This window comes from Lampetra planeri, chromosome 37 (genome assembly GCF_965212315.1).
Source record: "Lampetra planeri chromosome 37, kcLamPlan1.2.h2, whole genome shotgun sequence".
NCBI classification, from domain to species: domain Eukaryota; kingdom Metazoa; phylum Chordata; class Hyperoartia; order Petromyzontiformes; family Petromyzontidae; genus Lampetra; species Lampetra planeri.
Window position 1 is genome coordinate 2,401,422 of NC_136143.1, and position 115,370 is coordinate 2,516,791.

The following is a 115,370-nucleotide window of genomic DNA, read 5'->3' on the forward strand; positions in this document are numbered from 1 at the left end:
TTGTCTGCTTTTTTTATCTGGTTTCCCTACTCTATAAGAATTCCGGGGCCGGGTCGCGGGGGGACAGGGTTTGAGGGCGAGGGGGGCACCCCCCCCCCCCCCCTCTGCAGCAGCAGCCACTCGCGTCACGGACGAGACTAATGGGCAGGAGGCGGGTGGCGAATCGGGGGGAGGGGGGGCGTCCGGGACCCCCAGGGGCCGCCCTGGGGCAGCACACCCCACGTGGAGTTGAGCAGGGGCCCCGCCGCCCCGTGGCGCCATGCAGACGGGCAGCAAGGCGGCCGCTGCGCATGGACGCTGCCCCTGGCCGCCCCCATGCGCCGTCCTGCCTCGTGTCCTTCACAATGCCCACTCCATTGCCAATGCCCCTGTCCCTTCGCCTGCCCTTTCCTGTGCCCACGGTCATACCCATTCCACTGCCACTCCGGCTTCACCGCCGACTGCCCCCGTCTCTGACCACTGACCGCTTAACTGCCCTCGCGTCACGCACCTCGAGTCCTGTTCATGCAAATGCCCTCCCGGGTCCTGCCCACGCTTGTCCGCTCGCCTGCCCGTGCTCCGAGCCGTGCCCTGATGGGAGCCTTTAGCATTGAAGTCTATGGGAGCCTTTAACAGTGGTGGTGAGAGGCGGTGGTGGTGAGAGGCAGAGGAGTGAAGCTGCGAGACAATGGAGGCAGAGAATGTCTACTTTGTTGCGTCTCCAGGAGACGAGTTGATCGGTATATGGATGGAGTATATAGCATATAGAGTTCTGGAGATATTATGAAATAGCTGATCAGTTTAACATGTAGGTTTATGAAAATAACGGATTTTGGCAATGTAGTGTACTGTGAATTGCGCATTGCCACGCCGCGTTTTCTGTGTCTATTTTTAGCCATTTCTGGTCGTTTTTTCTCCGAATTCTTTACGGAATTGTAGAGAGGGGCCTCGTATTATACAACCCCTCGATTGACATGGTCGAAATCCGTCGAGAAATGCCCGAATGAAGACCCATCATCGGCAGCAGCTTGTTGTTTCCCCCACAGGGATGAATGTGAAAATAATTACATATATAGCCTATGCGTTAACTCTATGTTAGCCGACTCTGTGTTGCATTACATTATATTTCCGAAGGTTTGTTAAATTTTGTTTTCTCAAACGATTTCTCTCTCTAAAATTTACCAGGCTCTCATAGGGCCATTCGATCTTCTTCTTCCCCTCGGTCGCTTCGGGGTGGATTCATTGACATGCTAATTCCTCTGCTCCAACAGCTGCCCCAGCAGACCCACCTCTCTCTCTCTGCCCCCCCCCCCTCTCTATTTAAGGCCTGGACACAGAGGCATTGGGTCTCTGTGTGTCTATGTTGTGTGTCTCTCTCTGTGTGTCTGTGTTGTCTCTTTCTGCTTGTGTGTCTGTCTGTGTGTCTCCGTGTCTGTGTTTTGTCTCTCGATTTTAGTACTACCTGATGACGGTTGCTTGAGTTGCAATCGAAACGTCGTATTTTATTATTTAATTTATTCTCTTTCTACGTGACTTTACCGAAAGAACCAAAGAGTAATTCCTGCAGTCACGAAAGCTTCAAATCAAGTTCAAATCAAGTTTAAATATATAGGGTGTTTCTCAGCAACTACAAATCGCACGGTTAAGGTCTTTATGGTATTCAACTCAGCACGGAATTTCACCAAATCTTCAATAGTATAAACGTGTATGGGCCAGCTTGAAAATCCCTGAGGAAATAGAGAATTGCACTGCAAATCGGCCGTGGAGGCTCGTTTATATTTTATTTTTAACGGCGCCAGACCTTGTAACGTGTTGCCCTATGGTGGACGTGTTCAGTACTAACTACCAAGGTTGTCAACACGTGGTTCCGCCTGCCATCATCTGGTGGACGTGTGCAGTATGGGGGCAGCACGGGACGTCAGCCACGTTGCCGCTGTCAATTGGCTGCTGGCGCTGCAGCTGTACCGCGTGGTGGCCACACGGTGGCGCTGCAGCTGTACCGCGTGGTGGCCACGTGGTGGCGCTGCAGCTGTACCTCGTGGTGGCCACACGGTGGCGCTGCAGCTGTACCGCGTGGTGGCCACACGGTGGCGCTGCAGCTGTACCTCGTGGTGGCCACACGGTGGCGCTGCAGCTGTACCTCGTGGTGGCCACACGGTGGCGCTGCAGCTGTACCGCGTGGTGGCCACACGGTGGCGCTGCAGCTGTACCTCGTGGTGGCCACACGGTGGCGCTGCAGCTGTACCGCCGTGGCCACCAACCCGCGGTTTCACTTCCCTCCGCGGTACCCCCGTCCACTGCTCGTGGCTCGCGTCTCGTCGGGCGTTGGCGGCGCCGTTTTAGTTCTGGCCGCAGTGTTGACCACAGACGCGAGCGGGCCCTCTCGGTGACGCGGTGGTGTCGGTGCCCCGCCGCGCCTCATTACCCCGAACTTCCGATCCAACTTCGACACAAACACCGCGTCCATGCTGGTTGGGGTATTTAGCCGGCGAGGTCTCCTCCCAAGGTCCAGGTCCAATTCCCACCGCCCCCAGAGGTCGCGGGACGAGGCCACGCACCGACCCGGCCACTCAGGGCGGGAGGTCGTTACCGAAATGTTGCGTTATCTTGTTTCTGTTCAGGGCTATTGACGTTGTTGATGGTAACTGCGTTCGTGCACCGCTCGCAAGGCAGCTTTCACCCCCAATAATCTGCAGCCGTAGATTGATAAATATAAATAGCCACAGATGTATAAATATAAATAGCCATAGATTTATAAATATAAATACTGTAGCCACAGATGTGTCAACGCAGGGCCAGGCTCCAGCTACTGCGTCGTGGACTCATGGAGCACAGTAGCACACTGCGCTCAACTCGGGTCCCATATCTAACAGTGGGGGTCCCTGCAAGCAACATCTGGCAGTTCACGAGTTGTTGATTCAAGCGAGCCCGACTACTGATGAGAAGCCAGTCCGGGCTATTGGCTGTGTTGAATCAATGCCGCTGATGAGATGCACCATGAGAAGGTCGTGCGGCTGACGGGATGAGTATAACTACTCGCAGTGTTTGTGTGGAAGAGGCTGTTGCTCTGCTGGGTTCGTGTTCCTAGCCAATGCAGCAGCTGTAGCTGTGCGTTTGTCCACAAGAGGGCATGCCGTGACTTGTGTAGACTCTAAAGTGCACATACATCTCGTACCCCGAAACCCTAATAACCATAATATTGGTTGCAGCCATTCCTGGAGTCTTAATTACATTTTCCAGATTCCAAATTTCATGGCGTTGGAATTCGGACTCCTGATATGGAATTCGGATTCGCGAGTGTGGCTTTGGAACTCCCCATGCCCATGGACCCCGTTGGACTCCAGACCCATCCCGCGCCTCCCCCGGGACCCACCCTGGAGCACCCCGTGACCCGCCCCAGATCCCCACCCCCTACCCAGACCCCACCAGACCTCCCCCCCCGAACCCCCCCAGGAACCACCTCAGACCTGCCCGACCCATTCCGGACCAACCACGGATTCACCCAAGACCCCCCCCCCCCCCAATACCCCACGTAACTTTCCCGGACACCCCCCCCCCCCCCAACCTAAACTCACCCAGGACCTCCCCATGACCTACCTGGACCCGCACCCCCACCAGGGCCCACCCAGGGAGCTCCTCGGACCTACCCCGGACCCTCCTCGAACCCACGCCAGACCCCCCCACCCCAGGACCCCCCTAGGACCCTCCACCACCTACCTGGACCCCCCTCCCCCCACAGACCAACCCAGGACCCCCACCCTCCGAACCCACCCGGACCCAAGCTGGACTCCCCCGCGAACCACCCCAGACCCACCCGGACCCACCCAGGGACCACCCCAGACCCCCTCCCGGACCCCGCGCCCCCCAGACTGCTCTCACTCACCCAAAACCACGCTCAGATCTACCCTGGATCCCCCTTCCCAGACCCAACCCGGAACCCCCCGGACCAACCCGACAGATCCCCGAACCCAACCCGGACCCTCCCCAGACTGCTGCTGCGCAGCGACAAAAGCCACGACGAGCGGATAGGGCCGAGGCGTGGTGCCGATTGCAGCTGTGGAGGGTGTGGGTGAGTGGGGAGGGCATAACACATTCCTGCGGAGGGAGCTGGTAGGAACGTTGGGTTGCTCGGTCAATGACCAGGGTCAACGGCGGTGTGGTGTATTCCGCAAATATGGCCGACTGAGGGCGGGCACAAACCGGCGTGAGTAGGTTAAACGTTGAGTTTTATAAGGGCACCACGGGGTGACCAGCCCCTCCCCACCCAGCCCCACCCCTCCCACCCCCCACCTACCCACCCAGCCCCACCCCTCCCATTTTGGATGCACGACGGACGGACACAATAATCCCCTGTGGGCTGGTGTAACCAGGTGGTTCCTACCAGAATTATTATTGCCTCCAATACAACCGACTCACAACCCACTCGTGCCAAATTGTCCATACGCACAGAACATTCATTTATTCTCTGCAAGATCAGATAATGTACAGGTGATTGACACTGAATGCCCAACACTTGCGCCTTTGAAAATCAAACTCTACACAGCACCGGGGATATTGTGGTTTTATTAAATATCAAGACAATGCCAAAAGTAATGGGGAAACCCAAAATGCCTGCATTGCACCAAACCTGAATATAGAAAACATTTGGTTGCTCATAAATGTGTTGAAAGTTCATTTTAATACACCACAATTGTTGATTTTCCAACCTTAACATTTGATTATTTAAAAGAAAAAATCTATTTTATTCCAGCATGCAGTGTAGTGTTCCATTAAAAAAACACCCAACAAATGTATTCAGTGGCAGGGAACATGATATATATATCACAATCACCCCACACATCGACTTTACTCCCCATCCGTGAATCAGATTTATACAAGTATGCGTATATGTGTTACCCAAAAATGCTGATGGTTTTAAACAGTCAATTGTGCGACCAGGATGTTGTTCAGATTCTGCAGCCAATCATTCCTGCTGTTGTCGTTGTAAATGTTCGTGCATTTGGCAAGGTTTGGAGCAGAATACGGTTATTATTTGCGATACTAATTTCTTGTTACAGAACCATCTGCAAAAGAAAAAATAATAAAGTTCACTTAATTAAATATATTTTCCAAGGGTTTGAACGAAATATGCTGAATTCATGTATGGGCACCCTCAGTCCACGCTCTGCTGTTCTACAAGCGCTGGTGTGGACCCATCGGCCGTGTTCAGATCTTTCAGCTGTCCCTCCAGCTCTGTCCATGACGACACCGACTCGTGCACAGCCACCGTGTGCTCCTCCATCTGCTGCTGCAGCGTTTCCATCTCAAACCTAGAGCAGCACACAAACACGCCACGTCAAGTCGCGCATCACGATTACGTGTCTTCAACTAACAAGTCGGACTTCACAGTTCATCATCATCAGCTTTGGTGAAAAGCCTCCCCAAATCGCCACCACCTTTCACAATCCTGTGACGTAAAGATCTGCCCAGGACCTTGCACACCAACTGATGTCGTCCCCTCCATCTGTTTTTTAAATGTCCCCCACAGCCCATTTCACGTGAATTACTAGCTCTTTTCAAGTGGATTGCCAGTGGTTTTCACGTGGACTACCAGCTCTCCAATTACTATTTTTATTTTCCTAGCTAAGGCCCACTGAGCTCTTTTTCAGAAGTGACCTGGCCACAAATGACAAGCTCGGCGAACTGACTTATCACGTGTAAATTTATAGCAGCCAAACACTCAATGCAAGTTTTCGGAAAATTAGAGGACCTGGAGGAAAATTCAAGTGACCACAGGAATAACATGCAAACTCCAAAATACAGCAGGTGTTAGGGTCGGGATCAAACTTTCGACCTCCTTTATACCGGGTGTGGTAGGCAATGGTGGAGCCAGGATTTTCAGGTAGGGGGGGGCAACCTCTCCAGCAATGAAAAATGATAGAATTTGTTAGTAAGGACTTGTCCCTTGCTTTTTATTCGACGCGTGTGCGGCGATGGCGCAGCCATCGATCGAGGGTAGAATTCGAACCGCGTTGTGTGATCGGCATCACGCTCGCTGAAGGTGAATGCCTTCAGGGAAGTCGTGTGCTGTATACACAACTGCGCACAATTCTGTGAGTCACTTATAACTGCTTTTCCGTTACTTATTGCCAATTGTGGACTCAGACTATTGTTCTATCATCTCAGAGTCCCTGGCACGTAATAATATGCTACACAGTGGCAGTGGGGGTCGCAAAATGCCGATTTATTACTAATAAACCCCAATGATCCGATCGAAATTAGGGATTTTGATCGGCTCATTGGGGGGGGCACGTGCCACCCCACCCCCCCCACTGGCTCCACCAGTGGTGGTAGGTAACATCTCGCCACCGAAACGCCCCCATGAGAATTACCAGTATGATCCGAGTAGATTAACAGTGTGTTTCCTGTAGATTATTTGACAATTCACACAACAGATATTCAACATCGTCATCAGCAATGACCAGCTGACTGCTGGACGAAGGCCTCCCCAAGCCGTCATCACCTCTCACGAACTTCCAACGCAACAATACAGCCGGCACCTGCGCACAAGCTTCTGTTATTGATCCATCGCCTCCATTCCATGGCTGCCACTCCCCCCTCCCCATAATTATTAACCATCGGCCGTCATCCCTTCCAGCAAAGCTTTCTGCCCAAGCTCACTTCTCTGAATAGTTGGGATGACGTCATTAGCCTGCCAAAGTTCTCTAATCCATATATTCCTCTTTCTAAATCTGTAGTTCTAACCACGTTTCTCTCCATGTTTGTGTGTGTACTGTCCGCTGTTCTGCTATTTTTATCGTTAATTACCTTGTTTATTAATCATATAATAAGCAGGTAGTACATACTGGTTAAACACCTTCTTGAAACACATTGGTATATTACTTTTCACTATCATCAGGCTTGGAGAACAAGTTGTCCACAACCACAACAGATGCTAGCTCCATTACGAATGAATCAAATACAGACCTCAGCTTTTGCAGGCAGTTCTGCAGGTTGGCCAAGGGCTGAGCTGGGGCCGGATTTGGGGGCCTCAGCAACTCCTCCAGGAGCGCAGCCGGAACAGGGCATTGTGGGATGTGCAAGCTCTTGCCAGAACCAGGCAATGTGCTCGCCACACCCGCAGCCTGAATTGAAATACGATTATAGCAAAGATTACTGAATGCATCTCAGTGTTGCATTATACACGTTCAGTATTACATTTCAACTCTGCTATTCCATCATGCATTACAGGGCAAGGTTTCAAATTTACGTTTAACCAGGTGTGCATTCAAAAGCAATTGTACGCATGTATGTACGTTGCACTTCTTTCCCACTGTACGTAGCCAACCGTGCTAATAAACTAATACACAAAATATGAAAAAGTACAGCGATTCATTGCAAAAATAACCAACTAGAAATCAGAGCAAAAAAAATCATTTGCATGACGGAATAGAAAACTGTTTTAAAAAATTAAATAATTTTTTAAATAAATAGATTTCCTGTAATGAATGTTAGGCTCAGAAATATTACTTTAAAAAACACATTTATAGCAAAATTAATGTACAAAAAAATTCAACATTGAGTTCAGGCGATTAAAGTGTTAACACACTGCAATTTAATTTGCACTGAAGTTTTCAACAACAAAAAAAGGCAGAAATATAATGAGACGATACGAGGTTTTGCCGTGGCGTGTAATGTGTTGTTGCAAGTACCCTGCTCAACGATAGGGGCTGTTGTATCTGCTGCAGGTCCAATTTGAGCTGCTCGTTCTGCTGCAGCACCACCTTCATGCTGCTCTGCAGCTGCCTCACACGCGCTGCCGCTACAAACTTCTCCTTGCGAGTCTGAGCGAGCGCTTCTCGCAGGAGCTCCGCTTCTGACCTCGCTTCCTTTTCAGACACAAATCAAAAGTCAAAGTTATTTTCTACACAAACGAGACAGTGCTCATGTACTCCACTGACCCAAGTGAGCAAGTGATGTAAATTCTGCATTTCCATGGAGAGAGAGTCTATCCATCGGACAACGACTGTTAACCTCCCCACAAATTGGTATCAATTTTATCGTCCCCTTGAGAGATGATGGGCCGAAGTGAGTCAACCCCCAAGCAGGATTTTAACTCGCAACCTTCCGATTGCAAGCAGCGTGATCTACTATTGAGCCACATGGCCATGAATATACCGTGCGTATTTACTCAGGAAAGGCCCAGCCTCAAGACTCTTTTACAGGAGGGGGCAATGTTGTTGTGTGTAATCCCAATTGAATAGTTTCAGGTAATTTTTCATTGGGATGTTTGGCCAATGCCACATGTTTTTTTTGCTACGGAATAAAACCCAAAGAAACGAGAGGAAACCCATGGAAAACAGGGGAAGAAACTTACAAACTGCACGGAGACAGGCATCAGAGTCGGAAATCAAACGAGTGTTACCACAGCGCCATCCCGCTGCCTGGCATTGCTATCACACCGCCAGCAGCAAGCACATCTGTGATAGCCCCCCGCGACAGATTTGACAATGCGGAGTAGAGGCCTGTTAACCTTACTTGTGTAGCAGCCTGGGCACTCTCCGTTTCCATGCGACTCCTGTGTTCCACTCCGGAGAGCTGCTGCCTCAGCGTCTGGATCTCGACGTCCTTCTGCTCGCACTGCCACTTCACGTCCTCCAACTGAAAGTGACACACCAGGCTTTTCATTCATTCCCGGTTCCGACGACCGAGTGTTGAATTCTACCCTTTGGTTCTTTTATTTTTTCACCTACGTGACTTTACCGAAAGAACCAAAGAGTATGGATTCTTGCAGTCACGAAAACTTCAAATCTGGAATTGAACTGTACCGTTTGAGTGTCGGGAAGCTGCCGAGTCTCGTCGCGCAGTCGAATCTGCAGCGTCTTCACTTCCGTGCGAACTTCCGCCAACTCCTGCAGCAGCTCCGTCACCTCCCGTTCGCGAGATGCCTCCTTTAGCCTGGGCACAATGACAACTTCTAAGCCACTAAGTATTGTTTTTTTCCCTTAAGTTCTACAATAAAGATCCAAATTGTAAAAAAATATAGAAATGTTGGTGAGGTGAGGGGAGAAAATAATTCCCATGTTATCATATGACAGCCACGCATGCAGAACGGGGTGGGGGTTGAACTCCATGCAGAAAGGCATCTCGGTCGGAAATCAAACCCAGGTCCTTCTTGCTGCGAGGTGCAAGTGTCACTCGCTGCGCCACCCAAATTACAAACGAGCCGACGTGTGGACCCTGATTTCATGTACTTGCCTTAATTCCTCCAATTCTTCCTGCATATTGCTCATCATCCCTTGCTTCGTGGCAAGCTCTTTTTTAAGCTCTGCCAATTCCAAGGAAGCTGCTTTGAAGTGGCGGCGATTGTCTGCTGCCTCGCACTTGGTGGAGGACACCTAATAAAGGACAAGAGCATTAAGAACACAGCAAAACAGCTACGTACCATTCAATATGAAAATTACGCGGAGATGTCCTTATCAAGGGCATTGTGGTGGTGCTAATCTTCTGTGTGCAGCCCTCCGAGACAATGGTGCCAAGTCCACAGTCCCCTGGCAGGGCTGAGTTTATCCACAGGATAACCACCGTTGACTTCCCACAAAGTGATTCTCAATTTATTGACTATGGAGGGTTGTGAGTCGAGTCGATCCTCAACGAGGGTTTAAACTTGCAACCTTCTTGCGAAATAACCGGAAATGTAGCATTACCAGCATTACAAATGACACTTGCAAAATGTATGCGGTGTATTAGTGGCTGAAGTAAAAAAAAAAATATCGATGAAAATTGTCCAGAAAATTTGCCATCTGCAGGGTTTGTGAAATCAGTTCATGTACAACTGCTGGATGGATTGTTCCATTGCAGGATCATGAGAGGTGGCTGATGATGACGACAGGGCTTGTAAACCACGTGATAAGCAATCGCTCCCCTTGCAAGCATAATGCGACATTTTCATAAATACCAGATGTTTTAAGTCGGCCACATTTTCTTGCTCCTTGTCCAACGAGGTCTGCAGAGACTGCACGATCTGCTTCATGCGACAGTCTTCCTCTTCCTTCTGCCTCAGTACAGCTTGAACCTGCACATTAATTTCATTTAGAATGTGATACAATTCGGTATTGCCGCCATTCCCGCAGCGCAAGGTTACCAGGAAGATGCTGTGTTTCACATGGTCTGCGATAATTTCACTGTGGGAGACGATGTTGCAACGTGTTATCCCGATTGAGGCGATTTTGGGGCAATTCTTCAAATTTGGCAAATTTGCACCATGATGCTGGCGCACAAAATGGCCTACTATTTCCGAATAACGTCACGCGATCTTTAATGCCCACTAAAAGCAGACAGCAGATACTTTGGTTGATACACACAACTGCAATATTAACCAGGACAGCCTGCCCGGTTTGAACTGCAACCCTCATCCACGAGCACTGGCAGCGCTGCCGCTGAGCCGCGTCGCCGCCCCAGTGTGAACATCGCACTACAGGACACACTTCACCAATACAGCTTCCCTGATTGGTTGTGACATTACCGACAACTGATAAGCATTAGATTCTGAAAACTGCGCAAGTAAAATGACCAAAAATATGTCATTTACAGGCGACTGCCGCACAAAATGTCAAGAGCACTAACGCGTCACATTTCAATTCGTGTGATTGTGTTTTGCGTTCAGAATTTGTGTCACATTGTGTATTAGTGTCTTGGGTGTTAGTCACAGATTAAAAACATTTCTCCACCACAATATCCACGGCCACAGCCTGTGCCCACGACGCTCACCTGCAGGCTGAGCTGGCGCAGGTGGGCCTCACGGGTAGCCACTGCAGCCTGCAGCATGGCAGCATGCTCCTTGAGAGCCACGTGCGAGCGCATCGTCCCCGCCAGACGCCCCCTCTCGTGCTCCAGCTCGAGCGCCAGCCGCCGATTCAGCTGCTCCAGGCTGCGAACGCGCCTGTTGGCACCGTGAAGCTTCTCCAGCTGCATACAGACACAGACAGCCACGTGCGGTGGGAAATAGAAGAGGGTGGTAGCGGGACAGTGCATTGGGAACAATTGTTCCTCACAGCAAGAAGGTCCCAGGTTCGATGCCTGACTCGGGCCCTCTCTCTATGTGGAGTTGAACATTTACACTATGAGATCTCTTTTACCAGTGGCAAAATATAATGGTAGGTTTTTACCCTTTTAACTGGTACAAAACTGACACCTTTATTCAAGGCATCATGTTTGCAATGACCACAACACAAGTAGTCAATAAAGCAAAAAGAAGCAACTCTGGTGTCATCTGGCCCTACACCAATGGGGACTAGGCTCTAAAGAAAGCCGTCTCGGGTGTGGGCCAATCAACTTCAAGGACAGTGCATATTATTATCCTTATCAGAGTTGCTTCTTTTTGTTTGCTTTATTGACTACTTGTGTTGTGGTCATTGCAAACATGATGCCTTGAATAAAGGTGTCAGTTTTGTACCAGTTAAAAGGGTAAAAACCTACAATTATGTGGAGTTGGTTTGCTCTGCATGGGTTTTTTATGGGTTATGCAGTTACCTCCCATAACAAAAAAAAACACAACATTAAACTGGTATTGGCCAAAACATCCCAATATTAAACGTGGCATGCAAATCACTCAACTGGGATGACAACTCAACATTGTCCCCGATTGGTAAAACTTTGCAAGATTAATCCCAAAAAAGGAGTCTAAATGAGGCCTTCCCGGGTAAACAAGCAGAAAAATAATAATTCTCCCTCTGTAATAAAAATTACTACTCGGTGTTTAAACGTGGGGAGTTCTCTACGATTATCATCATCACGCTCAGTACAACGATGACGACATTTATTTCCCTGCCGTGTCTCCAAACAAACCAGACCCCAGCCCACGGCACTTCTGGCGCCATGGCAATAGCTGGGTAGGTGCGGAAGCAGTGAAAGGGTGCTAAGAACAATCACTGGCTTTCAACACCGTGCCTTCCTACAATTAACCATTACCACGTAGAAACGGAATACGTCTGGAGAATGAAGCCTCATCAAGTAGAAACTAAAATAAAATAGAAGTAAATGCAAAACATGTTCTTCTAAATATCTTCATGCCATACAAACAATTTCATTGAAAAGAAAAATTGGTAAAAAAAGTGGGCACCCGTCTCATTTCAAACCCCGAAAGAGACAAGCAAATCTCACCTCTCCTTCCATGTCTAACATCTTGGTACGGCTCTCTGCCAAGTCCCGGCTTGTTGATGCAATCACTTCTTGGAGTTCCTTCTCAAGCATGTCTTTCCTTTCCACGACAGCACACAGCTCCGACTTAAGGGACTCCACATGTTCCTTCAAAAATATAAAATGTAAAAAGAGAGCATTATTTTAATGTGTATAAAATTCATTCGGTAAATTGAGCATTTGCGAGTTTTTTTTGCGTAGATAATGAGTATGCAAAAGAAGGGCAGATTCATCTGTCGTAATTGAGGAATTGTGGCACCAAATTTCGTCGGTATTGATGGTGGTTTAAGTTTAAATGTTTCAGAATAACAATTATGTTAGACATGGTGTAAAAACCACACAACAGCCACGAGACAATGCAGCATCAAAGGATGTGTCTCTTCATTACTCTTTGCACAATGACAGTTTCAAATCCTCAAGACCCTTCCTTCAAGGTAACGGTAAATGTCATTGGGGGGGGGGGGTGAAGATCAGACCGTCTCCACTTGGGCATTTGCTAGCACGAAAGCTACGCTCAGATTGTGGAATTATTTAATAGGTTTGTGCATTTTACAACACAATTTTTTAAATAAAATTTCTAGCATGTTTGTGGCCAAAACGCATTCCAAGTTCCAAGCAAACTCACTTTTCAAAAGATCGCACATCAACAAGTACACAATAAGCACGCACACACACACGCGTGCGCGCAAAGGACAAAACTGATATATTTTGAATCTGGGATAAAAACATGTACTTAAAAACCACATCACATTAAATCAGTTGAAAGCAAAGACGTACTGCAGTAGGATGCGTGTTGGAGGCTGCAACGTTCGCCTGTAACTTGTTGAGTTCTAATTCGGCAGTCTCTTTCGCAGAAAGTGCCTCCTGCAGTTTTCTGCTCAATATGCTCACGGCATGTTCATACGCTTTGTGCTTAAGCTTCAAGTCTTTCTGTGCGGAATTCAAATCCGTTCCAATCTTCTTCATGCAGTTCTTTTGCTCTGTTATGGCTCTACAAACAAAACGAAAAATCGTTAAAAGTATCTTGACCGTCAAAAAAAATGAGTCGTAAAAAGTTAAGTGGGAAATGTGAAAAACTTACTTTCTAGCCTCTCGTTGCAGGTGATCCAGCTGTGTCTTCAACTCCTCATTCTCCTGACTCGTGGATGACATTGATGACATCTCTGACTGTAGTGACTGCATGTACAAATGGAGCACACACATTTCTGTATTACAAATTAAGGCAGTTAATGTGAACGAGAGCGCATCAGGGGTGAGTTTTGGAAAACTGAATAAGAAACAGTAAATAAGTGTGGACTACCTGCAATGGCAATGGTTCAGAAACAGTCACCAACAAAAACATAAAACAGCACCAGAAAAGTGTGCAAAGCACGGAGAGATGTATCCCCAGCATTACATTTAGTCAGAAAGAAGAACACATGGATTCACACCTAAAAGGGTACATGGACGCTAGTAAAGAAAAAAACATAAATTTGGCAGCCAACAGATGAAACGCATAAAAAATGATGTCCACTGACGAGGTTGAGCGATGAAATCAATTCATGGACAAGTGTTGGATGGAATATTGCACTGAAAGGTGGTTGCGTCAGCAGTTTGGAAATTCTTCATCCACCAGAGCATCTGGATTACAAAGATAATTTGGCTGCTATATATTTCAACATGATAAGCAACATCGTTGAGCTATCATTTGTGGCCAGGTTGCTTCTAAAAAAGAAGCGAATTATTTTTTTAAAGCCATTTGTTTACCTTTCTTAGACTTTGCACTCCTATCGTGTTTTTGTATTGTTTGTTTGTTTGGTGTAACGATCTGATTTGCCCCTACTGGGCATCTGTAATCCTTATAGCTCATCGGATTCCTCCTGTGTCAATAAATATTCTGATCATGATTCTGGATTGATCTTGGCTGGTGATGATGCACCTCCGATTAGCAAAGTTGGCTACTTACATAAAGACAAAATATTTGCAAAAAGTGGTCCAATGACAATGCTGTTCATTGTGCAATTAGCACAGTGGATCCTGGAAATAATGTGGACAGATGTACCGTGTGATATATCGTGTGATATACCGTGGCTTTTTGGGGGCCCATAACAATTTTCAAATAATCAAACCGCAAAACCTCAAAAAAAACAGCGTGCAAAGCAACGCTGCCGAGCTATTAGCCGCGTAACCACGCTCTGCAAACACATCACACACCAAGCAGTTTCAATTCCAGCACTGGCTCGTGATTTGCGGTGATCTCAATGGTGTTTTAGCCTTGCAGCACTTGTATTTATTGTAACATTATTACAATATAAGTATATAAATAACATAACAATAAATACAATTCCAAGTGATTTTCTGCTCAAATGAGCAACGAGGTGGTGGTTCTCATCTCCCATTAACAGCACTGAGCCAGTGGTGGAAACTCCGCGTGCCTATGGCACAGGCGAGTATTTCAAGCGGGTGACCACTGTTGGTTTCCCCCACAAGTAGTATCCATTTCATTTCGCAGCAGGGATGACGGGCAGAGTCAACGCGCGACGAGGGTTCGTACTCGCAACCTTGCAATTAGGAACCCCTCGCGCTCTCCTGCCGAGCCACCGGGCGGGATATAAATATCATTTAAATACGATTACACGCTGTAAGTGGCTATGCAATACTATTACACATTGTAAATGGCTATGCAATGCTATTACACGCTGTAAACTGGCTATGTAATGCTATTACACGCTGTCAACTGCCTCTTTTTGGTCTTAATGGTAATGGCGGGAATTTATTTTTTTTAAACTAGAATTTCGGCGGCCTAAGGCCACCTTACTCTAGCTCCTACAGAGGGCTTCTCGGCACTTCGTGGCTTACCCCCACTGATGTCCTCTTCTCCCCCCCTCCCAAAGTGTGCAGATACTACCGACTCTATTGTATGTAGAGTGTGTAGGCATATATGCCTACAAAAGAAAATAATTGGGGTGGGGGGGGTTGACAATTTTGTAAACTTTTTACCCCCACACCTGGGGGGGGGGGGGGGGGTGTCCACTTTCTATATATTTGAGTCAGGCCTTCTAAAAGGCTCTCATAATTTAGTTGAGGGACAAACGGAACGCCTGGCTTTTATAAAATCGATGGATATATGCAAGCAACTCACCCCCGAGTTAGCATGGCATTTGGAGGGTGAAGGTTACAGTTCTCAGTTTAGACAGTACCTGCAGTTGCCCCTCAACGCGAGATCTCTCTCGACTCGCTCGCAGAACCTCATCTTCCATGGCAGTCAGATGTTCCCTCAGCTGCCTCAGCTCATTATTCAGATGATCTTGCTCCTTCACCCAGGTTTCGCGCTCAGCTTTGAAACTCAGCAGCTCCCCACGTAGGCCTCTCACTTCCAGGTCCAGCTTGTGTTTTGCCGTTTTCAGCTCCTTCAACAGCTGCTCCTTGGCAGTGGCATCTCGCCTGTAAGCTTCAACCATCACCTTCACATAGAAAGAAGCGACGGGTATAATTACACCTCATTTTCAGGATACGTGCATTCCGCGTAAAAAATTCGCTGGCCGCAGTGAAACTGACACATGGTGGCGGCCATGTTTCCATCCAACGTTTACTTTCAGCAATAGTGGAGGAGGCATTATATTATTTAGATCAGATTCGTAAACATAATGGAAATGGCTTTACCTGCTTTTAAAGTGTCCATAACACACTACACATAAAGGGAGGATATTTATTTTCAAAGTTAGGGAAGATCGGCTCAAAAAAGAGTCACAGTTTTCATTTCCTTTAATTTAATTGAAATTGCAATGCACAACTATTTCACTTCAGCATTAAGCGCTCAGATTCTATAACTTACAAAAATGTTTCCTCGTATTTTTCACTCGGCGAGCGCTTCTGGAACACCGCATGACCGGTGCACATTGGACAGGCAGGTCTTGCGGAGAAGCCATCGCTCCACAATAGAAGATGTGTTCTTTACTTGGGCCAAGCCAGTAATAGGCGAGAAAAAATATCACGAGTTTTGACAAGTTACTGTAGCATGCAAAGTGCTCATATGATCTGATATTCACCTTTTGTTGCGTTAACTGGTCTTTCACCTTGTGAACCTGCTTCAAAAGTTTTTTATTTTCTTCCTGAATTGTTTCAATCTAAAAAAAACAACACAGTAAAATAATATAAACATGAGCACAACCCTACGCAATAAACATGCAGACCTCTCCAGCCAACACTCTCACACCGTGACCTCCAACTCAAATGAGCACCGAGGTGGTGCTGTGCTCCTTGTTCACAGCCCTAAACCAGTGGTGGAAATTCCACGCTCCTATGGCCTGCCTGATACACCCAACTCAAACACATTGTCCTGCGGAGGGAGCTGGTAGGAACGTTGGGTTGCTCGGTCAATGGCCAGGGTCAACGGCGGCGTCGTGTATTCCGCAAATATGCCCGACTGTGAGGGCGGGCACAAACCGGCGTGAGTAGGTTAAACGTTGAGTTTTATAAGGGCACCACGGGGTGACCAGCCCCTCCCCACCCAGCCCCACCCCTCCCACCCCCCACCCAGCCCCACCCTCCCCACCCAGCCCCTCCCCACCCTCCTCACCCAGCCCCTCCCCACCCTCCCCTCCCCACACAGCCCCTCCCCACCCTACCCTCTCCACCCAGCCCCTCCCCACCCCTCTCCATCCAGCCACACCCCTCCCATTTTTGGATGGACGACGGACAGACTGACACAATAATCCCCTGTGGGCTGGTGTAACCAGGAGGTTCCTACCAGTATAACAGAAACTTGAACCTAGAAATGGCACAAACAGGTGCTTTTTAACACAATTGGTTGTAATAACATGGTTAACGATGAATATGCTCTTAAATGCAACCATGATACAAAGGGTTCACACGACGTAGTAAAATGTGTAAACACTCATGAATGGAGTTGGCCAAACATCGCAATACGAGGGTTGGTGGATCACACAAACGTCGTGAAACTCCCTTCCAACAGACGTCGTGGTCACCATACTCTGGCTTGCCAGGAGGTAACAGTACAGCAAGTAGATTAATCTCCGTGTTTCTAGCTTTACGGGGATACAGCGTTGCCCCCTTCCAAGCACAGTTTTTTTTCCAGGTACCCCAGTTTCCTCCCGAATGTATAAAACGTATTAAATGGCTGAAAATATCATCATAGTATAGAGGACAGCAGAGACGGAGCAATTGTTGGGTGCCTTCCAACTTGTCAGTGGTTCCTTCGTGCCTCTTGATTATATCTTCACAAGTGAGTGAAAAAGTGCACGTATTTCAAGTCCAAATTCAATAAAAAATGTCCTCCCTGCCTGTGAAAAATATCTAGCAATTTTCATGAAAATTATCATTGATGATAATGCAAAAATTATCATTATCATTGCATTTTACTCCCTCTATGATTCAATGTTTTAAAATTACAAGTATAAATTTTCAGTCCACATGATTAACACTACATTTGGATCATTTTTGTACGAAAAGCGTAATCATCAGCAGACGTAAGTTTAATTATAATTCACAACTACAATTCACATCAAAGGTGGCGGGGAGGGTGGCCCAGTGGCAACACTCGTGCCTCACAGCAAGGACTTGGGGGGTTTCATTCCCTGCTGGGTCGCCTCTCTGGGTAGAGTTTGTATGTTTCTCTCCCCCGTTCCTGGAAGGATTTCAACTTTGGGTACTTTGGGTTCTCCGGGTTACTTGGAAAAAAAACGGGCAATGTAAACTGGTTGTTGGGCACGCATCCTAAAGCTGAAAAAAATTACCTGCAAATTACTCAATTGAGATTACACACAGCAGCAACATCGTTCCCTTTTGCGCACAAATTTGGCAGGACCCTCCTGAAAAGTCTTGAGACTCATTGAGGTTTTCTGGATAAACAAGCAACATCATCGTGATAAAACCACACGTAAAGTGACGTCACCTGCGCTCCCTTGACCGTCAGCTGTTGTCTGAGCTCTTGCAGATCTTGTGTTGTTGTGTTGGCGCAATCTTCCAGCTGGCCCAGTCCTTCACCTACCGCTTGATGTTCCGCACGCGCCGCCTGCAACTCCACCTCGAGCACCAGCTTCGTGTTTTGAAGGAACTCGATGCTGTCGTCCTTGACGTTCATTTCTGCCTGCAGGTCGACGAGCTGGGAGCCGAGCAGGTCATATTGAGCCTGTAGAATGTGCATGGCATGCTCCTTGGCATGCAGGGCCTCCTGGCTGCTCGACAGTTGCTCCATGATGCTCACATGCTCATGCTCCAGGGCCTGCAGCTGTAGATCCTTCTGATGCACGGTCAGCCGCATCTACACAAACACATGACATGTCTTGACCTACAAAAGCATTACACGTGAAGAAGACGACGTTTTGGCCCAAACTACTAATGAAAGTAACCAAGAAAAAGGCGTAGGGCCAAAATAATGTCTCCTTGTGATTGTACTTGCGTCCGTGTTTCTGTATGTCTGTGTGTGTCTCTGTATCTCTATGAATGTATTGTTGTGTTAACGGTTTTAACACCTTAGCTGCAAAGTGTAATATGTAGTTATTTTAACCATATTTAACTGGTAATTACATTCTTGCTTTTGGGTTTTCATTCCAGAGCACAAAAAAAAAACATTTTAGTTCAGTTTTCAGTTTTGGCTTCGGAAAATGTACGGTTAAAACCAGTTCCACGTTCCAGATTACGTTTGGTTCAACTCTCAGGGGTCAACCCCCAACAAGGATTTGAATTCCCAACCTTCCAATTGCGAGCCGCTCACTGTAATAGTGAGCCACTGGCCAGTTTACGCAATTCATGATGAAACCGATGCAAATAACCTTGTCCATCTCCTTCTGTAAGTGAGTTGCACAGTCAGCCATTTTTATCAGCTGCAAGCGCTCATCTTCGAATTTCTCCACCCGCTGTGCGAGGTCTTGCTCCACCAGAGCCTTGGCCTGTTCAATGTGCTGCACCGTCTTCTCTTGGTCCAACAAGTCAGCCTGCCACCAAAGAACACCACAACAAAATATAACTTTTTGTGTATGCGCTTGAGCAAGCGTGGTCGAAAAACAGCATCAATGCGCCGACATGTCTTAAGAAGTTGCCGGCATTTCAGGTGTCGTCTTGAGACGAAGGCTAGGCATTTCGTGGCAAGATAGGGAAATCAATGCACAAGTTTAGAAGTCTGGAAGAGAACGTGGCAGGTACGATTTTTACGATACGATTAAGCAAAAATGACTGTGCTGGATGGGATATGCAGAATGGAGGATAGTGAGCAACTTGGAAGTTGGGAAGAGAACATGGCAGGTAAGTGTTAAAGAATGGCTGCGCTGGGCGTGAACAGGACGAGGGAGGCCTGCTTGTCCAGACAGACATTGCAGTGGTCTCTGACATTGGCGACCAAAGGGAAGAGAAGACCTAAGGTCTGATAGTGAGATACAGTCAGGGCAGATCTTGGTGGTCATTCGGTATCGACTTGTGCGGCAGCTGTGGGATCTGGCGGACAGCAGAAAGTGTTGGCGAGGTGTGGTGGAATCAACGGCTTTGAACATGACTGGATTGTTACATCACAGGATCGTGAGGTGCCAGCAGATTGGGGAGCCCTTCATCCAGTCATGGATTGATCATGGCCGATTAGGATTAATAGTTTTACCTCGATCGTTTGAAGATGCAATGCAATCTGTTCTTTTTCTTTCAGAGATTTTTGCTGAGATTCTGACAGCTGCTGGGCTAAGGCCAGGTTTTCCAATTTCAGTTGTTCCATGAGTCCCGTCTGATTGGCATTCCCAGCCTAAAAAAGAATTGCAGAATATGTCAAAGCAATAAGTGACACACACACAAATAAAAAATAAAACAGAAAAATTCCCCAATACCCAACAACTTGTCTTGCTTAACACGTAGGCTTTCGCGACCAATATTATTCATAATAAACGTTTTTGGGTTAGAATTGCCCGATGATGCTGGATGCAATTACCAGCGAAACGTCATACTCAAAAATTGTAAATGTTGTGGTTTCACTCTTCAACACACCCGTGGGCTAAAGTAGTGAACTATTTGTCTTTTTGTCAACGTGACACTTTTTTGCTGATTGGCCGTGTCGGGTGGTGGAGGGTTATTTATAAATAACGCGATCTAAACCCAAAAACGTTTATTATGAACTTGTCTTGCATGAAACTCAAGAAAAAAATGCAGTCCCTTGCCTGGATGCTGATAAGCTCACTTTGCAGCTGCACCCGTGACTTCTGGGCAAGCGACAACTGCTGCTGGTACCAGTCGCGCGCCTGCATGAGCGTTGCGATCTCCCCCTGACTGATGGTGAGCTGTGAAGCAAGCGCAGAGCGCTCCACCTGCACCTGCTGCAGCTGCCGCTGCATGGAAGACATGTTCTGCCGCAGCATGTGAACTACAAAGGGAAAAGACAGACTCCGCCGGCTCAGCCACACACCCCATCATTTCAAGTGTATTCTGTTTAATCGCGCAACAACTCATGAGAACAGGGTTGCCTCATCTGCAAGAGTGATTTGGATCACCAACGTCTCAAAAAAGAAGAGGATATGAAAACAAAGTACAGCAATGAAGCAAATATAAAGCAAAGAAAAATAACAAAATAAAAACCGGAGCAAAAGCAACCACATTACAAAATAAATCAAAAACGGAGCTAAAAAATAAATCAATATCAAATTACATTTATTTCCTGTAATAACATCAAACAACTTGAAAAAATCGTTCATCGTAAAATTAAGTTACAGATACATCAGCATGTGACCTGGGTGTAAGAACTAGATGTACACTCTCTAATGGATATTATGTTATACAAAGCTTATTGTATTGATTGTTAATACACTGTACATCACAAATAAACAATTGCATCTTAACTAAGTCAGGAGTCACGGATCAAATCTTGGTCAGGGGCAATTCAACCGATCATTCTCCAGGATTGATACAATTAGGATCCCTTTGCATTGCCAACAGTAGTTGTTTGAAAGATAAATGTACTCCTGCCATAGAAATGTGTAATTTCCACCGATGGCTTCGTGTCATATCCGATGCTAAGCATCGACTCACTCAATGAGTGAGACACACGGTAATGCCCGATCTACGCCGGGGATGCGTTGCTGAAAGTTTGTGACGGATATTGAGACGACATAAATCAAAGAAACGTACAAGGTAGGTGGAGGCAAAGACCGAGAGGCAATGGATACGAGATAAGACGGACGATGCTGTCAGCGACGTAAGTGTGGGGTTGAGGCAACGCAAATCGGGTAGCGATGTTAATAAAGTGACGACGTAATTTGAAAAACGACGCTAAAGGGGGAGACGTCAATCAGGGGATTACTGTACACGTGGACACTGTACAAAACGGCAGGGTGGCGCAGTAGTGATGCTCGTGCCACACAGCAAGAAGGGCCTGGGTTCAATTCCTGACCTGGGTGTCTTTCTGCGTGGAGTTTGTATGTACTCCCCCTGTTCTGCATCGCTTTCCTCTGGGTTCTGTGGTTTCCCTCCCATAGCTAAAAAACACACACTGGTACTGGTATTGGATAAATATCCCAATGCTGAAAAAAATACCTGTTAGTTCATCAATTGGGATTACACAGCAGCAGCAGCAGCATCTCCCCCGAGTGCTAAAACTTGGCAGGGCCCTACTTCAAGAGAGTCTTTAGACTCCGTGAGGCTTTCCTCAGTAACTAAGCGTAACGATCATTAAATACATTTTAAACACTCCACTTAATCACGGACGTTATTTAACGAGGCTTTAAATAGCAATATTCATTTACACATTTCAGATACATTTTCTCACCCGAATTGTCTTTGTCAGCAACAGTCTTCTGCAGGTCTTCTAAACGTCCCAGGAGACGCTGATACTGCTGCTCCGCGGCACCGAGATCGTTGCTCAGGTTCTTGAGGCCGCTGTTTTTGAGCTCAAGGTTGGTTTGCATACACAGCATGGCCTGCTCCAGACCGAGGCACTTCTGTTTCAGGGTGAGGACCTCTTGGCCCATTTCACTGCACTTGGACTCCCCCAAGGCAGCATGCGCTTGCTCCGCTCTGCGCTCCGCCTCCAAGGCTGCCAGTGTGGCCTGCACCTCCGTCTTCTCCTTCATGGCCTGTCACAGCACATTGCAATCATGCTGTTAGACGGCCAGCATTGGTGTTTTACACGGCATGAAATCTGTAACGTTAACAAAATGTGCTACATTAGGTGCCCTGTTCATAGCGAGTGATTCTTAGCACCTCCTGCTCCTTCGCCTACACAACACCTATCTCCCGAGAGACCCACAGGCTCACACAGAGACCCACTGGCTCATACAGAGACCCATTGGCTCATACAGAGCCACTGGCTCATACAGAGAGCCACAGACTTGCAGAGACCCACTGGCTCATACAGAGACCAACTGGCTCATACAGAGACCCACTGGCTCATACAGAGAGCCACAGACTCGCACAGAAATCCACTGGCTCACACAGAGACCGACTGGCTCACAGAGACCCACAGGCTCGTACAGAAACACACTGGCTCACACAGAGACCCACTGGCTCACACAGAGACCCACTGGCTCACACAGAGAGCCACTGGCTCACACAGAGACCCACAAGCTCGCACAGAAATCCACTGGCTCACACAGAGACCCACTGGCTCACACAGAGACCCACTGGCTCACACAGAGAGCCACTGGCTCACACAGAGACCCACAGACTCACACAGAGACCCACTGGCTCACACAGAGACCCACTGGCTCACACAGAGACCCACTGGCTCACACAGAGACCCACTGGCTCACACAGAGAGCCACTGGCTCACACAGAGAGCCACTGGCTCACAGAGACCCACTGGCTCACACAGAGACCCACTGGCTCACACAGAGAGCCACTGGCTCACACAGAGACCCACAGGCTCACACAGAGACCCACAGGCTCACACAGAGACTGACTGGCTCACACAGAGACCCACTGGCTCACACAGAGACCCACTGGCTCATACAGAGACCCACTGGCTCACACAGAGACCCACTGGCTCACACAGAGACCCACTGGCTCACACAGAGACCCACTGGCTCACACAGAGAGCCACTGGCTCACACAGAGAGCCACTGGCTCACACAGAGAGCCACAGACTCACACAGAGACCCACAGGCTCACACAGAGACTGACTGGCTCACACAGAGACCCACTGGCTCACACAGAGACTGACTGGCTCACACAGAGACCCACTGGCTCACACAGAGACCCACTGGCTCATACAGAGACCCACTGGCTCACACAGAGACCCACTGGCTCACACAGAGACCCACTGGCTCACACAGAGACCCACTGGCTCACACAGAGAGCCACTGGCTCACACAGAGACCCACTGGCTCACACAGAGAGCCACAGACTCACACAGAGACCCACTGGCTCACACAGAGACCCACTGGCTCACACAGAGACCCACTGGCTCACACAGAGACCCACTGGCTCACACAGAGAGCCACAGACTCAAGAGATGTGATTGGCTGGTGGATACACAGCCACGGGAGACCGTGCTTCACGTGCATCGATACCTTTCTGCGATCCCTCTCGTTAAGTACCTCACTGGTATGGGGGTCCCTATCCAGTAATATGGGTACTCAGGTCTACATGGCCCGGAAGCCTATTTGCCCCAGAAAGGCAGTGCTGCATTGAAGATGATGGCACTGAATGCCATTTAGCTGGAAACAATTTCAGTCTCACCTGTTTGGCTTCGGAAGCCAGTGCCTCAAGTTGGCCTTCCAATTGGGTCTTCTCTCGCAAAATTTCGGACACCTCGTCATTTTCCACTGTAAGATTAGTAACACTGCAATGGACAGTAAACAGTTATCCACACAACAGAATGGTTATTTACATTTGATATCAAACAGGTCACAGGGTGTACATCAGATTTCTAATATTAGCTCCTTTACTACAGGTTCTTATGCATTACAAATATGACATGTTTGAGTAACATAAATGTGTATGTTGACCATTTATAATCCTATATTTTCTCATACTGTTGTTAAAATCTGAGGTTCACTTACAAACGATTATCACATCTTCCCAATTTGTCATCATAGTGCACTTGCCAATGGGGTTAATAAGCATGTGTGCATTCCTCTCGCTGCTCAATCTCTGCTGAGGTTGCCCCATTCATGCATCACCCCCATTCACACATCTCCCCATTCACACATCTCCCATTCACGCATCACCCCCATTCACGCATCTCCCCATTCACGCATCACCCCCATTCACACATCTCCCCATTCACGCATCTCCGACACTGGGTCATGTATTGCAATTGGGTGCCATTTTTTTTCCAGACATGGTTTATTCATTTTTCTTGAAACTAGCAAAGTACTCTTTTTGATTAGTGTGTACTCAATACATGTTCTTGCCAATTTGGACTGTAATAAACATAATATCTTCTGTAGATGCAAGCAGAGGAGGTTTCGGGCTGTCTGATAAGGGCTTCAATGATTACTGTTATTAATCTGTGTTAAAAAAAAATTTTTATTACAATTCAGACTTTGCCAGAGCACGCTCAAGTGACTTTAGCGCTGACATTTTATTAAAACATGACAAACATTACGCACTTAAAAATAATTGTAATGTCGTTTTTCACTAACAGATCTTAAAACCCGTTTAACTGGTTTTGCTCGTCAGCATTTTCTTTAATCCACATCACATCCAATATGCAATGACTAAAAAGATGGAAAACTTCTCTTGAATAACAAACACGTTCTATTCATGGCATGTTATTTAAAAGCAGTGTATGTCTATGTCCATCCTGCTTAGTTAATAACTGCGAATGTGACCGATGGTCATTTAGCACCTAACCCAGATGTACACATTGCAGCAGCGTGGTCACGAAAAACAACAATTTTCAAATGATCGCCCAGTTTTGTCAACAGCTCCGATTCACATATGTAAATGCCACCAGTCTTCAATATGAAGATTAATTTTGAACAGCGGTAAGTCATCCACTTCCTCAAATGCATTCTGGAACAAAAAGGGCATACCATGTAATGCTCTCTAAAATTAATTTCCTGTTTCCAGACTAGACTGAAAAGCCAAGTTGTATGATAGTTTTGAATCACCGTTGGCAACATTTTAATGCATAAGGCACCAATAGATAAATTAGGGGACATACTGCCATATATATTCTTTTAAATCTGAAGCATGTCAGTAATTTGGGACTGAAACCGTCATTCAAGTCCAATGCCACCTGAAAGTTGATGCAATTATTGTGCAATGGTTCCGTGATAGTAGCCACCAGTGTCTAACGCAGAACCCATAACACCCACCTGCTGGAAGCGCTGAGACTCAGCTGTTCTGTATCATTGTGCTCGCTGTCATCCAACTTCATCTCCATCAGATGTTCTGCAGCGGAGGTCAGTACATCATGGAGGGTGGCATATTGCCCCAAGTCCATCTCATGACCGACACTCGGACCTTCTCTCTCTTCCATCTTCACAGTCTCCGATGTCTGATGTTCTGGGGTTCTATGTTCAGTGATCGCGTGATCTTCAACGCCGACTCTATTTACCTCTGTGGTAGCATTGCCGTCTGGTGACCTCACTTCTAAGTTGTAATTAAGCTCAGTCGCAGGTGTGTTTGTAACAAGGGATATAGCGGAGGTTGACGAATTCATAGTTCCTGAACCAAATGATGCATTATAGCTATTTCCAACATCCTTTAAGTCATATTCGTTGTTGTCTGCCACCGATTTGTAATCAGACAGAGAGTGCACTTTATTTTTTTTCACTTTCATATCAGTGGTATTCATTGGAATACCCAGGCTGCCAACTTTGGGCCCACGTGGTACTGTTGTTCTAATGTATGAATATTCCTTTGTCATGGTAACGGTTTGTACTCGGGGCAGTGAATCTGGGTTCAACATCAAGTCTGGATCAAGTGTACTGATTTGCCGTTGTTTTGGTGAAGTCTTTGTCAACTGTTAGAAAAAAAAAGACAGATATTAGATGTTTCATCGTCAAAGTTATCCTGCTGAAAAGCGCATTGAGTCAGTGCTCATTTCCTGCTTACATCCCTGAGCAAGTGGTGGTAATTCCACATTCTTATGGCAGGGGTTGTCTCTTCATATCTCCATAGGACAACCACTATTGAATTATTCACCACAAGGTGGTACTCATATCATTCACCCCCAAGGGATGACAAGATGCGTCAACCCCCAAGCAGGATTTTAACTCGAAACCTTCCGATTGTGAGCCACTACTGCTGAGCCACTTCGTCAGTTACATAGGCACACTCAATAACATATACCTACTTGCATCTTTTTCATAATGCAAATTAAGTGGTGCATTAAATATTGTTTGATTTTGTTTTCATTTTCTAAGTTCACAAACGTAAATAACTTTTTTTAAATCTCAAATGTCCAAATTATAAACATATATACTGCTGGAAATACTGCTTATGACCCAATCTCCATGAATGCACCTCATCTCACGAGGTCTCAGAAGCCAAGAGAAAGAGTGTGCCTGGTTCGCATATGTATGGTATACTGCCAGGAAATAGCAGGTGTGGTCAGCTTGTGCTGCAAGCTTGCTGAGAAACAGCAGTCCAGAACTTGATTCTTGAATCTCTGTGGAGCTTAAGTCCTTCCCAATCAAACGTTTGGGATGTCTACAGATACTCTAGTTTCCTTCTATAAACCAAACCCTCACAAATGGAATTGACTGTCGAAAGAAAGTTTTGAGAGCCAGTGAGGATTTTCCTGTGTAAATAAGGGACATTATTGTTATCTATTCAAGACACAGTATAAATAGCGAATACGCTGCTTAAATTGCCAGTCGGTTGCTGAAACATCTCATATTTTTTGGTTTGTTGCGGTTGCACCTGAATCAAGAGCCGAATGGCTCACAGGGCTATACCTAATAAATGAAACTGAAAAAACTGAAATATGGCTTACCCGACCAGTACGCTGTTTTACGCGATACTGATGTAACTGTTCTTCGAGCTGTTTCTGTGCTTTGGCCTTGATCTGTCCTTCGTTTTGATCTTTACCAATGGGCATCTCTTGTGCTACAGAAACAAATAAACTGTTAATTTTTACGCTTATATGTAAGGAAACTCATACAAGCATAACAATAAACAGCAATACTGAATAAATCCAATATCTTACTGAAGATAGTTTCTTGGAGTAGAAGACTTTGCCTGAGTGACTGGAAAGCCTCACTTGTGTGATGAACATGACCGACATAATCCTCTGCCTTTTCATCAGTAGCTTGGGTCATTTCAATGTCCTCTGTACGATATCCATTTGTGTCTGTAATAAATGTATAGGGGACTGTTACAAATGCACAGCTGTTAAACTAAACAATGTTACACGTTACAAATATTCACGAAATTCGCCTCCTTCACATATTTGTCCTTCCTCATACATATTTAAGAATTTTCACACATTCCATCAGCCGTACAGACTTCTGGGAGCCCATTAACACTTGGTTGAAAACAAACATTCAGTGCCTCAGCAGCAGAGTGAGGTTTGCTTGAACCACTGCCAGATGTTTAAAGGCAAAGGCAATTTTCTGAGCTGGGCATCTTAAAAATGTCTTCTACTAAGCTTTCACTATGCACGACTGCGGTATCTTCAGATAAGTACCGTAGTATATTAAGCTCCTGCCTGCAGTAGTGTGCAGCCCAACCCGCTAAACCGCACTCGGATTTGAAGCGGCTGCAAAAAACGTACAGAGTAAACGATCTTACTTGGAAGAAAATATCTGAAACAAAACATCGTGCACAATGAGATGGGCACTTTCATTCTGGAGATGTTAATATTTCCACAGCATGACCAGTTGCACCAGGGCCCGAACGAGGCCAAAGAAAAAACACTGTACCCTTGAAGACGATTGAACTATCAGAGACAACTGGGACCCACAAACATCTGAAGGGAATTTTACACAGTTACTAGCTTTACTACCCGGCTTCGCCCAGGACTTGGATTCTTGTCTTGGATTAATTTCATATTCCCTTATATTTCACTGAAAACCCCTTGCAAGAAAAAAAAAAAAAGCCGAAACAAATCAATTTAACTAAATCGAATGTTTTTCACTGAAGGAAATTCAACCTGAACCCATTTATACGCAAAAGGTCGATTTAGGCAACTAGGCAAGGGAATGACGTGGCGAGCTGAAAATAGTCGCGTGCCCTTAGAAATTCCAGACAGCGTCAGCTGTGCAAATTTCATGACGTCAGAGCTCAGCGTTGGAGTTTTTGCTGCTTCACACAAACAGATGAATGTTCTGCTTTATATCGAAGAGCGAGCTGAAAATAGTCGCGTTGACTTAGAAAATCGAGACAGCTCTGCCGCGCATTTGTGCGGGATACACACGGCCTCCGCGGAGGGTTCGGGGGGGGGGGTGACGTCAGCAGGCACACTGCGTGACGCTACCGCATACGGGTGACATCACAGATGTGACGTCACCACTCACTTGCCGTGCAATACATTATATCCATTATTGCGCCCCCCCCCCCCCCAAAAAAATACAAAAGTATATTTTTATACTTTTTGCATTGTGTACAGTCTGGAAACTACCCACGTGCCAAATGTCAAGTTTGTTGCATGTTGGGAAGTATGCTAAACATTTCGAACAGACACACATTCACAAATTTCTCTTTTATATAGATATAGATGTATTGTAAATTAAACCAAAAAATGTTCAGTTTTTTTCCGGAGCAACTTGAAAACAAAAATGATAATTTTGTCCACGGCTGTGAAAGCGACATACCAGCAGCGCAGGGTAACTACCCACGTGCCAAATTTCAAGTTTGTTGCATGTTGGGAAGTATGCTAAACATTTCGACCAGACACACATTCACAAATTTCCTTTTTTAATATATATAAGATAGATAATGTATTGTAAATTAAACCAAAAAATGTTTATTTTTTTCGGAGCAATTTGAAAACAAAATGATCATTTTGTCCACGGCTGTGAAAGCGACATACCAGCGGCGCAGGGTAACGAGGAGGCTGAGGCAGCGCCATCCTGCCCGTCTGAAGACGTCTTCTCTCCGGCCTTCGTGCCGACATCGTGATCCGCGAGGCCACTTGAGCCAACGTCGGCCATCGGAAGCACTCGTTCCAGATATATTTCGCTGTACTTCGAATTGCCAAAAACATTTGTTTCAATTACGTGGATTTACTGAAGTCGGATGTTGTTATTTTTTCTTGTCCCATTGAAGAGCATGCTCGACACAGAAGATTAAGATCTGTTACAAAAACAATGAATGACAATGCGTCACTATGTCTCACACCAACTAGGCACTAGCCAGTCTTCACCAAGTTTACATGACATTGTATTTAAAAATTTCGATTTAAAGCTTTCGTGACTGCAGGGATTCATCTTCTTGGTTCTTTCGGTAAAGTCACGTAAAAGGGAAATAATAAAATAATAAATAAATAAAATACTAAAATACAATTCTCACGACTTTTCGGCCACAACGCAAGCAGCCGTCCTCAGGTGAAGAACAGGTCTGTCGGAAAGACAGACCTGGTGAAGAACAGGTCTGTCTTTCCGACAGACCTGTTCTTGGTAACAGACCTGTTCTTCACCTGAGGACGGCTGCTTGCGTTGTGGCCGAAACGTCGTGAGAATGATTTTATTATGTTTATTTCTATTACTTTATTATTTCTCTTCTACGTGACTTTACCGAAAGAACCAAGAAGATTGTATTTTTAATTCGAGACGCTGGTGGTATTTTAGGGCTGAATACATGGCAATCCTTAAACAACGATGTTTTTCAACAATACTACACTATAAATTTGCATTAAGAAAATGGCCCAATCAGGTAAGTGCACAGATGATTTTCTCAGCGACTGTAAACTTTAATTAACATCCTGTTCATCACACATGTTGTATACAAACATCTAAACCTCTGTAAAAAAATTGTTCTGGTTCCAAAACACGTTCCTTCGGAGTGGGCAGGTAGGAACTTGGTTGGACAGCGCATTCGTGCACGACAGACAAATATGCACGACAGACAGACAAATAATCCCTGGTGGGCAGTGTGGAACCTGTTGTTCCTACCTGTAAAAGCACTCGTATATCATGTGCTGTATTTTAAAACACTTTGATTCAGTCTGTCTTCGGAGCAGATTTCAATATTTTTTTTTTAAACCTCATTTTAAATAGCAAACATTCCACATTCATTTAGCAAAACACAACAAAACCCATGCCAATTTTAGTTGGCACAATTATGGTTTGGTGTAATGTTTTAGAATCGTTTTCACACTCATAAGCTGAGGGCACTGCTAATGTTTAATTTACTCCTTAAAATATTCGTGTCGATTGACACACAGAACGATCACGACACTGAGACAGCGAGACACTGAGACAGGGAGACACGGAGACAGGGAGACACTGAGACACTGGGACACTGAGACACTGAGACACAGACACTGAGACAGGGAGACACTAAGACACTGAGACACGGAGACATTGAGACACTGAGACACTGAGACAGGAAGACACTGAGACACTGAGACAGGGAGACACTGAGACACTGGGACACTGAGACACTGGGACACTGGGACACTGAGACAGGGAGACACTGAGACACTGGGCCACTGGGACAGGGAGACACTGAGACACTGAGACAGGGAGACACTGAGACACAGGGACACTGAGACAGGGAGACACCGAGACACTGAGACAGGGAGACACTGAGACACTGGGACACTGAGACACTGAGACAGAGAGATACTGAGACACTGAGACACTGAGACAGGGAGACACTGAGACACTGAGACACTGAGACAGGGAGACACTGAGACAGGGAGACACTGAGACACTGGGGCACAGGGACACTGAGACAGGGAGACACCGAGACACTGAGACAGGGAGACACTGAGACACTGGGACACTGAGACACTGAGACAGAGAGACACTGAGACACTGAGACAGGGATACACTGAGACACTGAGACAGGGAGACACTGAGGCACCGAGGCACTGAGGCACTGGGACACTGAGACACTGAGGCACTGGGACACTGAGACACTGACACACTGAGACACTGACACACTGAGACACTGAGGCAGGGAGACACTGGGACACGGAGACACTGAGACACTGAGGCAGGGAGACACTGAGACACTGAGACACTGAGACAGGGAGACACTGAGACACTGAGACAGAGAGACAGAGAGACACTGGGACACGGAGACACTGAGACACTGAGGCAGGGAGACACTGAGACACTGAGACACTGAGACAGGGAGACACTGAGACACTGAGACAGAGAGACAGAGAGTCACTGAGACAGGGAGACACTGAGGCACTGAGACAGAGAGACACTGAGACACGGAGACAGGGAGACACTGACACACTGAGACACTGAGACAGGGAGACACTGAGACAGAGAGACAGAGAGACACTGAGACAGGGAGACACTGAGGCACTGAGACAGAGAGACACTGAGACACGGAAACAGGGAGACACTGACACACTGAGACACTGAGACAGGGAGACACTGAGACAGAGAGACACTGAGACACTGAGACAGGGAGACACTGAGACACTGAGACAGGGAGACACTGAGACACTGAGACACGGAGACAGGGAGACACTGACACACTGAGACACTGAGACAGGGAGACACTGAGACACTGAGACACGGAGACAGGGAGACACTGACACACTGAGATACTGAGACAGGGAGACACTGACACACTGAGACACGGAGACAGGGAGACACTGACACACTGAGACACTGAGACAGGGAGACACTGAGACACGGAGACAGGGAGACACTGAGACACTGAGACACGGAGACAGGGAGACACTGACACACTGAGACACTGAGACAGGGAGACACTGAGGCACTGAGACACGGAGACAGGGAGACACTGAGACACTGAGACAGGGAGACACTGAGGCACTGAGACACGGAGACAGGGAGACACTGAGACACTGAGACAGGGAGACACTGAGGCAGGGAGACACTGAGACACTGAGGCAGGGAGCGACCTGGAGCCCTCGCGATGGGGAGAACCGCGCAGGCCGCGGCGACTTCGCTACGTGGATCCTGCGCGTCCGAGGCGGAAGTGGCGTCAGCGTCGGTGACGTCAGATGTTGTGTTGCGATGCGGAAGCGGAGGATTTGTTTCACTTCCGGGTGGCGACTGGCTTCCACGTGCGCGACACGTGGAGGGGAACGGGGAGCGGCGGAGAATTTGTGTGAGTCGGGGTCCTGGTGTGAGTCGGGGTCCTGGTGTGAGTCGGGGTCCTGGTGAGAGTCGGGGTCCTGGTGAGAGTCGGGATCCTGGTGTGAGTCCGGGTCCTGGTGTGAGTCGGGGTCCTGGTGTGAGTCGGGGTCCTGGTGTGAGTCGGGGTTCTGGTGTGAGTCGGGGTTTTGGTGTGAGTCGGGGTCCTGGTGTGAGTAGGGGTCCTGGTGTGAGTCGGGGTCCTGGTGTGAGTGTGGGTCCTGGTGTGAGTCGGGGTCCTGGTGTGAGTCGGGGTCCTGGTGTTAGTCGGGGTCCTGGTGTGAGTCGGGGTTCTGGTGAGAGTCGGGGTCCTGGTGAGAGTCGGGGTCCTGGTGTGTGTAGGGGGTTCTGGTGAGAGTCGGGGTTCTGGTGAGAGTCGGGGTTCTGGTGAGAGTCGGGGTCCTGGTGAGAGTCGGGGTTCTGGTGAGGGTAGGGATGTCATGTCAGGACAACTGGTCTGTCAGTTGACCAGTGGCATAGTTTTATCAGACTAAGTTGTTACGCCCTGCCTACGACGTCTTCGGGGTAATTGCTTATGGTTATCACTCCTGCACGCAAGGTATTTCCACGCGCTAGAATATAAGAGAATTTGGGACTTTTTGCTAATTGAAAAATAAAAAATGCTTATTTATCATCAACATGTGTGTGCAGGTAGCGAACGAATTATGGAGCCCGACCAAGTAAAGGATCTTCTTGGATTTTTGCAACAACAAACACGGCCAGACCTAAAATCTCAAGTAACGGAGTACCTGCTGGGGTTGACTTCCAGCGCAGAAGGCAGAACCATGCTGGCCAAGGAGAAGGCCATCATTGAAGCCTTGAACACTTTGATCAAAGACCCATCCCTTTCCATCGTTAATGATTACTTTAATATACTGATAAATCTATCAGCGGATGAGTCGGTGTCTGATGTATTTATGACTAATATACCAGTGTCTTTGCTGTTGTCTAATATGCTAAAACCAAAATATCACTTTTCAGAACAAATATGTGCCATTTTATCAAATTTAACACGAGATGAAAGGGTGTGTAAACATGTTTTAGATATCATTAATGCAAATGACACTGGGTTAACTGGAATTTTAGATCTTTTTTTCAATGAAGGTTTAAACAAAAACGGAAAATTGCATTACCTTGGCCCCCTTATGTCCAATCTCAGCCAAATTCAAGAGGTACGCCGCTTTCTGCTTGACAGAGATAGGTGAGTAGACGTTTCCACGTTCTGCAAGCCATGTAATATTGTTTATGCTGATTGTGCCATGTAATATTGTTGATGCTGATTGTGCCATGTTGTCGTATCATCTTACCATGCGGAACTGACCACGTGCAGTTGTTTTAAATTGTTCATATTTTTTTTGCTGTAACCAGGTATCTTGTGTAACCAAATCCCCATCAAAAATGTGCATTGCCCCATGGGTGTTTACCTGTGCCAAAAAAACCCATCTATTAATTGCTATATGTCTTATTGGCGTCATCACATTGCTCGCTTGTTTTATTGTAGAGATGCCATTCAACGATTTCTACCATACACTCAGTATGAAGCATCGTCAGTGCGAAGAGGCGGTGTGGTCGGTACTTTGCGCAACTGCTGCTTTGATCACGGTATGAATATCAATCTAACATTAATCAATCAAAAATAATTTAGTGTTGTACCCTTCACACTAAAATTACCCAGAGCACTTCACAGATGGACACATTAACACGTATATAACATTACATAAATTAAGTAATATTACAGTACAAATACATGCTAGAGAGATCAATGAAAGAGGTTTGTAATGTACATGTAGTTTACATCTAATATACATACAGGAAAGGCAACTGCAAATTTTTTATTGGAATTTTGTAACATGGAAAATTATACACGGTCGTCATTTTGTGTTCAGAACATCACGAGTGGCTACTTGGGGAGCACGTGGACATACTTCCCTTCCTGCTGCTGCCACTAGCCGGTCCAGAGGAGCTGGATGAGAAGGACATGGAAGGTACTGACTTAACGCGTGGGCTTTCGCGGCCAATTAAAAGATGTATAATTGATATTCTTGGTTCTTTCGGTAAAGTCACGTAGAAGGGAAATAATAAAATAATAAAAATATAAAACAATACAAATTCTCACGACGTTTCGACTGCAACACAAGCAATCATCAGGTGTGAAATCCACAGCAAGAAAATGTACTATTTTATTATTTCCCTTCTACGTGACTTTACCGAAAGAACCAAGAATATGAATCCCTGCAGTCACGAAAGCTTTAAATCAAAATGTATAATTGATGTTTGGATTAGTTTACATCATATATCCTTAGCTCCGCCACCCCCTCCTTCATTTATCTAATCAAACATAGACCTAACTTCAACCGAGAAGATGGATACAAATTTGAGCAATCATTGGAAGGATGTTATTAACCTGGTAAAACCTTAACTGCTTTATAGTTTGCCTTCATATCCGCATCTCCAGTCTCTTACACTCAGCCCTGCTCATTTCCATCATTCAGAAATTTGCTGTGCAAGTCAGTCTTGCAGAGCAGTTTTCATTTACCGCTCCCTACTCCTAATGTCATATTTGCTCCTTCCTTTCCCCCACCCTCCCTATCCTTGGCTCCGCCCCCCCTCCCTCATCTATATAATCCCCTGTTACAAGCAGCTCTTTTGCCTATTTCAGCAACTGCTTTTTGATGTTGACGGACGCTTGTGTTGTGTCCGAAACGTGATTTAATTTATTTTATTTTCTTTACCTACGTGACTTTAACGAAAAAACCAAAGAGTATTTACATCATATGACCAAGTTTGTCTCCTTATTAAATTGTCACGACCAAATGTTTTAATTGGATATTAATATGCAAAATTTTGTTGTGAGAATTGTTCTTCAACTTACTGGTTGAGTTGAAACAATGAGATAATGCTAGTGTCTGTCATTTCAATATTTTAAGAAAATATAAAAGTTACATATGAATTATAATCGTAAGTGAGAACAGTGATTCACAACCTGTGGTGAGGTCCACATGGTTGTGAAAAGTGATCCACGGATCTGCTGCACATGCTACGATTTAGTAATTGTAAAGCAATTTTTTGGTGTACGGTCGTCTGCGAACAATTTTTGAGGTTTACAGTGACAATCTGTGGGTCGATAAAGGCTGGGAACCACTGAGGTTACGACTCTCAGCTTCTTTGGATTTTTCAAGTGAGTGAAATGACAGTTCAATGTAGTTATACCTCGTCTGTACTTTCAGGCAGGAAATAGTTATTCTTTTGAAAAGATGGTTGAATGTAACATTAACAGTGCATTTTATCTGCGAACATTGTCACTTTCAGGGCTACCAATTGATTTGCAGTACTTGCCAGAAGACAAGCAGCGAGAGAATGATCCTGACATAAGACGGATGTTGATAGACGCCATCATGCTGGTAACTTTTGCGCAGTTTATGCCATCGTACTTTTATCACTTTGAACACCATTGACATTACCACCAATGATTGATAGACTGCTGCAACAAATAATTGCGTGGAATTGATCAATGTTCCCAAAATGTACGGTGAGATGTCTTTAAAACCTGATTACTTCGTAAACATCGATCCACTGGAATCTTGGTATTTTAATACTAAATACAAAACACTTCAAAAACGCGTTCAAAGATGCCGTCGATTAGGCTGACACATGTAAACTCTGCATCCATTCCACACTTGACAACTGCTATTAAAATCCCTGTGGCTTCATTGTAATGAACAGGGCCTGTGGACCCCAGACAAAGGCTCTCTGCTGCACGAGTGGGTACAGATATCTTTTTGGTCTTCAGACTAAAACGGACTTGTGAAATCAGCCTTTCAAAATCTGAACAAGTTACTTTCACTCATTTATGATCGTCAAACAAATCCATTTATTTCTATGGAGATAAAAAAACATCATGTTGGTTAAATGTATAGTGTTTTATTGCTTCTGAAGGGAATGCTCCTTTAAATAAACAGTTTGGAAACATTAAAAACTGTGATATTAAGTCGACTGGTTTGAGGATGTCTAAGAAAATTGCTCATTTGTTGTTAAAAAAATGTCCAGTTGGCAGCAACAAGTAAAGGGCGGCAGGTATTGAAAGAGAAGAACGCCTACGTGATCCTGCGGGAGCTGCACAAGTGGGAGGAGGATTTACAGGCGCGCACAGCGTGCGAGAACCTGTTGCAGGTCAGTGAAAGCTGTCCGTGTCGTGGAGTTTTATAATGACGCGAAGAGTTGTGGCCCAACGGAAAGTATTTAAAGGGTTGAGTCGACGCACTGCCGTTCCGCTCGTGTGCAGCAGTAAATGCTCAGCGACTGGCGGCAGCTCTGGAGAATACCTGTGCGTGCGTGATACAAATGCTGTAAGATGTTTGATCGGATGCACTGTATATGTTATGTAGTTTACATAAGTTTAAAATGGGGGGTAAAAAATACCAGTAACAATTTGGCCATTTCTTACTGCCAAATATGGGCACATACAAAGTGCACATTGGGGTTATTGATTTTCTTTTCAGAATCTAAAGTGATTTCCTCGTCCATTGAGCACTGAGATGGATCTCATCTGTTTACTGCCCCGAGTCGGTGGTGGGAGTTTCAAATTCCTGTGGCGGGTGCGAGCCGATCCATAGCACAGCCACTGTTGTTGATTACCCCACACAGTGGTACTCATTTTATCAAGCACTGCCTCAATGATTGCTTGAGCAGGCAATCACTTTGAGTTATGAAGTAGGGTTACTGATGTGGTAAACAGCTCAAGCGTGTTGGTCGCGAAGTGCATACATGTCGCACTTACTTTATGAGTCTGTTAAGGCTATAGGGGGATCTTTGTCTTTGTATGTGGCAGGTACTGATTGGGGATGAGCCAGAGTCTTCCATGCAGAACCTGCTGAAAGTGCAAATCCCTCCCCACGTGGAGCAGCAGCTTCTCCGTCAGGACGAGGAGCAGCAACTAACAGACTAATGCAACCGAACAGCTGACCTTGATTCCATTGTGTTTTAAAGGGTGGTGGTGTAATCTATGAATTTGAGAGTAACACATTGCACACACATCAACATGTGAGCAAATATGTGGATGTTTGCACAATATTACATTTTATGTTTCATGTATGAAATGAAGGCATTTGCTTCAAAACGCAATTTTAGTTTTTCAATAAAATGAACACGTATCATGTGCCCGCAGGAAGTGTTAACACTTTGCATGTACATCATGAGCAGATGGCTTCTAAATTACCAACTCTGGAACAAATTATTTGTTGATGCTACATTAGCAGTGGCGCCCAAGTACACATTTCGTCAATAACATTGCGTTATAAGAATACATATATTGGTGACATTTTTGGCAATTGCCCTTAATAGCCCATAGAGAGGCCAGAGTAATAGATTGGATAAGGGTTGGAGGTTGCACATAACACCATGGGGCCTGATGAGAATTTAATTTTAAACATGTTTTCTGATGACCAGTTTTTTATTGACGTTAATAGTTACCAAATAGTAAAGAATAACAGACTCTTCAATATGCAAAACGTATGGCGAAATAAACTCAATGTAAGTAAAATAAAATGCTGTTGCCACATTGCATTGTGGTAATGTATGTTCTTGTGAGCGCAAGGCACATTCCACCTATAAGAGGCTTTTTTTGGGTTCGCGTAAATATAAATTAGCCATGTCGGGTGATGGCGGGTTTAACAACATATTTACGCGATCTAACCTAAAAAAAAAAACCTATGGATTGGTCGCGAAAACTTACGTGTTAAACTCTCATTCCACCAAGCAGCACATTGGGGTGAAGGTTATGGCACATAGTCTTTGTAAATCATTGCTGAACTTCATATCATTTGGTTCTTTCGATAAAAGTCACGTAGGTATAAAATAAAATAAATCGCGATGTTTCGATTGCAACACACGCAACCGTCATTAGGTGGAACAGATACAGCAGGAGAACTGCTGACATAGGAGAAAGAGCTGCTGCAACAAGAGTCTATATAGGATTTTAGTTGGCTCAACCCAAGGGTAAGTGGGCGGAGCTAGAGAAGGAACTTGCATGTAAATGAGAGATTAGCATGTCAATGTGAGATGGTCCCAGCCACTAGAGGTGGCGGGGATCCTCCTGTGGCTGGTCCGCCTCAGATATTCAACCTGGTGATGTACTCAGAGAGTCGGAAATAACAGCTGACATAGGCAGGTAGGATGGAAACATCACAGTCGGTTAAGACTTTACCTGGTTAATAACGTCCTTCCAATGATTGCTCCGTTTGTACCCATCTTCTCGGTTGAAGTCTGTTTATATATCTGGATGACTTCATGAACAAATCTCTGAAGGTAGCCAGTAGGTTTGCAGAGTACCTCCGTCTTGGAAAATCAATTTCGTGTGAGCCCACAACGTTAAAACAATGATCAGCAACGGCAGAGGTATTGGTCATACCGTGTTTCAGATCTGCCTTGTGTTCACGAACGCGGTCCGAGACATGTCGTTTCCCCAATGTAACTGTTACCACAACCACAATTCAGTTTGTAGACACCAGGGCATTGCATGTCAGGAATCACATCCTTTACAGATATGATTAAATCACGGATTTTGTGTACTGTGTTGAAACGAACCTGGATCTTGTGTTTGTTTAAGATTTTGGAAATCTTTTTGCTAACCCCTGCTATGTACGGTAAAGTGATGGTTTTGGTTGGATCAGAAGGTTGTCTCCCAATGGCTGGGTAGACAGCTTTGCGGATTGTACTGTCCGAGTATCTAGATTTTTCTGTTTTGCTTCTATAAATTGTAAACTTTCATAACATGCACACAATTATTATCATTAACTGTTATTGGTAATAATTGATAAAAATCATAAAAACTAACTATTTCTATTTTATAAATAGCTTTTACGATTTTATACAAACTTCAAGTAAACAAAGCTTTAAATTCGCGTTTTTTTGCATCTTTCATCGCAATTTGTCTCCGCATTTTAAGAATTGCATATCATTGAAAAGCTCATTCTCTGGAGCAGATGTCTAGCTTAGTCACATATGGCTATTGACTTTGCTGTCATGGCAATAAGATGGGGAATACACAAGTAGAACTCTCAAATCTCATTGCTACGAGCATCACAGTGCCAGAACTGCCATTGCGATTTTCTCAAAATTACATTTTGCATGCCGAGTGTGACAACTCATGGTTCATACTGGTAGGAGCCTCCTGGTTACACCAGCGCACAGGGGATTATTGTGTCCATCGTGCAGGGAGGGGCTGGGTGGGGTGGGGAGGGTGGGGAGGGGCTGGGTGGGGGGGTGGGGCTGGGTGGGGAGGGGCTGGTCACCCCGTGGTGCCCTTATAAAACTCAACGTTTAGCCTACTCACGCCAGCTTGTGCCCGCCCTCACAGTCGGGCATATTTTCGGAATACACCACGCCGCCGTTGACCCTGGCCATTGACCGAGCAACCCAACGTTCCTACCAGCTCCCTCCGCAGGACAATGTGTTAATAGGTAACACCACACAATTCTACATACTGCTTCCTACTTGGAATAGCTAGAAATGTTCAGAGGAATTATTTTTTATATATATATCTTTTGTCATTTTCATTTTATGTGGTATTATATCTAAATAGGCGAAAATCTTGTGTTTTTAACATGTGTCAAGTGTATTTTAATATAATTAACTGAAAGAACAATATTTTGACAAAAGCCTCAGTAGATGACCAACCAATTAGTTATTGACAGCTCTTGAGATAGGAGAAGAGGCCTACCAGGTATTCAAGCAAACAAGGTTAGCTGATGACCCACCATCTGTGAAATTCCACGACAAGATGACCAAGCAAAGTCTGAAGACATTCTCCAATATCAGCCTAAAAACAGCACATTGAAAGAAAGTATAGGATGTGGTTCAGAAGGCAGATAGAAACCTGTTCAGCCACATGATCCTGTTGGCTGAAAGCAGGAAGGGGAATATGAAGGATGTCCTTGCCCACCCACTGGGCCCACTGCCATGGGCACTGCAGAATGCTGATGGGTCCCTACGAAAACCAAACAAGGCTGCACTTGCCAGAGAGCTTGAAAATAATGTGTCTCCTGCAGAAGACATCCCAGCCCCATCTACTTCCATCGTTGATGGGATGAGCCTGGTCCAAAAAATTAATGGCAACAACAAAACCTTTGCACAGGTGGCAGAGTCAGCCCTGACCCAGGTCCTCCACGAGGGGGCACAGAGTGAGAGGACTGATGTTTTTGATGTCTACCGACAGACTTCGGTCAAAGATGCTGAACGACTGAATTGGGGTGCAGACACCACTCTCCAGTACAAGAACATTGCAGGGGGGCGCCACGTCCAGCAGTGGAGAAGATTCCTGTGCAGTCCCTCCAACAAGACCAGTCTCATCAAGTTTCTGGTGGAAGAGTGTAAACTCCAACTATACAGAGAGATGCTGCATGGCAAGGTGTTGTACATTTCCTGTGAGGAAACCTGCTACAAGTTGACAGAAGATGAGTGTGAGGAAGTAGCAGAGCTGCACTCCACGCATGAAGAAGGTGACACCAGTCTGCTCCTGCATGCATTGCATGCAGCAAATGTGGGCTTAAAGGCAGTTATCACAGCTGAGGACACTGATGTCATGGTGCTTTGTCTTGGCTTCCAGAAGGACATCACCTGTCCCATCTACCAGAAGTGTGGGACACAGAACCGCACACGGTTTGTCGATATCAGCAATCTGGCAAGGTCACTAGGAGACAGCATCTTTGACAGCCTAATTGGCTTACACGCCTTCACAGGCTGCGTCACTGTCAGTGCATTCGCCGGTTGAGGGAAGCTGAATGCCCTGAAGATGGTGAGAGAGGACACTTCCTGCCAAGATACCTTGAGTCGACTGGAGCAGTCATGGAATGTGAGTGATCAGCTGTTCCAGAAAATTGAGCAGTTCACCTGTCGCATGTATGTTGCTAATCGCAGCACTGGTGAGGTGAACGAACTGCGCTACCAGCTCTTCTGCACCAAAAGGGGAGAAGTCGAGTCCAGCCAACTGCCACCATGTAGACTGTCTCTTCATGCATGATCAACGAGTCAACTATCAGGCAGCAATCTGGAAGTGCTGTCTGCAGGCTAACCCTGTGGTGTATACATTGATGCACAGTGTGGTGATTCTGGACTTGGTTACCCTTGTTAACACCAACCAAGTACACACAGGGTGATAACAATAATGTAACCTTCTTCACATATACCCATCACTAACAATATATATGGGATTACATGTATCATTGACTAAGTATATGCGAATGTCAATGTTCATAATATTCAAGTAGTTCTTTACCTGACTATGTTATTCCTTATTATCCTGTTTTCATTGTGTATTTAAACCAATAAAGACTAGCTTGTGACCTAACTGGCTTTGGTCGAGGTAGTTTTTCAGTAATAATGCCCATTGCATCGTTCCGGACGCCTGTCACAGTCTATGGGTGTATAAAAGTCGTGGTAACTACAACTAAGCTGCCACTCCGCAAAGGTTATCAGATCATAATATGTCCCACACACATGAAGGATTAAAAAAAATCATTACTCGACTTTGCCACCTCAGGTGGTACCAATAAGTGATTTTTTTGGGGGTCGATGGACTAGTTTGTCAGGAAGTGAGGGGGAAAAAACGACGGTGCTAATTCATCCGGACACAGAACAACCGTCGAAACTTTAACACAACTGCTTTTCTGAGATAAACCAGCATAATTCTAGATTGGACAGCCAGTTTTGTTTTACCAGGTTTAGCTTTCTACCAGGTTTAGCTTTCTTTTTTCACACTTTTGTTATGTAGGCTAGGCATAGTCACAAACCGAACCTCTCCATAATAAAGGCTCAGTCTTTTGTTATGCAGTCTATTCATAGTCTCAAGCCGCACCTTACCATAATAATAAAAAGTGGGCCATTCCTGGCCCTTCCCCCCCCCCTCAACCATTATATATACGGAGTGGTATCTCCTGTAATCTCTCATTTACTTGATACAGCTGTCGGGCTGTGACGGTTCCACCTGAAGACGGAAGCTTGTGTTGCCTCCGAAACGTCGTGATTTTTATTTCATTTTACTTTTATTAATTTTAATTTTTTACCTACGTGACTTTACCAGAAAAAACCTAAGAATACAGCATAACAATCATGTCTACATATCACCAAAACATAGCACGAAAAGTACAGTCAACACATTTATTACCAAACACTCTACAATGTTACTGCATTAACTCCGTCATGGTCCCATAGAAGCCGGTGATGCAGTATTTTGTCACCAAATCTGCCATTATCCTGCCAAGGCTACCTCACAAAATAACAATTTAGTCAAGAAAACCCCAAAAGGAGTTGCGGCAATGCTAGAGGGAGCACTCAGTGTACACAAACGTTGCTCACATTTCCATTATCACGAGATTCGCATGCTCATTATTCTGTACAAGGAAATAATTTGGCCAGACTGAAGTGTAAAATACAATACTCTGAACATCATACATTGCATACAACAGTACTGTACGTCATACTGGAAACGAATTAGGTATTGTTCGTAAATTGTGGGGAATTATTACTTGTACAAAAGCTTTAAAAACACAAGTCACCTACGATTATCAATACACAGGATGTGCATGCCAGCCGATATACGGTATATATATTAACGTTACGAAACTCACAAGCCAAGGTTAGGCCAAAACATCGCTTTTGGTCCTTTACTCAAACTACATTATTTTTTATACAACCTAACTTTACTCATCGCATTGAGTTGCTACGGAGGATAAATGTTCAGTACTTTATACTCGAATATCAATTTTATATTTTAAAACAAAATAGTGCAACAATTTCACATTGGAACAGTTCCCTATGAGTAACGCGCAGCACATTGGCACACAGTTGCTCCCATCAAGGAACATGTTTTTTTTTGCAAAATGCTATCTGACCCGATAACATCTTGCAATGGGACAGGGCAACAAATATTAAATATATCCGTGGCGATTTATACAACGAGAATGCGGCCGACAGCACCTCATTGCTTCACAACTATTCTGGACCCATGCAACAATATTCGTCAAAGCAGTCTTCTTAAAACATGGCCAAGAAAGTTCCATTGGACTAGAGCAGGGACTTTACGAGTCCTTGCAGTTTCAACTTCTACTCGCAACTCGAGAGCTTAGTGGTTGCTCTCCGAGACATCTATCGTAATACAACCTATTCAAACACGTGATTGGGTTTTTAAACGCCCGTCTTACCCCTCGGGACCCAGGCAAACGGTGCCCCTCGTGTTTCTGTTTTGCGGGCGACGCACACACACACACGATTGTCTGCTGCTGCCATGCAGTGGCAACATCTGAGAAAGGAAAGAAAAAGAATTGCACATTAGGCCCAAGGTCATACAACCCCCCGCCCTCCAATATATTCCACACACCATTTACCAAAACACAGTACTGGCCCCAGCTTCACCCACAACCATGAACGCCACAATTGTCTGGCTTCCGGGCGGCAGTTAAACAAGTATAAGGCTGTGAAAGCGTTAAGTGACAGTGTTCGAAGCATGCGAACAAAATACTCCCATTGGTGTTGGGCAATTTGTTGGGTTTTTTGCCAATCGGTGTGCAAAACCCACCGCACAACAGCATAATTCTAATAGTTTGGCATTAGTCAGAGCTTAAGAATCCACTTTTTTAGGGATATATTCTGATAATGAAAAACTTGTGGTACAATGCAACATTGTAATACCATTTCCATGTGGCATTTTCGTGCATATTCACGTCCCATGTCTAAAGTCAGTGATTTATTGTAGCACGGTCAGTGCTCCCGAGTTATTTACGTGTGCCCACATCCAACATTCAATTTGGCTGGGGCCATGGAAAATAGTATGTAGAGGTTTCACTGGGTTTCACAAAACTGATGTCTCACTGAATATCCTGCCAAACCATGACTCTTGCGTGGAATTAAATGTTTTTATACGTGCCGTTACGAGCTGGCTATGTGTGTGTGTATATGCGTGTGGCGGACATACGTATTAATGTATGTGAGTCTATGTCTGGTGGGTAGAGGTATTGTGGTAACTACGAACCCTGGGATCCAAGTCCGATTCCCACTCGTGGCCAACATAAGTGATGAGTATCTGAACCGGTCCTGTGCCTCCCCTAGGTCCACTTAACCTAAAATTAGCAGCTGGTGTAGTGGTCAAACATCACCACTGGTGAGACAGGTGGCTGGACATGGTACTGTCCACACAACCCCTTTGTGTGCCTTATTGGCCTTCATTGGAGCTTGCTAACAGTACTTCCCCGGGTCTGTCCCGTGACCTGTCAGCGAGCCTTCAACACTTCACGTGGCCTCAGGTTGTACCTGGCTTGAGATAAGCGCCATAGTGACGTTACCGCCACTTCGTGGCGAATGGCGGCAGTTGTGTGCATAAAAAAAAATAATGTCAAAACTAGCTACCAGTTTGTCGCACGTGTAGGACTGTCTAGCAATAGACACATTTTTTGCTGAAATATGAAGGGAGTAATCGTGGTGTGATAGCACACAGGACTTGCAATCCAGAGGTCACCTTTTCAATTTTTATCTCTCGGCATGGCAGTGGAAACGATGCTGCAAGTTTTCTTAAATCCCCCCCCCCACCGCCTCTGTTCACCCAACGATACAAATGGGTCCAGCACAGTCGATCGGCAGGTAGCGTGCGGTGGGGAAAAGTGTGGGTACGCCAAAGAGGTCTGGTCAGCGTGGAAGAGTAGACCAAATACCCTCTAGAGCTCCCTTTAGTGGAGGCCCTTCCACCAGTAGTGCTGTTAGCAAGCACCGTTACGTTTTAACTGAGAAATGAGGGCAAATAACCGATGCATGCTGTTGGTACGTTTGCGCGCGCCATTTATTGCTAAACTTCCAATGAATTTTGAAACTAATAATCAATTATGAAAATGGTTACTGGTTGTGATTAAAAAAATCTGAGTGTTCATGGGTATGCATCTATATATGTGTGTGTATGTACCGATGTGTACGTGCACACCAATCAAAGCCGGGGACACCCCTTGCAAACGGGACGTTCCATCTGAAGTGATCGTCCAGGTGAATATTTTAACTCAAAACAGTGGCACCTGACGAACGGGACGAGAAGCGTGGGGGCGGAAGAGCTCCACTGGAGCGTGGGCCCAGGCTGCTCAGTGCTCAACATGCGACACGGTCACACTCATGCTCCTCTGGCCGTGCTGCCTCCGCTCGGGATCCGCCTCGGGCTCCGATTGGCTGTGCGCGCGCTCTGCAGCGTGGGCACAGCCCGCGGCCTCGCACGGCGGGAGAGGCCGCGAGGGGCGCGCGCCGTGGCCTGCCAGGTCCAGGGCCCGCGCGTGGTGCTGCACGCGTGCGTTCACTTGAGCCGGCCGCGAGATGCTGCTGCACTCCAGCTGCACAAGGTGAGCCGCGTAGCCTTCGGAGATGTACTGCACGCCGCAACCGTCGTCAGGGGCACGATTATTAAGGACCACACATCGCAGTTATAAACATTTACATTCACACATCATTTAATAATGTACTTCTGTATATATTTCCCTCTTTTGAATTAGGGGAAAAAATGTATAGCTTAAATATGGTCATTATTAATATGGTGATTATCACTTTGGAAAACAAGCTTTTAAAATGTATCTTTCAAGGAATGAACATTAAAATGTATTAATGATTATGCCTTTACAATAACGTTGATGGGTTACTTGAGGTTACATTTAGTGGTGGTAATGTGTATTGGCACTTCTCACAACTCCAAACGTGTGCTGGCACATTCTGAACAGTTCAAATTCCTCTACTAAGATGTTTCCACAGAGAGGAAATGGCAGTGTATGGGAGTTATCAGAGTGTGTTATGATTGTGAGAGGGCGAGTATCAGTATGGGGAGCGGTAGTGCATAGGTTAGCGCGCTGCGCTATGGATCCAAAGAGTACCAAATGCGGTGTGTTTTCATCACCACCAGGGAGACAAAGCCAGCCGGGCATACTGCTAGCCACACAATCCCTCATGTGCCATGCCAGCCTTCATAGTTGCTCACTAACAGCACTTACCCCAAAAGTCCGTTAAGGCTATACGGGTGGTCTATGTCTTTGTGAGTGTCAGTGAACATTGGCTACAGCGCAAATACGTTTAACACCGGCACCTTCTTATTTACATTTAGACCACTCATTCCTCTGGTAGATTATTGAGCCGCTCGCCTGACATTGGAGGTGGTGTTTTTTCGATGGCCGTCCCACGATGTATATCTGTGATGGAGACAGCCCCAGAGCGTGGTACACTCCGATGTCTTTACTCGACCCATATGATGTGTGGATCCTCATATGAGCCTGAAATAAAAACAATATTAGCTGACATTTGCAGGCCATATAATAAATGACAACTAAAATACTTGTTTAATACATAGGCTTTCGTGACCATAAAATCATTTTAAGATTATCAACTTTAAATTTAGGGCACATTCTATCTTAATTAAGGGTGTGAGTTGTTGCGACCGCTTATAATACAAACGTGGCTTTCCAGGGTTGGCTTGAGTAAAGCGTTCTTTCTTTCAAGCCGTCGCCTCACGTCTTTTGCTTCTCTGTGTTTTGTGTACTTCCTGTGATAATGTAGGTTTTAAAAAGCAACATCGTGCGTGCTACGATTGGGGCATCGTGAGACGCGAGACTGTGATTGGTTTGCCCCCTTGTTCTCAGACCCCAAGCCCAGACATATTTCTCAGTCAGCCTAGGTCCATCAAAAACGGTGCAGTAGACTTGAATAAAGTTCAACACATTTCCAAAAGATTTCAGGACAAACGAATTCCTGCCACCCAAACACAGATACCAATTCCCAGACTGTCCAGGGGAAACCCAGACAGGGGGGCAAACCCTTGTGTGTGGCCCTGCTCAAGGTAACGATGAACATGGGGTCAGTACAGTGAACCTCTTGCTGAAGGCTTCGGAGAAAGTTGGTCTTGTGTCGAAGTGGGTCGTGAACGAGTCCATCACAAAATGACATGAGGCCGTGTGGGAAGTTGTGCTGTGCCAACCATGCCACCACTCTCTGCTTCTGCATGTCAGGCCTCCCCGTCACGTATATAAGCAGAAAGCCCAGCTCCTGCCAGTGCCTGTAAAATAAACCAAATGTCACAAATAATATAACAAACTACTTTAAACAAAGTTGCCGAGTACAAACCCAAAGACTCAGACCATCAAGTGGCCAGCAACAAACAGCACGGTCAATGTAGTAATCGATAAGAGTGAATGCGTTTCTTGAATTGAGGGAGGTTATCAGAGCTTCGGGAAAGTTACAAGAGCTGTGCTCAGCAACGGCGTGTAAAAGAAACACCGTTAAATTTCGATTTAAAGCTTTCGTGACTGCAGGGATTAATCTTCTTGGTTCTTTCGGTAAAGTCACGTAGAAGGTAAGTAATAAAATAATAAAAATAAAACATAATAAAATAATTATGTTATTTTATTATGTTTTATTTTTATTATTTTTAAAACATAATAAAATAAAAATAATTATGTAATTTTATTATGTTTTTTATTTTTTATTTTATTACTTCCCTTCTACGTGACTTTACCGAAAGAACCAAGAAGAAGAAACACCGTTGTGCGTGCTTTGACCTTGCAGCACGTACCGCACAACGTCGATGGCCCCCGGGCGCACCTTGGGGTCAGTGCCCGTGAGCGACACGCTCGCCGCGAATGAGCCATCGATGCTGAAGACGACGCACTCCGTCCCCTTGGGAAGCACAGCCAGGAAGCTGTCAGCAAACGTGCGGTCTCCTCTGTGGGATTTACAGACGCGGCGTCTTCATGGAATTGTACTCGTAATTTATTATTCACTCTGCTGTTTACGCAGCAAAATCTCACCGAGTCTCAAGGCTCTTTTTTTAGAATCCTGCCAAGTTTTCGCAATAGGGGGCGATGTTGCTGTGTGCAATCCCAATTGAGTAACTTGCAGATAATTATTTCGGCATTTAAATATTTGGCGAATACCAGTTACATTAAATGAAGTACTGTGAAGAAAAAGCTGAAAAAAATATACCTCCTCCACATATCTGTCCCTGCACATAAATATATTTGTTAAATGTACCCATCCCATCAGTAACATTGGTTCAGTTAGTGTCCCATCAGAAGTTAAGCTTCCTTGAAGCGATGCCGATTGAATTATGACTGTGGGAGATGCGATGCGTGAAAACACTTTTATATTCCCATGGAAGAGCAGGTATATGAAGGAGGCACATTGTCTTACGTTTATTTAGTTACATATCTTCTCTACAACACTATCGATACAAAATATGGGCTAATATTAATTCCCACAGATACAACCCAGACATATTTATCAGTCGGCGCAGGTCTATCAAACGTTGCAGTGTGCCGTAGGAAAGTTTAATACGGCAATACCGGTACCAGATCTCAGTACAAATCAGTCCCTGCCACCGGAAACACAGCCAGGTGGTGGCAGCCCCACTCCACCCACATCTCGGAGACAGCAGAAACAAGCTTCACACTATCGAGGTCACAGCAGAAACCGGCTTCAGACTATTAAGGTCATCTCGCGCTGCACCTGACGACCATCTTGACGGGATAGAGGCCAACGCCAATGTGCTGAATGTCAGGGATGACGTAGCTGACGCGGCCACTGCTGTTTGTCACCTGAGTGTCAAAGTATACCCATTCTCCTTCTGGGGGCTTGGTCATGATAAACATGTCAACCTGTAGACAAAGCACGCACAAACGCACACAATGCCTGGCAGAGAATATTGAGTAGTTGTATAGCATTTATGTAAACCTGAAAGTCAATCAAAGAAAAAGAATGCATCGAACATTTCAATAAGTCACACAATATATATCTGCATTTGTGTTGATGTTTAGCGTACAAAGAGGTCAGCGTTTGGTAACGTGGCGAGGCGAGAGACAGCATGCTACGTGGGGGTTGTGGACGCGGCACCTTCTCCCCAGTGAGGGTGACCATGTCAAGGGTCCCGTACATGAAACGGCCAGCAAGGCTCTGCGCGCTGCCTTCTACCACGATGACGTCGTTGGCCCTGTGGTTCGCCGTGACGTTCTGAAGGGACATCGACACAACAGCAATGGAGCTTGCAAAGATTTACGGTACAGTGTCAGCATTTGTAACAGCGCTGAAACAGATATTGACATTGAGCTTAAGACAAGCTGCTCAAAAGTAATAATTACACCAAATGTTTCTTATCGGGTTGTCACCTTTTCTACAGATCAACCCCAGACATATTGCTCAGCCTAGTTCTGTCCAAACTTTGCACAATACTACATTAATGTACAATGCAATAGCACCTGATCTCGGTATAAATCAATTCCTGCCACCCGAACACAGATGCCAATTCCTGGACTGTCCGCATCAAATCCAGACAGACAGGTGACAACCCTACTTATACTGCATATAGTTGCTAAATTAAATGTAGTCCTAGCTATTTCCATAGCGGAATGCAGGACTTTGTGCTTGAGCTAAAAAGAGGACATCTTATTAAGCTGCGTTATTGAAATGCAAATGTTGTGTTCTGCACAATGACACTGAGATACAGACTCGAATTTTGACAGAAGTCCTTTTCTTGAGCCACTTCTCCAGGGGTTTGCACGGTGACGATGAGCCATCCTGGGACATCTGCTGAGTCGCTCCCACTCTGCCTGGACCCAGCACCTGCAATGAGAGTCAAAGTGAATTCGACATGCCATCCTGGACTATGCTGTGCCTCTTATTTGTCAATTACATCATTATTCAGAGTGCAATTGTAATAACTTATTGTAAAAATACAATAACAGCATTACCGCTTTGTAGTAGCGTACATTTTTGCATTTAAATGTAATTGGTATCCAATTTCACCGCAATGGTGAATTCCATTTTAACACGACGGTGTGGGTAAAATGGAAAATTGCAATGGTTTTGAAAAATAATGATTCCCCATTGATTTTTATTTATTTATCCAATTTGTTATAGTAGCGCAATACCTTTCTGAGTTTCACACGCAAATTTAAAGTGAACGGTGCTCAAGGCTGACCTACAGATGAATGTCCAATTTTGGAATATTCCCTTTTTACCAAACATTCCTCCAGAATAGGGAGAAGAACCATTCTGTAAAGTTCCAGTGGACGTGCACGGCCTTCTGGGAAGTGTCGACCACTTCACGTGCAGGACGTGAGCCATCACCTGCTGCAGGAGGAACGCGGCAACGTCCATGGACTCTAGGTAGCTCGTGTGCGAGAGCTGGGCTGAGGACACGGCTGGGAAGGGCCGCACGGCCTCGGGGCAATGCAGCCAGTAGTCGATGCGCTTGACTCCCCACCACCTGGACAGGACTTGGGAAGAGGACGTGGACAAAGAGAGAGCGTGCTTGTGTTGTGAAGAAAAAAACTCACTCGTGCCTTCAGCGAGTCGTCCTGATAGACTCTACTCACCCACAAACTTTTGAGGTGCGATTCAAACAAAGTCAAAGGGATTTATGGCTCAAATGAGCACCGAGATGGTGGCTCACCTCCTGTTTACAGCACTGAGCCAGTGGTGGAAATTTCACATTTCTATGGTGGGGGTAAGCCCATACAATCACGGTTGACTTCCCCACAAAGTGGTAACAATGGATAAAGTGCAGTCTCCAACCCTCATTGTCCACGTCTCTATGCAACGAAGTAGGACCATTGCCCCGACACGTCACTTATTCAATGTAATTTTTCTTACGAGGCCATTATTATTGACGAACTGTTGACAAGCAAACCGCAAATGCATCATCGTTTTATCGGCTGCTTTGTTAAATAGGTGATGCAATCATGAAAGGTAAACTAAAGAGACGTACAACATTGTAAAAAATAACAGTGACAACCGCATTGCACTGGCTGCTGTCACCGACGTTCATAAACCATCGGGGCTAGAGTGGAGGGAGACTTGCCCAACACAATGACATGCAGAGGCTTTGCGAAACAACAATCAACTCACTGCCACTAATGTCCGCGGTCGTGAATATCGCCGCTGGCATGGGGCTGTGGTCTTTTGCCAGGCATTGGCGAGTTGCGTCCGGAAGCGCCTCAAACGTCGTCCTCGCCAGGTTGTGTTGGACGTCTCCGACTTGTGCGGCCTCTTCCGCGAAGTAGCGCTGAATTGCTGACGCTGTGAGTTCCAATACAGAAAGTGCAGGCATACATAAACAGTGTGATTTCATTTTGGAATTGTGTACCCATTTCATAAAAAAATTTAAAATTAGAGCACATTATAGTTTTGTGTCAAACTGGGACCCATAGTTTAACACGTAGGTTTTCGGACCCATATCTAACAGGACCCATATCTAACAGAGAGGGCCCTTGTCAATAAACACCTGGCAGTTCACCAGCATTGGGTAAGTAAGGCTGACTGCTGATGAGATACTGAATGTTGAAACCAGTCCAGAGTTTGCTCGTATGAGAACCAAATAAATGAAGAACTATTACTTATGTAGTGAGTTCAGCTGAGTCGCAGACGCACTTCTTGGAGGCAACACATTTATTAAACCAACACACAGGGTACTGCCCCTTAACACATTGACAACCTATGATGGTGGACCACCAGGCTATCTACACTAATTACACTGGAATTAGCTACGATGGACCAGACCCTGGCCTGGGTCCGGGTCCACGTGTTGGTGACTCTGTAGGACGTAGATTCTTCAGGATGAACAACAGCAGCCGGTCCCTCTCGGGGACCCGGCTTTTATCCTCTGTGGCGGGGCTGGCTCCGCCCTTAGCCACGCCCACCTTCTGGATTCCTCTAGCAGGTTCCCGGCCCTGACACGTGACCACCCCTAGCCCCCACCCGGGGGCCTTGTGTAGACTTTACCGGTCACGTGTCCTTCGGGGTCAACCAAAGTGCAATGGCCCTTAAAACCCCATTTCCATGGCCGGCACTCTCACACCCTATCCTGTAGGAGACGGCACTGCACGCAAAGCGTGGTGCCATCCAGCACTGCCAGTCAGTGCTCACCGAGCCCCTCTAGGGCCGGTACTGCACCCACATACACGTGGCGCCCGCGATGTCACTACACTTATTTTCTCCAGAACTACATGAATGATTACTTTGTGTTGTGTATTCGTACATTGCCTTTGCTACCTGCAAAGAAAATTCAAAGTTTGTCGAGCAGACATCACGTAACAAATCTCTCCCATGAAGACCTAAACATCGGTCACGGTGACCCACTTGGGATTAGGCCATCCTTACCCATCAGAGTTGAATGCCTCTCCACCATCTGCAGGCTGGGGTAGCGGGGTACCCTGTGTGGAGGGATTTGTGTCAGACGTTGATCAAACAGAGGCTCCAGGCGACACGCAGACAGGTCGGCGGGATGGAAGATGTTGTAGATCTGCTGGCATGCTGGCCGCAACTGGGAAACTGCACGGAGAGAAAAATAGTTTCAAGCAATAATTCTTGGGTTTCGTTGAAATATGGGGGTGGGGGACAAATTGTTGCTCCCATCGACAATCCTAGCTTAAAATGTATTCTGAAAATATTATATAACCTCATGAAAATTACAGTGGATTTTTGCACCAAGCCATATTGCATCACCTGAACTTAGAAAACAAATGTTAAATAAAAAATGATCTACGTCCTCTGCATTACCTTCTGGTCGGATCAAAAGATGCCATGTTGTGTTCATGAACAAAAGATCCTTTTGGGGAGCCAATCACCAGTATATGAAACGTTGTATACGTTGATAAACACAATCACATAAGTGGGACTGTACACATTATATCTGGACAGGAGTGCACCTGATGTTAGAAATTCACTCATTCACTTTACTTTCTTCACTTTTCCCCAAAATATATGCTGATTATGTCAGAAGATGACGATTTTATTTGGAACTCTCACAGAGCGATGCAAACCTCCATGATTAAAAAAAGGTCTATAGAAATAAATATCACGGCACTGCTTCTGAGATCCCTTGTAAGTGACTTCTGATCCACAAACTAGGGGGCAGAAATTTCCCACCCGCCCTGCTGCAGAGTCATGTTTGTCACGTGACAGTCAACTGATATTTTTAATTCTCATAGCTGGAATTGAGCCAAATTAAGTACAGAACCAAAGTTAATGTGATGTGTTTTGTTGTGCAGTCATAGTGATCAGGCTGAGACCATCAACTCACTAAACGTTCGTACCCTCTTCATACAAATCCGCTCTATTTGAGTCTATACGAGTCTGTGGGTCTATGCAAGTTTGTGGATCTCTGTATGAGTCTCTATGTGAGTCGATTCTCTCTGTTTTCTGCGTGAGTGAGTCTATGGGTCTCTGCTTGAGTCTAAAGCAGTGGTCCTTAACCTTTACTGCAGCCTGCACTCCTTTGGTTCTCAGAAAGGTTACCCCAGGTTAGGAACCACTGCTCTAAAGCAACAAAGCTGACCCCCATCGACTCACTATACTTGATAACCCAGTTGAATCAATCACAGGCAACTGGATCTGGATTGGTGGCAGCTCCGTGCTCTAATCTCTAAGCCAACCGGCCATCTTCAATTCACTGAATTCAAAATTGGCTGTGAATGTGCTACCTTGTATGACACCTGCATGGTTCATAAACATAGCCACTTGTTAAATATAGCATAAAAACTGAAAGAAAAAAAATGCAAACAAACGTGAAGATATGTGTGCTTAGAATAACATTGAGTGACCCTTGGATAATAGAACATACGCAGGTTAATGACATAATTCAAGCTTTGAAGGAAAGTGGCCTTGGCCAGGACACTCCACGGCCAGACGGTACGATGGACGGTGGTCAAGAACAACGACCGAATGGCAGCCAAGGAATGGAACACGGCCTGGTGGACGTAGCGATGGGACCAGGTTCGTGTGCGGGTGCCAGATGGATCATTGCATCGCAAGATCGTGAAAGGTGGTGACGCCTTTGGCGAGGCCTTCATTCAGCAGTGGATCGATCATGGCTGATGATGATGACGACGTGAGAGCACGCCGCGGGCGGGAGCATACGGCTGTTGGAGGGGAGGGCGAGACGCCGCAGAGTGAGCACCAGTGCCAGAGGCGAGCCCAGCAGGAAGAAGTCGGACACCAGGAATTCGAGGCGAGGGGGAGCAGGGGCGGAGTCGGTCGCCGAGGAACTGCTCCATCGCCGAGTCTCCACCTCATCCCGAGTGAAGCAGCCATGCACACTCCGCACGAGACAGCAATTTTAGCCGGCATGCCGCGTGACCAGCGGTAAATGTAGAAGTGTCGGTATGAAATATATTCTATCTGCCGCCCGTGCTCACACAGACACTCACTCGCTTACTTACGCGTTGCCTCGTCAAAAAACAGCTGCTACTCACTCGACGTAGCGGTGACATTACCATGGTGCATGCGCCAGGCTAGGTGCACTGTTAGGCCACGTGAAATTTTGAAGGCTCGCTGGCGGAGGTCACGGAACAGACCCAGGTGTTATGGATTGATTGGCTGAGATGATGCGGATACACCACGTATGGACCCCACTGCCTACTTGCTGCGTTTTAGCCACCCTACACTCCGCTCATTATTGTGAATGTCACTTCTCTGCCCTCTATTGTTGTTGGAGGTAAATTGCCTCCAACTGCCCATGCGCGCCCTTCACAAGCCTCCTCCACAAAGGTCAATCTTGACAGCGCTGCTACCAGTTATCGTCAAGATCACTCAGGTCCACATCCTCCCCATGATGCACCTGTTCAGCTTCCTCCGATTAGCACGGTTGGCTATGTACGGTGAGAAAGAAGTTCAACATACCTACATACATATATATGGCCAAACAGAAGTAGTTTAGGCATGCGGTGGCTGGATATGCAGGCTATATGAGCCAGCCAATTCACCCTTGCCTGTCAGATCTTTAAAGGATATCTGAGCTCCTCACATAATCCAGTCTGGTTAATCCCAGGATGGATCGTAGGTAGGCCAACCTGAATATTTCAAACCAGCACAGATGTTTTTTTCAGACGGGTCCACGTTCGCAAGCATAGGGAAGGGAGGGCACAACTGTGGTCAAGAAGACCCGGAGCTTCGCACGGAACGACAGGTCAGGTGGCTTCCACACAATGTTACACAGCTGATGAAAAGGTAATGCTGCCCGACTAATTCAGAGTGAGACCTCTGCTGCAAAATCGGAGCTGGTCATAAGCACATTGCCTATGTATGGAAACTTCTCCACTCTCTCCACAGCATACCATTAAACACTCACCAACACGCTTCTATTTCCCCTCTGCAGAAACATCATAGTGTAGGAATAGGAACCATTCTAAAAAGTACCAGTATGTGTTTGGTGTTCTCAGAAGTTCTGCTATGGTGCACCATCATCTCCCGTCACATCTCCATCACGGCATGCAACCCATATCATTCTAATATGTATTATAATAACAACAATTCAACATATTTTGCATGCAAACGACACTTGCTAAGATACCTTGGCAACTCAAAGCGAATTACATGACATATCGTCTCGAACATTCGAAGGGGACCCTCAAAGGCAGCTGTCCTTTTGCTACACTATGTGACTTGCCACTGGCCTCACAGTGGGCATTATTCTCCCAGTAGGAGATGATGTGGATTCTACGATTTCGAGTGCATGGTGGTCCGTGGGTCTAGGAAGGCCGGCAACCGCCGCTTGCGTGGCTTTAGGGTTCACCGCGTGAATGGCGCGTAGCCGCTGAGCCGTCGCGTCACCGTGGCATTCCGCGTACCTGGCGAGAGAGGCCTGGTGCAGGTGGAGGTGCCCCAGTGCCACACAGGGCCCGGGCCGCTTCCTCTCCAGCCGACAGGGCGGCAGGTCGCTCATGTTGACGAGCAGCTCTTGCTCACTGCGGCTCAGGCCTCGGCTGCTGGCCAGGGGGGAGCCACGGGCCTGGTGGCCGTGAGGGCAGCTGAGAGGCTCTCCAGCCGGCGATGCTGGGTTACTGTCCTACGTGCCACCAGCAAGGGAGGATGGACCAAGCGACTGCACTGATACCTCAAAAGTACAAGTCCTATGCCTGGCGCTCTATATACTGTGACGTGCATGGCAAACTGTTCAAAGGAAGCGTTTGGTAATACATAACACAAAAATAACAATGAATCAACCCAACTCTACTGAACAGGCACTGAATGTTGAACCAGTCTATAGTGTGCTTGTATTGAACCCACAATGCGGATAATATGCACTCCTAGAAGGCTATGTGGCTGATGGGATTTGTAAACAATACTTTTTTTACGTGGCGAGATAAATGTGGGAAGGAGGCATATTTGCTTATGTATTTTGTTACCCGTGGAAATGGATTATATTAATTAGAATTTAATTAGTGCTGGATGCCGTGTCGGGCATGGAGATAGTTTCTCCACACTTCACCACTCTGGTCATTCCAGGATGTTCGTGGAGAATACCAGGACCAGTTTAGAAATAACTTGCCTCTGATGTCAGCTAGAGCCGGGAATCAAACTCAGGTCACTAGGTTAACAGAGAAGTGCACAAAACCACTGCACGAAGAGCATTTGCTGCACGTAACGAGTGTATGTCAGGAAACTCGGCTACGTGCTCTTGACAACTCAAAGTGAAAATACAGTATGTTGAAAAGGCCTGTTTGGTAATTTGCGCGTGTAAATTTTTTTGTCTGAAAACATGTTTGAGCGCGAGACTAAGCTATCGTACCGAGCTGCTCTTAAAGCTTCCCTGTCGGCTGCTGTCCCAGCTGTCGCTTGGGGCCCGTTTGCTCCAGCACAGGGCATCGAACCCCATGATCCCACCCACGCCGTCTCCCACCAAGCACACCTGCCAGGAGACATGCGCACGGAACATGTGACCAAAAACGCATACACACCAATGCGATGTTTGTCATCGTGAAACTGTTCATTTCTTAGTTATTTCATGAAGACTTTTTCAGGAGGGTCCTGCTAAAATGTTTTCAGTAATGGGTGACGATTGCTATGTGTTTCTTAATTAAGAACGTTTTAGAGTAATTTTTCCAATGTCGCAAATGTATACCACGATGCCAGCACACAGCGGCCTACCTACTCTTTTGTTGAATGATGTCACGTGATCTTTTAACGTCCACTGTAAAGCAGATGCTGCGTGGTACGTCATCGTTAATACACCAGGGTGGCGTCTGGGCTCGAACCATAAACCTCTGCAGCAGCCAATGAACGCGCTTTCACTGGGCCGCGTTATTGCCCCAAACAATAACCCACAGTAGTAGATCGTGGCGCTGGCGGCTGGAAAAAAAGAGGTAGCAGCCGAGGCAGCATTGCCAGCTCGATGCGTACTCCTGAAGGAGGTTTGCCACATGATGTTGCTTTGTACACTGGAGTATGTTGTTTTGATGAAGAAGTCGTGATGGCCAAAGTCACTGCTGTTGTTTCGTTATACTCATTTAAACACGAGCCTTCCCTGATCACTTTGTGACTGTGAGCCGCTCGCTCTACCGCTGAGCCACCTGACCGGTTTGCATCATACCACATACTTATTCAATTGGATCTTATTTGCTTTTGCTGCTCCTGTTACTTCGGTTGCTAACTCATCATCAAACACCCTTTATTGACTCCCGCTTCTCTCCCATGCCTTTCCTTCACACTTCTCAATGATGTCAGTCTCCTACCTGTCCTTCTATGCCGTTTGTATCCAGCGACCTGCTGTCCCTGTACTGTCCCTGTATTTATTTTCATTCCTCATCCCTTCCCTTGACGTTAAAACCCACTAATATTTCCCTCCCCTTCATGAAGGTGCCATCTGCTGACCTTCCCTTGAAATGCAGTGCCCTCGGAGGAGGAGAGGAAGGCGCGGTGAGCGTTGTTGATCCGGTGGATAAGAGTGCTCACGGCCTCCTGGTAATGGGGGCTGGATGTCGCCAGGAGCGGCAGCACGGACAGAGACGCCGGGGCCGAGCTGCTGGGCTCACAGCTCGCGTCAGAGCCGTGTGGACTCAGTCTGCACAGAGAGAGGAGGAGGCCCCTCACATGTCTGTGTGCACCAAGCAGCGATGTCACGGTGGGGATGGAGGGATTTCCCTGGCTCTGCTTTTTTATATCCCTAAGACTGCACTCTCAGTTGTGATCCCCAGATAGGGTCAATGTATCCACCCGCAATCTGGATAAAAAAATGTTAATGAACAGTGCAAGAGTTGAGCCTAATTAGTACTCGGATCGGTGACTATTTAGAAGCAGTGGGTGTTGTAAAGTTCGGGCAAGGATTGCCGCCTCTCCAGGGTTTCACCCGGACCGTCCGGGAATTGGCGTCGGTATTCTGGTGGCAGGAATTGGTTTGGTACCAGTGTTGTGGTGAATTGTATTACCGTGTACTGCAGTTGTAATAGACTTAGACTGAGTAATATTGTCTGGGTTTGTTTTGTGGAAAATGTGGTAACCCGTGTTGGAGCTCGTTACAGAGTGGCAGGGAGATGGAAGTACAGCAACGGATTCTTGAACCTCCCTGTCGGGGGCTTTGAGCCTCACTCCCTCCTCTGCGTGCTGAGCTTTCTCAGGACTCTCCGGTGTCTTGCCGCAAGAATCTAAAATCTCATTATCAATTCGCCAAACATCCCAGTGAAGCAGTGCCCCTCCTTGAGAGGCTTCCCAGTGTGAAATGCATATCGAAGACATTCCGGAAAGATCACCTGTCATTCTTTCAAGTATTATTTTCAGCTATTTTTATAAATCTATGATTGGATGAAGGACTCCTCATGGCGTGTTTTTTTTTTATTTTGACCATAATTCACCGCGCTGGTCAGTGCACGTTGATGATACCTTTATATGTTATCCTGCACTACTGGAAATTTGATAAATCGCACCTTGGTGTGAAATCTTACTTATAAATTGAAAATGTTTTGTCTGTCTATCTGTCTCTGTGTCTGTCTGTCTGTGTACGAAACTTGCAAAGGATTTTGCTCGCAAACCGTGGGGTTTACGTTTAAAAAAAAAAAGTAGCCGGGTACCACGCCTTAAGCCCCGTGGTGAGCCAGCACTCTTCCATTTTCCCATCCGTCAACTTTAAAGTAGTTAAATGAACAATATAGCGCTATTATTTATTTATTTCATTACGCCGCTCAGCGCGCGCCAAAGCACGCATTTGCGCATGCGCGACAAAGTTGACCGTTCGTTGGGAGGGGAGGGAAAAACATTTTTTGCGTTAAAAATGCAAAAAAATAAACAGAATGCTGAGGTAAATTCTTCAAAGTGTCATGTCCTCTTCTCCCCCCCCCCCCACCCTAATGTGTGCACTTACTACTATAGGGTCGGTAGATACTAATATTATAGCTCTTAGATACGATTATTGTAGAGCGGGCGTGGGGATGGCGTGGGGGGCGGGGGTAGCGGCCCAGCCTGCCAAGGTGCCACCTCGGCCGGCTGGGCAATCTAGGCGAGGCTGGGAGCTCTGCACGGGACTAGGCCTCACGACAGACCTCTGTCAAGTTAGTAGTTTGTGCTATAGAGTCGATATATACTGCTATAGAGTCAGCATGTACTACTGCAGTGATAGCAGGTTCCACCACAATCAGTATGCACTGCTGTAATCATAGCATGTACCACCACAGTCGGTATGCACTGCTGTAGTGAAAGCAGGTACCACCACAGTCGGTATGCACTGCTGTAGTGATAGCAGGTTCCACCACAGTCGGTATGCGCTGCTGTAGTGAAAGCAGGTACCACCACAGTCGGTATGCACTGCTGTAGTGATAGCAGGTTCCACCACAGTCGGTATGCACTGCTGTGGTGATGGCAGGTACCACCACAGTCGGTATGCACTGCTGTGGTGATGGCAGGTACCACCACAGTCGGTATGCACTGCTGTGGTGATGGCAGGTACCACCACAGTCGGTATGCACTGCTTTAGTCATAGCAGGTACCACCGCAGTCAGTATGCACTGCTGTAGTGATAGTAGATACTACCGCAGTCAGTATGCACTGCTGTAGTGATAGTAGATACCATCACAGTCAGCATGCACTGCTGTAGTGAATGCAGGTACCACCGCAGTCAGTATGCACTGCTGTAGTGATAGTAGATACTGATTTCGAGTTGATAGATACTATTATAGAGTTAGTAGATACTAAAACAGTCAATATATACTACTGCTACAGTCAGTAGATACTACTATACAGTCAGTAGATACTACTATAGAGTCATATACTGCTATAGAGTTGGTAGTTACGACGATAGTCAGTGGATACTACTATAGAGTCAGCAGATACTACTATAGAGTTAGTAGTTACTACTATAGAGTCGGTAGATACGACTGTAGGGACAGTAGATACTAATGAGGTCAGTAGTTACTACAGTCAGTAAATACTACTATACAATCAGTAGCTACTACTGGCTCAGTCGATACTACTGTACAGTCAGTAGATACAACTACAGAGTCAATAGATGTTACTTAATTTGTTGTATGTAGGGTGTGTAGGTATATATACCTACGCGGGGGTAAAAATATGTTTTGAGTGGGGGGGGTCGACATTTTTCAGAAACCTTTCATATCAACTATTTACCCCCCACTTTCTATAACTTTTTGGACTTCTGCAAGCCTCTTATAATTGTGTTAGTGGAGAAATGGACAAACGGCCCACCAGGCTTTCACAATAGCTTAGTATCTGTGTATGTATATGTAATGTTTTTAAAATAAGTTTTGAAATGTATTTTTCGCCCGGGCAACGCTGGGTACTTCCCGCTAAATATATCTGTGTGAAGGTACACACATTTGTCATTTTAACTATTGCAAATAGACATAGTATTCAGTGCAAACACTACAGTAAATAAAGGATGCTAATACGGTAAGAATGACAATCCATTAAACGTACACACTTACATAAAATGGTTCATTGACTATGGGTGTTGAGTAAATTTGTTTCATGGAATATCACTTAGCGTGGGCTGTTTGCTGAGTAATTGTTGGAATGACTCACTGTATAGGATTGTTTTGTTTGTTTTTTCCAAATTATTTTATAATTACGTAGCGTCACACATCGAGAGATGAAGGATTCCGCCGGAAACTCGAAACAGATTTTTTCCACAAAGTGGAAAATCCTTCACTTCGGCTTTTTGTTAACCCAGTACTTGCAATGTTAACATGCGCACGCGAGCAATGGTGGGAAAGCGATGAGGGCTCACTGCGTAAGGATGGCAAAGGCGCTGGCGCAGATGGGCGGACACGGCACTGCCCTCACGCTCACGCGCCCCACGGCAGCCGGGAAGTGTGCCCTGCTCACGGCGTCGATGGCCGAGTGCAGGCTGAGGGCGTCCTTGTGCGCGCACCGCGCCTCCGCACCGCCCGCCTGCGCTGCAGCTCCACTGCCGGAACGGCCGAACCTGGCCTCCGTCACAAACGGCGCCCTGTCCCTGGACGACGACCGCGCTCCGAGGGCGCCCGTGAATTTTGGCTCCTGGCCGTTGCCGTGCAGCACCAGCAGCAGCACGCGAGGCTCCGTGGCCCACGCTTCCCCTCTCCTGGACATGCCTTCCTGCGACAGAAAATGGGTACTGTCCCATAGGTCACTTGTAACACCGTGCATACAAATGTAAATGTTTGTGTGCAGCACAGCCATCGTCTGACTTGCAATGGTACGCTAGTACAGCAAGCGGATTAATTTCAATCTCTACGGCGATTGAGCGTTACCCACCTCGCGCACGTCGGTTTTCTCCTGGTACTCCAGTTTCCTCCCACAAGTATAAAAAACGTATTCATGGAGTGGGCCAAACATCCCAATATAGAACCACAGAACCTGGTAATTGTTGGTTGCGCAGGATGTGGCTACCTCGCTGCGTGTGTCCATGGTTTTCCCATGCCTCCAAGCGACAATTGTGCAGATTACAAATTCTAAAGAGTTTTCAAGATGCGGTTTGCATGAATGGTGCTATGTGCGATACATTATTATTCTTGTATGTGAGGTTGTTAAAGGGTCGTTGAAGTCTGATTCGTGTCGCTGGGTCCCTGTTTTATTCCTGTTTCCAGTAGAGTCAGTCTCGTGCTGCCAAAAGGGCTATGGCTGAATGGAGACGTGCCGCATTTTTTTCAAGCAGACATCTTTCATTAAAAGTACAATCATTGTAATCTTAGAAATGAGCAGTAAGATGGCTTTTGGGTCGACTGGGGAGTGCGGAAAATAAAAAAAAGTGAAAGTACAGGGCCAGACAAGCATCATTACCTCTTCATCTTGGCTCTCCACACTTATCTGCTCGGGAAATGTGGACGTTTCCAAAGAGATCGTGGACATATCACCTGCAACGTCAAAAGCAAGCACTGCTGCAATGAACAGGACCATCGCCGACGCGTTTATTAATTATTGGCGCAATAAAATGGACAGCTTGTTTTCACTGCACTGCGATTTATAAATCCTCAAAATTAGATGACATAATTAGGGAATGAGCTTTTCAGAATTACATAAGAGTATAGCTCCATTTATTATAATAGTCTAGTATTGGAATGCTAAACAGTAAATTACATGTTTAATTAGGATTTTAAAAAGGATTAATTAAGTATCTGAAGAATTATATTTTGTAAGTGTGTCTATAGGCATTGCTGCAATTATTGAATCGAAGCTACACTTTTTAAAAGTAATAAACATATTAAAGCCTCATAAATTTTGCCAGTCATTGCTATGTTTAATACCGTAAAAAATAATTCATATTGTATAAGTTTCTTGCTACTGAATAGGCCAACGTGAATTTCCGTGTCAAGTTATCATCTGTTGTAACACATGGATTGGAAACACTGACACTGAGAAATAGAAGATAAGAGATGTTGCATACTAGGAATTACACTGCAAAACAGAGAGATGAATACATGGATCAGAGGACAGATGCAAGGATGTCTGGGTTTTGGCAGGATGCATCACTTTGGAAGGGGTGATGGCTGATGAAAGAGTCTGGTGATGGATGACAGCCAAAGGAGATAACGCGCTTGAGAGAACGGGAACCTTGGAGATGGAGTAACGCTCTTCCTGCCCAAGATGGCAAAGAAGTTCGGGAGCTAAATCTCAATGTCGAGGTCTGCCAGCCACGAGAGGGCTTCAGGAGAGAGTGTAGTTGTTGCTGTTCCTCCGCTGAAGGAGCCACAGACTGCAGTGGTTTACTATATGGTGCATAGTTCGGATTGCATAGCCACAATCGCACTTCTGTGGCTTGTCTTTCATATTCCATTCATGAAGGAGATGTGCACATAAGCCTGTTGATGTTCTGATGCGGTTAATGTACACCAGTGTCTTTGATAGAGGAATGTCAAAGCCAGGAGGGTTGCGATGTTTGGATCTCGAATGAGGTGTTTATTCTGGACGTCCGCATTGTACCACTCTGTTCGCTAGAGCGTTTATTCCAGATTTCGGGGGATCGGGACTTGAGTCTGTGGTGAGGAACAGTGTTGAGGTCTTAGTTGATGGTTGCCGTTGGCAAGAAGACGTGTCAACTACCTTTGTGGATATTTGGTGGTAGAATTGTTCGCCAGAACAAGGGAGCCCAGTAATTTGTGTTGGTTTATCATTGTTACGGTTATGATATACGCATTGCATTATTGAATTGTGCGTGCAGAAGTTTTGTATGCGATGTTTCGGACCAGGCTGGAGCGCAGTGACTCTACCACTGAGTAGATCAGTGATTGGGTGGCAGTTCACACCACATCAGCTGAGGTGCCCCAAATAATTCCTGCAAAGTTTCCGAGGCAGGGTGATTCTTGATTCGGTGATGGAGCAAAAAGATCCTCTCATGTGCAGAAGCGAGATAGATTGTGGCATCGTGGAACCTTGAATCATAATAACAACATGTACAGCGTTTCATCCAGCAGTGGATAAATCATGAATGATGATAATAATACATCTAATCTCAATACTTTGTGGACATTACTCCTGAGCTCACTCTATCAACGTGAATGTACACTTCACATGACGCCCTCATTTATTTTGGAATCTTAGCGTCTGCATTTTCTTCATGTAAATGCAAATCTGCACTCGTGTAATTGTTCATCCCATTATCCAACTCAATATAATGCAATGTTGCATGTTTTTGACGATCTTGTGAAGGGGATGCTGACTCGATGGTAAAATCCAGAGGCACACGTTGGTTTAACGCTTTCCCATTGGGTTTTTGTGAGCAGCAATGCATTCATTCATTCTGCTTGCTATTTAGTATTCATTGTAACTCAGTGGCAATGCATAACTAATGTGGTGACCATAAGAGCTATTTAATGCATTTGCAAGATAATAAAAACCTGTCCTAACTCTCGTTGTAACTGCTGTGACTAATGACACTCATGTGTACTGTGCTGTATTGTATTGCCAACGAACTGTGTTCCTGCATGTTTATGGAATTGCATTTCGTTTTGTTTTACAAAGTTGCTGAGCATAGGCCCAAGTGCTCAAAATGCAAATTTGCCCGCAATAAACAGCCACCGTGAAAGTTCTACACAATCGCTAAGGGTGCAACGCGTTTCCTGAATTGAGCGGAGGTTATTCTAAGAGCCTGGGAAAAGGAGACGATGGATGGGACGGGATTCCAGTGTGGAGCCGTGCAAGGAAAACATTAGAAAGATAATTATTGACGTGACTTGCAGTGTGGTGGTTCAACACAGTGTCGACGAACCAACCAGTCTGATAAATCGAATCCTCACCATGGGGTGGAGAAATAAATAAGTGAAATTCACGGGCACAATAACCGTGGTAGTATTGAGGTGACTGATCACAGCTGAGCGAGTGACTTGAGGGCATTTATGAGACCTGGATTCTGGCATTCGGAGAAGGAAGTTCTTGTGTCTATAACCATAGACATGGTTTGCATTGCCAAGCCCAGCACTGGGTCATGCCAGCGGAATAACAATGAGAGAAGTTTGCAGCATCTGCTTCAAATGAGCACTAAGGCGGTGCTCATCTCCCGTTTACAGCCCTGTACCAGCGGTGGAAATTCCTTTGGTGAGAATTTCACAGTTCCCATGGTGGAGGCGAGTCTCAGCATGGGTTACATCTTTGAACGTAATAATTAATGCAGAAAATGCAACAATGCTTTATCATCCTACCATTGAAACAAAACAATCTGCATATTATATATATTTTTTATAATCTCAGTTAACCACAATCCATTTTATAATCAAGGTAGTATTGCAGTGTACTCGAGCAACAGCTGGGAATAAGATTAGGAAATGCAAAGGCGACAGTTTTTTTGTGTCGTGTACAATTTTAACTAAGCACTGTACGTGTCTGTAATGGTTATGTTTCGTGTCTTCAGTGACCGGTAAAGGTGGCGGCTTGCAGGGAGGAAGGAGGATGCGGCATGCGCTGTCATCCCAGCAACAAAAGTACCGTGCACCCACTCCGTGGTACACCTACCCGGAGCGTCCAGAAACTCCTCATCCGAGCTTGCGTCGGCTTCCTCACGGAGTCTCTGCATCTGTAGCTCTGGAACGGCAAAGACGGCGGACATCACTGAGTAACGTGACAGAGGAGAAGCCGCTCCTCCGCGTGATGTCAAAACCCACACGGGCCGCTTTATCGCCGCGCAAAAGCAGAGAATGCTGCAGCCTCTACCGTGCCCGCACGCCAAGTGCAGTTTCCATCACGAGGAGCATCATGCATGATGCATGAACATGGTTATTTTTATCTGAGCCCTCTTCCCATACGTAATGTGTTTTAAATCTAACGCTGCCCACAATGCTGCGTGTGGGTGTGTGCACTATCTGCACCGGTTGTGTTTTTTGTTGTCAATATATCCTCACAGCAACATCATTGTAAGCTATCATAAAATATTGTGTAAGGAATATACAAATGAGTCGAGATCGGGATATTAACTTTCATAATTACGTGGGTGAATACCAAAACCACGAATGTAAAAAGAATTACAAGATTCCAGGATTTTACGACAGAAACAGTTTTTTTTTCATGAAATTCGGATTAGTTAAATTCATCACCCAATGTCTGTGCACACGAATGTATTAACACAATTATATATATTTCAAAAATCGTTATCATGTTGTTGACATTTGTATGTTGTTTTGATAACGCATATGTAATGACTGAGGATTATGAATCCAGTGCACTGTGCGTTTGCCGCAGTGCGGAGCAGTATTTCTACACTTGTTACTGATTTCTACTTTCACTGACACAATCCTTTAAGTAACCAATGGAATCTTAACTTTGCAATGCACCAAAGAAGTCCCAGTCACAGGTTTACATCTGTAGGGACAGTGCGGAAAGAGAGAGACGGTGCGTGGGTGTATAGGGGATAGGGACAGTGCGTGGCCAGGTGGTCACGAGAGATAATTACAGGAGGGGACCATGGGAGGATGTTCGGGATTGGCTGAGACAGTTCGGGAAAGAAGGCGTGGCCGGGGCAGGGCGAGGCCACGCCGGGGGGAATATAAGGCGGAGGCTGAGAGAGCTCGAGGCTGCCCTGGGATCGGAATGGACCGTCTCCACGCCACCGTTGCCTTCGGGCCGTCGCTGTCTCTGTGTCGTCGCTGTCTCCATCCGGTTGTTGCTTGGGTGCTATCCTAGCCTAAGTATCTGTTGTTATCCTAGCCCAAGCATCTGGTGTTATTCTAGCCCAAGTGCTGTATGCTAGTCATAGCAAAGTGCTGTAGGATATGAGAGTACGTTATCTGCGCGAGGCGCACTCATAAATAAAGAAGACAGAAGTTGTCCGAGAGTCATTACAACTGGTGTCAGGAGATGTCGAGATACTCAAGAAAGAAGAACCCACCTACTGCGACCTCGGACGAGGATGAAGATTAGGAGGAAACCCTTCCCAGGCAGCCCCGGGAACAGGGGCCTCGGTGTACGAGCCCCTGGGCGCGGCGGGAGCGACCGTGGGGACGGAGGAGGGAGAAACGGGCAAGCAGCCTCGGGCCATGGAGGGGTGGCGAGAGGTGGCGGGGAGACTGGATCTGCTCCTCATGGCCGTCACGCGACTCTCCCTGCTGCTGGGCGCGATGGCGGCGCCAGCGGGAGCCACGGATGCTACGCGACGGGGACCCGTCGAGGAGACGGGGCGGATGACGGCCACCGGTGCTGCCGCAGCAGAGCCCGTGCGGTGGTCGGCCGCCATTGGACACATGGCGGGGCCCGCGTGGAGGGTGGCCGCCATCAGCCACGTGGCCGAGGCCAGATCAGTGCCGACCGCCACCTCCCACGCGGCAGAGCCCGCGCAGTCGCCAGCTATTATTCCCCATGCAGTGGAGCCCGTGCAGTCGCCATCTGCCATCTTCCACGTGTCAGATTCCGATGGCCTTGTGGGTGGCCATCGCCCACACCGCAGCGACTGCGTGGTCAACGGCCGCCATTTTCCCGGTGGGGCGACCAACTGCGGCTCCGGATCCATCCCCGATGGGGCAGCAATGGGCCAATTAAGGAGGCTGCCTCCTGTCAGAGAGTTAGTGGCAGCAAGGGGCAATTGGGCCACCTTCATACGGCGGTTCGAAGCAGCGTTCTCCTCGGTCGAGTGGACGGAGGATGAGGCCTTGAGGGCCTTACCCACGGCCTTCGATGACGCTCTTGCAGCATTCTGAGCCATTCTTCCGGAGAAGCGAGCAACTCTTCGTCAGGCATACGGGGAGATGGCAGCGGTTTTCGACCCTCCTTTCAACGCACGGAGGAAATTTTTGCAACGGAGGCGAAGGGAGGCCGAGACGCCCCTCGCTTACCGCAGTGCACTGATGGCGCTGAGGCAGGTGGCATACCCGCGTATGGATCCGGTGGCGATTGACTCTTTAACGATGGAGAAGCTGCTGGGGTTGGCCCAAGAGAAGGGGGCTGTACTGCCCATTCTCGAAGAGGAGACACAGACGTCCCTGTGGATGACCAGATGCCTGCAGGCCCATGAAAATGTAACCCGATGAACCCCGGTGGCAGCGTGGTGGTAGGAGCCTTGGTCAGAGGCCATGCCAACCCGCCGACCTGCCGGGCAGCCAAGAGTAATCCAAGGCTGGTTGAGGAGGAACCGGAGCTGCAGAGGGAGATGGCAGTGGCGATGCAGTGATGACTTCGGTGGTGAGGGGACACCCCGCGACGACCTCGGGGTTGGGTCCCCAGGGGAGACGCGACCCTTCCGCCACGAGTTTGGGTTCCTAGGGGAGAGGTGACCCCTCCACCACAAGGTTAGGTCCCCGGAAGAAGGACGATCTCTCCGCCTCAGGGACCCTCCATCTCCTGCTTCCGGTGTGGATGACCGGGACATATCACGCGGGGATGCCGGAGTGATGTTTAGCCCTCGACGTCCTTCTCGACATCTACTGGCCCATCGACGATCCCTTCCCAGCTCCAACAGGCAAGTCGCAGCACACCGGACACTTGGCCCATACCACCACCACCTCACATCCTGATTGTCATGTAATTCATCGGTGAATCTTGCCTCCCCTTCACCCGTTGGGGTACGCGAACAAGGGGATCAGAATATGGATGGGTGACCAAATTCCTTTACTCAGAGGAGGAAATTGGCACGTCGAGTGGTAGCAGCCGGGGCAGGGTCATCGGCAATAGTTGGTTCCATTCAGGGGGTAGAAGTGCGGGTCTTGGTTGATACAGGGGCCTCGGCTACCATAATTTCAGACGTTATTTATCATTTGTTTCCCCTAAGAGATCGTCGCATTTTTGCCAGTGGAAAACGCGTGTGTTGCGGCTAATGGGGGGAGTATGGGCATTTTGGGAAGGATAGAGGCATGTGTGAGAATAGGGGAATTAGAAGTGTCATGGCCCATGTTGGTTTAGAAGACGTTGGTGGTACCTTGCCTTTTAGGAACAGATTTTTTGGGAAGGATGCCCTTGAAAATTTTTACAGATTAACGCTGTATTGAAACGCCGTCGGGACAGCGTTTGTTATTTTTGAATGCCCCACATGGGAAACCAGTTGCGAATGCCCTGGTTCAGGCCTTGGCAAATGAATCTATACAGATTCTGCCAGGTATGCAAATGTTGATTCCCCTGCGCTACCGAAAATGCCTCCAGTTGGCTGACCCCGAGGGGGGGTCCTTTTGACTCCATCAAACACAGCAACCTGAGGACTCGCATTAGTGGGGGCTGAGACAATCGCTCGGGGAAACCAGCAACCCTTCCTACAGGTCCTGAATGTGGGCCTGGGAGCGGCTGTGGTTCAGGCAGGGGCAGTTTTGGCTCACGCAACGGCAGCATGCTGCGGGGTTGTTGACTCGGGGGCAGCTGAGGTCGTGGCCACGATGCAACAGCGAGCGGATCCAGAGGGGACATGGATGGAGGAATTATGTAAGGAGAACCCTGATTTGTCCCATGCACAGCGGACCAAACTTTGGTCGTTGTTATGGGAGTCCTCCGACGTTTTCAGTGAAGGGAAATTTTATATCGGGCGTACTCATTTGTTGCAACACCACATCGATGCAGGTGATGCAGCTCCTATTTGGCAGAATTCATATCGAATGAGTTCTGTTGAAAAGGAACATGTACACCAGGCAGTAAGGGAAATGTTGGCCGCGGACATAATTTCATCTTCAATCAACCCCTGGGCAGAACCCCATGTTGTTCGTTAAACAATATGGCAGCCTGCACTTTTGTGTTAACTTCAGTAGATTGAATAAGGTTTCGGTGGCAGGTGCTTACTCGCTGCCACGTATGGACGATTCCCTGGACGCGTTGGCGGGCGCTAGTTTTTTTTCCACTCTGAACCTACTGTTGGGATTTTGGCAACTCCCCTTAGACAAATCGTCCAAGCCTAAAACGGCATTCCGCACACTCCAGGGACTGTTCCAGTTTAATTGCCTCCCTATGGGATTACATTCAGCCCCGGCCTTATGGAATTGGTGTTGGCAGGATTACAATGGGACTCTTGTCTTATTTATTTGGATGACATCATCTTTGGTCGAACATTCGATGAGCATTTGAAGCGGTTGCAGACGGTGCTCTCTCGGGTACGGGCGGCGAACCTTAAGTTAGAATCTGCTAAGTGCCATTTGTTGCAGACTTCCGTGCGGTATATGGGCCATGTTGTCAGTTCGCAGGGTATCGCGGCGGATCCGGATAAGACTGCGTGTGTGCGTGAATGACGAACCCCGAAATCGATAGGCGAGGTGCGCAGTTTTGTAGGCTTTGCATCGTACTACCGGAGGTTTGTTCCGCAGTTTGCGATGATTGCTAAACCCTTGCATGCCTTGACGGGTAAGAATCAAAAATTGAAATGGGGCCAAGAGGAAGAGGCCGCGTTTGCTGCATTGCGCGATTGCCTTTCCAACGTGCCTCCTCTTGACTATCCGGACTTTTCCCTGCCGTTCATACTGGATACGGACGCTAGTGACATGGGTATAGGAGCTGTCCTGTCCCAGGTTAAAAACGGGGTGGAAAGGGTAATTGCATATGGAAGCCGCATCCTATCACCCGCGGAACAGCGGTATTGTGTCACCCGTAGAGAATTGTTGGCTATGGTGTACTTTGTCCAACAGTACAGGCCATACCTTTATGGCAGATAATTTGTGGTCCGTACGGATTACGCAGCCCTCCAGTTCTCCTCTGGCCAGCTCTCTCAGTGCTTAGAAATACTCCAAGAGTATTCCTTCCGCGTGGTTTACCGCCGGGGTGTGAGGCACTGTAATGCCGATGTGTTGTCGCGCTTGCCATTAAATGACATTTGTGCATGCTCGTCGGGTGCGGGCTGGTGCAGATTGCTTGGGGGAGGGTCAACTGGGGTCGTAGTGGCCTCAGGTGACCCACCACTCGCCGTAGTGGACGCACATAAGGACGACGTGCTGGGCCTCAGGCGGGCAAAATGGGGCAAGTTGCAGATGGAGGATGTCTCCCTCTTGAACTTATGACGCCGCGTGGACCTTGATCAGAAGAAACCCTGCCGTAAGGGGATCTCGCGGTTTGTCCTCCGGGAAGGGTTGCTTATGCGGTGGCATGGGGTTTCGGGCAGATTATGTATCGTAGTCCCCACAGGCCTGCGAGGCAGGTTGACGCGGGCAGTGCACTCCGACAAGCTGATGCAACTTGGGCACTGGAAAATCTTGCTCACGGTGCAAAGAGATTTTTATTGACCGGGGATGTCTAATGATGTCTTCCATTTCATTAAAGGTTGCACTGATTGTGTGCGTTGCAAGCCACCGGCGAAAAAAATTTCAACCCCTTTTACAATCTATCACGGTGTCCTGCATTAACGAATTGGTCGCGCTCGATATCCTAGGGCCCTTTCCGACTACGCAAAAGGGAAATAAATTTATCCTTGTTGGGGTTGAGTATTTTTCTCGGTGGCCAATGGCCTGGCCATTGCCCGACCAAACAGCTGTATCCATAGCCGATGCACGGCTATGTGATGCATAAGGGGGCTCACGAGCAGCTCCTCACAGACCAAGGGCGAAATTTCTTCTCAAAGCTGCTTCAGGAAGTGTGCAATGTATTGGGCACAAAGAAGATCAGAACATCAACCATATACAATCCCCAAATGGATGATATGCTGGAACGTCTGCACCGGACCCTAACATCTATGCTGTATCAGGTCGTTAACGAGGCACAAACGGACTGGGATTTCCATGTCCCGGGTATTTTGAAAGCGTACAGGGTGGCCCTACACACCTCTACAGGATTTCCCCCTTTTTTTCTCATGTATGGCCGGGAGAACGAAGCCCCTATTGAGGTGCAATTAGGGTTGGCCTTCGGGAAGAAGGGAGCGGCCATGCCCACCTCCTTGAAGATCACGCTACGTCGTGTCTCGGAAGCTCGTGAAGCGGCCAGAGAAAACACAGTAAAGATGCAAGCTGTTAACGAGAAGAACACGGGACGGCACGAGCATGTGCTTAAATGGGCAGTGGGGGACAGGGCTTGGTTATACTGCTGCCTCTGTGCCGTCGCTGTCTCCATGCGGTCGTTGCTTGGGTGCTGTCCTAGCCCAAATATCTGTTGTTATTCCAGCCCACGTACTGTATGCTAGTCATAGCTAAGTACTGTAGAATATGAGAGTACATTATACTGGTAGGAACCACCTGGTTCCACCAGCCCACAGGGGATTATTGTGTCCGTCTGTCTGTCGTGCAGGGAGGGGCTGGGTGGGGAGGGGAGGGGCTGGGTGGGGAGGGTGGGGTTGGGTTGGGAGGGGCTGGTCACCCCGTGGTGCCCTTATAAAACTCAACGTTTAACCTACTCACGCCGGCTTGTGCCCGCCCTCACATTCGGGCATATTTGCGGAATACACCACGCCGCCGTTGACTCTGGCCATTGACCGAGCAACCCAACGTTCCTACCAGCTCCCTCCGCAGGAATGTGTTCTGCGCGACGCGCCCTAATAAATAAATAAATAAGACAGAAGTTGTCCGAGAGTCATTACACATGCATTGTACAGACTAAATCAGCTCATGCGCAGGTACCGGATGGATGTTGCATCGCAAGATCGTGAGAGGCTGTAACGACTTGGGGAGGCCTTCGTTCAACAGTGGATTGAGCACAGCTGATAATGATGGTTAATCCATTCTCACATTATAATTGACAGCCCTACTTTACCAAGCTGGTCAGGACAGGTTGGCGAAGGGGGTGCCCATGTCCGGTTCAAATTTCACTCAACACTGATGTTAGCCGAACCTTGGTTGCTGGGATTATAACATGGTGCGCTAACCACTGCACCACCACTCCACCCCACATATTAGATTTAGTATTATTTATAATTCAAAATTATAATACTTTCAAACGAACGAAGCAATTGAAATAATACAGGAATGGGGCTCTCTTTCCCATGAATATCCAGGGTTAGTAAAACGGGAATAGAATAAACTCGCTCCAAAGCACATGTCATTACAACTGGCAATAATTAGGACACTTACACTCTTACACTGTAAACATGGACTGCAAGGTAGTCATCGCCACATGTGGATGTCACTAAACATAGTTGTGATGCGTACACATTATCCGTGCTGGTCATGCTCCTGGAGGGTTAATTATTTTGAGGTTTTCCATGCAGATATGATAAGATCAGCAACACAACGCCATCATTCCCTACTTGTAGTGTGTGCGTGTAGCCTTCGTGTACAAACATGCTTAATTGTGGACGTTTTTTTATGATGCGAATACTTTGTTCAATTGACGTTCTCTCTTTGTTTCCCACAAGGACAAACTGTGCACCAGCCATGCTCTCCACCAACACACGACGTCCATCTGTATTCCACCGCAATACGGAGACTTTCATTCTAGCTACAATTCACGGAAAGGAAACGCAACGCCCTATGAGAATGCACAGGTTACATCATTGACTCATTTCTACCGCAGCCGACTGTGAAACCTTACGTTGAACCCATCCTCATCGATGACCATCGCTGCTCGTAACGTTTGTGGCGTCGTCGCTTCGTCGATGCAGAATTTCGCTGCACCCCGTCCGCGATTTTTTTGTGTGCGTCCCTGTGCGTTGTGGTGCAGCCATGTGCGGCACGCCGAGTGTGCTTTGCTTGAGGGTTTCCTTGTGATATAGATCTTCATATTCATTGCAATATGTGAGTTTCCAACACAATGTGTCGTGCTGTAACGCCTCGTTATACAAGCTGACACGGATTCAACACGTTAGCCATTGAGCAGCTAAAGTCGCCGATTTGAAAAAAAAAAGTCACGTGTGTAACTTAAAGGTACAAATCGGAGAAAATGTCAAATTTGGCGACGGCGCTGGACGATGACATTCGAGGGATGAGCGATGCAAAATTGCTCCGCAGAAAACCTCGGCGCCCTTCAGCCGCACTCCCCCTGCCCCCGTGGACAGATTGACCGGTCTCACGGAGGGCCATTGACGGCAACATTCTCACAGCGTGACAACTCATTCAAAGATCGTGCCTCGCATAATGTACGCGTGGGTTTATACCAAATTCACAGCAGTTCCCTGTCGCACGGAATTTACAACAAGAAATCCACAACGCATCGATCGATATGCCTTATGTTATACCAACAAAAAATCCAGCGCTTACCTTGCCATAAAATATCGTGTGCGACGAATTACATCCAGCGTCTTTGTTTCCAAGAACAAGCCGAACGAAGAGCTGGGACGGAAATAGGCAGACTTGAGACGCTTGCGACGCCAGAGGACGAGAGAGAGAGAGAGGGACAGGGACAATCGCTGCTCAGACTGTCGGGAAATGCGACAGGCGATCCCAACTTGTCAGCAGCGCAGGCTCACCCAGGGAGGCTGCACTTTCTGCTCGGAGCCACTCTCCCACTGGATTCTGGCACATCCCGAACGCATCGCCAAGGACTGAAGGCTCACGTTTTGTCCGCGAGCTGCTGCTGCGGCGGCTGCTGCTGCTGCTATATTTAACCACTTGTGTTTACCAATGCTGTGTGCATGGCCACGCCACGATTCAGTACCTCCCCCACCACCACCCGTGCTATAGCATCACGTCCCCTCGGGTGATGCCTGTGGGAATGCCACAGGTTTAACTCCTCATCTGATAATGTCACTCACACTGCTCGCATCGCCTCGTGTCACCTGCGTCGTATTTAGAAGAAGTAAAAAAAATGCTACAAAGTAATGGAGAGCGACTCTCTGTCATGGGCATGTGACCATCAATTGCATGGCTGGGTGCTAATGAAGTTCGCACCGCAGTAAAACATCGTGAACAACATAAACACGTTCTTTATGTCAGTATTCTATAGATCATGTGCGATATACTTGCAGCGTTGTGTTTTCCTGAAGAGGCCAGGCCAGCTGCAATTGTCTTAATTAGAGCAGAATAGACATGATTATGTACGAACATCGTTTAAAATGCGAATGTTTTACTATCACGTACAGTTGAAGGTATTTGAATTGTTTAAAACTAAACAAAGTATACAAAGAGAGAGAGAGAGGAAAACAACAGCGACGACACGTACTGTCATGCCAACATCGTTGTGGCCATTTTGTTCGCTTGATCAATTTTTCGGAGCTGTCGCAGCTCGTGGATGGCGCTCGTGCACATCTTTCACGTTTGTAAGAAGAAGAAGGGGAGCGACTCGTGCAAGGAGCAGAGGGCAAGCAAGGAGAGGCCCTTTGCCACGAGCGGTGGCGACAACAGCGAATGGTTCATTAATCATTGAACTGCATTAACCTGTTGTTGTTTTTTTTCTATTGGATTGTTATTTTCTCCACCCCCCACCCCCCACGTTTCCGCAAATACCGCACTCAATCACCTTCAATGTTTTGAGTTTTCTTGCCGTGGACCGACCACCCGTGTTTGGCATGTGACCTGTAGGCATAGGTTGAAATGGAAATAAAAATTGCAAACCAGTCTTAGTCCCTCGTTCCAAAGTTTAACATTTAAAATGTGTCCAAATGTGCTATGCGCACTGGCATGAGGTCATAGCTGTATGCGCCTTTCCCTTTCCTGTAGTCTGCAATTTCATAGCAGAGTTATCAGCTAAGAATCCAACAATTTGAAGATCAGAGCAGGGAATACTGATACATGTGACAATATTTTTTTTTGCTTTTGGGTTGCACATTATTATAATTTTATAGTAATTATTCTTAAGTTGGGTAATTAGGAAATGTACAGGTTCCAGGTCAAAGTTATAGTTTAAATAACAATACAATCATAATCTTTATCTAGTTGAGCCTCAATTGGGTTTGTAATTTTAAAATCGTGTCTTTTTAAATGCCCAGGTTGCTGATCGTATTACAGCAGGTAATAAGCACTAATCTAAAACGCTCTTTCCTGTACACATCGGTATGTTGCTTTTCATTATCAAATTATATTCACTTCAACAAACGCACTCCAAATCGCTCTCGTTCTCCACTTTTGATCCAACTGAAATTGAAAATGAAACAAAAGCTGCTTACTATGCAAAGCAGCGTGCAGAGATGCATGCTGGGAATTGCACGAAGAGACAGGAAAACGATCACATGGTTCAAAGCACAAAGGGAAATTCGAGAAATATTTTTTTTGTCCACACACATACTGGGTTTTTTTTTTTAAAGGAATGTGAACGAGGCTGGGGATGGAATGTCAGCCGGAGGAGTGACGGCGTGACTGGCAGGATTATTCCCGCGGAGTTAAAGCCATACAATTAGCTCCTAAGCAGGTTCAAGACGGATTGTGACATCGTAAGGCATAACGACAACGCGGGGAGCCTTCATCCAGCAGTGGCTAGATCATGGCTGAGGAAGATCACGATCATTCATCAAGCAATTTACATCTTAACGGATATTTTATTTTTAACAAGCCAATGTGTGCTGTAAATGTCCATATGATAAGCCACTTTGCTGAGCTATCATTATTTATGGCCAGGTCGCTTCTGAAAAACGAGTTAATACCTCAGTGGGCTTCGTATGGGGATGGTTTAGTTTAATTTGCATATGTTTGGGTGGTTTGTTTACCTTTCTACGACTTTGCACTACTATCTTGTTTTTGTAACATTCTTACCCCGTGCCCCGACTGGACATCTGTGAAAAAGAGCTTTAGAGCTCATCGTATTAATCCAGTAAAGATACAGATTGTATGATTCTGATGGTCTGTATTAGGTTTTATATTCAGTATATTTAAAGTAAACGTGCGAATCATATTTAGTTTGTGCCGCTTTATTGATATAAGACGATAGATTTATAGAATAAAACCAATCTTCATATATTTGGGGTATCGCATTTAACTAACATGAGATCATTATAATGGTGAAGTCTCCCATGATTGCTAAATTGCAAGGTGAGTCTGTACCAGACTATTTCTAGATTTGAAGCTTTCGTGACTGCAAGGAATCATCTTCTTAGGTTTTTTCGGTAAAGTCACGTAGAAAGTAAAATAAAATAAAAACAAAAATAAAAAACAAATTTTTGTTTTTATTTTATTTTACTTTCTACGTGTCTGTACCAGACTTCAATAAATCAAATACATTACCGAGGCGTATTTTTCAAATTTCAGTTGCAATGATGATTTCATGAAAATTATAAGTGGTACAATCATCATGACTTCTGCCGATGATTTATACTGGGATGAAAGCAGCTCCACATTTGAAAATGTGAGGTATTCCAATTGTGCTCACATACTGTTAAGGTCAAGTGAAAATGCGTAAAAGAAACCATTGCAAAAGGTCAGTGACTATCATTCCTCATGCAAGCTGGGGAAATTGTTCGTAACACATGCTGTTATGGTTTACATTCGACTGGCATCGGGGTCGCCAGCATTCTTTCCAGCCGTTATATTACTGCTACATGCATGCCGGCGTTTTCTGTAGTGCTTAGCTGCAGAAACCCCCTTATTTTCAATGAACGCGACAAATCACAAAAACACCATAAACGCCCACTCCAGTTGCCCTTCCATCCGCCGCGATGGGTTAACCAGCTCAAGAATGTAAGTGCTGCTGCTGATGGATCTCAGGCCGAAATAGGAATCGTGCCGGACGAGGCCTATAGTTGTTGTCATGTTGGGCATGATGTGTGTACGTCTGCTCACCAAGCCATTCGTAACCACCACCGTTAGGCGGAGGTGAGATTTTAACGGGTGCGATTTGTCTTAATTGACACTTGTGTAGCCGGGATGGCCGAGCTCAGTCTCTGAAGGTTTGTTTCCAGGAGGGTCCTATTGAGTGTTGCTGCGTGTAATTCCCATTTAGTGATTTGCAGTTGATATTTCAGCACTGGGATGTTTGACCAATACCAGTTATAGTCTTTGGGGGGGGGGGGGGGGTTAAGAAGTAAACCGGAGAACAGGGGAATGACATCCAAACTCCGCACAGAAAGGCGCCAAAATTTGGCATTTAAATCCAGGATCTTCTTCCTGTGGTGCGGATGTCACTATTGCGCAGTCATTTTTAGTCTGTTGATGGTCGGCGATGTGGCAATCGACTCATCTCGACGAGCTGTACACGATGCACCACCACGGTGCGTACGAGCGTTCAGGGCTTCCGCGAAATCGTCCTCGCTGCGTTTCGACATCGCGGAGTAGCACTGATTTCGGATTGATTGGTACCCCAGTCGCGGAGTTAAGGACACCCCTGGGAAAAAATAGTGTCCCAGAAATAAAACATTTAATTGCCTCGGCCATTTAGTATTATTTGGTTCCCTGGGGTACCGCCGTAAGGATAATATGAAGTATAAAGTGAACCATGCGATCCGTTGCACTGCACAGCACGATGCCGGCTAACTGGAAGGATGCCAATTCATTTGGAGACACTGTGGATTTCCATCCTGTCATCCTCAACATTTCCCCAATTACAATGCCGTCATCTTTCAGATATTGTCATTCACGTCGCACGACAATGCCGTCGTGGCATATAGGATCTGACAACGGGGACAACTAGAACAGTGGGATACTCTGGGAAGCCAAACCAGGTTGGAGACGATGGTGGCATATTGACTCAAAGACACAACACGGATGACACTGTTTGAAACAACATAAATCACGCGCATTGCCGGGGGCCCGTGTATTGCTATGGAAACGCACTGCACTTACTGTAATAAGGACATTGGTATTCAAGGCACACGCCACGCGAGGAATAAAAAGCTCCCTTGGACTTGGCGGCAATGCAATTAAGGCAGCTTTCGACGTAGTGCCATTGCCGTCCGTACTCCACACACCGCCGATGCCGAGGGGTTTCAGATATTTTTAGGTGTACCGTTTATTGGGTCTAATCCCCTTCAGAGGCAACATGTACTCCGCTTTCAAAGATTGCATGGTTAGGAGTCAGATTTACAATCAATCGTTAGTACTGCGTGACACAACAATGAACAACGAAATGTTTGCCAGTTACAACTACAGGTACAATACTGTTGTTAACAAGATGAGTTTTAATATATCTGTAAGTACAGCATATACCAATAAATATCATGAATGGGTCCAAATCTGTAGTTTTAATAGTTGGCTCAGAATGATGGCACATTTTCGTAAGAATGTAATTTCCTGAAGACGACATGAAAATGATTGAAGACGTCATGGCTTGCGACTGAAGTATAACGGCAGAAAAGTAGGTTGATTGAAATTGCATAATTAATAGAAACTTTGGGAGATAGATGGAACCATGACACGATCGAGATGGCATCTTAAAAATAGCGGAGGAATGTTATACGCATATCCATAGCAAAAGAAAAGTATCTCAAAAATCAAACCGTTTCTCTAATAAAAAAAGAGGAAGCTCAACATGCCACAATGGAAGGAATCAACGCTGCCCTTTATAGTACACCACAAATATAGGTGTCCTGGACTAGTTAGTGGAACTGGACATCATCAATGAAGTGGGACCAATTGTTGGCACAATTAAAGACTCAATAAATGCTTACACAGAAATGAAACACATCAATCGTTAAACATAATATTTCAAATAATACACGGTTAATACTTTAACAATGTTACTGGGCATGTATTTTCTTTTTTAAACAGGCATTGGTAGTTTTTTTCTGAATTACTGTATTTTACAAATATTTTATAGTTCGAACTAAATGTTTTAAATCGTAATACTTTATAGGCCAGGCAGTAGACACATTCTCAAACAGCCAAGTGTTAATAATCCAAACTATGTTAGCTGCAAAATTCATGTTAGACTAATAACCGCAAATGCCAATATTGTCGAGTGTATAAAAAACTAATTGTCATACAGCTCTTTCCTTTACATAATACTTAAAAAGGCACAGGCACATAAATACATTCAGGTGAAAATAACCACAGGTTTTGTGCCACAGACTTTTATCTCAAAACGCAACATTAAAATGGTGGGAACAACATCGCATGATAAGAAATCTAAATTTCACATGCATATACTTTAGAAATCAGTGAGAAAATCACACGATGTTCAGAAAAATTAGAAGGCGATTATGCATCTTATGAAATCCATTGCGCCCTTTTCGCTTCTAAGACACTTCATATCACATAATTTTCGGCCTATAAGAGCAAGCTATTTTTGGAACCTGCGTCCAGCACATCAAACATATTGGCCTCACGGACGTGCGATGGACTGTAAAACATCAATGGAACAACTCCATAGCAACACTGTCAAAATACTGTATTTGTTTTAACAGAAATGGAGCGTGCCAAAAACAACAGCATCTCGGTAGCATACTTACACAGATGTTTCCTGTATCTAGGGTGTAGTTTTTGGAGGAAAGTCATCTAATAACATGCACTTTTTGGATTTATCACCAAATACATGTTATTTGTGCTATTGGGAGTCGTGTCATGAGATATCATGCCATATCATGACACCACATAACTACTTCTGCAGTTGCTTCAAATTGGCCTCATACCCAACAATTGAATTATAAGAATTGGTAAAAGGTTCACTCTCAGTAGCACATTCCTGCGGAGGGAGCTGGTAGGAACGTTGGGTTGCTCGGTCAATGGCCAGGGTCAACGGCGGCGTGGTGTATTCCGCAAATATGCCCGACTGTGAGGGCGGGCACAAGCCGGCGTGAGTAGGTTAAACGTTGAGTTTTATAAGGGAACCACGGGGTGACCAGCCCCTCCCCACCCAGCCCCACCCTCCACCTCCCAGCCCCACCCTCCCCACCCAGCCCCTCCCCACCCAGAACCTCCCTCCCCTCTCCACCCAGCCCCACCCCTCCCATTTTTGGATGCACGACGGACGGACACAATAATCCCCTGTGGGCTGCTGTAATCAGGAGGTTCCTACCAGTAATAATCCAATATCAGTGGAAGTGTATCAGTAACCATCCTCCATATCAACTAAAATGCCACTGCCAGGCTTCGCAGTTTCACCCATAAACAAAAAATACAACACACCAGTATTCCAATCCCTTCCCGACCAAATCAGTTTCAAGATAGCACTCACCATTTTCAAGATCCTCCATGGACTCACCCCTGCCTACGATTTAACTCTACCTTGCTCAGTCAGGTAGAGAATTCTTCCGTGCTGCCAGAACTGTTAACTCCACGCTCCTGTTCAAATACCAAGGTCAATACATTTTTCCTCTGAATCTTGAGATGAAGTCCAATTTAAAGGTTGTATGAAATCCACATTGTAATGCATAGTATAAACAGGATTGTATCCGCAGTATTGTACAAATAAAAACTGATTTTTTTTTAAAGCAGAATCAAATCTGGCGATTTAGGTGGTGAATGTTCTATTTGTGCTTGTTGGCTGCATATTACACTAGTGCGTAAGTGTTTACATTTTTCCAATTAATAATGTACATTTAATGTTAAAACCGTGGGATAAGGTCGCCACCTACTGGACGGACTGGAATACGGCTTCGTTAAACATAACATCGTGATTTGAAGCTTTCGTGACTGCAGGAATACATACCCTCTGGTTCTTTCGGTAAAGTCACGTAGATAGAAAAAATAATAAAAGAGCACGACGTTTCGGTGGCAACACAAGCGTCCGTCATCAGGTGAGAAATAATGATCTGCTGTTGTGGCTTTATATAGGCACGGGAGGAAAGGGGTTTTTTGCAGAGTCGTGGCTGCAGGAGTTCACGACTCATGGACATGCTGATTTCTCCAGCCCCCACCCGTCCCTGCACGCGACAAACCCTCCCCCTCTCCCCCCTTGAACTCCTGCAGCCACGACTCTACAAACCCCCCCGTGCCTATGTAAAGCCACAACAGCTGATCTTTTTTTCTCACCTGATGACGGACGCTTGTGTTGCCACCGAAACGTCGTGCTATTTTATTATTTTTTCTATCTACGTGACTTTACCGAAAGAACCAGAGAGTATAAACATTAAATGTTATATATCAAGTGTATGTGGTTGTTATTCACATTTGTTTAAATACCAGTCCTGCTTCCAACACTTGTTTACATCGATTGTTTGGCGATGCTGCGTTGGCAGTGGTGCACAATGCACACAAAAACCTTAAAAAACATTCTCGATCCTCCCCCCTGAAGACCGTTCAATGAAAAAAATTGTTGCACGGTACAATACCAACGTTGAAAGCGATACCTCACTGGATTGACCCAGGTGGCCTCAGGGAACGACTGAAACATCGGAGCCCGCATTCTCCTGCTGCTCGGACAGAGGGGAATCTACGCCACCATCACTGAACACTTAAACAACTTCAACTTCTATTCACCCCCGTGAATCGAAGTTGAAACTCCTGTGGCATTAAACCTCAGGGTATTTCGAATTACCAGCATGCTCTATCTACATACAAACATTCTATGCTGAGTGCAAGGAAACTCCATGCCCCCCCCCCATCACTTGTGCCCTGTAACAACCTTGACCAGCTAGCCTCCCTCAATCACCTGGGACGCAAAACTTAAACGATGGGACCCCCTTGCCCTCACTTCAGGCCAATACAACTCCGGCATCTCTCCCACTTCAGTAAAACATTTTCTTGCTGTGGTTGTTACACCTGATGATGCTTGCTTGTATTGCAATCGAAACGTCGTGATTTAATTTATTTACTTAGATAGTTTTCACCTACGTGACTTTACCGAAAGAACCAAAGAGTATGGATCCTTGCAGTCACGAAAACTTCAAATCTAGAACAATCCAATAAGCCCCAAAAATGCCCCCCAGACGCCAAGCGGGCGAGTCCTCTCGGCTGCCACACGGGCAGCTCCCGGCCACCCTTTTCAGCCACATCCCCCCCTCTCTCCCGCGAGTTTATATCCACAAAGTCACAAGACCAATCCTTTGTGAGATGCCCACAAGAGACTCTGAAACAAATTACGAATGTAATATGTAATTCAATAAATTATAAATATATATTGTTGGAAATGTACGATGCTTTGGAAAATGTGAATGAATACTTTTTTCAAAAATCAACACGGAATAAGAATACTTATTTATACTGGAGGAATCCGATGAGCTGTAAAGCTCGTTTTCACAGATGTTCAGTACAAGAAACATTATACAACACCCATAATAGAGGTTTTTTGGGTTAGATCACGTAAATATATAAATGTGTCGTTAAACCCGCCACCGCCCGACACAGCCAACTAGTAAGGGTTGTCACGTAAACAGAACATGCCAATTCGTCACTAGTACAGCACTAGTGTGTAGTAGTGGTGTATAGTGTAGTGTATAGTAGTCTAGTGTATCGTGTAATGTAGAGTAGTGTAGAGTATAGTAGTGTAGTGTATAGTGCAGTGTATAGGAGTGTAGTGTATAGTAGTGTAGTGTATAGTGTAGTATACTAGTACAGCACACCGGTGTGTTGGAAAGCCAAACCACATTTACAATCTGAGTACGACGTTTCGCCGGTAATTACAACCAGCTTCATCAGGCGACAGACAGATTTATGGAGAAGTCCACCTGTTCCGTTCATTATATAGAGGCGTGGATGTGGTGGCCACAATTGTGCCCTCTTTTTGCGCAAAGTAGGGGAGGGGGATTAATAAGTCAACGTACATGATGCATGCACATTATGCGAGCCCATTGATCTTGTCCTTCCTCTCCTTTGTGTGTACTCAAATAGCCGTACCAAAGGCAATCCCTATTGAAGTATGGTGGCCTGCATCGTATAAAACACGATAGGAGTTCAAAGTACAAGAAAGGTAAACAAATCACCCAAACACAAACAAATAAAACTAAACCATCCCCATCCGACCAGGCAAAGTCCACTGAGGTATTAACTAACTTTTTAAGAAGGGACCTGGTCACAAATTATCGCTCAACACAGTGGCCCATCATTTTGACATTCATAGCAGCAAATTCATCTAAATAACCTCAAATGTGGAGGGAAACCCCGAAAGACCAGGAGAAAAAAATAACAACACTACCCTAAAATAAATAAATGGCGCAATAACCCTTCTTCGAGTGTATAAGTCCTGTCACTATTGTTTACAAGTGTCAGTGCTTAACACATTCCTGCGGAGGGAGCTGGTAGGAACGTTGGGTTGCTCGGTCAATGGCCAGGGTCAACGGCGGCGTCGTGTGTTCCGCAAATATGCCCGACTGTGAGGGCGGGCACAAGCCGGCGTGAGTAGGTGAAACGTTGAGTTTTATAAGGGCACCACGGGGTGACCAGCCCCTCCCCACCCAGCCCCACCCCCCACCCAGCCTCACCCAGCCCCTCCCCACCCAGCCCCACCCCTCCCATCCCCCACCCAGCCTCACCCTCCCCACCCTTCCCTCCCCACCCAGCCCCACACTCCCCACCCAGCCCCACCCCTCCCCACCCAGCCCCTCCCCACCGTCCCCGCCCAGCCCCTCCCCACCCTCCCCTCCCCACCCAGCCCCTCCCTCCCCATCCAGCCCCTCCCTGCACGACGGACGGACACAATAATCCCCTGTGGGCTGGTGGAACCAGTGGGTTCCTACCAGTATTAAGTTACCCAAGATGACCCCATGGCTGCCATTGCCACCCAATCACTTCTTTGCCGTTTCTGTTTATATACGGCAAGGGGCGCTGCGGTAACAATGAAAGCGGACAGCGGCGAATCACCGATCTTGCTGATGATATTAAGCAAATCAAATCACATCGTTACTCGATCCGTGGGGGTCGATTGGCAACGATTCGACACAGCGATTACGATAAGGGAAAATCTTCCATATATGGGCAAATCAGATATGGGCAAAATATATGGGGAAATTATATATGGGGGAGGGGCAAATCTCTGTGTGTACGATTTTATCGTACTCTATCATGTTTTTGTATTGTTTGATGTCACGTTCTGACCCGCCACGACTAGACATCTGTGAAGAAGAGCTTGGTATTCTTAGGTTTTTTCGGTAAAGTCACGTAGGTAAAACATTAAAATTAATAAAAATAAAATAAAAAATCACGACGTTTCGGAGGCAACACAAGCTTCCGTCTTCAGGTGGAACAGTCACAGCCACGACAGCTGTCGTCGTGATTTTTATTTTATTTTAGTTTTATTAATTTTAATGTTTTACCTACGTGACTTTACCGAAAAAACCTAAGAATATGAATCCTTGCGGTCACGAAAGCTTCAAACCTATAATTAAGAGCTTGGTAGCTTATCGGATTCCTCCTGCGATCGCGTGCGACATCGTTTTCGAATTGGACGACCAATGGCGCTTGTTGCCGGGTCTGAGAGCAAACTCCAACCAATCAAAGCTGCTCGCCCGAGACAGGCGTGGATCCCGTCAACCAATCGTGTGCGAGACAGCAGGGGGAGAAAAGCGAACCGACCAATCGTGTGCGAGACAGAGAGGGGGGCGTGGAGAACGAGCCGACCAATCGCGTGCCGCCGTGAAATTCAAACGCGGAAGGCGACGGTTTGAGTTGGCGCGGCACTGCGGGTGGGAAATCAGCGCGGCAGCTTCGTCGTCGGCCACGCTCCGTGATGTCGTCCGCGTTACAGGGAGTCGGGGTGGTTTGTTCGGGTCGACGGGCATGGCGAGGATGGCGGGGCGGCCACCGCGTGCTGGAGGAGCCCGAGGCCGAGGAGGTTACCCGGCGCAGCCCTCGCAGCCCCGCGCCCCTCCGCACGCCGCTTCGCCCCGTGCAGAGCGCGGCCGCGGAGCCCCGGCGAGGACGCGGAGGAGGCCTCGCGGGCCTCGCTCAGGTTCGCCGCCCGCGCTCATATTGTTATTGCTGCTACTCTATACACATCGCTGTTATTGTCACATGTGTGTCGCTTGTGTTATCAGTACAATTCGTCCGTTATCTTGCGTATAAAATGGAATGGTCCGGGCATAGGCGGAGTTTGACTTTTATATTTGGGGGAGTGCTGAGGTTTGCTTTGTCCCTCAGGATCGCTGGTGCATATAAATATATTTGATTTTAATGTTGTAAACTACTGAAAATAAAGTTATAAATGTGTCCAGTTTTGGGAGGGCACTGCCCCCAAACTCCGCCCATGGGTATGGCCGTGCAATTACTACTATTAGTTTGTTTTGGTAAAGTCACGTAGGTAAACATAAATAATACATAAACAAATATTTATTATTTATTGTTATTATTCTTTATTTTTACCTACGTGACTTTACCGAAAAAACCTAAGAGTATGAATCCTTGCAGTCACGAAAGCTTCAAATCTAGAACGTGCAATTATTTTATTCTTAGGTTTTTTCGGTAAAGTCACGTAGGTAAAACATCAAAATTATTGCTCACGGAACTGCTGGTGGAAGGGCCTCCATAAAGATTTGTTTAGAGGGGAGATTGGAGCTACTCTTGCACGTAAGACCAAGCGTGTTTGAAGGGAAATACGCGTGCCCACACTTTACCCCACCATACTCTACCTGTCGATGGACAGGTGAGGGGGAGTCTGTCGCTTTTGAATGATTACTCAGAAAACCTGCATTGTTTACTGATGACTTTTGTATTAATTTGTACTGAGGTTCGGCACATCTCTCCGACTTGCACTCGTTTACTCCATTTCAATTAAACCAACCGAGACGACGGACATAACATTCCCAAACTCCGTGCATGGAGTATAATATATGAGAGGTTGCTTTCAGTAAGGTACATACACTGGCGGAGCCGGTGGGGTGGGGTGGCATGTGCCCCCCCCCAATGATCCGATCGAAATCTCTAATTTCGATTGGATCATTGGGGTTTATTAGTAATAAATCGGCATTTTGCGACTGCCACTGTGTAGCATATTACGTTCCAGGGACTTTGAGATGAGAGGACAATAGTCTTCAGTCCATAATTGCCAAAAAGTAACGGCAAAGCAGTTATAAGTGACTCAATTGTGCGCAGTTGCGTATGCAGTACACGGCTTCCCTGAAGGCATTCAGCGAGCGCAATGCCGATCACACAACGCGGTTCGAATTTGACCCTCGATGGATGACTGCGCCATCGCCGCACACGCGTCGAATAAAAGGCAAGGGACAAGTCCTTGCAACTCCTATCATTTTTCATTGCTGGAGGGGTTGCCCCCCTACCTGAAAATCCTGTAGCCGCCATTGGGTACATACATTGGTTCACAATCTGTGGTCCGTGAAACTGTTCCAGATACGATTCATTTTTTTACAAAACTCCATGAGGGTGGACAGTGGTCCAACAGGTCCATAAATATGGTAACCACTGCTTTAATTCTTAACAATGTATGCTTCATGTCACTTACACCAGACTCTGCACAAGGCGTATCAAGGCAGAAAGAACTTTCATGCCCTGGAGCCAGACTCCCCATGTCCACCCACAGCCTGCAATCCTGGAGGACTGCATGCCGGCCCATGCAAGACCTCCACAGGCAGAAGCAGCCCAGCAGCACGCGGCCCCAGGAAGGGCACGGGCAGGGCCACCCGCTCTCCCCGGCAGGGCCGCCTATCCTCTCGCAAGACGGACCAAGGGCTTGGTGTGAGCCAGCGACCCATCCGGGCAGCTGCATTGCGCAGTCCCTACTGCTCTCCTGTTGGTTCGTCGGTGAAAAGAAGTATCCTTGCTCGAAGGTACTGTCGCACAAAAAGCAATTGGCCATGGTTGGTCAGTGGAAGCATCAAGGTCTCATGGGATATTTGACTAAAATACTTTTGGATACTTTATCAAAGTCCGAGTAAATGTGGTTTCCTACTCGAATGAACATTGAGGTGGTGCTTATCTCATATTGACAGACTTGAACCAGTGGTGGAAATTCCACATTCCTCGAGTGGTGGCGAACCCATCCATATGATAACCACTGATGACTTCACCATAAAGTGGTACTCATCATCTCCCTAGCGGGAGGCTGGGCCGAGTCAGTCTGCCAACTCGGATTTGAATTGACAACCATCCAATTGCGAACCACTTGCCACCACTGAGCCTCCTGGCCAGCATTGATGGAGACTGCACTAAATGCTTTAGTATAATTTATCAAAGTTATAAAGTCCACACAAGGAAAAATACAAATTATTGCTCAAGCAATGGGGGATAATGGTAATTTCTACAAGTACTTGTTACATTCTGAAAGAGTGACTCATTTGGGATGTCATTGTTGCTAACTGCTTTTTCAAAAACAAGCATGCTAATTGGCAGCTGGTAATTACTAGCGAAATGTCGCAGTACTCAAATTGTAAATGTGGATTTACTCTCCAACACACAAGTGGGCTGATTTAGTAACTAATTTGGCACGTTTTGTTTACGTGACAAACCTTACTGGTTGGCAGTGTGAGGTGGTGGCGGGTTAATGGCACATTTATACTTAGGCTATCTAACCCCAACAAAAACCTTTAACAAATAATATTGGTCGCGAAAGCCTGTGTCATTGGCACTTTTGTGTGTGTGTGGTTTTTTTAAGGGGCAATTTCATGACTCCTCGGCGATTCCAACAAGAGCTTGACCATGTGGCCAGTGGGATACGCAACCTCAAGAACGTCTCCAAGTCGTTTGATGATTGCATTGAAGAAGATGAGAGGTGTGGCATAGAGCAAATAATGCACACATTTGGTGTCATGACAGCCATGTACTTTTCAAGGAATCGCACGTTTGAGCAAAGTTTATCTCAAAGTAGATAACTGAAGTGCATTATCATCATCACCAATGATATATCCACTGCTGGTCAGTCAGGTTCGTGTAATTTTGTCCCCATCCATCACAATTATCATCAGCCCCTGTCCACCTCAACCTCTGGGGTTATGGTAGTTAGGAAATATATTGTTGTGGTTATAACAGTTACGAGTATAATATTATACTATAATGTTAGTTTAATAGTTTATGTTAGCACTGTTATAGTTATTGTAGTATCATGTGGCGTAACCAAAAAATCTACTGAATGGGTTATTTCAGTGATATGGTGTTCTAATTAACTTTATTTCTTCAGTGAAAATTTCTACTTGATCCTTTAAGTTACAGCCATTAAAACAAGTACAACAATTTCACCATACATTGATAATAAAAATATAAATTCATAACAAAGATAAATTGTGCTAAGTTTGTAATCTCCAGACGTTATTAAATGTTTAGACCCAATTTATGTGCTTGACAGGTTTATGCATCATATCCCCCATATGCTTTGTGTTAAAGGAAATCAAATACGTGTTTTAAAGGAATAGTGACACTCGAAACGTTGCTTTCTGTTGGAAACGTGAGAGGTGATGGTGGTGAATGGAGCCTTTCAAATAATGGAGCTGTCATAAGATGTTAATTTTAGTCTGTCGTATAATGTAGACACAATAACGGTGAAAATGCGGGACATACATGCTATGCAGAAAAAGGGTTGTTTAACACCCATCCAGTTATGACCAATGAAGTAATAATTTGACTGTTGTGAAATATTGAAATCATTTGGTGATATTACACCACAAAGTGAGCGGGAGAGTATGGTTGGAATTTAATATAATGTCTTTAATATAAAAAAGATCGTATAATGTTAGTAATCCTACGCTTTAGTGGAGGATACAAGAAGAGATGATAATAGAGAAGGTATGGTGGAGGTGTGGCTTTTGTGGGTGAAGATGCCCTGTATTTGAACACTGCATATTGAATTATTTGCACACGCACACGGTTATTGTTTTTTTATGGAAACCAATGGCAATACTTTCTTCGGCAGTGATTTGATTCCTATATATATCCCAGAATGAAGAATCAGGTAAAGTATGTTTAAAAGTACCATACTTCATTTCACAGCGAAATAATAGGCATGGCTTAATACTATATATGCATCAAGTTACTGACAGCTTTTTAAACCTCACTGCTTCACAGTAAAGACAATTGCACATTACCAGAATGTTCACCTCAAACATGAATTAATATATAATTCTGGATATTATTAAGGATAACTTTACATGTATGTCTCTTGCTACAGCACGAAAGCATGTTAACTCACATGAGAACTATTCAACAATGGGTAATTACTGACGTTCACCTGCATGCTGCAATATGCAAGTACAAATAATTGACTAAGATCCTGTGTTAACATTTCTGCCCCCTACGTATCTTCACATAATCCGCTTGTGTAATCCCCGTAAGGAATTGGAAATGGAACAAATCTTGGCCTCGCAACGCATAGGCTTGCATAAGCCATTTGGTACTCGCACCCCTGATGTGTGGAAGAACCCCAGAGTTGTACAACGCAGAATTTCATCGTTGCCACGAATCTTGACAATTCACCGAATATTAGGAACAGTAGCTCGTTCAATGCCTATTTTAAAATAGCGATGCGATTGTATAAGCTGTACTTCATGTTTCCACATGTCAGTTGTACGTCAAAACTGGACCTGTTTTTAAAATATTTAAAATGCTAACGACATTTTGGTTTAACCCGTTTTTAAATGCATCGATTGCTTATTTCCTGTAGGCGGGCGGCACGGGAGCAGTGCTGGCAACTGATGGTCTCAAACTTGTGCGCGACAACCGGGAGGCACTCTTGCGGTTTCAAACGTACATCTCTGCACCGCTTCTCCGCTCGTCTTCATTCACTGGGCAGTCTCGCGAACAATGTGATCACCCAAAGAGGGAAAAAAACATAAATAATGTGACCGATGTGTTTTGCCGATGAGAACAAAAGTCACACCAAGGTGTTGTAGCCTAATTATGTATGCAAAAATTTTATTTGTGCTTTCTTAAACTGCCAAACTGAAGAAAACGTATCGTATTGTAGCGATTTTAAGAGGTCAAACACTAGTATATTGATGCTTTTATAACGTAATAGTTGTTCTTATGTCTACTATATGCATTCCACTGCTAAAATGTATAAACCATAGTGCTGTTATACTATGCTCTAACTTATGGTGATAGATGCTGAAACTATCTCACAAACACATGTTACCTATATATGCAATATGTACACACTACCTGTTAGCTTACAGAGTTGAAGAGACAGCCCGTTTTTTCCAAATCTTGTTTTTTGTGGGTAAGGGGGCATTTGCCATACATTTCCTATTCTGTGCCAAGCAAGGGAGTTAAATGTTAACATCTTTATAGCAATGTAAAATTGTATTACTGTATTTGCTGCTTATTTTAAAATTCTACATTTGCTTAATCGTCATTGTGGAGTGTTAATGATTTTTCGTATGTATTCTTTTAAAAGCAATTAGTCTTGTCGTGACGTTGCAATTACATTCTAGATTTGAAGCTTTCGTGACTGCAAGGATTCATATTCTTAGGTTGTTTCGGTAAAGTCACGTAGGTAAAACATTAAAATTAATATAATAAAAATCACGACGTTTCAGAGGCAACACAAGCTTCCGTCTTCAGGTGGAACCGTCACAGCCACGACAGCTGTATCAAGTAAATGAGAGATTGCAGGAGCTACCACTCCGTTTATATAATGGTTGGAGAAGGGGGTGGGGTAAGGGCCAAGTACAGCACACTTTTTATTAATATGGTAAGGTGAGGCTTAAGAGGGTGAGCCTTTGTTATGGAGAGGTACGGTTTGTGACTCAACCTGTGACAAGGAGACAACCACTAAACATGGTAAACCTGTAAAAAACATGACGTTTCTGATCGTGTCCGCGAGCACAAGTCAGATCTGAAACACGGCAGAACTGATTCTTCGGCCGTTGCCGATCATTGCTACAACTCTGGGCTCTCATGAAATTGTCTTTTCCGAGACCAAGGTTCTCTGCAAACCTTGCTACCATCAAAGGTTTGTACACGAGGCCATACAAATATACAAACACAGACAATTTCAACCGTGATGACGGTTACAAACAGTAATCATTGGAAAGATGTGATTAACCATGCAAAAAAGATTTAACTACACTTATTTGCCAATCTTATTTGATAGACAACTATTACAGGTTTACCATGTTTAGTGGTTGTCTCCTTGTCACAGGTTGAGTCACAAACCGTACCTCTCCATAACAAAGGCTCACCCTCTTAAGCCTCACCTTACCATATTAATAAAAAGTGTGCTGTACTTGGCCCTTACCACACCCCCTTCTCCAACCATTATATAAACGGAGTGGTAGCTCCTGCAATCTCTCATTTACTTGATACAGCTGTCGTGGCTGTGACGGTTCCACCTGAAGACGGAAGCTTGTGTTGCCTCCGAAACGTGATTTTTATTTTATTTTACTTTTATTAATGTTTTACCTACGTGACTTTACCGAAAAAACCTAAGAATATGTTGCAATTACAGTTTTTATTTTTGGTTGAGAGGTTAAAATGACCTGCCTCTTCAACGTTGTAGTTCAAATTATTTAGATGCAAGATGTGAATGTAGCATGTAATCTACGTGCTGTGCTCAGGAGGTAATCCCAGCATGCAGAGGCTGCAGATTAGCCATGTTCCACAGTGTAACGCGATCCTGAATCTGTTTTTTGTTTATGGAACTAATTATACTGGTAGGAACCTCCTGGTTACACCAGTCCACAGGGGATTATTGTGTCCATCCGTCCGTCGTGCAGGGAGGGGCTGGGTGGGGAGGGAGGGGGCTGAGTGGGGAGGGGCTGGTCACCTTGTGGTGCCCTTATAAAACTCAACGTTTAACCTACTCACGCCGGCTTGTGCTCGCCCTCAGTCGGGCATATTTGCAGAATACACCACGCCGCCGTTGACTCTGGCCAATGACCGAGCAACCCAACGTTCCTACCAGCTCTCTCCGCAGGAGAATGTGTTGTTGCAAAGTGTTAACTGGTGAGCAAGCGGAATCCGTTAAGCAGCTGCCCCCTGCAGAAATTCCAAGAGGTGGCAGTGCTCTCGTTGAAATGCCTTGTACACAAAGGCATTGTCTACCAAGTATTGTAAGCATTGCTTTGAAATTTCAAGTAAAAATTGTGACCTGTTACATTTCTGGAAGAAACTTACTCTTGAGTATCACATATTTTGTGCAAACAAACATTGTCAATGACTGTCATATTTAAACGTAAAACATTTTGCGGGATATTTTGATACATTTTAGCTGGCAGTTGTATTTATGGTCATGGAGTTCATTCACTACACATGGAAGGGGGGGGGGCCTCCAAAAGGCTGGTAAAGTCATCACGTAGAAGGGAAACAAAATATAAAAATATAAAACAATAAAAATGATTGTGTTGCAGTCGAAACGTGAGCATTTTATTTTATTTTTTCATTATTTTATTGTTTCCCTTCTACGTGACTTTATCGAAAGAACCAAGACTATAAAAATGCATTTTGTTTTTGTGTCTGAAGTGGATTATAATTTCAAACTCGGGCAGAGTTTGTGGAATGACATTGCTCTCAGGGGAAATACCTTTTCCATACGAATGTCATCTACTATTTTTGTAATTTTAAAATATAACCTCTTGGTTAATGGCACGAACATTCAGAATGCTCTGCAATCAAACTGCTGTGAATCTTTAACCTTTTGTAATTGTCCATACTGGCTAATGGCCTCTGACCTGCCACCCCCCCACGGTCCCATGATGCAACAATGGAACTTCCTCTTCATGAATCCTCGCTCCAGCTCTCGTAATGGTCGTCTTCGCAAGGCATGTTTATTTCATGCCATGTCAGCCTTTAAGGAGTCCCAACACATGAACTGGTGGGTTAGAAGATGTCAAATGCAATAAACGCCATTGTCAAGAGGTGTAATAATAGCGCTATATATCTCGTGAGTAATATTGTAAATGTTTTGTCGAATCAAGCCAGTTAGAACATTGATATGTCGACACTTTGTAAGCTTCAATTGGGTTCCTTTATATAAATTCACAGTGACCTAATAGTTAACTTTACGATTATCACGATATTTCACGTGTCTCAATGGTCGCGTGAGCAGCTCGCAATAGGAAGGTTCGAAGTTTAAATCATGTTTAGGAGATGACTCGACCCATCATCCATATGGGGTTGATAAAATTATCTTCACTTTGTAGGTAGGTCAACTGTGGCGGTCTTATGGATAGAATTCCCCCCCGTGCGTCGGATCGTTTTAATTTCCATCATTGGCTGAGGGCTGTAAACGAAATGAACACCGTCTCATTGCTCACTAGAGCGGGACATCACTGAAAAGTTATTAAGTACTGTACTGTATACCAATCTCAGGTCGTCGTGGTTCTTTTTTTCATTGCGTGCTTGCTTTTTTTTATTGTAGGTGCTTGGGAAGTAGAACTGTGAGCCTCCCTGCATTTGGTGTGGTGTGTTGCTTGTTCGGAGCGAGCTCACGGGAGACAATGTAGGGCCCACGGAGACTGGCATTTCGCGGGCACAATCAATCACACATCGGTTCCTCCTGGCCTGATCCCCCAAGCCCCATAAGGATCAGCTTGACAGGTGCCTAATGGTGTCAACGCACCACGGAATACTCCGACAATAACATCATGTCCTTTTTGAGTGGAGCTATTGTAAATGATCAGCCTTCCAAGGAAAATAGGCATTCACATGTACAGAAAACTCGTGCACATGGGAGGCCAATTGAGAGGAGACGACACAACAAGAATATTTCAATATTTTGCCTCTAAAATGCAGGTGCAATATAATCCGTTGTCGTGTCAGCTGTTTGTATTACGTGCTTTAAAATGAATGGTGTCTTAGAAAGACTAATGGTTATCACTCAAAAATAAAAGATTCCAAAATATTGTCAAGGTAAATGAAAATTGTTGAGAAGACCGTGTTGTTGATGTCATTACAGTATGTGTTGCAGTACAGTACATGTACACTTCAATTGTATAGGCCAGGCAGTGGTCGGCAACCAAAATAACAAGACTTTTTTTTGGCGAAATCGGTAAATAACTCAATATTCTAAGAGCTGCAAGGCAACGTGAATAACGTCACGAAGCAGTCTTTAAAGAGCTCAGGTTACCGACCCCTGGTAGAAGCCATTTAAAATGTTTTTTCCTTTTCTTGAAGATGACCAACAATACTTATGAGCAGTGCTTTGCAGTGGCACCGATTTGCAACAGTTCTGTGAGGATTACAAACAGTATATACATCTTGGTTCTTTCGGTAAAGTCATGTAGGTGAAAATAATAATAAAAATCACCATGGAAGTGGAGAAGGATGGCAAGCTACCGTTCTTGGATGTTCTATTTGAGAGGAGGCCCAATGGCTCTTTGGGACATTCTGTCCACAGGAAGACCACCCACACAGATTCCTATCTGAAACCTGATTCCCACCACCATCCAGCAGAAGAATTCTCTCATCAAAACACTACACCATAGGGCCCACTGCATTTCTGACCAACACCATCTGAACAGTGAATTATAACATGTACACCGGACCCTAAAGATGAATGGATATTCGGACCAGATTATCCGCAAAGCTGTTTCTCCAACCATGGAGAGACAACCTCCTGAGACTCCGATCAAAACCATCACGCTGCCATACATAGCAGGCGTTACCAAAAAGATTTCCAAAATCTTAGACAAACAAGATCCAGGTCCGATTCAGTACAGTACACGAAATCCGTGATCTGATTCAATCCGTAAAAGATGTCATTCCTGACTTGCAGTACCCTGGAGTCTACAAACTGAGTTGAATTTGTGGTGATTGTTACATTGGGGAAACGAAACGACACATATACCATATTCGCGAGCACAAGGCAGATTTGAAACACGGCAGGACGAATTCTTCCGCCGTGGCTGATCACTGCTACAACGCGGTCGGCTCTCATGATATTGTTTTCTCCGACACCAAAGTGCTCTGCAAGCCGTCAGGATACCACCAGAGATTTGTCTATGAAGCCATCCAGATATACAAACATAGACATAACTTCAACCGAGAAGATGGATTAAAATTGAGCAATCATTGGAAGGATGTTATCAACCAGGTAAAATCTTAGTCTTCCTTTAGTTTATTTCATACCCGTATCTCCAGTCTCTTCAACACTCTACTCCACCTTCTTAGGTTTTTTCGGTAAAGTCACGTAGAAAATAAAATAAAAAACAAAAATCACGACGTTTCGGAGGCAACACAAGTCTCCGTCATCAGGTGGGACCGTCACAGCCAGATTAGCTGTATCAAGTGAGGCAATGATTCAATATGTAATCCCTTAAAAGCGAGTTGAGGGGGGAGGGAGAGGGAGGGGGGAGCTCATCAGACTATGGTAGCCAATGAAAGGCTACCATCAAAGGTTTGTACACGAAGCCATACAAATATACAAACACAGACATAATTTCAACCGTGATGATGGGTACAAACTTAGTAATCATTGGAAAGATGTTATCAACCACGCAAAAAAGACTTAATCACAAATTTTTTGGACCATCTTATCTGACAGGCACTATTTTACTGTACTTTACCGAGTGTTAACATCCCCAGTTATTTTAACAGTACTCTCTTCATTGTTCAGCCAGCATTGGTATAAACATGGGCATTTTCGTTCTTTTGTCTATCATGTGTATCAGACTCCCCCCTCCCCCTCTCTCTCCATTGTGTTGGCGTGTGCAGTAATTGGCCGCTTGCGCACAAGCGCTCCCACGTCCGTCGCCCACCCTTTTGGCCTCGCCCCCCCCCCCGCCCCCCCCCTCCCTCCCGATACGTTCCATTCATTGGCTACCATAGTCTGATGAGCTCCCCCTAAGTTTGTACCCATCATCATTTTCGTTCTTTTGTCTATCATGTGTATTAGACCTCCCCTCCTCCTCTCTGCCCATTGTGTTGGCGGGTGCAGTGGCTGGCCGCTTGCGCACAATCGCTCCATTGTGTTGGCGTGTGCAGTAATTGGCCGCTTGCGCACAAGCGCTTCCACGTCCATCGCCCACCCTTTGACCTCGCCCCCCGCCCCCCCCCTCCCGATACGTTCCTTTCATTGGCTACCATAGTCTGATGAGCTCCCCCCTCCCTCTCCCTCCCCCCTCAACTCGCTTTTAAGGGATTACATATTGAATCATTGCCTCACTTGATACAGCTAATCTGGCTGTGACGGTCCCACCTGATGACGGAGACTTGTGTTGCCTCCGAAACGTCGTGATTTTTGTTTTTTATTTTATTTTACTTTCTACGTGACTTTACCGAAAACTCTACTCCACCCCCCACACCCACTCAGTGCACCACGCCGGCATTGTGTGTCACACCGGCGATGTCGTTTCCCCCCACTCCCCCCTCCCTACTCCACACCCACCTCCCGTCCCCAGCACCTCTCCCAGCTCCGGCATTGTTCTCATCGGCCGTTGGTGATTGGTTGGTGGCACTCAACCCCACCCCTCCACACCCCCGCCCCCTGGCTCCCCTCCCCCCCCTCGTGCCTTATATAATATCTTGTTACGAGCAGCTCTTGTCCACTCCAGCAAATTATTTTTTGCTGTGGCTGTCCTACCTGATGACGGGCGCTTGTGCTGCTTCCGAAACGTGATTTAATTTAGTTAAATCACGTTTCGGGAGGCACAAAGAAGAACAAAGCTGTGCACGTATCGTTCCTAGACCTTGAAAAGGCATTTGACAGGGTCCCCCACGACCTCATCTGGCACTCGCTTCGATCCCATGGAGTCCCTGAAACCTACGTGCATTGGGTGCAACTCCTATACAAGAACGTCACCAGTGCAGTCAGGTGCGCAGTGGGCATATCACCGCCATTTCCCATCAGCGTTGGAGTGCACCAAGGATCGGCCCTGTAACCACTCCTGTTTATCCTGTGCATGGACACGATCACTGCTGACCTGCACACGCCCCTGCCATGGTCAATTCTCTATGCGGATGACGTCCTACTCTCAGATGAAGAGAGAGATGTGGAAAGACAAACGCGCCTGTGGAATGAACGTTTGGACGAAAACGGGATGAGGTTCAACATCAAAAAGACGGAATATATGGAGTGTGGCCCCCAAACCGACGGCACCATCAGCATTGACGGAGAAGATCTGAAGAAAGTGACGGACTTCAAGTACCTGGGCTCCACCATCAGGTCAGATGGAAGCATCATGACTGATGTGAGGTCACGAGTCAATGCGGCATGGATGAAGTGGAGGCAAGTCACCGGAGTCCTCTGTGATCGGAAAATGCCGGATAGGCTGAAGGGAAAAATTTACAAGACCATCGTCCGACCGGTGGTACTCTATGGATCCGAGTGCTGGCCAGCCACAACTGTACACGAATAAGCCCTCCATACCATGGAGATGAGGATGCTCAGATGGAGCCTTGGACTGACTCGATGGGATCGTGTCATGAACGAAGACGTTCGGAAGCGACTTGGTGTGGCCCCCATTGCGGACAAGATGCTTGAGACAAGGCTTCGGTGGTACGGCCATGCGATGCGAAGTGAAGAGTCATCAGTGGCCAAGACTGCCGTGCGTATTGAGCCAGAGGGCCGCCGTCCACGCGGACGTCCGAAGAAGCGATGGATGGATCGAATAAAGGAAGACATGAAGACAGTCAACGCATCCCCCGAAGATGCCCTGGACCGAGCCAAATGGAGTAGACAATGCCGAAAAGCGGACCCTGTGCCACAGCGGGAACAACGCTAGGAAGAATAATTTTAATTTTTTTAAATTATGTTTTTCACCTACGTGACTTTACCGAAAGAACCATAGAGTATGGATCCTTGCAGTCACGAAAATTCAAATCAAGAAGTATATACATCCACGAAGTTGCAAACCAACCAGCTTACAATACCAATACACGTATAAAGTAGTATTTTTTTTACGGGCACAATTGCTAACAACATTATCCATTCTAAGACTTTACCATTGTTATTTCGTCGCGTGCATTATATAACGCGTGTTTGGGTTATTTTTTGTGCACTCCTTTAGGTAATTTTTTCTATGAGCGCACGTTGTATATTTTACCAGGCAAGGCCCGCTGAGCCATATAGCTCTTTTTCAGAATCGACCTGGCCACAAACGATGGCTCAACGAAGTGACTTATCACGTGGAAATTTATAGCAGCCAAATACTCTGAATGCATGTTTCTAAATGGAGAGGGAGAAAAGTCCACACGACCACGGGGAGAACATGCAAACTCCAAATATACACGTGTTAGGGTCGGGATGGAACCACGACATCCTCCATAAGAGGCGAGGTCGTTCACACATCGCCACCGTGGCGCCCACTTATATTCTTGGGAACGTCACAGTATCATTTCATGCCAAGTATGCATACTTTGTGTGCAGTTGTTTAGATGTGTATGATATTGCCGACGATGCGCTCATCATTGGAGGCAGACTGGGCGGAGCAGCTCTCTCGTTGCACGTAGTTACATATTCATTGCAAGGGCACCATTAATAGCAATGACACTGAAAACGACAATATGTGTGTATTTAGAAATGCTTTACTTTGTACACGCATCACCTGTAATTTCGTTGAATACACTTTTAATGTACGAATACCCATGACAGACCTGCCAAATAGGTATACATAATTAACTCGTGTTTCATTTCATAATTAAGGCTCATTAAGAAATAGTTTTACTGAAGACTTTTTTTCTATTATCATGAGGTTGTTCTGGTATATTACAGATTTGATTGAATATATAAAGTATCGCCTCGTTTAATCTGCATAAAACATGAGTGCACGTTTTTTTCTTTTAGCGTTCCTAATTAAGTATGATAAATGTGCAATCATTCATTAACCCCGAATCAGGTGAGTCCTGCTGAGATGCTAATGTTTCCCTTGCCAGGGGGCAGCTGTGCACTTTAGCCCCTCGTAACATGGTCTCGAGGAAGGAGGACCTGGGTTCGACTCCCTGTCTGTGTGTGCACCCTGTACGGGTCAGGGCCGTATTATCAAATAGGCACAGGAGGAACTGTGCCTAGGGCCTACGAAAACTAAAGGCCCTACGAAAAATTAGAATGTACCATGTTTTTTAGCATGATTTAACCAAGATATCTTCTTGAATAAATACAGGGTGTTTCAAAAAGATGGACCCAATTTTAAAGATATAGCGATTTCCATCTTTTTCAAACACCATGTATATGTATATATAGCAAGGATAGGCACTGTATTTACAAAGAGGCAGTGAGATGTCACTCTTTTTTCATAAGGTGAGAGAAATCAACACAGGAGATGAACCTTTAGATATTTTTCCATTGCAAAAATTAGAAAATAACATCTTCAAATAATGTCTTTCGAACGATCTCATTCTCAATAGAGAGTAGTGCAAGAGAAGACAAGCGTTGTTCTTGTCCTACGGTTGATCGGAGACAGTTGTTTATCAGCTTAGAAGCAGAACGCTCCCCTTCACAATTCATTCCCAAGATGGCAAGACACATCCTTGGGGCAATGTAAACAGCGGCGGCAGTAACATGGGCAGCAGCAGTACAACTATAGAAAGTAATCACGTAATCCGGCCCTGGCACCGGGTATCTTCCCCGTGTCCTAACCCCAGCCAAACAGCCTCCTTGAACGGTCTCAACCAGGTCCCCTCTCACCTGTGGTCTCAACCAGGTCCCCTCTCACCTGTGGTCTCAGTGAGGTCCCCTCTCACCTGTGGTCTCAGTGAGGTCCCCTCTCACCTGTGGTCTCAGTGAGGTCCTCACACCTGTGGTCTCAGTGAGGTCCCCTCTCACCTGTGGTCTCAGGTCCCTTCTCACCTGTGGTCTCAGTGAGATCCCTTCTCACCTGTGGTCTCAGTGAGGTCCCCTCTCACCTGTGGTCTCAGTGAGGTCCTCACACCTGTGGTCTCAGTGAGGTCCCCTCTCACCTGTGGTCACAGTGAGGTCCCCTCTCACCTGTGGTCTCAGTGAGGTCCTCACACCTGTGGTCTCAGTGAGGTCCCCTCTCACCTGTGGTCTCAGTGAGGTCCCCTCTCACCTGTGGTCTCAGTGAGGTCCCCTCTCACCTGTGGTCTCAACCAGGTCCCCTCTCACCTGTGGTCTCAGTGAGGTCCCCTCTCACCTGTGGTCGTTCCAAACTTGAATCCTCCCACAATGTTGTTGGGCAAAGGCTGCACTTTAAATGTTATTAATAATTCTGGAGAACATTGATTGCACCCATATATGAGGTGTACCGTAGTTTCTCAAATCTTTGCAGTTAGCAATTTTCCTCTGAAGGAGTCATTGTAATGGAGATTAATATTCATATGATTGTATTAAACACGTGCATATATACGTACACACGCGCTCAATGCGGGTTCATTTATGCAAAACGCAGTATTCAGGGAGTGCACTATACAGTAAACACTGACAGCACTATTATTAAATGCTCATTAAATTTGTATCGTTCGCAGTGATGAGCATTTACAAGCCAGGGCTGTTCTCTCTGGGGGGTGTGGGGTGGTGGGGAGGGGATGAATCGGTTAAATATTCATGCCGATTCACCGTCGGCGCTCGCCTGCACACGAGGCAAGAGACGCGGGCGTGTCAACACCATCGACGCAGCTCTTGTGCCAGGCTAGGTGCACTTTTGAGGCCGGCGAGTGGACGGCTGGCTGGTGAAGGCACCAGGTGGAATAGAGCAGAGGTAGTGAAAGTCCCTAGACGTGTGTGATGGGGCATGTGGAGAGAGAATATGGCACCGAAGCGGGTACCGCCACGGTTTGAAGCCGCATTGCCTGGGCAAGACGTCGTTACGTTACGCCGGGGAATCCTTCCAATCCTGCAGAACCCGTCCTGTCAGCCTGGAAGTTGTAATGAAGTCGTGTAAGGCAGCCGACGCGAAACCACCAACCCCTCCCCCAGCAATTCGCTTGGGAGGTCATCTTGCCTCATGCCTTTACCGGGTCTCAGACTCCGGCTTGCTCTCTGTGCCACGTTGGCAGATGACACATCAGCCAGGCACTCGCAAGTTCCTGCCTTGGCCCCGTCATGCGATTTGGGCTGAGGGCTTCTCCCTTCCCCAAGACCCCACGGAGACGCTGAGAAAATCTGCAGATCTGAGGTTCGCTCGCCCCCCCCCCCTCTCCTGAGGACGATGTACCACCTCGTGAAGAAATGCTTACATCACAAAACCACTTTGTCATCACGATTACGGCTGAGATGACGTCCACTGAGGAGACGGAGAAACTATGGATGTTTGTGTGCAGGTGCTATGTGGATTTATTACATTACAGGATCATGTGAGGTGGCGGTGGCTTTGAGAGGTTTTCATTCAGCGGTGGATTGGCCATGGCTGACGATGATTGACATTTTCAGCCAAACAGTTCACTTCACCTCTACAACTTGAGAGCATGAACAAGAGTATTGAACCGACACCTGAGCAAGAGAAGTCGATCCTATGATGTCAACTTTCTAGGACGGCCGAGCCGTAGCACGTTCACTGCTCGTTGCAGAGGCTCCCGGTCCTAGGCTAATTGTAGGTGGACCACATGGTCCCACCTGCTTCGCAGAAGATGTTCAAGATCCATGGATGTGATTCCAAAAAGGAGTAAGTCGTGCGGGCCGACATTACAGTATACTAATTTGGCCAATTTGAAAAATAACAATTTTCTTAATTGGAGTCACCAATAGTAACACCACCCCCAACTGTCAGAGTAATGCGCACTTGCAGGCTGGAGCCGCAGCACCATGTGTCACACAGGGACAGCTCTCAGCAAGGGGGTCCCCTGGGCTGAATAACAGAAAGAAAAACTTCCGTTTGGCATTGAGATGAGATGTTATTTAAGTGGCTTTCAGATGCTGCAGCATTTAAGCGACCAGCAAGCACAACATGTCAAGGGCCTTGTATTATAATGAACTGAGATGGACCAAAAGCAGCGTTAATCCAACAGCAGGAAAATGTCTCCTGTCAAAATAGATCTTTGACGTTGCCAGGCTCGTGTGTGGCCCTTCGCAGACGTAGCTGTCATGGCACCGATCAATGCGGAGTTTGGCAACGCTGACACTGCATCAATACATCACTGTCAGCAGCAACGTGGCCAATCACACGCACTGGCAACACCGCAAGCGCTGCTCCTTGTGCTGCTTGCACGGGAGCTCGTGGCGCAAGCGATGTCGGCAGCGATGGCCACGTTGGCTCACGAAGCCCCCCCCCCCCCTAATCCCTGGGCGTCGAGATCGCCCGTCTCCTGATTGGCCAGTCGGTGCGTGGCAGTACAGCAAGCGGATTGATTCCCATCTGTACGGGGATTGAGTGTCCCCCCCCCCCTTCACGTGTGTGTGGGTTTTTTTCTCTGGGTACTGTGGTTCACTCCTTTTAAACACTCATTAATGGAGTTGGTCAAACATCAAAATGTAGGATCACAGAGGAGCTTTGCCAATTGTTGGCGCCGGTTGTGGCTGCGTTCCCACTGGTCTGTGGTACCCCGCGCATCTGAATCTCTCTCCCTCTCCGAGGGTGCAGAAAACCGCGCCGTTACAATTCTTAAATCATTGTGAAGCACGTGGTGCATGCTAAAATAGTGACTGCAATAGTGAATTCAAATACACTGCATCATTGGGAAGGGCTAGATGTGGGCAGACGGGGTGTTTAACACTGAGAGGTATGAGAAGGAGTATACAGCGGGAATGGTTAATGATTAATATCAATGAGTGCTTTATTTAAATACCATCATTCACCCTACTGATCACACAAGGTGGGCCAGTCTATTCCAGTATTAATGACTACAATAACAACTGCCATGGCAGTTAATTAATTGCCACAATAATGCCACGCTTACAACGCACAGCTACAATAATTGCTACACGAACAATTAAAATATATTTTACTTCACTGGCACTCGTATTGTTTTACGTAATTGTATATTTGCTTTATTCATTATGCTATGTAAATGATGTTGCTGTATTCGTAATAATATGATTACGCCTGGAAGTGTTGCCAGTATCAATGGCACTCCATGGACGGTGTTTTTACTAAAATAACACTGCAACCATAATTATGTAAAGGACTACACATAGTTTTGCTTACATTTATTCAACAGTATTTACAAAAAAATATATGTTAACACCTTGACAATCCCTCGAGATGGAACGTCTCGTTTGCAGGGCTGCCCGAGGTGGTGCTCGCAAAGTAAAATGATTTGTGTCTTAGTTTGTTGTCATTCCCCCGCACCTCCTATCAGCACTGTTGGCTACGTACGGTGCGAAAGAAGTTCAAAACACAGTACGTTACATCCATACATCTACCACGTGTTGTTCATTTGACACGACGAGCATCGCCCCGCAATCACGTGGGACACACCGAATGTTGTTGTTGTTCTCGTGCAAACCCAGACACCATAGCAAATAAACAACCGTACTATCGTTATTCCTGACAACACCTGATAACAAGCATGATATCCACACTTTGCATGTTGAATGGACGCTGTTTCATAGCTGTGTTTGATCACTGAAGTTACTGGTATGAAGCATTAACTTGGGGTTGCCACCTGTTCCACTGTAGACGTTCCTGAGGCAACATTGGTCCATCAGAACGGCAATAAACTTCAGTACAGGGTGGTCCAGATGTCTTTTGACCCCAATAAATTAGTTTTCATTTTCATTTCTGTTTTAAATCAACCTTACTGAAAAAAACATGTAACGTTTTCGAGAATTGAATGAGAGGTCACAAGACATCTGACCCCACCCTGTTATATTGTACCAGTACCAGATCTCGGTACGGATACATTCCTACCACGTGAATTACGAAGCGCCATTTCCCAAACCGTCCGGGGGTTGAACCCGGATCGTTGTCAACCACAGCACCGTATAGCATGAATTGATATCATAACACGTGTGTGCCCTTCGATTCACCCAAGCAGTCACTTCGTGTCCCGCCACAGTGCCAGCTGTGTGGAGCAGATGGCTATTTTGGTTCGTGAGCTGTCATAATAATTAGAGGGCCTCTCCAAATGCATTCGAAATGTAGCTGCACGGAACCTGCTATGCCACTCTGCCCTCAGGGTCAGGCACAACAAAAAGGAAACAGGGTTCCCTATGTGTGGTATGAAGAAGGACCATTGCCTGAAACGTCACCTCTATATATTTCTAAAAGGCCACAGTGATATTGACGAATGTGTAGAGTTGTTGTTCTGTGTGCAGTATCACAAAGTCATTGGTTATTCGAATAAAGCTGCTCCTCTTGACCTCCACGTGGTGACCCCAACCACGGTGACCCCCACCTGGTGACCCCCACCACGGTGACCCCAACCACGGTGACCCTCACCTGGTGACCCCCACCACGGTGACCCCCACCTGGTGACCCCCACCGTGGTGACCCCTAGCACACCAACTGGCGACTCAGTGGCATCTTGGTATTACATCACTTGCTGCCGTACCACGTGTTAAAACGCTCATAGTTTATTTATTTTATTGTTAAATTGTTTTACGTGCATTTGTGTGTCTTCATCATCAGCCACGATCGATCCACTGCTGGATGAAGGCCTCCCAGGCCATCAACGTCTCTGATAACCCTTTCGTGGAATCATCCAAAGTGCTCCATCTCGCTCGAGTGAAGGGGCTTCCATTCGTTGGCCGCCACTCCCGTGTTATTATTGGGCGCCCTCCTTGCAGTGAGTCCTGACCTAGCCCACTCTCTCTTTTCTGTTTGAAAATAGTTTGAATGATGTCGTTAAACCTGCGTGTGTGTTCGCTCACGCAAGCGTCCCAATTTCTCTGCGTCTCAACGTAAATCCAAGCCTGCATCTTGCATGCTCAGTTACACACTTTTCAGTTTCGTTCCGTTTTTCAAGTTGGCCACCATGTTTTCGCAGCCGTCCGTCGTCATTATAGCAGACAATATACACTTGCTTCTTTAGGCACGCTGGTACAGTTTGTCGCTTCTCATGATCAAAGTCAGCCTTCTAAAAGCACTTCGCCATGCCATGTATCCCACAGAGTGTTGCCCAGGAGGGGGCTTGGTGGCAGAGCGAGCGGCTCGCAATACAAATGTCGCTAAAATCAAATCTTGGTTAGGGCTTCTGTCAGCCCATCATCTCTCCAGGGTCAATACAACAAGGACCACTTTGTAAAGGAAGGAAGTAAACAGTGGTTGTTCTTTGGATAGACTCCCCCCTGCCCGTCCCCGTCATACAAATGTGGAATGTGCGCCGCTTGCTAAGGGCTGTGAGCAAGAGATGAGCCAAGCCTCGACGCTCATTTGAGCAGGAAAATTGCAGAGCAAACGTGAAATTGCCAATGGGATGTCAACAAGAACACGTTGATTTATGATGGTTATAAGCATTTCATGACCAGCTTTGTCTCTTATGGTTTATCTTTTTTAGTGTCAACATGTCCACGGCTTGATTGCTTTATTGCAGGATGAGGAATGCGCGGCGTTTCCTCAATTCCAAACGGTAATGTAGCCACAGATGCATTGCATTTCTCTCTCTGCTTTGTGAAATATGACACTCTCCATCGCATGCAATTCCTGTTCATATAGCATTCTATCTTTTTTTTAAGAGCCGCTCTTAATTACCGTTGTGTTGATTGTAAGCCATGGAGAGCTGAGCACAGCGCTTGCAGTTGCACGCATTGGATAAGCACACAACGCGAGCGTTTCCATACAGCACGCAACTTGATTGTAGTGCTTGTGGAAATTCACTTGACCGCTTTGTGGGTTTGCTCCGAGTGGGAGGTTCACTCTCTGGGACAGCCGAGTGCTTCGTGTGCCCTCGTTGAGAACAATGTGCAAAGGCGATGTTTTTTTGAGTAAGTAGTAAATAGTAATTGGGCTGCCAACTTTTTTCACCGCGAAATAAACCCGGACAAATTTCTCCGTCAACCAAGCAGTGTCCGCTAAAAGTTCAACACGGCAATCCCGCTCCACCTGCGAGACGTCACGAGAGTGGACGCCGAAGGTTTGTGTGTAGAGACGTTGCCAGCGACAGGTGAAATTGCGTTTTTTTTCATCACAGCTAAATTATTATTTTATTTATTTAGAAAAACAGATTTTTAACAACCTCAGTTGATACGCCCCCACCCCCCCCAGTCGTGGGCGTGCATGGGCGCTGTGATAAATGCGCTAATTACGTCTCTCACTGTGCCGCTCTCCGTGCCCGGCGCTCCTGCTCGGAGATGATGGATCTCCCATCGAGTGCGCGTGTGCCATGCACCATGAAACTAACAAAAATTTTTTTTTTATTTAACCAGATAAGGTCCCACTGAGCCGTATAGCTCTTTTTTTAGAAGCGACCTGGTTATCACAAATTATAGATCAACGAAGTGGCTTATCATGTTGACATTCATCGCAGCCAAATGCTCTAAACAAATAATGCTAAATGTGGAGTGAAAATTCCGGAGGAACCGGAGAAAAATGCGAGATTCAAATATACAGCAGGCGTCGGAGTTTGGATCGAACCCACGACCTCCTGTATACCAGGCGAGGTAGTTAACATCTCGCCATATTTGCATCAACCCTCTCCTTTATAGCACTTTCTCATGCAATCAAATAATGTTCTGAAATAAAATCAGCTTATGTGATCATGTATGCTTTTCGTAACACAACAGACACGTTTTACAGCCGATTAAAATCGGTAGAGTCGTGTAAGGTGCCACGTGGCCTAACCCCACAAAATATAGATCAGCAAACAACTGCTTTGAATTATGTAATAAGAAAATAAACGATCACAGCTTCATGAGTATAGTATCACCCAGCAGTGCACGTGCTGAGCACAGTTGCTGAGCACAGGCCCAAAGGCGCAAAACGTGAAGCGGCCATCAACAAACATGACTCTGTGAGAGTGATTTATTTTTGTAAAACAGGGGGAAACGTATTCCTAAAGGTTACCAGTCGCCGCACGTAACGACTGGCAAGAGAGTGCTGTATTTTGGTTTGCAGCATTTTATGGTCAATTTTGCATTCTTGGTGCCACAAACGGCGCGGCCCGGAGACGCGGGGCAGCGTCCTGAGCCACGGCGCGTTGAAGAAGATTCTCGCCGAAGGAAAGACACGGACGCAGTTGCATTTACTTTGTTTAACGATCGCATTGTTTTGGCCAACAGACGTCTGCGCAAAGACCAACCTCGACTGAGCATCGTGTGTTGGGGTGGAGGGGGGGGGAGTCGTGTGATTTGGTGGAGTCATGGGGAGCGGTGGTGGAGCGGTTGGCGCGCTGTGCTTCGAACCTGGCGACCCGAGTTCAATTGCCGCTCACGGCCAACAAGGTGGGCCACCCACCTTCTCGGTGACGATTATCTGAACTTGTCCTGGGCCTCTCCTAGGTGGACTCAGCCTTAAATGAGTACCTGATGCGGCGTGTAAACATCGCCACTGGGGAGACAAAGGCCGCCGGGCGTGGTGCTGGCCACCCACCTCGTGTGCCGTGCTGGCCTTCATAGGTGCTCGCTAGATGGGGGTTGGTTCAGCCAATCATCCCTGAAGGGTCGATAATGATACATACCACTTTGTGGGAAAGTAAACTTTGGTTATCATATGGATAGACTCGCCCCCAGCATAGGAATGTGTAATTTACACAATTGAGCTAAGCGCTGTAAATAGAAGGTGGGCTCAATGCGCAATACATCACTTTAATATGGGACCTTTCTTGGCAGTATCACCATATAAGAGCATCACTTTAGCTTTGTGGAAGATGGCTGTTGTTGTGCGTGTGATGGCTGTAAGTGTTGGTAAAGCTGAATGGTGTAACACATTCCTGCGGAGGGAGCTGGTAGTAACGTTGGGTTGCTCGGTCAATGGCCAGGGTCAACGGCGGCGTGGTGTATTCCGCAAATATGCCCGACTGTGAGGGCGGGCACAAGCCGGCGTGAGTAGGTTAAACGTTGAGTTTTATAAGGGCACCACGGGGTGACCAGCCCCTCCCCACCCAGCCCCACCCCTCCCACCCCCACCCAGCCCCACCCTCCCCACCCAGCCCCTCCCCACCCTCCCCTCCCCACCCAGCCCCACTCTCCCCACCCAGCTCCTCCCCACCCTCCCCACCCAGCCCCTCCCCACCCAGCCCCACCCTCTCCACCCAGCCCCTCCCCTCCCCACCAAACCCCTCCCTCCCCACCCAGCCCCTCCCTGCACGACGGACACAATAATCCCCTGTGGGCTGGTGTAACCAGGAGGTTCCTACCAGTAGAAATGCTACGATGCATTGTGTAATGTACGCATGTTGTTGAACTGCTTTCGCACCGCACGTAGCCAACCGTCTTAATTGTGGAGGTAATGACCTGAACATAAAGTGTTCTCGACTGGTTGTGTCGTTCCGGCACTCATAACAGTTCGGTGCATTGTGCATCAGCTGGTTTTCGTTGTCATCATTGGGCAAGTGTAGAGCTGCTCCACGTGTATGCATGCTGTTTGATATAGAGCTCCGAGAAATCAATGCACTTAATGAGCCATTTGCTTTCCAGAGCACACTTACACTGACGTCGGTTAGCTGATAGCTTATCAAGGTGAGGCGATATTGACTTAGCTGCAGCCTTTCATTGAATTCATTTTTTTTTATTGCAATAACAAAAGAATATACACGTTGCTGCTTTAATAGTCTCCAATTACCGATGTCTGCTTTTAACAGAGACCGACGCGCATCGCGTCAGTGTTGGAGAGAGACAATGATCGTGGCTGCGACGTCACCGTGCAGAAGGTGGTCACAGTGCCTCCTTGTCGTCCTCCTCGTCTGTTGTGTCCGTCTGTCTGTGTCTCTGCTTCCCTATCTGCGTGTGTCTGTGTCTCTGCTTCCCTATCTGCGTGTGTCTGTCTGTGTGTCGTCTTTCTCTCTCTGTATGTCTTCATATTGTTGTCTGTGATTCTTGTCGTTGAGATAGGGGCCGTCCATAAATGACGTCAAGCGATTTTGGACGATTTTTGACCCCCCCCCCCCCTCGTCACACGGCATCACAAACAGTCAGACCCCCCCTCAAATATGACGTCACACAGCTCTGCCCCCCCCCCCCCCAAATATAAAACATGCTTCAAATCGCTTTAAACTATTGCCATTGTAGTGCGTATTTAATGTGCCGCTGCACTCTGATGTTGTAGGAGAAAACATTGATTAAAAAGTCAATTTAATGAAGTAGAACGTGTTGTCTATATTTATTTAAAGTTGCGCATTTTCATGTGACGTCACATTTCTCAAATCCCCCCCCCCCCCCTCGTCACACATCGTCACAAATGTCTGACCCCCCCCCCCTAGGTGCGTGACGTCATTTATGGACGACCCCATACATGTAGATATTTCCATATCTATATGTATCTGACCCAGGTACATATATGTTCTGGGCCAACCCGAAATGAGTACCAGGTATAATACATAAACATTAGGGCTGGGGAGACAAAGGCGGGCGGGCACAGTGCTGGAAACACGGTCCACTCACAGGTGCGCCTTGTCGGCTTAGGAGGTGATCGCGAACGGCACTTTGCCCAACAGTCTCAGTAGGCTGTTGGGTCTAGGCACGTGGCAGTGATGTCACCCTGCAGAAGTTGTCTCGCCTTGTGTGTGTGAGAAGAAGGTGGTGTAAATTTCGATTTAAAGCTTCTTTCGTGACTGCAGGGATTCATCTTCTTGGTTCTTTCGGTAAAGTCACGTAGAATGGAAATAATAAAATAATAAAATAAAAAATAAAACGTAATACAATAATTCTCACGACGTTTCGGCCACAACGCAAGCAGCCGTCCTCAGGTGAAGAACAGGTCTGTCAGACTCTGTCTTATCGACAGACTTGTTCTTCACCTGAGGACGGCTGCTTGCGTTGTGGCCGAAACGTCGTGAGAATTATTTTATTATGTTTTATTTTTTATTTTATTATTTCCATTCTACGTGACTTTACCGAAAGAATCAAGAAGAAGGTGGTGGTTTGTGTGTCCCCTTGCCCCCTGGGGTCGTGGGATGCCTTGCTCAGCATCAGGGGACTCGGTTTCGTTCAGTTGTCACGCGGCCACGGTGTTTGCTCCCCTAGACGCGCGGCGATATGGAAGCATCGGCCGCCGCAATACTGCAGAGAGGATCCGGCTTTGAGCTTAACGGACCTCATTGTTTGCGCAGAGCGAGGGCTCACATTTAACGGGATGGGTTTTATAGCGCACGGCTGTTACAGCAGCCGGAGCAAAGAGGGCTCAATCACTGCAAGGGAAGACGCCTGGATCTTATCCCGGGAGATCTAGCTATAAATGAGATTCACTGTCATGCGTGGGATAGGCTGGATGGCAGCATTGACCCCCTCGAACCCAGCGTAGCCCAGGACTCACGCGTCCGTCAGAGTGTCCGTCTCTCCGGACACCGCCGGCGCTCCCCTCCACGCGCCGTCTTCAGGCCACTGGCTGTGTCGCCACGTTGCTGGCAACGCTGAGATCTCATTACCTTTTTGCGTGCAGAAAAATCAAGTATACGCGCATGAATATTTGATGCGGCTCTTAGAATGCCTGGCGGGGAGACAACTGGGAGCAATGGAGAATTCTGTGGCACAGAAATAATGTCAATGCGTGAGCACACGCGCCCCTGGCTAACACCGCGGGCGTGTGAATGACTGTGCAATGCCACGCGCCGTATGCTTCGCAGTGAACAATGGAGATCTCCGTGACGGCGTTCGCAAGAGTAGGCCACAGTGTGCCGGCGCCACGGTCAAAATGTCCATACATAAAAATGACCTGCGAACGACTCGATTTGGGATTACAAACAGCGACAACGCCCCCTACTGTGGAACTACAGCGCGGTCCTTCGTGCGAACTCGGGCCTGGTGAGCACTGAGTGATGACCAAAGGTGCCCAGGTGTGTGTATGAATACGCATTCAAACCCTCCCGGGGGACAACTCCGTGCGATGGCGAATTCATAAAACGAGCAAGATTTACAACCCTCAAACTATGAACCCAGGCTGCATCGCGCGTGCTCCTCTCCTCTGCACCAACACCGGGCGATAGCATTCTCAATCTTCATCAGAAGGCAGCGAGGCAGACGCGTTGTCACCGATCTCGACATCGTAACCCCAGCGGACAACACGTGGGTTTGAGTCTGTCACACGGAACGTGCGAAGCGAAGGTGGCAGCAGTCGAGGTAATTTTCACTGTTGACGCTACCGCTCTCATCGGCGTCTCCTCTCGCACCGGGGCTTTGTTGATCTCCGTTTAGCCCCCGTGACCCCTCCACTAAGTGATTCCATTTCATCATCATCGTCGTCGTCGTCTTCTCTCGCCGACCTTGGCAATTATTCCCCGCTGTCGCGGAGCAGTTCCGTTGGGTTTGACTTTCCCGCGGCTTTTATGTATTTTAGTGACAGATTATATTTTATGTATTTTAATGACAGGTTATATTTGAAACAGAATTCAGAGGATCATGACGGGTCATTAGCGACGGAGTAATTGGGTGGTATTTGGAAATGATTAGGAGCTTGTCTGGGAAAGACCAAAACGAAAGAGCCCTAATTGACTGTCTCTTCATTTATAATTCTTTGTTATTCCCACACCTCATGTCGGTTATTACTGAAATCAATTCCTAAATACGTGAAACCGAACACTAAATTACATCGATGCTTCCAGCTCATCATTCATTAGCGAGTCATGTATATTGGACACTGTGTTCAATTGACAATTATTTTTCTTCACTTTTTGTAAAATTTCTTCTGAACTTTCCCAGACTTTGTTCAAGTTCTGTAGCACTTCAATTGCCGTGACCCGCAGCGTATAACAGCGACAAAGATAACCCTCTCCGGAGCATCACAAGATGTGTGTTGAGTGATTACGAGACAAAGATCCCCGTATAGCCTCAACAGACCGTTGGGGCAAGTGTTGTAAGCGAGCACCAATGAAGGCCAGAACGGTGCACGAGGGGGTGGGTGGCCAGCACCACGCCCGACCGCCTTTGTCTCCCTAGTGGCGATGTTTACTATACACCGCACCAGGTACTCATTTAAGGCTGAGTTGATCTAGGGGAGACCCAGGGCTGGTTCAAATAATCGTCACCTGGTGTTGGCCGTGAGCGCTAATCGAACTGAGGTCGCCCGGTTCATAGCGCAGCGTAGCGCTCACCGCTACACCGCCGATGCACACCACAAGACACCCGCACAGGCTACGAGATGCGCGCCCTGTTCGCGTAACTGCGGTGCCCCTTTTACCGAGACGCTCACAAAGTATCGTGCAACGGAGTGAAGCGTGACATGACATCGTCTTTTTTTTACAAACATCTCTCAATACAGAGTGATCGCTCGCGGCTCGGCCCGTGGAGAGAAGCGCGCTGCCCCTCAGGTCGGAAGGTCACGAGTTCAAAAGGACGGGCAACCGATTTGTGGGGGAAGTCAGGAGCAGGTTCTCCTGTGGGGAGAAAACGCCCACCAGAAAGTCGCCCCCCACCATAGTAGTGCGGAATTTCCACCACTTTGGCTCGGGACTATAAACAGGAAATGAGCACCGGCTCAACGTTCATCTGAGCAGGAAACCACAGCAGCTGCTGCTGCTGCCGCTGCAACTGCAGCAGCAGCAGCAGTGGCGGTAGCAGCAGCAGCGGTGGTGGCGCCGGCAGCAGTGTGATGATGCGGCTGATGCGGTATAGTGTAGTGGGTTAGCGCTACGCTGCGCTACGAACCCGGCGACCCGAGTTCGATTCAACACCGGTGACGATTATCTGAGCCGGTCCTGAGCCTCCCCTAGGTCGACTCAGCCTCAAATGAGTACCTGGTGCGGTGTGTAATAACATCGCCACAGGGGAGACAAAGGCGGCCGGGTTCAGTGCTGGTCACCCACCCCCCTCGCGTGCCGTGCCGGCCTTCATGGGTGCTCGCTAACAGCACTTGCCCCAACAGTCTGTTCAGGCTACACGAGGGATCTTTGATGCTGTGTTGGTGCGGTGCACGCGGCGCCGTGCCACTTTGGCAATGGGTTGACAACAATAATAATAATACTTGTTATTATTCACAGTGCCTAGTCAAGCCACTGCTGGATAAAGCCCTCCCCTTGCCGTGCCGGCCATGGGGGTTGTTTCGCCATACTTCACCACGCTGGTGACTTCAGATGGATTAACGGGGAAGCTCAGGACCAATATTCGAAATAATTTGCCGCGAATGTCAGCCGTGGCCGGGAATCGAACTCAGGTCACCGGGCAAATAGAGCAGTGCACTGCGCAAAAGGATTTTTTTTTCATGTGTATCGTGTGCCAATGCATGTTATCACGTGTTTGGTGACGCGGCTGCGATGATATAGAGAGCGTCGCACGCTCACTTCGTAACTGTCCCTGGGTTCTCCTGTTCACTTATGCAGCACTGGGAGGCAAATGAGTTTGCACGGCATAAAATCAATCAGTTTAAATACCGGAGCGCCGTTTCCCCCCCGAAATGTACTGAGCTGCTAAATCACTGGAGCTGCTATTTTGCCCGCGGCAGGAGTCCATTTCAATTTGGCACCAGAGATTCGTGCAGAGAGTCCCGCTATAAAGAAATATATAATAATACGCCACTGTAACCTCGCTAACGTGGCCTACTCACCGCGACATTTAAAACATAAATGCTAATCCAAAGTCCAACTCACTAAAATAACGCAGTCCCATAGCCCAGGCGAGACATTTTTTTATGCCCCGTGACAAGACACCATTTGGGAAAAAGCATTTAAAAACGTATGCTCCGTTGCAAGTGTATATTTACTGCCAGATAGGAACCCAGAATAACGGCGCTGCCGATCCCACAGATCAAACTGCACTGTAGACTTCAAATATTGTTCAACACGCCATATACGGGCACCAAATCTCGGCACAAACCAATTCCTGAGACTCGAACACCGATGCCAACTCCCGGACTGCCTGGGTCAAGCCATGGACGGGGTGGCAACACGCCCAGTGGTCGCCGAGCTCGTGACGGCCCGCACACGTGAACGTCTCACGCACCGCGGATGTTTTGTTGACAGCCATTTCAGCGGGCTGAGTAAGGTTGCTTCGGTTGGGCATCCGCCTGCGGCCTTCCAACGCGGCCACGTGCAAAAACGGTCACAAATACATGCGTGAATTGAAGATGGCGCGCGACGACCATGGAAATTGCATCTCAAATTTTGGTGCGGTAGAAATTTGAAACGCGCGCGCACAGAGACAAAGCAGGAAGTCATAAACCAGTGCCCACGATTGCCCAAGCTCTGGCAGCCGCTGCAGCAACGGCGCTCCTCACACCGCCGTGAAAGTCGAGCGGGTTCCTCTCCCCCCCCCCCACCACGGCACTCAAAGTGACCTCCTGCTGCTCAAGGAGCATCTCCCCCTGGTTAGAGCCAGGAGCCAGCCATTGGTGGACATTCCACGACCCTGTTTGCAGGGCCTTTGAGTTTCAAGGGTTGCAAGTGTATTTTATTTAACCAGGTGAGATCGACTCAATAGACCAGGGAGGTCTCATTTGTAGGAGTGAGCCTGGCTCACCAAACGTACAAAAGGGATGCAATGCAGACAAAGTAGAAGAGTGAAGCAAACAAAATTGGAACTTAAACATCCGAATATTGAATTAGAACTAGAACATCCACATACCCTGAGTGGTAACACCACTGACTGCGTAAGAACTGAAGACTTAATGAACCCCTGAGCGGGATTTGAACTCTGACCCTTCCCATTGCGAGCCGCGTAGTCGCTTCAACTTCTCGCGCTCGTCGGAGGCGGACGCGGCCGTCGCGCGGTGCTGCCCGTCCGGCAGACTTCTTCTCGCTCCCTCCCTCTCTACTCAGAACGGACTGCGTGATCGGCTCGTCACCTCCTCCGCGTCCTCGGCGCACCACGTGTTCACGGTCAGAGAGGTTGTTGCTGGATGGAGCTTTGGCCGTTCCGTGAAGACGTCCACTACCGACAGCGGCAGGCCCCCTCCCCTCTCCCTCGAGCCCCCCCCCTCCCTCGAGCCCCCCCCCCCTCCCTCGAGCCCCCCCCCTCCCCCTCCCTCGAGGCCCCCCCCTCCCCCTCCCTCGAGGCCCCCCCCCCTCTCCCCTCGAGCCCCCTCTCCCTCGA

The 115,370-nt window shown here is 46.6% G+C and overlaps 4 protein-coding genes across 6 annotated transcripts; 2 read left to right on the plus strand and 2 right to left on the minus strand.

Moving 5' to 3' along the window:
- Positions 1-4,525: 4,525 nt before the first annotated feature.
- On the minus strand, positions 4,526-32,180 carry GOLGA3 (golgin A3). The gene is made up of 24 exons (XM_078611691.1): positions 32,072-32,180; positions 29,051-29,313; positions 27,227-27,370; positions 27,014-27,126; positions 25,389-26,038; positions 23,803-23,905; positions 21,893-22,199; positions 20,292-20,494; positions 19,745-19,882; positions 18,930-19,091; positions 18,050-18,418; positions 16,185-16,262; positions 15,336-15,599; positions 13,238-13,332; positions 12,934-13,147; positions 12,121-12,264; positions 10,729-10,926; positions 9,917-10,033; positions 9,217-9,356; positions 8,787-8,916; positions 8,497-8,619; positions 7,671-7,847; positions 6,946-7,103; positions 4,526-5,288 (listed from the first exon to the last, which is right to left on the minus strand). The coding sequence occupies exons 2-24, from the start codon at positions 29,169-29,171 to the stop codon at positions 5,132-5,134; spliced, it is 4,305 nt and encodes a 1,434-aa protein (XP_078467817.1). The 5' UTR covers positions 29,172-29,313; positions 32,072-32,180; the 3' UTR covers positions 4,526-5,131.
- On the plus strand, positions 32,159-37,866 carry HGH1 (HGH1 cochaperone). 2 transcript variants are annotated; one of them, XM_078611692.1, is made up of 7 exons: positions 32,163-32,280; positions 32,958-33,507; positions 33,808-33,908; positions 34,193-34,291; positions 35,616-35,707; positions 36,354-36,476; positions 37,135-37,866. In XM_078611692.1, exons 1-7 carry the CDS (start codon positions 32,187-32,189, stop codon positions 37,249-37,251), a joined length of 1,176 nt encoding a protein of 391 aa, XP_078467818.1. In that variant the 5' UTR covers positions 32,163-32,186; the 3' UTR covers positions 37,252-37,866. The 2 variants fall into 2 exon arrangements, with proteins under 2 accessions (XP_078467819.1, XP_078467818.1); XM_078611693.1 differs by lacking the exon at positions 32,958-33,507 and having other exon boundaries at positions 32,159-32,280.
- A 4,578-nt stretch (positions 37,867-42,444) lies between these two features.
- Positions 42,445-74,434, minus strand: LOC144730889 (membrane-associated phosphatidylinositol transfer protein 2-like). Its single transcript, XM_078611694.1, has 18 exons — positions 74,069-74,434; positions 65,511-65,579; positions 62,346-62,419; positions 61,312-61,661; positions 57,951-58,140; positions 56,869-56,988; positions 55,928-56,145; positions 54,219-54,397; positions 52,461-52,631; positions 51,210-51,380; positions 50,430-50,578; positions 49,809-49,922; positions 49,197-49,313; positions 48,813-48,961; positions 47,881-48,030; positions 47,181-47,364; positions 46,457-46,585; positions 42,445-45,697 (listed from the first exon to the last, which is right to left on the minus strand). Exons 2-18 carry the CDS (start codon positions 65,569-65,571, stop codon positions 45,419-45,421), a joined length of 2,805 nt encoding a protein of 934 aa, XP_078467820.1. The 5' UTR covers positions 65,572-65,579; positions 74,069-74,434; the 3' UTR covers positions 42,445-45,418.
- A 10,738-nt stretch (positions 74,435-85,172) lies between these two features.
- Positions 85,173-90,833, plus strand: LOC144730891 (uncharacterized). Of its 2 annotated transcripts, XM_078611696.1 has the most exons (5): positions 85,173-85,496; positions 87,008-87,327; positions 88,152-88,268; positions 89,403-89,441; positions 90,150-90,833. In XM_078611696.1, exons 1-4 carry the CDS (start codon positions 85,275-85,277, stop codon positions 89,431-89,433), a joined length of 690 nt encoding a protein of 229 aa, XP_078467822.1. In that variant the 5' UTR covers positions 85,173-85,274; the 3' UTR covers positions 89,434-89,441; positions 90,150-90,833. The 2 variants fall into 2 exon arrangements, with proteins under 2 accessions (XP_078467822.1, XP_078467821.1); XM_078611695.1 differs by lacking the exon at positions 89,403-89,441 and having other exon boundaries at positions 85,189-85,496.
- The last annotated feature ends 24,537 nt before the right edge of the window (positions 90,834-115,370 follow it).

Excerpts from the sequence above, each read along its gene's own strand:
- GOLGA3 (XM_078611691.1), bottom strand. The coding sequence starts at position 29,171 with ATGGCCGACGTTGGCTCAAGTGGCCTCGCGGATCACGATGTCGGCACG. Across the intron at positions 19,092-19,744 it reads TGCATCTTCAAACGATCGAG|GCTGACTTGTTGGACCAAGA; the intron begins GTAAAACTATTA and ends CTTTGGTGGCAG. Across the intron at positions 10,034-10,728 it reads TGCGCCAGCTCAGCCTGCAG|GTTCAAGCTGTACTGAGGCA; the intron begins GTGAGCGTCGTG and ends ATTAATGTGCAG.
- LOC144730891 (XM_078611695.1), top strand. The coding sequence starts at position 85,275 with ATGTCGTCCGCGTTACAGGGAGTCGGGGTGGTTTGTTCGGGTCGACGG. Across the intron at positions 87,328-88,151 it reads AGAAGTATCCTTGCTCGAAG|GGGCAATTTCATGACTCCTC; the intron begins GTACTGTCGCAC and ends GGTTTTTTTAAG. Across the intron at positions 88,269-90,149 it reads TGCATTGAAGAAGATGAGAG|GCGGGCGGCACGGGAGCAGT; the intron begins GTGTGGCATAGA and ends TATTTCCTGTAG.
- HGH1 (XM_078611692.1), top strand. The coding sequence starts at position 32,187 with ATGCGGAAGCGGAGGATTTGTTTCACTTCCGGGTGGCGACTGGCTTCC. Across the intron at positions 32,281-32,957 it reads GGGAGCGGCGGAGAATTTGT|GTAGCGAACGAATTATGGAG; the intron begins GTGAGTCGGGGT and ends ATGTGTGTGCAG. Across the intron at positions 34,292-35,615 it reads GGATGAGAAGGACATGGAAG|GGCTACCAATTGATTTGCAG; the intron begins GTACTGACTTAA and ends TGTCACTTTCAG.
- LOC144730889 (XM_078611694.1), bottom strand. The coding sequence starts at position 65,571 with ATGCAGAGACTCCGTGAGGAAGCCGACGCAAGCTCGGATGAGGAGTTT. Across the intron at positions 62,420-65,510 it reads GGAGTTTCTGGACGCTCCGG|GTGATATGTCCACGATCTCT; the intron begins GTAGGTGTACCA and ends TTGACGTTGCAG. Across the intron at positions 50,579-51,209 it reads GACCGCGGACATTAGTGGCA|TCCTGTCCAGGTGGTGGGGA; the intron begins GTGAGTTGATTG and ends CCTCTTCCCAAG.